The 114065-nt window shown below is 43.5% G+C and overlaps 15 protein-coding genes and 2 pseudogenes across 22 annotated transcripts; 8 read left to right on the top strand and 9 right to left on the bottom strand.

Moving 5' to 3' along the window:
- On the top strand, window positions 3668-4630 carry LOC8071734 (RING-H2 finger protein ATL8). Its single transcript, XM_002454296.2, has one exon. The coding sequence runs from the start codon at window positions 4003-4005 to the stop codon at window positions 4474-4476; it is 474 nt and encodes a 157-aa protein (XP_002454341.1). The 5' UTR covers window positions 3668-4002; the 3' UTR covers window positions 4477-4630.
- LOC8077696 (RING-H2 finger protein ATL14) lies at window positions 9242-10959 on the top strand. The gene has a single exon (XM_021460067.1). It carries the CDS (start codon window positions 9514-9516, stop codon window positions 9946-9948), a length of 435 nt encoding a protein of 144 aa, XP_021315742.1. The 5' UTR covers window positions 9242-9513; the 3' UTR covers window positions 9949-10959.
- Window positions 12320-15767, bottom strand: LOC110434959 (aldehyde dehydrogenase family 2 member B7, mitochondrial-like). The gene is made up of 9 exons (XM_021460066.1): window positions 15426-15767; window positions 14507-14638; window positions 14284-14426; window positions 13708-14181; window positions 13432-13605; window positions 13192-13329; window positions 12956-13093; window positions 12809-12870; window positions 12320-12693 (listed from the first exon to the last, which is right to left on the bottom strand). Exons 1-9 carry the CDS (start codon window positions 15544-15546, stop codon window positions 12420-12422), a joined length of 1656 nt encoding a protein of 551 aa, XP_021315741.1. The 5' UTR covers window positions 15547-15767; the 3' UTR covers window positions 12320-12419.
- Window positions 17133-22236, bottom strand: LOC8071733 (annotated as a pseudogene).
- LOC8071732 (potassium transporter 25) lies at window positions 28992-33950 on the top strand. The gene is made up of 9 exons (XM_002454294.2): window positions 28992-29666; window positions 29787-30279; window positions 30361-30414; window positions 30587-30847; window positions 30958-31010; window positions 31639-31762; window positions 31897-32151; window positions 32251-32657; window positions 32803-33950. Exons 1-9 carry the CDS (start codon window positions 29622-29624, stop codon window positions 33433-33435), a joined length of 2325 nt encoding a protein of 774 aa, XP_002454339.2. The 5' UTR covers window positions 28992-29621; the 3' UTR covers window positions 33436-33950.
- On the top strand, window positions 39304-43609 carry LOC8077695. 2 transcript variants are annotated; one of them, XM_002454293.2, is made up of 7 exons: window positions 39304-39693; window positions 39794-39874; window positions 39969-40148; window positions 40715-40885; window positions 41647-41856; window positions 41987-42075; window positions 42636-43609. In XM_002454293.2, exons 1-7 carry the CDS (start codon window positions 39585-39587, stop codon window positions 43350-43352), a joined length of 1557 nt encoding a protein of 518 aa, XP_002454338.1. In that variant the 5' UTR covers window positions 39304-39584; the 3' UTR covers window positions 43353-43609. The 2 variants fall into 2 exon arrangements, with proteins under 2 accessions (XP_002454338.1, XP_021315427.1); XM_021459752.1 differs by having other exon boundaries at window positions 39972-40148; window positions 42636-43581.
- Window positions 44731-46870, bottom strand: LOC8071731 (rRNA-processing protein fcf2). The gene is made up of 5 exons (XM_002452565.2): window positions 46442-46870; window positions 46281-46341; window positions 45823-45897; window positions 45582-45697; window positions 44731-45115 (listed from the first exon to the last, which is right to left on the bottom strand). The coding sequence occupies exons 1-5, from the start codon at window positions 46672-46674 to the stop codon at window positions 45007-45009; spliced, it is 594 nt and encodes a 197-aa protein (XP_002452610.1). The 5' UTR covers window positions 46675-46870; the 3' UTR covers window positions 44731-45006.
- LOC8077694 (aluminum-activated malate transporter 4) lies at window positions 47442-50053 on the top strand. The gene is made up of 6 exons (XM_002454292.2): window positions 47442-47872; window positions 48273-48410; window positions 48503-48772; window positions 48883-49022; window positions 49101-49247; window positions 49332-50053. Exons 1-6 carry the CDS (start codon window positions 47482-47484, stop codon window positions 50022-50024), a joined length of 1779 nt encoding a protein of 592 aa, XP_002454337.1. The 5' UTR covers window positions 47442-47481; the 3' UTR covers window positions 50025-50053.
- Window positions 50057-53695, bottom strand: LOC8077693 (aspartyl protease APCB1). The gene is made up of 9 exons (XM_002452564.2): window positions 53002-53695; window positions 52269-52386; window positions 51840-52063; window positions 51505-51741; window positions 51165-51318; window positions 51015-51097; window positions 50786-50900; window positions 50590-50662; window positions 50057-50457 (listed from the first exon to the last, which is right to left on the bottom strand). Exons 1-9 carry the CDS (start codon window positions 53553-53555, stop codon window positions 50342-50344), a joined length of 1674 nt encoding a protein of 557 aa, XP_002452609.1. The 5' UTR covers window positions 53556-53695; the 3' UTR covers window positions 50057-50341.
- Window positions 55528-58741, top strand: LOC110435107 (organelle RRM domain-containing protein 1, chloroplastic). Of its 2 annotated transcripts, none has more exons than XM_021460471.1 (9): window positions 55528-56036; window positions 56135-56232; window positions 56629-56863; window positions 56959-57056; window positions 57155-57220; window positions 57855-57926; window positions 58075-58143; window positions 58231-58337; window positions 58433-58741. In XM_021460471.1, exons 1-9 carry the CDS (start codon window positions 55690-55692, stop codon window positions 58538-58540), a joined length of 1200 nt encoding a protein of 399 aa, XP_021316146.1. In that variant the 5' UTR covers window positions 55528-55689; the 3' UTR covers window positions 58541-58741. The 2 variants fall into 2 exon arrangements, with proteins under 2 accessions (XP_021316146.1, XP_021316145.1); XM_021460470.1 differs by having other exon boundaries at window positions 57849-57926.
- Window positions 58780-60587, bottom strand: LOC8077692 (pentatricopeptide repeat-containing protein At3g22690). Its single transcript, XM_002452563.2, has one exon. The coding sequence runs from the start codon at window positions 60294-60296 to the stop codon at window positions 58839-58841; it is 1458 nt and encodes a 485-aa protein (XP_002452608.1). The 5' UTR covers window positions 60297-60587; the 3' UTR covers window positions 58780-58838.
- Window positions 66772-72870, top strand: LOC110434910 (MADS-box transcription factor 57-like). 4 transcript variants are annotated; one of them, XM_021459870.1, is made up of 8 exons: window positions 66775-67190; window positions 68109-68187; window positions 71504-71565; window positions 71869-71968; window positions 72047-72088; window positions 72171-72254; window positions 72340-72497; window positions 72589-72870. In XM_021459870.1, exons 1-8 carry the CDS (start codon window positions 67009-67011, stop codon window positions 72602-72604), a joined length of 723 nt encoding a protein of 240 aa, XP_021315545.1. In that variant the 5' UTR covers window positions 66775-67008; the 3' UTR covers window positions 72605-72870. The 4 variants fall into 4 exon arrangements, with proteins under 4 accessions (XP_021315543.1, XP_021315542.1, XP_021315545.1 ...); XM_021459869.1 differs by having other exon boundaries at window positions 72334-72497; XM_021459868.1 differs by having other exon boundaries at window positions 66772-67190; window positions 71869-72088.
- On the top strand, window positions 76197-82699 carry LOC110434912. Its single transcript, XM_021459873.1, has 2 exons — window positions 76197-77880; window positions 82432-82699. The coding sequence occupies exons 1-2, from the start codon at window positions 77554-77556 to the stop codon at window positions 82534-82536; spliced, it is 432 nt and encodes a 143-aa protein (XP_021315548.1). The 5' UTR covers window positions 76197-77553; the 3' UTR covers window positions 82537-82699.
- On the bottom strand, window positions 78253-80585 carry LOC110434911 (protein CURVATURE THYLAKOID 1A, chloroplastic-like). 3 transcript variants are annotated; one of them, XM_021459871.1, is made up of 5 exons: window positions 80185-80585; window positions 79938-80045; window positions 79732-79803; window positions 79505-79566; window positions 78253-79198 (listed from the first exon to the last, which is right to left on the bottom strand). In XM_021459871.1, the coding sequence occupies exons 1-5, from the start codon at window positions 80422-80424 to the stop codon at window positions 79156-79158; spliced, it is 525 nt and encodes a 174-aa protein (XP_021315546.1). In that variant the 5' UTR covers window positions 80425-80585; the 3' UTR covers window positions 78253-79155. The 3 variants fall into 3 exon arrangements, 2 of the variants coding, with proteins under 2 accessions (XP_021315546.1, XP_021315547.1); XR_002452470.1 differs by having other exon boundaries at window positions 78884-79198; window positions 79304-79566; window positions 80185-80582; XM_021459872.1 differs by lacking the exon at window positions 78253-79198 and having other exon boundaries at window positions 79278-79566; window positions 80185-80582.
- On the bottom strand, window positions 82785-83927 carry LOC8077691 (basic blue protein). The gene is made up of 2 exons (XM_002452562.2): window positions 83353-83927; window positions 82785-83231 (listed from the first exon to the last, which is right to left on the bottom strand). The coding sequence occupies exons 1-2, from the start codon at window positions 83558-83560 to the stop codon at window positions 83032-83034; spliced, it is 408 nt and encodes a 135-aa protein (XP_002452607.1). The 5' UTR covers window positions 83561-83927; the 3' UTR covers window positions 82785-83031.
- Window positions 85183-90748, bottom strand: LOC8071064 (S-adenosylmethionine carrier 1, chloroplastic/mitochondrial). The gene is made up of 12 exons (XM_002452561.2): window positions 90454-90748; window positions 90203-90256; window positions 88444-88526; window positions 88077-88153; window positions 87617-87707; window positions 87373-87426; window positions 87206-87301; window positions 86953-87042; window positions 86513-86564; window positions 86318-86379; window positions 86159-86239; window positions 85183-85730 (listed from the first exon to the last, which is right to left on the bottom strand). Exons 2-12 carry the CDS (start codon window positions 90252-90254, stop codon window positions 85605-85607), a joined length of 864 nt encoding a protein of 287 aa, XP_002452606.1. The 5' UTR covers window positions 90255-90256; window positions 90454-90748; the 3' UTR covers window positions 85183-85604.
- On the bottom strand, window positions 98707-101023 carry LOC8068628 (annotated as a pseudogene).

Below are 114065 nucleotides of genomic sequence, written 5' to 3'. Positions count from 1 at the left end.
TCTTCCTTTTTTTTTAAAACAAACGGGAGGAGAGCTTCCCCACCAAACCTTCTCTCCCTTTTGGTCGGCCTCAAGTTCCTTACAATATCATCTAGGAACACATTCAAATATCTTAGAGCTTTACTTTTTTTCTCTAAATATAGCATATCTGAATAATTTTATGTGCTAGACACTAGCGCCACACAATGCACTAGACCCAATAGGTCGTATCCATCTCATTTCAGATGTTTTGATGTGGGTTGACATAAAAATTAAACTAATTAAGTTTCACACCAATTCACTTTCGACACACATAAATATTGATATAGAAACAAATACATTCAAACAAGGCCTCAATCCATATTTCTCATCAAATCAAACAAGGATTGAGGATATAATAGTCATCGGCTACCCTGAAGAAGAAACAGCTGAAGTGTCATGGTCGTGTCCTGCCGATGCCAACCGGAGCATTACATGCAAGCAAGATGCTCCTGTAATATATTCATGTTGCCTTAACGCTACGCTGCGGTTTTACTTAAAGACACGCAACGGGCGCCACAAGGCAGACGAGCTAAGGCCTTTTTAAAAGTTGTGAAAAGTTTTTTAGATTCTGATACTGTAGCACTTTTGTTTGTATTTAATAATATTCAACTATAGATTAACTAAGTTTAAAAAATCGTCTCGTAATTATAGACAAATTATATAATTAGTTTTTATTTTCGTCTATATTTAGTATTTTATGCATGTAGATAAGATTTGATGTAACGAAGAATATTGAAAAGTTTTTTAATTTTGGAGAGAATTAAACAAGGACTAAGTTGAAGCGGCAGTAAATTAAAAACGACGACAACTCACTCACACTAGGTGCTCTGCCATCGCAATTCGCAACAGCGGTAGCGTCAAGCTGTCTCTACCGGCCATGGCCCATGGCGTCGCTTTCCCCTGCCAGGTCGCCTTGGTCGCAGCCAAGCTCGATTCAGCTGCTGCTGCCTCCGTTAAAAGAAGCATAATTCTAACTTTTTGTTTGACCTGACTGATTTATTAAAAAAAAATATTAGTGAATGGCTGATAGATTTGGTTGATAAACCCAAACGATGTTGCATAAGTTTATATCAAGAAGATTTATTAATATTTATAACAAGATACTTTCTCAATCTCGAAATAGATACTTTGGATATCATATTTGACTATATGTCTTATTCATATTTTATGTAAATAATAAAATGAGTAACTCACACAGTCCCAAACTAAGTGTTGTTTTGGGTTTTTGTGCTACAAGTTTGACTTCATTTGCAGAAAATACATACAATATTTGTAACTTCAAATTATTTTGTTAAAAATTAGACTTAAAAATCTTTCCAACTATACTAATTATGTACTATAAATATTAATATTTTTTACTATATATTTAGTTAAATTTATTTTTTGGAAGCGTAAACAACATTTATTTTGAGACGGAGGGAGTAAGTCATTATTAAAATAATATCTCTAACACTAAAATAAGTCATAATAAAATAAATAATATTTATACAATATTTTTGAATAAGACAGATAGTCTAACAAAATATCTAAAAGTAAAAAAAATGTCATGTATTTTGAGAAGGGGGCAGTAGGTACACCATAAAAAACTAGGTCTCGCAAAAAAAAGTACACTATAAAAATATATCTTGCAATATCTAAAAATACTTGTTTAGTATCATCATAAATATTGATAATTTTTATATATTTTTTTATTTTAAAAATAATTTGATTCTATGCTCTTAAAGCATCTCCAACAGTTTGGTAAATCACTTGTCATCCCACAAAATTTGGTAAATTAATAGAAAAAATCTTCTCCAACAGTTTACTAAACATATTTGCTAAAAATCTCCGCTTGCCATCTCCGGGTGCAGCGCGCGTATTTCTACACACGCGTACTTGTTCGCACATCCGTACGAACTGCTGCCTAGGTACTGAGTTGTTGCCGTGCGGCTGCGACAGGCGACAGCGACAGCTGCTGCCGAGCTGCTGCGGTGGTTTGGTAAAACAAATAATTTAGTGCTTGTTTGTTCAATAAAATGACAGTAATATTGAAGCAAATAAATTCAAACAAATACACTTTATAATAAAAAATGTTTCATAGATGATGATTTCAAAATAAAATGACAGCAAATAAATTCCAAAATAAAATGACGCACAGAAAAGCGGCGCGTGGGTAGTTGAGGTGTGGGTCTTTTTTTAATTTGGCAAGCCCAAATGGCAAACTATTGGAGATGGTCAATTTTTTCACTTGTCAAATCTTTTAGCAAGTTATTAAAACTCAAAATATGGCAAACAACTTTTACCAAACTGTTGGAGATTATGTTAAAATACATTGAAAGACGGTTGTTAGCTTGTTCTTCCATACCTCTTATTGCAGGCTAGCACGGCAGCACCTAGATCGTCGTTTTCACCACGCAAGCTAGGCTAGTGCCACGTAGTGATCATCCAACAGTTGCAGCACTATATATAGGCATGCAGCCCGAGCCTGTTAGCCCAGCACGAGATCTGTTTTTTAGCCTGGCCCAAACATGACCTTGCCTGGTGGTTAGCGCGCCTGAGCTGGCACGGCCTGAGGCACCAGGCCGTGCCTGGGCCTTACCTCAGGCACGCCAGGCTAGCACGGCCCAACCCGGTAAATGGCCAGAGGCCCAATGAAGACCCGATAAATGGCCAAAAATGAAAAGCCCACCACAGCCTGCTTTCTTAACCCTAACTTCCTAGCCCTTCTCACTCAACGTCGCCGCAGTGCCGCACTTGGCTCCTCACCTCCTACTCGCCCGTGTCGCACACCGCACTCCTCTCCACTCTTGGTCGCACCCGCATCCTGTCCTCTCTCTGCTTTGCTCTCCACTCCGGCACGCCCCCCCAGCAGGCCAGCAGGCAGCAGACGACAGCACGACACGACGGCAAACGAGCAGGGCCCTAGCGGCTCACGAGTCGCGCTCGACCTTCTCCCGCACCTCTTCCTCACGCATGTCCGCTGTTTGGCGCGCCTGTCGTCCTCAAGCACGCGACCACGAGGCATTGTCGTCCATGGACCTCGAGCACGCAGGGCGTTGCCGGCCTTGAGCACACTTGCCCTCGTCCCAGCGACGGATCCAGCGGTGGGGCTAGGGGGGCTCTAGCCCCCCTACCGCTGTTGGACCAGTGGAGTTTCTAGTATTTTTCTTCTAATTTTAAGCACAAATGTATAAGTTAGGGTGAGCTGAGACCTTTATTTTTTATGAGTTATTTTGTGAATTTCATCCCTGATTGATGTTTTTAATATCAAACTACTTCAAGCCATTATATTTTTTCTATTATGTGGGTTATAGTAGAGCTAAGTCGATGTAGCATTTTTGTTCAGCCTCCCCTAAATTTGTTTATGGCTTCGTCCCTGCCTTCTCCATTCCTTCTCTAGATCCGGTGTCGAGCTCCTCGGGGGCGAGCGCGCCAGCGTCGATCTCGACGGCGAGCACGACGCGCCGCCACCTCCCCTGCCTTTTGCCCTCTTGGGGCAAAAAAAAACAGTCTATAGTGATGTGCTTGGGCCGAAGACCAGGCCCGCGTGCCTGTTAGGCAACTACCGTCGGACCGTGCCGTGCTGTGCCGGGCCGTCTATATGCAGCACCGGTGACTCGTTTAATCCTGACCATTTGCAGCATTGTTAATCTGATCCTGCAGACGGCACACCGTTTCCTCCAAACCAACAACTTAAATAATCCAGTAATCATATCTTCAGGATCATACATGGTGTCGCTTTTACCAACATGTCCTGTGCGGCAAGTTTGTCAAACGTAGACAACAAGGAGATAGGCATGGAAGATGCAATTGACACTGGACCTCTGGCAGGCTTGAGATCCAGCGACCTGCGAGCTGCTTCTTCTACAGCCACTTGCAGATTCTTTTGTCCATTTCCACGGCCTCCGTTAGCCTCTCGATCGTGCTCGATTGCTTGCTCTTGCTGTAGCTAGGCGGAGACAAAGTCAGTAGCTCGCGGCGGCGTTCGTTGCACTTGCAGCAATGGTGGAACTGACGGTGTCCGTGCTCCTCCTGGTCGCCGGCGTCGTGGCGATGCTGGTGCTCCACGTCCTCATCGTCGTCTGGGCGCTCAGGCGGGGCGTCGTCCTCCGCGCCGCGGCGTCGCGGCGGCAGGACGAGGAGCGCGCGGCGGGGCAGGGGCTGTCGCCCGAGGACCTGAACGAGCTGCCGTGCCACGACCACGAGTGCAGCAAGGCCGGCGCCGGCGCGGCGGGCGCCGAGTGCGCGGTGTGCCTGGAGGCGTTCCAGGCCGGGGACCGCTGCCGGGTGCTGCCCCGGTGCGAGCACGGGTTCCACGCGCAGTGCGTCGACCAGTGGCTGCGCAAGAGCCGCCTGTGCCCCGTCTGCCGCGCCGAGGTCCTTGGCATCGGCCGCGGAAAGACGGCCGGCGCGGTGGCCGGCGCGTCCTCGGCGTCGGCGGTCGTGACTGAAAGACATGGAGCTGCGGATCGGTAGGTAGCGAGCATCTAGAGCTAGCTCGTTGCTGCCTGAATAGTGAATCCTTCCTGCTTGTGCTATCTGAAGCAGATTCTTCCTCTGTTATTACATGATTCAGTCAATCCTTTGTAATTAAGAAGCACATTTAATTCATTCTATTTCTATAGTTTAATTTGCGAAATGAGAATCCGATTGTACACATAACCTGGCCAGATACAGTGACGTTGCACTTTCACGATCACTCGTCGTTGACTTATATTATTCATTCGTTGTGGAATGCGTAACACTTTCGTCAACCGGACGTAGAGGTTGTCCCTCCAAATAAACACATTCCCTTAACCTCTGGGCTCTGGCGGCTGGCGGGTAATCTAGACAATGCACGGTGTAACAAAGATAGGTGTGTTTACTGTTTCACTCCTTGAACCAGCAAGTAATCATCACCCGTGCAATCACTCTTTCTATGCCTAAGTTAGCACTAATCACTGATTAGTCTTTTATGTTAATTGCTTGGGACGGTCACTATTAGCAATTTGGTGGTTTGATGTATTTGGTGTACAACACTACCGTCTTTTTTTTTGCGGCTTTTTTTTCGAAAGATTCTTATAATTACGTCTCTGATAGTTTGATTCCATAATATGGACCCAGGGCTTCGCGTCATTGCCACTAGCGCCAAACTAACACTGCTTGACACCAGTGGCAATGACGCAAAGCCCAGAAACCACATGCGCAGTTACGCACCTTTAGCGCCATTAGTGGTGGTGCCAAGCTTGGTGCCATGGTGGATGGCGCCAAAATGTGTTACTATTGGCGCCAATGACGATGGCGCCAAGCCCTGGGTCCAGATTCTGAAATCAAACTAATAAAGACGTAATTGTGAGAATATTTTGAAAAAAGGACAAAAAGACAAAAAAGACGGACAACACTACAACTCCTCGCGATTCAACACACACATGAGGGTGGAGGTGTAAGAGCATCTCCAACAGTTATGCAATTGGATTTTGCATTCTTGAAAATTTGCTAAAAACCTTAAAAATTGCTCTCCAATAGTTTTGTATTTGACTTATGCATTTTGGCAAACTTGGCATTTGATGGACCAAACTTGGCATTTTTGCATAGGCACAATGGCTTGGCAATTTTGATATCCCAAGAATCTTGGACTCATTGTCGTGCCCGTACTCCCCACGTCGTGGTAGTTTCCCGCGAGACGACTCCTCCCCGCGCGCGACTCTTTTCTTTCCCCCGCGTGCCACCTCCTTTCTTCACGCGCCGCCTCCTTTCTTCGCGCGAGGACGAAGGAGATCCATCGGCGCCTCCTTTTCTTGCAGCGACGCGAGGCTACCTCGAGCAGATGTCGCCGGCCTGGATCAAGCAGCGACCTCTTTTGGCGACCTCGAAGCCCTCCTTGCGGAAGCCTTGGGACCTGGATGCCACAGTGCTACCTGGGACTGTTGCCTCGATCGGATCTCGACGACCTAGACCAAGCGGCAACGTGGACTTGCGGGATGAACACGGCCGCGCGACGCGTGAGAGAATTGGCGGCGACAGGCGAAGGAATTGCGCGCGAAAAAGAAAGCGCCCGCGCGACGCGTGAGAGAATTTTCCATGAAGATGAAAGATTCCCAGACAAAAATAGTTGGGTCCACTATTTTAGGAAATGTCAAGTCAAAAATGTCAAACACTTAGAGATGAATTTATTTTTTCCTTGACAAAACGTTTAGGGACTTGGCAAACTCCAACAAATGACAATTTTCAATTGCAATAACTGTTGGAGATGCTCTAAGTAAATTAGTTTTCGGAGCTGTAAGTAATTTTTTTAGTTTGAGGAAACTTTATAGAAAATTATAACACAAAATTAGTACAGTTAGATTAGATACAACATGAAATATGTTTCTATACTACTTTTTTGGTGTCATGGAGGTTAGTACTTTTTATATATAATTGTTCAAACTTAAGAAAATTGACTTAGAATAATTCTAAAAATTAATTTATTCAGAAATGGAAGCTGTTTGAGGGTCCATAATGAAGCTGTTTATTGAAGGCGTGTCACAGGAATAATTAAAGATTAAGTTGTGCTGTTGTCGTCGAAGTCACTTGAAGACCTAATTTGTTGGATCATCAACCTAGGCTAATTATGACAAAAAAAATGAGAGTATATCAAACAAACACTATGAGAGTAACTACACATACGTGTAGAAAGGAATTTAACTTGTTTCATAGTCTTACGAGCTGAAAAATAGTTTTATGAGTTGAAAAAAATATGAATCTTTGAAGATTAAAATATATTTAAAATTTTAATTGCATACTCCTTCTATCCTAGTATAGTATATAAGGCGTAACCATTTTTTACTCATGTCCCATAATATAAGGCATGTTCTCTCACAAACATAAAATGCAGTACTATTAGTGTTGTAAGAGAGAATTAAATGCATTCTTGGTCTTTAAACCAGAGGTGGTTACGTCTTATATACTAGGACGGAGGGAGTACTTTTTAAGAATAGTATTTGGATAATATTTTGAAATTTTATCTCTATATTTTATAGTGTGTTTGACCCTGAACTATTGGATAATATTCTGAAGTGTTCAAGATGCGACACTGTTTTATATTGGTTACAAATTACCTTTTTCATGACCTGCGTGACGCCATGTTAGACAAAACTAATGTGAAAACCATCCGAGAAGCAATTTCACCTGGTTTTAAAAGTTGGTGAGGTCAAAATCTGGTTTCCTGAGGGGATTCAAACTTTAAGCAAAATTGAAGGGGTGGAAAGGACTTTTTCCCCCCTTTTTAGTGTCATGTCACATGAAGTAGATGCAGCCGTTGGCCAATCACTTGGGCTTTCTGGCCCAGCAAAGGGCCTGTTTAGTTCCCATTTAGACCAAAAAATTTCATGTTTTGGCCCACCATTCTGTGGAATAGAACTAAACACCATCTAAAATTTTTGGTAAAATGGTTATCATTTTACATTTTAAATTTTGGTCTCAAAAATCCAAAAAAGGTCTAAAAGAGCAGCTTCATGTATTTTGGACCTTGGAATTTTTGGCATTTTGATTGAACTAAACATACCCATGAAAAAAATGATATTTTGTATTTCATCATTCCAATATACTTGGTATTTTTGTATTTTGCATTATATAGGGAACTAAACACACCCCAAGTGGATTGGTTCAAAAAAAAAGGTCTCAAGCACTCCTAAAGAAAGGACTCATCAGGCAAATGGACTAAGAAGTGAAGAAACATAAAACTTTGATCCGAGGCTATCAACTTTGCGCTAGGTATATCTAGTTGAACTACAGCTTCGGACTGAGACGAATCCAAATTTGTAGACTTTTTAATTATCATCACATCTTAGATCTTATCCTAGAATTCAACTTTGAACGCAAATTATTGAGCACTTCGAACACACAAACTCCAACTCTGAACTCGAAAAGTAATCTTTATATAAGCTAAAGAGATCAATTTGGAACTTAGGCATATATAATTATATATTAGGGCTCCTTTGGATCAAAGAAATTTCACAGGAGAAATGTATAGCCTCCTTTGGTTCATAGGATTGATCAGCCGCAGGAATTTTGGAGGAAAGAATCATGTCATCGATTCCCTGGCCTATTCGTTGGTATGAAAAGTCAAGACTGAAATTACTGTTGGCTGATTTATTGTGAGAGAAAAACACTGTTAGCTGGCAGAAAAAATACGGCCAAAAAAAAAGAGAACAGGCATGCATGTGGCAGGAAAAAGAATGCATGTGCATGTGACAAGGAGGAAACTAACATAAAAGGATATATTTCCTAAAGTTGCTATTCCTACAAACTTCCTATGTCCATCCAAACAACAACTCCAGTAAAGTTTCTTATGTTTTCCAATTCTCAGTTTTACACAGGCAATCCTATTCTATCCCTGTGTTTCTCCTATTCCTGCATTTCTCCAATCCTACGTTCCAAAGGAGCCTTTAGAACTTCCAACGTGATGTCATCCGCTTTGAACTTGAAATTTCAACTTTGAAACGAGAATCCACATACCCCTCCATGCACCAAGAGAAATGTCCAGCAGATTCATCAGTTGGACGCGCAGGCATTAGCAAGAATCAATAGTGCCGACAGAAAGAGTAGTGATGGTACTTGTAGATCGAGGGGGAGATGAAGAGGATGCATCTGGACGGTTTCTTGTATAATTGACCAGGTTTTCACTTCCGACTGATCCCTGCTGAATTCTCGGGAGTAGAGAGTCTAGCGACGGTATATGTTGTTATAGGTCAAATATGCATATTCAGACGCTAACTAGCAAACGAAGCACCAAATCTCTCATTTCATTGACTTTGATCCCAGGTGATGCTCAGCTCTTGAAAATAATGCAAAGCAAATCAAGTTTACTATTCATTTCCTTGACCTTCGGCAGCAAAAGCTCTGGCTGAGAAATATAGTACTCTCTCCGTCCTAGCTAGAAAGAATATAATTTTCATTTTTCGAGAAATTAATCAATTATAAGGTTAACCAAATCTATATGAAAAGTATAAACATTTAGGTATGGTTAGACTAATTATAGAACTTTTTCATAATAAACTTATTTAGAAATATAAATGTTAATGACATTTTCTATAAGTCTAGTTATTTTAAGGATTGAGGCCTTGTTTAGTTGCAAAAAAAATTATAAAATGGACACTATGGTACTTTCATTTGTATTTGATAAATATTATCAAATTATGGATTCATTAGGCTCAAAAGATTTGTCTGGCAAATTAAAAATAAACTATGCAATTAGTTATTTTTTTAATTTATATTTAATATTTTATACATGTACCGCAAAATTTGCTGTGATACAAAATCTGAAATATTTAGCAATATTTTTTGGAACTAAACAAGGCCTGAGTCATTGAGGCCTTGAGGGAGTAATAAAATTCTAGGAGTACTCCAACTTCCATGGACTAAAAAAAGTCAGAAGTGACAAGTCTTCTCTGCTCCACGGCTGCTGGCTTGTTGCTTGCCGCCTTCTTCAGAGTTGCTTGCTTGCGTTGCGTGTCTCTGCATGCGCGCACAACAAGTTTATCCGACTCCGACGGCATGGAGGGATCAACACTACACCGCATCATCTTCATCACTGTCGGCCTCGTGCTGATGGTCCTTCTCCACCTCGTCGTGGCCATCTGCGTGCTCTTCCGCGCGCGCCCCTCCCACCGCGTCGCGGAGCACGCGGAGGAAGAGAGCGGCGGTGCTGGCCTTTCGGCCGAGGAGGTCGGCGGGCTGCCGTGCCATGAGTTCAAGGAGGACGGCGGCGGCGGCGGCGGTGGCGAGTGCTCGGTGTGTCTGGATGTTTTCCGCTCGGGCGACCGGTGCCGTGTGCTGCCGAGGTGTGGCCACAGGTTCCACGCGGAGTGCTTCGACTCGTGGCTGCGCAAGAGCCGCCGATGCCCCGTCTGTCGCACCGAGGCGGTCGAGCAGCGGAAGGACGCCGCCGGCGCTGTTGTTGCCACCGTGGAGGTAGTTTCTGAAGTGTAGCGTCGTGTAGCATGTTTGGTCCCCGGATTGCCGTCTCTTCCTTGTAAATTACCTGTCGTTTTTGCCTGTATGTAAATTGCCTGTCTTTTCTGCAAATTTATTCTCGGACGAAGATAGATAGGAGCTCGTTTGGAACATTGGATGAACTACTTACCCATTTCTTCTGCAGACATACTACTCATTCCTTACTCAACGTGGAAAAAAAATGCAAATACATCATAACCAGTGAGTTGTTTATCCATGACAAGCTCTGCAGACACATGCTTTAGTTATAGATTTTATTTAGGTTTATCCTTGTTAAACATAAATAAATTTATAACTAGGTTACACATGATCCAATGAGTATAAAATTTTTTACTATAGTTCAATTATATAATAATTAGTCAACCATAAAAATTTTATCATAATCGAACCATAGGAATTGTAGCTATAAATTATTTTGATTAATTACAAAAAACATAGATCTAAAGTCACAGTTAAAGCTTATACTAAAGCATATCATATTATATGTTTACTTAGAGCATCTCCAAAAGTCTTTCTAAATCTCACTGTCTAAATTATTATTTGGAGAACCATTTGCATAAAATTGCTTTTCTATATTCTTTACTCTCCAACAGTTTTGTTAAAACTCATGCGCACTCTAGAGAGTCATTCTCGTCATCTATATTTGGCTAGCGAAAAATACAAAATAGACAATGACTATATTTGGATGACCATTTAGAGAAGTTGTTGGAGGTTAGTCTTTCACTAAAATTGTTATTCCTAGCATTTAGGAAGAATATAGAAAGTCTCATGAAGATGCTCTTATAGATCTACTTATGTGGAGTTTGACAAAATTGATTTTTTTTTTCATTTTATGATTTTTTATGATTTACTATAATTTTTTAAAGATTCAGCCAAAATAAATAAAAAAGAAAAACACAAAACCGCATTTAAACTACTTATATAGGATCAGCGAGGTAAGATGAACGATTTGAAGAAAATATTTTATTTAGTTTCAAAGTTCATGAAGAAAAAAAACTTTGGCAAAATTTGAAGGAGTTGATATAGACTTTTTTTTTCCAAACAACAAAGGGGGTGTTTGGAACTGCTCTGCTCTACGTTTTTCAGCTCCGCTCTACGTTTTTTACCCAAACGGTTTTAGCTCCACACACTCAGTTCGAGAAAAAAGATAAAGTTGTGAGAGCATCTAAAGAGATACTCCACGAACTCCAGTTTTTTATAGAGCTACTCTATAGTAGAGTTTATGGAGCAGAGTTCGTGGAGGACTCCCAAATACCCAAAGTATGACTGCTACTCGAGTACTCGGGCCCCAAATATTGTGGACGGGCCAGGCTAGTGCGCATAACAGGCAAAACTCACAAGGCCTTCTGTGCATAAAGCTTCGAAGGAAATCTCCCGGTAAATGGAGAGGAAACACGAAACAGTAGACAATGTGGTGATGACCTGCTTTGCAGCGCAACAATTTTAGATTGAAAAATGTCCTTTTTTTTCATTTCTAAAACCTCTAACTCCAATACCTGTAAAATACCTCCCTCAATTTTCAAAATCATTTAAGTCACCTCCCTGCTTCCGTTAGAAGTTATTTTTAGGCGATTTAGTCATTTTTTAATTAAAAATTATATTATAGGAAACACTTAATAAAGTTTGTAAAACTATGCAAATTGCTTTTAAACTTATAAAAGTTTTGAGTAAATCTTAGAGATATTCTAGGACAAGAAAGACCCAAATATCATATTTAGAAATCATTAAAGTCTAGACGATTCTAGAAATTAGATTTATTCCTCGGAGAATGAGAAAATATCCCAAAAAATCTTTAAAAAATTCTAATAAATGTATAGATGTATTTTAAAAACTTTCCACAACATTAATGTATTTTCACAATCTCAAAATATTGGTTGCATCCACAACATGAGTGTGTTCAACATTAATGTATGTTGCATCCATGTTGGTTGCATCTCATGTTTTTGTCATGAAAAGTTTTAAAACACATTTAAATATAAATTAAAATGTTTCAAAATTTTCCATATTTTTGTATATATATTTTTTGTTTTAACAGAGTTGAATCTAATTTCTACATTATCATGCTATCTTGTTTTTATTTACCGTGTCCCAAACTCCCAATCTATATCTTGGATGTACATTGGAGTTTTTATAAGCTTAGAGGTACTTTCTTTAATTTAAAACTTTATATTCAGGTGCTTATCAATATTTTTAATTATAATTGACATATCACCTTAAAAACCACTTCTAACTTAGACAAAATAGTGGTAATAAATCTCGCACGACTGACGGTGAGAGTTGAGGGAGACGGTTTATCCAGATTTAAAGTTTGAGGAAGAAAGGTGGACTATGTTACGTCCTTTTTACGGGAGCGAAAACGGACTTGGAGCTGGGTGTTTATAAACGGTTGTTTTATTGGTCACATTCTCTGCGAGAATCGGCGCAGCGCCGGTGAGGGACGGGTGTGATTACAGCCAGGCGGGGTCCTTGATGGGCGTGACGACGGCCTTGGTCTGGAGGTAGTTGCGGAGGGCGTAGACGCCCTTCTCTCGCCCGACGCCGCTCATCTTGTAGCCGCCGAACGGGATGGTGGCGTCGAACACGTCGTAGCAGTTCACCCACACCGTGCCCGCCCGCAGCGCCCGGGACAGCGTGTTGGCCGCGTCCAGGCTCCGCGTGAACACCCCCGCCGCCAGCCCGTAGTGCGTCGCGTTCGCGCGCCGGATCACCTCCTCCATGCCGCTGCATGCCACAAGCACACGCCCGGCGTGGCGTCAGTCGTCACGCGCTACGCAGACACACCTACCATTGCCCTGTGTGTCGTCACAAGATCATTCATGCATGCGTGTGTATGTACCTGAACTTGAGGATGGTCTGCACCGGCCCGAATATCTCCTCCCGAGCGATCTTCATGTCGTCCTGATGCATGAACCCAAAGTTTAGAATGCTACGATGATGATATATGCAGCCATTGAGCAAGTTGGGATCGAGATCGAAGGACTACCTTGGCGTCGGCAAACACCGTCGGCTGTATGTAGAAGCCCCTGCTGCCTACCCTGTCGCCGCCGGTGACGAGGGTGGCGCCGCTGTCGACACCGGACTGGACGTACCGCAAGATCTTGTTGAACTGATCGCCGTCGATCTGACGACGCGACGCAAGGAGAAAAGATTTCAGGGCCGGGGCGGCGCGGCTGAAACTGAAACGGAGGCACCCGGACGACGACGCTGAGAAATGCGTACCTGAGGCCCCTGTTCGACCCCGTTCCTGAAGGGGTCGCCGACCACGCGCTTCAGGGCGCGGGCCTTGGACTTCTCCACGAACTCGTCGTACACGCGCTCGTGCACGAACGTCCGCGACCCGGCGCAGCAGCATTGGCCCTATATATATGCGTTCGGAAAGCGTTCCAGAGTTCAGAATCGGCAGCGACGATTGCTCCAACACAGCACCATTGCAGACTTTGCAGTTGGACACGCACGCACCTGGTTGAAGAAGACCGCTTGGTGCGCGAGCTCGACGGCCTGGTCGACGTCGGCGTCGTCCATGACGACGAAAGGGGACTTGCCACCGAGCTCCAGCGTCACCGGCTTCAGGTTGCTCCTCGCCGCCAGTTCGAGCACGATCTGCCCCGTGCCCGTCGATCCCGTGAACGCAAGCTGCACCAGAACAAAACGTGCAAGTTGTTCAGCCAGGGATCCGATCAGCGCTGGCCACTGAAGCATGCATGGAAAAGGCCGGCCGGGGTTGAGCTGGGTTACCTTGTCAACACCCATGTGGCTACAGAGCGCGGCGCCGGCCGTCGGACCGAAGCCGGACACGACGTTCAGAACGCCCTCGGGGAGCCCAGCCTCGTGGAGGAGGTTGGCGACGTAGAGCGCGGAGAGCGGCGTCTGCTCGGCGGTCTTGAGGACGACGGTGTTGCCGCAGGCCAGCGCCGGGCCGACCTTCCAGGCGAACATGAGCAGCGGGAAGTTCCAGGGGATGATCTGCCCGGCCACGCCGACGGGCTCGTGCAGCACCTGCACGTGGTGCGCGCCGTCGCCCGGCACCACCAGGCCGTGGATCTTGTCCGCCCACCCGGCGTAGTACCGGATGCACCGCGCCACCATGGGCACCTCGGCGCCCGCCGCCTGCGCCAGCGTCTTCCCGTTGTCCCACGTCTCCAGCGCCGCGATCTCCTCCGCGTGCCGCTCGATCAGGTCCGCGAAGCGCAGCAGCACCCGGCACCGCTCCTGAAACCACCACGGCGACCAACCATGCGCGTCCGTTAGTTAGCGTGAACTGTCGTCGTCAGCGTGTGCCAACATGGAGCGGCGGGTGCTGTGCGCACGCACGTAGGCGGTCATCCTCGGCCACGGGCCCTCGTCGAAGGCCCTGCGGGCGGCGGCGACGGCGCGGTCGATGTCCTCGCTGTCGCCCTCGGCGACGCGCGCGATGACCTCGCCGGTGCGGGGGTCCAGCGTCGGGAACGTCTTCCCTGGTGAGTGGTGAAAGGTACACGACGCTGAGACGCTGATGAACGCCATGGACAGGTCCAAGGTACGAAGATTGCCATACCAGAAGCGGCGTCAACGAAGTTGCCATTGATGAGGAGCTGGGTGTGCTTCACCTCCACGGCGGGCTGGATTGGCTCCTCTGCGGTGGCAGCAGCGGCTGCCGGTGCAGTGCTGAACCTGTGAAGAGGGCCCCCTGGCAACAGAACACGTTCAATCGAGCCAAGAGTTTCAGCTAGAGCATGAATGAATCACAAATTGCTCAACTCAAAGTTAACGCAGAATCCATGGACTGAGGAAACAATTTCTTATCTTTTGATTAGTATACATGCTTCAAACTAGTTCGTTGACGCATGGTAGGCGTGTGATCTACCAGAAAAACACAGTAGCGTTGGAACTTGGAAAAACACAGTAGTGTTGCAACAGAAACCACCGAGTATGCAATTACAGTTGGTAAACTTATTTTTGACCATGAGGGCACATGCTCTCGCTCCCTCTAGATTCACATTGAGAAGTCTGTAAACATACATATCAATACGAATCTGTATTGAGATATGTGTATGTACACTTCTCAATGCGAATTCAGCATTGGAAACATGCCCCTGCGTTACAGCTTTTGCAACCCCCTTTCTGATAAGGACGGACCTTACCTGCAGAGCAGAGGAAATTTCAGGCTACCTTAGCGCCATGACTCACTGATGACGTTATTTTGTTGGGCATGCTGATCGGCGTGCCCAACAACCAGTGATGCCTATCGCTATCTACTGTTCTTCAGATACCGACAATCAACAGTGAGAATAGACTTCACAGAGAAAAGACAAAGGCACTACTACACCTGACGACGTGATAAGGCGATTGAAACGGCAACAGGAAAATGATTAGCGAAGGCAAGACGACGGCCCTCGGAATTACAGTATCAGAGCTCGATTGCGATCATTAGCAGAAATGAATCAAGAAAGAAACAGGGTTCATGTAGAGATCACCTGCTCCTAGGAGGGCGGATTTGCCGGCGGGAGAAGCAGCAGAAGCAGGCGAAGGCGAAGGCGAAGGCCTTGTGAGGAGGAAGCGAGAGAGGACGGAGGAAGCAGCCCTCCTTGCAGCCATGCCCTCAAGCAGGTGCTGAGCGTGCGCGATCAGGATCAGCTCCGGCCTCTGTGGGATATGTATGCCAGGCAAGTCTCTGAGGCCAATACAGGAGAGCACTGGCCTCCCCTTGCTCTGCTGTCCTGCCTTGCGATTCTTTTGGAGGGGCCTAGCCGCCAAAGGATATATATCAGGCAGGCCAGTCTCGAGGTTGGAAAGCAGAGCCGCGTGACAGCACGAGTGTAGCTGCTAATCTTGCTGATGACGCACGTCCAGATAGATAAATAAAGGAACAGAAAAGGGAGTGAGAAGCATGACAATATTGTGCTCTACCAGTACTAGACAATTATGGGAGTAGAGTATGTATAATCTCTATATCTACTTTTTATCACTATCTCACCCTCTTCTCTGTCTCCAACATCTCTATCTCTATTGGGTTTTGTCTGTCCTTTCCAATGTGGTCTGTTTCCGCAACATCCCCTCTCTTTTTTTCCGCATAATTTTGTTTTCCTTATAAAAAACCGGAGAAATCTCATTTCTCCTCTACCTCAACATACAACCCACATTCAGCGTAATGCGTGAGCATTCAACTAGTTGAATAAAACATTAAATCCTAATTAAAATCAATTATTCAGGGTAAATATAAAATATATGTATTGGTGGGCAAAGCTTAGATAACATTTTGAGTGCAAACAAGGAAAAATGTCTTCTTTTACCGAACAAAGTAGTAGAGGGTCTTACAAGAAAGGGAGTCGTTTCCGTTCTTGGAAAAAAGGTGGAATCTTGTGCTCTATTGGATCAATTCGCATCCATAGGCGTGTGTGTGTGTTTTCCCACTTCCCATAAGTAAGAGAGACCACATTTTATTCATGATGATGATGATGATGATTCTGGCCGTCGTGGCTCCTGACTCCTGAGGCATGAGAAGACGAATCCAATTCGACGACTTTGATGGACGAGGGTGTTGCGATTGCGATATAAGTACTGCGCACAGGCGTGGAGTAACCAGTACAGATCGTTCCAGCATTTCATGAGCTCACGTGAAAAACAAAGCCAAGACACGGCCGCACTGGAGGCAGTCCAGCTACAATGAACCGTGCCCACTCTAATCGGTATATGCGACCAAATAATTCTGACAGAGCACAAAGCCAATCAATCTGAAAGTGTGGAGGTGTATGCGCAACAGACTTGGGTACGAACGGCAATCCATCAAGCAAGGACCATCACGGGAAAGTTGGGCCCTGCCTCCTGGTCCTGGATGAGAAAAGTTCGTTGGCTTCTAGTCTGCAGATGATAAGAAGATGCAAACAGTCTCAAGCAACATCCAAGGAACTGATCATCACTGGCTCACTGCAGCCAGTGCGTCAGCGTTCTACAGTCCTCACGGTTCGTTTTGAGCAACTTGATAAGTGCTCCACCAGGGCCGCTGTTCCAAAACTATGGGCGCACACAGATTAAGATCGGATTCTTTCACACCAGCATCACAAATGGTTTTGGAAGCAGAGCAAGGAATGGTCCAAAGAAAAGAGTGACGATTCAATTTGTATATGGCAGCACATCATCTCCTGTTGGTTGTCTTTTCTGGGAAAAAAGAATCGCAGGTAGAATTTTCTCATGTCATAGTTCATCACTGAGGAAACCAAACAAGGTTCTATTGGTGGCAACGGCAAGTAGCCAAGTTTATACATCTACCACATGGAAACACAAAACATGCTAACAAAAAATGGTAACCTAAGGATAAATATTGCACAATTGAGGATCAATATCTACATCGAGTTAGTGAAAACCATGACCAAGAATGCTATCAACCTGAATTTCATATGTTCCCTCAAAAAAAAACTGATTTTCATATGTACCCTTTGTACTATGATGACTCTGTGAAGATGGGGGCAAATAAACTGATTTCTTCAGACCTTGATCTTTGAAAATGTTCCAGTGTCTGAAAAATAGGTGCTGTCGGTTATGTCACCACCTTTGGCGAATGGATTTGACAGCTCTATTCCCTGTGGGAAAGAAAATCATCAAAAGCTGTATGTAAACTGATAGGACCAAAGATAAGGGAAACTATAATCAGACGAACATAGCAGTCAAAAGCTACACCTATAATCAGACGACTGAGCATAAAGTGAACATTACATAGATGCAAATGCTAAGCTGTGTGGTGACATATAGCATTAAATCGTACAGGAAGTACAGCATTCTCAATGACTTTGAATTGAAGCAAGCAACACAATTGTCGTTAGGAGGCTATGGTGTGCCGCTCGCATTCTAGGCCTCCCAACGTTACTAGCTGTAAAACTCTTTACTTCTCCTTAATGATACACATGCAAAACATGTTTCCGAAAAAGACTTTGAAGCAAGCAAATTAGAGAGTAGTTCAGATCTGAGAGTTGCTCTTCTTAATTCTTGTATACCTAGTTCCTCCTTGGCATTATATGATTTTCTTTAGAATTATGGGCGAGTCAAACAGTCATTTAAGTGGCAATCAGCCAAGTTCTAAGTAAACAAACTGAGTTGTGTATCAATTAAATATAATAGAAAGGAACATTGCAACTCCAACTCAAAGCTCACTTTCTCCAACGGTTTGCTTGGCATTTGTGTTATTTGGCAAAAAGGTAAAAATCACTCCTCCAACGGTTTTGCAAACGGGTTTGCCATTTTAGTAAACTTGGCATTTGAGAGGCTCCCCTTAGCATATTTGGGAGTTGGCTTTTGGATTGGCAAACGCTTGCGGCCGGTTTTCCTGCGTCAATTCCGTGCGCGGCCTGGTCTCTTTGGCGCCGTTTCCTTCGTCGTAGGGAGTCCTCGCGCCAAATAGAGTCCGCGCCGCCATTGGTTTGCCGCGACTCAAAGACGCAGATCGAGTCTGCTACGTCGTCCCTCCCTGAACGCTATTGAAATACGCCGATCGAGTCTACTACATCCCTCCCTGAAGATCGCGCGCGTCTGGACAGAAACACGCGAGCGGCCATTGCATCCACGCAGCCGAGCGATCTCCACTAGGTAATTGCCAAGTCCAAAATGCCAAACCATTGGGGATGGCCATATTTTTTCTTTTGCATTTGCAATTGGGAGTTGGCAAACAATAACAAATGCCAAACCAAAATTGCCAAACCATTGGAGGTGCTCTACTTGAACTGGCGTAAATGCAAAACTTGATGTCAACCCCAATCTTGACCCACTACTTTCAGAACTCTTCTCTTTGAATCTTATATAAACATATCAAAATAAATTAATGATGAGTGACAGATTGTAAAAAGGGACAGTTAAGAGTGGAAATGCAGACAAATAAGCTTTTTTTGAAGAATGTACTGTATTCAAGTTCAGTGCAGCATGCATAATAAAGCAGTTTCTATTGAGAATGGTATCCGGTGCAATGGCATATGCTTCCTGGTAAACAATTTCAAATCAAAATATATTATACAAAGATGAGTCCTGGTGCAGATCATCAAATGAAGAAATGTCAAGCACATGAAAGTAGAAGCTATAAAAAAAAAGATAAAAAGGGAAAGGATAACTGTTTTCTGTTGTAGTTATGGATATTTTTCCTGTATACCGATTCATATGCAATTTTATTATGTAATAGTATAACAAAGTAAGATCCATATTTATTATTTTGTAAATACCACATTCCAAACAGTGAGAGATAAGATTGTACAATGGAAAGACATTCCACAATTTATAGGATCCAATATTTGTCATATATATAAAATTAAAACTCCATGGAAAAAAAAGGAAAGACAGATTAAATCACACGCCTTTTAGCAATTTTAGTACAAAGTTTGCTTTGACCAGCAGACACAAGCAGGTTCCCCCTTCCAGCCTGCCCAAGCAAGCCGTAACCTTTCCCTAAGCCATCACCTAGTAATAGAAATACTAATACTAAAGAGTATTAAAGGAGAAAAACATTCCAGTTCCCAACAGGCTGAAACTAAACAATGTCATTCTAGTGTTCATGTTTTGAGTAACTAACCCAATGTGCTCTCCTCTGGCACGCCAAACTTCATCTGACTCACAAGCTTCATCGTGTTGGTCTGTGCATATCTGCAAATTGAATTCCCAGATACAAAAAGGTAAGAGAATTAGCAAGGGACACTCAAAGTAATATAAAAAAGTAAGTTGCAAAATGCAAATGAGACAAACAGCTAATGCAATCAGGGAACTCACACGAGAATGGGCATTATATAGCATTTTTTACATGAAGTATAATAGTTTATTTTTTCAATTTGGACATAAGAAAGTTTCAAATAATTTACCTTTCCTTCATTTTCCGGAGCCGACGACCCCCTCGTTTCTTTTTAGGCATAGAGTCTGGAATAGGAAGTGGCTTTGGAAGCCTTGCAGGTGGTAGTTGTTGCCACTTTTCAATCTTCTTACTAATTTCTTCTAGCAAGTTCTTCGCAGCTATTCTAGTTGGATCACCTCTTATGGAATCAATCCTTGCTGCTATTGTTGCCTTTGCAGCTATAAGTCTACTAGCCTGAGGTCTTAAAGATGGAGGTCTACTTTGAAATACTTCAGTTTGTTCAAGATAACCAATACGAGACTGCATTGATGCAGTAGAGAATCCAGACAGATTTGTCTTCTTTGCACCGAGAAGCAGCACATTACAAGCGGGCATTTTGGCCAGTGCTCCCAAACCACCAGCACGACTCATCAGTTTTGGGGCAACAGCACTGCCAACAATGGCAGCAAGGTTTGGTGCAATGTATCCCATCCGTCTCTTCAAAAATTCAAGTAGCATCTTCTTTGTTGCATCAAGGTTAAGAGCTCTGTCGCACGCTTAAATAGTATTTACTAAATTATCTTCAGAAAGAGGCTCCCCGCTAGTTGTTGATTCTGCCATTGTGATCCACATTATGTCTGCAGAAGGTAAAATACCTTTCAAATCAACAAGTGTTAAGTCCATCTCATTTCCAATCTTCCAGACAACACGGGCATAATCAATCGGATGGTGAACACGGGATTCTAATAGAGGGTGTTTTAGCTTGAACTTGTAACGTATGAAATTGTGGATTATAGTAATCTCATTGTCAATATCTATCGATAAAGCATTGCAATCAACAACAAGCTGGTACTCTTGATCTTCCAGGATGGCCCCTTGATTGGAGTCACTTATGCCTCTTTCAAGTGCATCTTCGACTTTCTGTGAGCAAGCAAGTAAAAAGGGCTTAAAAAATGACTTATGAAATGAAGAATTCTAGGGTTACAACATCAGTAATAAAACGATTTAACAAAGCGGAATAAACTAATCCAGTGTTGTCAATTAAACATCGATAGGATCAACACTTCCAAGATATAAATACATAAACACAATTATCTGAAATTCAACAAAAGAAAATAATTCGAGACTTCACTTACATTCTAAGATACACCCATTATGTTGAAGAACTATTTACATCATGGAAAGAACATTCAACTGGGAAGATAAAAATGTGTAACAGAACTGTTAGTACAGGAGACTGAGTAAAAAAAAGATCTATGTTATTTAGTATCCATTCATTTTCATTCACCTGCACATGAAGAATCTTTAATTTTAAAAGTATTCAGCTTATGCATTGGCAATGAGCAACCCAATTTAAAATCCTAGGATGCCTTCACTCATATACTAGTTTAAGTACAGTTAGCCATGAACGTAACAAGGGGGAAACGGGAAAACATGGGTTTCTAAAAATAGCTGGCATACCTGCATTATATCTTTATAGCGTTGTATCTTCTGAAGTTTTGAGACACTATCAAGATCAAGAGATTTCAGGTCAGGGACATTATCATCAGCATCCTCTTCCAAGTTTTATGCCTCTGCATTTTCAACTTCCTGAAATAAGCACAAGATGTCAGTAATCAGCCAACAAAATGTGCTGCAGTGTAAGAAACCTTCACAAGATAGAAATGAACTCACAGGATAGTCTTCTCTGTCCGATAGCTCATCAAGATCCACCATGAAAGAATCAGCAACACTAGCCTGAAAAAGAAGTCATTAGTTGGGAACTTGTAATATTGTCAGTCATATTGCTAGAAGAAGAAAAAAAAAATGCAAGCCTAACACCAAATACTGGATGTGGATGCAAGAGATAAACAAGGCAACCATGGCAAAATGCCAAAGTAAGTTATTAAACTGGATGGGGGTTAAATAGATATCATAACATGACCAGTCCAATCCAACTATGCAACTACGATATCACTTGAACCAAGCATACCAAACACAAGTGCGTGATAATGTCTCAGCTGGTATCACACATTCTACAGGGCAAGTTACAGGAGGCTAGAATCGTTTCGATTATGAACATTAATCCAAATTGGAAACGAAGTGTTTACGCTCCCAAATTCAGCAAAGCACATTCAGATAACATAAACATCGCGGCTAGGTCCAGAACTATTCATCATTCTTACACACCCTAAATTTGTCTCCAATTCCCATACACCCGCTAATGTGACCGCACAGTTTGCAACGGGAACTGCAGCGAGTAAATTGAACCCCATAAACAAAATTACAAGTAGCTAAGGCGAAATCAGAAGTTCCGAACCCCTAGGAAGTCGGAACATTTCGGCTACAGCCTACAAGCAATGTGAGATCGAACTGGTACAAACGAGGAGGTAGGAGGAAGTTACCATGACTGTAGCGGCGGTGCAGCGCGCGTCCCCTCGACGAGCGGGCGGGCGGAGGCGAGGGCGCCGGTGATGCGAGAGCAGCGGATCGCCGCAGCTAGGACCGCCCCACGCCCCGTACGCGCGCACGGCTCCGGCGAAATCGAGTTAGAGCGGGGCTGCGGGCGGCGTGTATGCGACTCGCGCGCCGTACTCGTTGTCTGAAGGCCCATTGCACACCAATGGGCTAAGGTCTCTACGTGGACCGCAGGTCCGGCCCGTACGGCCCATGTATGAGGCAGGCTGGGTCGCTGGGAAGGAAAGAAAATTCTGCGTCTCCGTCAGCGTTGCGATTGTGTGATTGGCGGTCTCGTTTCCCGCGCGCATGTACGGCCCGGCCCGCAGCAGAGGTGAGCGGGATCGGCCGTCGGCGCTAGAGAGCAGAGATGCCAGGTGCAGGTGCAGCCCCCCGGGACGACGGCAGCGGCAGGATTAGCATCCCGGCGTCGGTGCGGGTGACCACCCGATAGATATGGCGATGGCCGCATGGCATGGCACGACACGCACGGCAAAGGACGACGACGACGCTCAACGGCCCGTACACACTGTGACCCTGGCTCCGGGGACCGTGGCCGGGGCCAGATCCGGGATGTCAAATTGTCAATGCCGCCGGCGCACACGGGGACGGGCGGGGAGCAGCTCCGCGCATGTGCGCATCGATTCGTCGGTAGTCGCACTCCGTACGTCGCGATCGGCGACGCAGGGTATGGTCGGGGAGTGACTGTAAGAGGCCGCCGGCCGCGATCGATCTGCTGGGCCTCTGAGAACCTCTCGCTTTGTCAAGAGAATTGACGGGACGGTCCATAGGCCGTAGACCAACGACTGATCGTCGTCCTCGCTACTGTAAAGTCGGCATTTTGTCGTCCCCTTATCGATTGGTACAGCTAGGACTAGGAGGAGTACATCCTACGTACAGATACATGTAGAGCACGTGGCCTAGGAGATCGATCGTTCGACGCAATGAAACAGCAGCTTTGCGCCCCCCACCCCACCCCCCCGGGGGGAGTGATCCATTCGGACTTGTTCTCCTCCGACCATTCACGCGTCGGAGCATGTGGCTCGTGTTCATCGGGATTTGGGGCCCGGCCATGCCCAGAGTCGCAAGTACGTTTAGCTTCAGGACGGGGCAACAGCCAAGTTCCTGGCCTCCTGGATTGGATTGCCATCAAGCATCCATGCATGGCTGTTTCGTCAAAGCCCGAGAGATAAGATGGAAAGGCTCAATGATTTGGTGGCCCTTCGGGGAGGCAGTAGTGTAGCCCCCATGCTCAATGATTCCCGTTCCCGACGAGTCGTCCGTCAGCTCACTGTGTGTTCCGGTGGCTTTCCGACAAGGGGACCTAGCGCCTACGAACTGCGCTGGCGGGCAGAGTTTTATAGGCTTCCTTCCACTTCCACGAATGGAGAGCACGCGCATCACATATTTGATATTTCCACTGCACGCGCCGTGGTTTCGAAATACTAGCGCTGTAGATTTCGATGCCTTTACACATTGATTGGCGAAACGGACCGTGGGTAACGATCCTGAATCGGAGCTCATTTCCAGTGCGTGGAGCAACGGAACGCATATCATACAGTCACTGAACCACAGGCAACGCCCCTAGTTCGTTTTATAGTGGCGAACCGGCGCCGGCGGCAATATATTCAGCTGTCTTTCTGCAAGAACCACCTGCCCGAAGGTGAGGTGCCACAACACATCTGCTGCTCTTCATTATGGCCCACCTCCATAATCCCATTTGGTGTAGCCCAAACCACCAAACAAAGGAGATACCAACCTGTTTCGCCTCCAGTATTTTCTCTGGCCACAAATAAAACAGCTAGCTGTGTTAGTCCCAATTATTCGAGGGGATCATCGAGCCAACCAACGAAAAATCGATCGCGTACCAGATAGGTAGTACCAGACCGGATACTGTTCGCACGAGTGTTGATATGGCCCAGTTTGTTTACAGAATTCCCGCAAATTAAATGAAGCGAAGCCGACGTGCTAATAGCACATGCATATATATACTGCCACTGCTAAGGCCTCGTTTAGTTCCTAAAATTTTTCAAGATTATACGTCACATCAAATCTTTAAACGTATATATAGAGCGTTAAATATAAATAAAAATAATAACTAATTGTATAGTTTGTTTGTAATTTGTGAGACGAATCTGTTGAACCTAGTTAGTCCATGATTGGATAACATTTGTCAAATACAAACGAAAATATCACAATAGTCAAAACCAAATTTTTTCACCAACTAAAGGCCTAATAATAATCACACGTAGGGCACGAGCGGCAGGGGTGAAGGTAGGTTATGTGCAGAGGTGCAAATGCACCACCGTGGATGTGATTAATAGGTTGTTTGGTTTGCGGCCAAACTTCGCCACGCCACAGCAGTGGCGAGCCACAAATTCTAACGCAGCTGTTTGGTTGGGCCTACAGTTTAGGCTGCCACGGATTCTTCCAGTGTAAAACTCACCACTAACTGTGGCGCTCAAAAAGTTCGCCGCAGCAGCGGCACGCCACACTCAGCCGCAGTTTAGGCGTGGCTAGCAGTGGCTCGCATCCAAACACGCTCTAAAATTTTATAATATATATCCACTACGTATTAGACTTATCTATATACCCATAAGACAAATACATCACCATCTAATTTACTTTAGCTTCGTCACTAATGAGCGCACATATAACGACGTGGTTTATACCAAAAAAAATCAAACTGAAAATCTCAACTGGCCAGTCAGCAGCCACCGGAAGCACAACAGGAACAGGTCTCTGCACGAGCACACAAGTCACAGCACCTACTCCTACTACTAAGGGCCTGTTTAGATTGGGAAGAAAAATTTTTTGGGTGTCACATCGGATGTGTCGGAAGGATGTCGCGAGGGATTTTTAGAAACTAATAAAAAAAACAAATTACATAGCTCGTCAGGAAACTGCAAGACAAATTTATTAAGCATAAGTAATCTGTCATTAGCATATGTGGGTTACTGTAGCACTTAAGGCTAATCATGGAGTAACTAGGCTTAAAAGATTCGTCTCACGATTCTCAACTAAACTGTGTAATTAGTTTATTTTTTTATTTATATTTAATATTCCATGCATGTTTCCAAAGATTCGATGGGATGTATAAAAAAATTTTGGATGGGAAACTAAACAGAGCCTAATGAGTGGCTGTGGGCCTGTGGCCCAAGAATATGGGAGCCTGCCGCCTGCCGGGGAAGACGAAGACGAAGATGACATGAGAAGATATTCTCGGCCAGCACCTTACGCACGCTGGATTAAATTAAAATTAAAAATGCTCTGCAAGTTAAAGAAAGCTCAACGCCCGCCTCCGCCGCCGTCGGCATCGATCGGGCATCGGCAGCGTCGTCCTGTGCGACGGGTCCCGGCCGCCGACAGCGACGTCGCCATGTCCGGGCGGGGAGCTGGATGTGACGGGAGCCCAACTTTTGCGCACACGTCGGAGGCTCCGGTGGGGTCCGATCGAGTCCGGCATCATGACTGATTGATGCGGTTAATAATTCATTTATATATCGCCCAGTCCACGTCACGTCACCACAGAGATTTATGCTAGGCTGCATGCTTATTAATTTTTAACTCTGTCGCCCGCCATGCGACTATGCGAGCACAATTCTCTGATACGGTGTTCTGATTTCTGAAAGCGAAAGCGAGCGAGGCCGGGTCTGGGTTGCAGGCTTGCAGCACAGAAATTCCTTGGTGGAAGTTTCAACAGAGACTTGAACACGCGAAAGCACCGTCACAGTTTTAGTCCACTACAGATGATGCAGCACCAGTTCTTCTCCTGGTTGGTGGTTCGAGGGCCAAAATGGACGAGCTCCCAGGTCCCGAGATTTTTTCCCCGTCCGCTCATAGACGCCCCCCGTCCGGTCATAGCAACCGATGGTCCGAAAGCAAAGTCTCCCAACCCCTTCGTTTCCTTTTCGATTAACCAATGCGTGCTAGACGGACGATGGCAATATAATGGCATATTCTTCTAGAAATAAAAGCGAGGTTAAAAGCATAAAAGGAGGAGGCGGTGATGTTATAGAAGCTGACAGGGAGCTTTGCTTAATTAGGGGTTTGGAATCAGCAGCTGACAAAGCTTCGAATCAAGCCCGTACCTACCTACTACATAGTACCATCAGACGTGAAATCACGCCATCGAGAACGAATCGACGATGAACTGGGTGTGTACATTTGAAATCTTTGATTGTTTGCTCACCAACTCCTTGACTTATTACACGAGTTAATCCGTTGGCTCTGATCGTAACCTCCGTACGATGCCGCGTGTAAATTCTGACAGATGCTGTATATACGTGCACACTGATATGTATACGTGTAAATTCTGACAAATGCTGAGATGTACCACTAGTATACTACTCAATTCTGGGGCCGAACTAATCTATTGATTTCAGAATTTTAATTGCCTCCCAATCATGTGGCGCCACATCTTTGCAGTAGATTCTAGGCATACGTACATCTCACCTGGAAGCGTGTCCTGCTTGTTTTCTCCGTTTCTGTCTGCGATTCCCCACGATTTTATTTTATACTAAAACATATACATATCCGGCTCTGTCGGGATCTCGGAGTAGGTGGCCTATGCTTGTTCCTTCGATTTCGTGTAGTTTCTCTCCCAAACGCTATCTACACTTTACTTTTAAATTTTTTTAAAAAGGTAGTATTTGGACATGAGCCAAAAACGATTGGTGAACATTAACGCATTGTTGGACAAGCTACACACGCACAAAATCTATTGGTTTCAGTTTTGTCAAAGACGTGAGATTTTCTATCCGCCGAGTGCAAACAAAAGACACAACTCCACGGTCCAAAATTTTCACCGGCCAGCGTTGAACTTGCTCTCGAGCAACAGGAGGCTGTAGCATCATCTGATAGCAATAGCAAGGACAAAAACTCATCCGTCCTGTGTGTATATGAGGCGTTTTCTCTTTGAAAAAAATAATAAACAAATGGTATTATGCTACTACTAGTATACTAGTATAGTAGCAGCAACGTCCTTTTCAGGGTCAAACCGCTGTGTCGATGCTCTCCTTTGGAGATAATATCAATTTAATTTTTTGCCGTCAGATCAGATGCCCGGGATATCTCTTTCGTAGCTTTCCAGCTGCAAGTACACTCCATCCGTGCATATCTCTTTCGCTTCGTCTACATTTCGTCTGTCGACAAGCTATCAGATAGTACGAAGTGGACTTATCTTTTCAACGAAAGGAAATATGTTCCCCCCTTTCAACAAGTAAGATCTTTGAAAATTACGTGAAACAGATTTCTAGCCACGCTGTATGTTCGGTTTTTGACAGCCTCAGATTTTTCTTTGGCTGCATAAGTGAATTTTCTTTACTCTAGATGGCTATAATCTATGTTCAATGTTTGAAACAATTGTTGAATTGTTAAATAAACAAATGATACACGAACAGTTATTGAACCGTTGGATGTTTGAACGGATATAAACATTCATCGTAGCAATGAGATTGATTGAATGAACTTTCAGTAATTGATTTGGAAGTATGTTCTCATAGAGTCATGTGCATGTATTTGAATATTTTTGTACATGAAGTTTTCTTAAATAAGGAAAAAAAAGAATTTTCATGTTCTCATAAAAGAATTTTATTTGGTGACACAGATATTGGTAATATTTTTTTACAGATCTAGTCAAATTTAGTAAAGTTTGACCGCACGCACCCTATAGTGACATTTACATGGACAGAGAGAGTATTTCTAGAACTAATAGAGAGAGTATTTCTAGAGCTAACGAGTGGGCTCCATGTGTCAATGAGGTGACAGAGAGAGGAGGTAGGGGCAATTTTGTCCATATAAAAAGAAAAAAAAAAGTCTACATGACTCTTTTTCCTCCTCCAACTATTTAGAGTGGATTACTTCAACACCACCCCAAGAAAACTATGAAAACTGGATTTTCTACTCCAGAATTTTCTAAAACCAGTCAAATAAACCCCTAAGGAGGATGGTTTTGCTACAGTGATTGTCTTTTTCTTATTTATCTATTTATGCTGAATCCTTAAAAAATTATAGTAAATCATAGAAAAAACATAAAAAGGAAAATCTAATTTTGTTGGACTCCACATGAGTAGATATACACAATGAACATATGATATGGTATGCTTTAGTATAAAGTTTTTTCTATAACTTTGGATTTATGTTTTTCTCTAATTAAATAGAATAATTCATAGCTGCAACTTTTATGATCCAATTATAATGATTTTTTATGATGAACTAATTATTGTATGCTTAACCTATAGTAAAAATTTATATTCTCACTTGATCATGTATAAATTGAGTTTTCGTTTTCAGCTCATTTGTAGATTCCGTCTTGTTCGTTTGGTTAAAAGATGACAGAAAATACTATTCACTGATTTATTATGAGAAAAAAATACTGTTAAATGTCTAATAGATTCGGCCGATAAGCTTAAACAAACAGGCTAAGCTTAACTAGCACCGTCTTGTCTTCGTTAAAAAAAGTTAGCATGTTTTCCCATCAGATGCCTGCATATAATTTCGAAGCTTCGTCCGGACAGCATGATGTATTCCTATCTAACCCGTATAATTTCACTGCTGGCAGCCATTAAAAAGTGCACCCAAAAAAGGAGTGGAACAAGAAAAGGCACTCAATTAGGGCCTAAAAGGCACTAAAACCGGCAAAACGTACAACGACGTATCAAGCCCGTTACGACAAGCAAGTAGTAAGAGCTAGCGGCTCCACGCGTCCCGTTCCGTTCGATAGCCCCACGCAAGCTTCCACTCCCCCTGGCCGGCGCGCCACCTCCCGCAGTCCCGCGGCTACAAGAACGGAACCTGCGTGCTTCGCTTCACTTGACTCGACAGTCGACTCCACTTCGCCCAGGGGAGAAAAAAAAGAGAGAGAGAGAGAAAAGGCAGGGTGGTTTGGAATCCAGAACCGTAGGGCGAGCGGCACGGCAGCGGAGAGGAACCCACGGCAAACGGCATCCCTATCTTCCTCTCTCTTCGCCAGAGACCTCTCCGCCCCTTTGGCCTTTGCTTGCCGACTTGTCGTGGCGCTCTCGTACGCGTCCAGCGAGGGGAGTTACCGCCCGGTTTCGCTTCGTACGGGCGGTTGATACTTTGATAGCGAGTTAAAGAGGCGCGGCGGGCGTGGGGGCGAGAGCGAGCGAGCGAGCTTGCGCGAGGTGGTTCTTTGCGGGAAGCTACTAGAAGGAGGGGGTGGGACGGGGAGGAGTGCGGAGTGTGCCTTGCTTTGCCTCGCTTGTCCTGGTTGGTTGGCCTCCCGCTCGCTACAGGCCAAGCCCGACGGACAAATCTTGGTTCTTGGACGCGCCGCCGCGGTTGGATTCGGTGCCCCCCCGATTCCTTGTTTCCTTCCGACGATTCTTCCTCGAGGTTCGCTGCCATGGAGCCAGCAGGCGTGGCGTGACGCATTGAGGTTGAGGGCGCGCGTGCGGGGCTGGGGAGTGACATGGATCTGGAGGCCGCGGGCGGCGGGGAGGCGGCGCAACGCAAGGTGAGTCCGTCGTGAGTTTGTGGTTTGGGTCCTTGGATTTGGAGCGGTTTCCTCTGTTGGGGGCTGCTGGGGCTTGCTCCTCCATTTTCCTGACTGTACTGCTTGCTGCGTCTCCTGCAGCGGCGGAATGGGGAGTCATGGCGCGCGACGCTGCTGCTCGCGTACCAGAGCCTCGGGGTGGTGTACGGCGACGTGGCCACGTCGCCGCTCTACGTCTACAAGAGCGCCTTCGCCGGCAATGACATCCAGCACTCGGAGGGCAACGAGGAGATCTACGGCGTGCTCTCATTCGTCTTCTGGACGCTGACCCTCATCACCCTCGTCAAGTACGTGCTCATCGTGCTCCGTGCCGACGACGGCGGGGAGGGCGGCACCTTCGCGCTCTACTCCCTCATCTGCCGCCACGTCCGCGCCGGCCTCCTGCCCGGCGGCGGCACCAGAGACGAGCTCATGGAGGAAGACAAGGTCACCGGGCGTCGTGGCGAGCGGCCCGTGTCCAGGGTCAGGGCGGTGCTGGAGAAGTACAGAGTGCTGCAGCGGCTGTTGCTGCTCTTCGCACTGCTCGGGACATGTATGGTCATCGGGGACGGCGTGCTCACCCCTGCAGTCTCAGGTTTGCCGTCTTGGTGTTGGATGGTTGCTCCTCATCGCATTATATTTGTTTCTGATGCGACTGATGTTGCTCCATTTGCAGTGTTTTCTGCGGTATCTGGGCTTGAGTTGTCGTTGGAAAAGGAACAGCACAAATGTAGGTTAAATCCTTTCTGTGATTGCTTGCGTTTATTGCTATACTGCACATGTTAGAATACACATAGGCCAATGTTTCATTAGTTCAATTGTGTTAGTTTTAGTCACCTTTATGTATTATGTTCGATTATACCATGCTTATGAGATGTTTACTGCAACTTGTTTATGTGCAGATATAGAACTTCCAGTGGCTTGTGCCATACTTATATGCTTGTTTGCACTGCAACACTACGGCACACACAAAGTTGGGTTTCTTTTTGCACCAATCGTATGCATTTGGCTTCTCTGCATAAGTGCAATAGGCCTCTACAATATCATCCACTGGGACCACCATGTTTATCGAGCCCTCTCGCCATACTACATGTATCAATTCCTCCGGAAGACTCAAACTGGTGGCTGGATGTCACTGGGTGGAATCCTTCTTTGTGTGACAGGTACAGATAAACTAGGCTGCTGTTGCTTAATATTTGACTGCGGCAATACCTGAATTCTAGTGACAGAAGTCTGACACTCTTTTTTTTCCTATTATTGGTAAAACTTTTAGGCTCTGAAGCTATGTATGCAGATCTTGGACATTTTTCACAATCATCAATCCAGGTATAGACGAGTTTGTTACAACTTACAACGGCAAGTACTGTTATGTGTTATATTTACAGAATTTTACTGATCCCCAATGTTCACCTTTTTCTTGTTAATAAAATCATATCTACTTTACCTCAGGTTCTTAATCTTTGTACAGTAAAATTAACAAGAGACATTACAACTCCTATTTTCATGGTATTTGCATATCTCCGTCACAGTTTAGACTTCTACAAATGTAGAAAATTTGTAACACGCTAATAGTCTTTAGTATAATTTTTCTAATTATCCTTAACATTTAAACTACTTTTTTATTCACATAGTTTTTTTCCCTTAGGAATTTTGTGCTGAGTCGGTTCCTTCCCTGAAAGCATCTGCCTCTTGACTGAAATCTTTTAATTTACTGATTCCTTTGAAAGGTCAACCAAGTATCTGTACTCGATGTGTGTTTGTATCTGTACTTGATGCGTGTTTAAGTTTTGTCATCATTTCTGTAGTTCTTTATATTCATACTCAGTATCCTAGAGATATCGACATTATCCTGGTTTCCGAAATTTCCATTGTCCTACTCACCACACTTGAAAAAGGAAAATGTAAATATTGAACTGTCTTGAGATTCTTAACGATTTTTTAAAAATCCTGACAGATTGCATTCATATCCTTGGTTTATCCTGCACTTGTATTGGCTTATATGGGACAAGCAGCTTTTATTTCACAACATCACAACATTGAGAGCAGTTATCATATTGGCTTTTATGTGTCAGTACCAGGTAATTTCTTTAACTTCCCTTGTCTTTTTTTCTTTAAAAATGTTATTATTAAAGTAGTAATTTGTTTTTACAGAATTCCATTTAAAAAATACCTGCATGTTTTGAATTACTGACGTATGCAACTTTGTTTGTAGAAACACTCAGATGGCCTGTTCTGGTGATTGCGATACTAGCAGCTGTAGTTGGGAGTCAGGCAATTATTACTGGAACCTTTTCAATCATCAAGCAGTGCTCTTCATTAAGTTGTTTCCCTGGAGTGAAGATTGTGCACACATCCTCGACAGTGCATGGTCAGATATACATACCAGAAATCAATTGGATGCTGATGATACTCTGCCTGGCTGTTACTATTGGCTTCAGAGACACAAAGCACTTGGCAAATGCACAAGGTAAAAAAAAAACTCAGATTCATATAGTCCTGAATACATTGAAATTGAAGTGAACCTCATATATATTTGTTATGGTTTCACCCAATTTTCTTGATACAGGGTTGGCAGTAATAACTGTCATGCTTGTTACCACTTGCTTAATGTCACTCGTTATTGTGCTTTGCTGGAACAAGAGTATCTTCCTTGCCCTTGGTTTCCTGCTTTTCTTTGGCACGATCGAAGTAATCTACTTCTCAGCTGCCCTTGTCAAGTTTCACGAAGGTGCTTGGGTTCCTATTACTCTCTCCTTCATATTTATGGTGGTCACGTGTGTCTGGCACTATGGCACAATAAAGAAGTACGAGTTCGATGTGCAAAACAAGGTTTCAGTAAACTGGCTCTTAAACCTTGGTCCTTCACTGGGCATTGTTCGTGTTCGAGGCATTGGGCTAATACATACAGAACTAATGTCTGGAATTCCAGCTATCTTCTCCCACTTCGTCACCAATCTGCCTGCGTTTCACCAGGTAATTTATCACTTCATAGTTCATAAACATATCAAGCAACAGTTTTTCTGAATGCACAAAGCCCTGAGATCTGAATAAGCAGCATTAGTGCATGAGTCAGTTCATGGATGTAACTTGTAGGGTTCTCACAATTGTTTTTCATCAGGTACTGGTATTCCTCTGTGTCAAATCAGTTCCTGTGCCGCATGTGGAACCTGAGGAACGATTTCTGGTGGGTCGCATTGGTCCAAAAGAGTATAGGTTATACAGGGTCATTGTCAGATATGGTTATCGCGATGTGCAGAAGGATGATCTAGAGTTCGAGAAGGAGCTAGTCAGCAACATTGCAGAGTTCATCCGCAGCAGTGGGGAGTATGACAAGAATGGCTTCGTCGAGGACACAGATAAGCCCTCCGAGAAGCTGTCCACCATCAGTACTGGAATTAATATGTGGGAAGAGGATGGAGAACTTGATGCATCTGGAACCCCTCATAAGGAGATAGACCCACACAATGCAGTACCCAAGCAAAAGAAAGCAAGGTTCATGATACCGAAGAGTGCTCAGGTGGACAGTGAGGTGCGCCGTGAGCTGCAGGAGCTCATGGACGCTAGGGAGGCAGGCATGTCCTTCATCCTGGGGCACTCGTACATGAAGGCAAAGAGCGGGTCAAGTTTCATAAAGCGAATTGTGATAAACTTCTTCTACGAGTTCTTGAGGAAGAACAGCCGTGGCCCTGCATACGCTGCGAACATACCACATGCCTCCACTCTGGAGGTAGGAATGGTCTACCAGGTCTGATAACAGTTAGCAGCTGTGTAAAGGTAGAGATGAGACGAAGCCTCTTGGCCCCACCTGTATATATCCACTTGTTGCTGCCGATACCGTTAACACAATTACACGATAACACGAGTAGAGACCCTTGAGCACAGCATTGGCTGAGAAAGCAGCTGAAGATCATCTGTGGAGAGCCCAACCAGAAGTATGCTTTTTTGTTTGTAGAGCCTTTTGTTGTGCGGGTAGTTGTTTAGTTTCGTGATATGTTTTCTGCTGTTGTTGACTCGCTGAGTCTCAGTACTTGTGAGCTGTAATTGTCTGTAAGAGTACTGGCAAAATAGCTTTTTTGGCGTTTAGCGACCTCTGTAGTTGTCACTTGTCTGTAGTTGAAGACTGTATAGGTAGCAACTAAACATTCATAGGGGTTTGTGTCGTTGGGTCCACCTGTATTATAGACTGGGCCGTAAAGCAGCTCTTCCTTTTGGGCTTTTGGCCCAAGAACGTCTAAAAATTACCAGACAAACGAAAATTCTCTTGTACCTTTTGATTATCGTGGTTATATTTTTCTCGAGCTTCATAACTAGACATCTTATATTCTTTAAGTCTCAAAATCATTAGATTATCTCCTTGTACAGATTTTTAATCTTTTGTATTTAAAAAAATTTGGTAAATACTCGATAAGGTCTTTTAAAACCATGAAAATGTCTCTTAAGATTTCAAATATTTCAAGAATAATACTAGAGAAATTTGTGATATGACAAGCTCAATAAAGTATTTAGAAACCATGAAAGTATCTCTAAAGACTTAGGGGCTGTTTGGATTGTTCCATCGCCTGGGGATTGGGGAACCTCGCCCAGGCATGTCGATCTAGCCCCTGGCGCTGGAAATCAACAGCTTGAGAGAGCTCAGGCATCTTCTTCACCTGATCCAAACAAGCCCTTAACTACAAGAATACAACATATATTTATGATGACTGCATTCATGTTGGTTGCGTCTCATATTTCTTTTTGCATAAACAATTTCAAAACATGTTTAGACATCAATTAGAATGTTTTAAGATCTAAATGTTTATCTTTCCATTCTTCTAGAGTTAAAACTATTTTTAGAAGATTTAAGAGATACTTTCACAAAATTTAAATATTTCATTTTGGTTTGTCATGTCTCAATCTTATGTCTAAAACTTTTTTCCACGATTTTTAGAAGTTTGAAGAGATTTTCGTAGTATAAAACCCTATCAGATATTTTTACTGCATCTTTTCAAACTAATAAAAAAAATATGAACTACCATGAAAGCCATTTCTAACAAAGAAGAAGATAATTTAAATAGTTTAGTTTGAGAAGAAAAAAACAAAACTAAAGGAGATGGTTTTTCTTTTTGAACCTAAAGGAGATAGTTTTTTTTACAGAGAAGGATAGTTAAAATGAGCCCGTAATCTGGTTTTTGGGCCCCGCCCACAACAAACTGGCCGCGAATGAGGCACCAATCATCTGCGGTCCGCACTTTTTTTCTTAACTTCGGCCTTGTTTAGTTCCGAAAAGTGAAAATTTTTCGGTACTGTAGCACTTTCGTTTGTTTGTGATAAATATTATTCAATCATGGAGTAAGTAGGATCAAAAGATTCGTCTCGTGATTTACAGCTAAACTGTGTAATTAATTTTTATTTTCGTCTATATTTAATGTTTCATGCATATGCCACAAGATTCGATGTGGCGGAGAATCTTGAAAACTTTTTGGTTTTCAGGTGAACTAAACAAGGCCTTACATAGCGCATGGGCTCTGTGCGGCCCACGCTTAGATCCTAGTGCGATAGCTTTCTGTTCATTTCGGACCCCCGGATTCAGCAACTTGTTCCCCTCGTGCACTTGCGCTCTCTTCTCCATCGTCTGTAGTAGCGCAACTTCTGTACCAGTGTGCTCCAGGAAACGCTAGGGCCTGTCTGTCGGGGACATGTATACGAATGGAATTTTCCATCTCCGTTGGAAAATAGTAACAGTAAATTTAAAAAGTTCGCCGTCTTTGAAATTACCGTGCCCGTGCATGGCCTCCAAAGCGGAAGAGCGCGAAATGCACGACGATCGCGAGCTGCCCTGCGCCGCACGGCACTGTCCTTTTTCATACATCTGCTGCGCCCAACAGTCCATTCCTGCCTGCTGATTGCTGAAAGCCCAGCGAGCCATATGCACTTGCACTCCTGATCTTGCCTGGTTATAGTATTATATTAACGTAACTGCATGGTAATTTCCCCCCTTTCCAGCTTCGCCACATGCATGCTCCGTGGCTCCGTCCATCCGCCGGTCTGGCCCCACTTCCACTTGGCTCTTGGGATGCCTACGATACGAGAACGACGACGCCACGGCAACAATCTCTTGCCCCCCTCTCCCTCTGCGGTTTTTCTTGCCAGTTTATGCAAGTAGGAGTAGCACAGCATAGAGCGAGCGAGGAATCAGTGGCCTTTTGACCCTTTGCGTAGCGGCACTTTGGAAGCTTTCCAGGCGATGGCGACGACGACAGCGTCACAGCGGGGCAAAAAAGAGGTCGCGGACCGGACACCGGACAGGCGGGCGGGACACCCACATCTTTGCGTATCTCATCTTCCGGCCACGCCGCGCCAAGCACGAGCCCCGCCCCGTCACATGGCTCGCACCCGGCGTGGCGCCCCGTACGTACTTAATTGGGAGGAAGGAGCAGGAGCGGAGCGTGCGCCCTGGCCCCTGGCCCTGGCCCTGGCCGGATGCATGCATGGCCCCCCGTGCGTGCTGCGTCTGCGTTGCGTCCCAAAGGAGAAAAAAGAAAGCCTGAAAGGACGCTCGAGTGTCACGTAAAGCGCGGCTCGAAGCGTGGTACACTGGTACGTACGTGCTACTGAACCTCGTCAGGGCGTACGGATCCTTGTGCTTGTGACCTGTGTGAGTTGGAAATTTCAAGGCCGTGTGGAAGTTGGAACGTTCGGCGAGGTAGGAGTACCTCGCGTTTCAGTGGAGTACTAGCACGCAGTACCATAAGTACTAGTACGTTAGTACCAACACGGGGTGGTTTTTCTCGTCCGGCTCTGAACGGCGTGAGTCTCTCTCTCGCGGAGGCAGAAACCGTTGCGGGCGCCTTGAGGCGTGCGCGCCGGTGGGCAAAACATGGGCAGCGAAGCGCGCGCGCAGGCACGCACGCACGGACGGTACGAAACGTCCAAGATTTCATGGTTCCTTTTCCGCGCTACTTGCCCTAACATACGCGGGAAATTAAAACTACCGGCAAAGCTAGGTGGTATGTGGCGTTGGAAAGTGGTATGGAACTTTGTGTTTGTGTGGACACCCGAGACGTGTTTTTGGAGAAAAGAGGTTAACTTAAATCGAAGTCATTCGAAATTCTTATCAAACGGGGTTCAAGTTCAAATCCCAATCTTTGGTTGCAACGTAGACGTAGTAATGGTTCAACTTGCTTATGTACTGCTATGTATATATACCCTGAGGCCTGAGTGGCTCCAGGATCTTGCCTTCTTTGATTTATGCTTATCGTGCCTCACCCCACTTCCAATGTTTATATTTTTTTACAAGATTTTAAAAACAGTTCTCCAACAACTTTTTACCTAAACTTTCAATCTTTCCACGCTTAGAAAAACAGTCAAATTAATCAATCTATCTAGAGGTCGAATGTTGTGGGAAAGAATAAGGACTAAGGACATGACTCTGCATGCAAATGTACAAGAGATATAAATTATAAAAATGGTTGGAGTGATTCATGATACAAAAATATCCTTTATTTTTTATAGTTAGATTTTGAAAATTTAGTACCCCAATAGATATGCTCATATTTTTTCCCACAACTTGAAAACTCATTGTTTTCACCAAATTATATTTTAGGAACTATTGGAGATGCTTGAAGTGTCGGCTTTGTTTGTGGCTAAACTAAGAGTCTAAGAGTAAGTCCAAGAATCTTTTTATATTTTCTATATTGGTAGAAATAGATATTTTTTTGAAAAAAATTCCTCCAACGTCGTCTTCAACTATACCTCTAAATATTCTCATTATCTATCCCTTGTTTCTCGACCGCTCTCCAAAGATACAGAGTAGAGCTGGCTCTCTAAAGTGCGAACAAAATATAGAGAAATTGTTATAGTGTGTGTATATATATGTAGAGCAATCTTTTATTATAATGAATTTTTAAATAAGGAATTAGAGAGTATCATCAACATAGGGCTCTGTTTATAGATCTAATTGAAGGAACACAAAAGGTTTAAAATATTTACAAATTAGATAGATACATGATTTAGTAAAATTTTTGGCTTAAATATTAATAATGATCCGAAAGGAGATACATATATCTAGCTAGACAGCTAGTGGCAGACACATCGGCGTTTGTTGCCCATGAAGCGCGTCCAAGAGCCGAGAACCAAAATTTCAGCCGTCCTTCGTTCCACCGGATGGGTAGGGTGATTTTTTTGTGAGTAGTGCTAATTATTAAGCTCCATCTAAACTGAATCAAAATAACTGGACAGAGGCACAGGGCCAAATTTTAATTGGCATGTTATTTGTTTGCATCCCAACTACTCCAGCGAGCCAAGCCAATATTTGACGATGCTAAAACGCAGACAGCACTATTTTTTGATCTAGCATGTTCGGTATTAATGCAGATAAAAGTTAGCTATGCAAAAACTTGGATATCTGGTTCGAGGATATCCCAATTTTTGTGCAAGCCTTATAATTCTAACCACCACTATAAAGTTTTATCTCGACATACAAATTCTCTACCTCAACAGTCAAATTACCAAATACAACTACATTCTGTTAGCATCTACAATCATGATATCACTTCAGAGACTAAGACGCAACCACAAACATGCATTTTGTTCTCCATACTGTATAAGTAATTATAGTAGTCTTATTTCATTCCAAATTATTCACAATTTTCACAATAACACATATTTATAAAATATTTTTTTTTATAAACATAGGCGATGAATATCATATATATGAAATAGATAAAAAAATTTGATGCATGTTCTATAAACTATTGTCTTCCAAAGTTGACAATACGAAATTCAACAATTCGAGAGTCAATCTCCAACTGACGCGTTATCCATGCTATGTACAACTCCGGTAGCTAAACTCCGGCCACCATTTCCCTTGCCCAAAAGAAGATAGGCTTAGTCAAATATTACTTCCACCGTTTCAAAATTTTAGTTTACTTTAACTTTTATATTAAGTTAAAATACAATTACTCGACATGTGCAATTAAAACATATGATAATTTGTATTAAGTTAATCTCAACAAATAAACTATGAGATATTTTCTATATTACCAAGTTGTGTAGATATGCAAATCATATTTCAATAAATGGTCTCTTCAAAATAAGTTTTTTGTTTTCTACCACATATCTTTTCTATCTATTATATCTCCTTCTCTATCTGTTATATTTCTATATATCTTAGTTCTCATATAGACATAATTATTTAAAATGATATTTTATTTTCATCTTCTAATTTTATATAATATCACCACTCTACTTAGTTTGCACTCTAATTAATGACAATAGAAACTATCTCAGTTTCTAGTCTGGGACTGTTCTTACCAATGTTCCTATCTAGGATTAAGAAACCCGCTTAAATCTTAAGCTACTTTCAGAATTTTTTAGATGAAGCCTTTTTACATTAATTTATTAGCAAACACCTTTAAAATCAAAAAGGCTTTTCTATCCCTCCACTACTCATGACGAAAGGGCCGTGCCACTCGAAACCTCGATGACGAGGGAACATCCCCCTGCATCACCCTCTGCACGTGACCCGCTCCACTCCCCTGCACAGCAGTGCACGGCGCGCACACTCTTTCATCAGTCGTCGCCAACCCGACCACCGTCACGCGGACGGACCTCCCTCCCCTCTAAAACCCCACGAAGTCGCCGAAAGCGAGTAGCGGCCGCAGCCCGCAGCGAACACAGCGGCTTGTCTCTTTCCCCCCCACTTGTTCAATCTCTCTCCTCTCTCCCCTTCTCCCCTCCCGGAGCGCAAGAAAAGCTCGGATTCCTGGTGGTTTCTCCCATCCTCCGTCCTCGATCTGAGCGTTGCCTGCTTCCCTGCCTCCCCCCGCTTGCCCAGATGGCCGCCTTCCGTGTCCTCTAAATCTTCCGCCGCAGCAAGCTTCCCCCACCTGTCGGCTGTCCGCTGTCCTGCTGCTCTTGCCAATGGCGACCAAGGGAGGGAACGCGAGGGGCGTCCCGGTGGGGGCGCTGCTGGTGGCCGCGCTTCTCCTTAGCTCCTTGGCTCCCGCCTCCGCGTCCTCGTACCCCGCAAGTGAGTGAGGCGGCCGAGCTCGCCGCTCCTGGTTTCGCCTCTCGCCCGAGGGTGGTTTCTCGTGTTTGATTTTGACGGGTGTGGTTCGTTGCCATCGCAGGGGTGGTGAGCGGGTTCCTCTCCAATGCGGCGTCGGCGGTGGTGAAGCGGATGTGGTCGCTCAAATCCACCACCAAGACAGGTGACTGCCGAAATCTCTCTGCCGTTTTGTTCCTTCTCCGGTTCCGATTTGAGTTTTTTTTTTCCCTGAGACGTGTTTGCTCCTGGTGTTGTAGCAGCGAGCGGGGGCAAGTCGATGGTGAAGTACGAGGGCGGGTACACCGTGGAGACGGTCTTCGACGGCAGCAAGCTGGGGATCGAGCCCTACTCCGTGGAGGTCACCCAGGGCGGCGAGCTGCTCGTCATGGACTCCATGAACAGCAACATCTACAGGATGGCGCTGCCGCTCTCCCGATGTGAGTGCGTCCTGGCTGACCTCTTCCTCCTAGCACCCCCTGAATCCGGCATGTTTTGGTGTTACTCCCCAGTGGGGCTCTCCGCTAATTATATGCTGCTATGTGTTTGGTGGAGTTGGTGCTGCCGAAGCTGTGGATTGGTTGGTGCCATCAATTCCGGCATGGTCATTCTTTTGATGGCGATGTCTTTGTTAGCTTGGCAGCCTGCACAGGGCTACGTAATGCTTTTCAGTTGCTTTCAGTGTGTGTGTTCACTTGTAGAAATGTGGTCTGAAAAAAAAGGTGTCAATCCAATCTATGCTACTTTTATGGTTATTATATATGCTATGGTATCAAATTTCGTCAATGTGTTGCTATAACTGTTTAGCACTAAGAAGTGCTGTCATGGCACGCTGATCCCCTCTCTGTGACATAAACATTTGACCCAAACAGTTATACTGATTACTGGCGATCTGCATCTTTTCTATCATGTTTTTCCATATGCCTGTCCATGTTTCATTTACTAGCAGATGCTTTTGAGCACACAAGATTTATCTCATCTCCTGAATCTGGGCTGAACAATGCAGATAGCAGGCCGAAGCTTGTTGCTGGTTCCCCTGAAGGATTTCCTGGTCATGTTGATGGGAAGCTGCGAGAGGCGAGGATGAACCATCCAAAGGGATTTACAGTGGATGACAGGGGTAACATCTATGTGGCTGATGCAATGAACATGGCCATTAGAAAGATCAGTGATACAGGTAAGCTAAAATGTCCTGCGGTAGGGTAGATGCACATGGTTTTGTCTGTTCCTTGAGTATCCAATGGTTGCCTTTTGGTGTTTGCTGGTCTTGTCCGTCACTTATTCAGCACCTGGATCGGAAACTGCATTTAGGAAGAGGATGCGCTGTTAGGCAATGACCATTTTGTGCTCAGTTTGAGTAATAAATATGCTTAATCTAGTCTCTGAACTGCATTGTGATATGTCCAGATGAAATTTATTTCAGTGCTAATTGCCGAAAGCTTCTTTTCCTTTTCCCAATCATTTTTTTGGGAACCTGTCGTTCCATTTTATAGAATGGAAGAGACAAAAATGATTTGCTGAAAGTTTTTCAGAATGGAGTCTCTTTGTCATTAAAGAGGCATCAGTGAATAACAAAATTGCAGTTTTGAATTCAGACTTAGCGATTCGTGGAAGATTGTGTTCTAAAATCACATAGGAAATTTGTTAACTGATATTTTCTAATTTTCTAGCCTAATTTGTACTTTTTTACTTAATATATACGTATATATTGTTGACTTGTTTAGGCTCGTGTCGTTTTGCTCCAAAGCTATTTCTACATGGATAAATTTTATTGTATTCTTCAAGTTCAAATAAGCTAGAGGCATGATCCTAACTGGGCTTGAGTTTTAGTAAGGTCTGTATTTAGATGTTTCTGCAATCTTATGCATACTTCCCTTGTCTAATCTCTAGTAAAGAACAAGTTCTTGTCTGCTTGACACATTGTGTTCTGATTCTTAGGGGTTACAACTATTGCTGGGGGAAAATCAGGCAGAGGAGGGCATGTTGACGGACCAAGTGACGAGGCAAAATTTTCTACCGATTTTGAAGTCCGCTACGTTGGCAGTAGCTGCTCCCTTCTGGTGATTGACAGAGGAAACCAAGCAATTCGGGAGATTCAGCTCCACTTTGATGACTGTGTGTACCAGTATGAAGCTGGTTTTCCTCTAGGTATGTTATATATTGCTCCATTTCCTGCAATCATTGCTGGACCTGAAAAACCTATGGTTAAAGCTTACCACCTAAACATGCCGTTTAAACTCTATGATATATCTGATCATAGTAATTTCTCTGTCTGCAGGAGTCGCACTGCTGCTTGCTGCCGCTTTCTTTGGCTACATGCTTGCACTGCTTCAACGACGAGTTTTAGGGATGTATTCAAATGGAGATGTAAGTATCAAGTGCCTTACACTGTCTTTATTTTGTGAGGGAAAAAAAATATGTACCTTCCTTGGCAGATTGACAGGGTTAGCAAATATGGCTAGGACTACAGTGGTCCGCAAGCCTGCTGTAATGCAGCAGGCCAGCACATGAATTTTGTTGTTATCAGTGTTTTGTCTCTCCTTGTATTGGTGTCTATCATCCATTGGCCTCGGTCTGGGTCCTCCCCACCCCCAAATGCCTCAAGCCAGCCAAGAATTGCTACGAGCTTTATGTGCAAAACAATTTTCTGCTTAATCCGAGTTAGAATAGAGTACTAAAACAACTTATCTTCTTGTTAGCTATATTGTGCATTTTGAAAGTCATGCACACATCTAGTTGTTTGTTTATGATGGAAGGTTCGTCGAGCATTATCCAAAAAAGAAAACACAGGGAACCACACAATTGTTCAGTTTTAGTTTACCCTTATTTGGATTGCCCAGTTCAAAATTCAGTAGTGGTTGAGACTTGCCATCCTACTTGTTTTCTTCTTGCAGTATATTGTTCTGAGTGCAAATTTTACAATGCAGGAGCAGGAACATGAGAGTCCAGTAAAAGCTAAATTATCTAGCATTCCACCTCCATACCAGAAGCCACTGAAGCCTTCTCTTCGCCCCCCGCTAATTCCAACTGATGATGAACCTGTGAAACAAGAGGAGGAAGAAGGGCTCTTCACGTCAATCGGCAAACTTGTGGGTGGAGCAAAATCATCAATTGCAGAGATAATCGGCGCCGCATTCTCCAGAAAGAAGCGAGTAAACATTCATCACCATCAACTGGGTAGGCCAACCTCCTGGCCAGTACAAGAAAGCTATGCCATCCCGCGGGACGAGACCCCACCACCACTGGACACAAGAGCCCCGACCCCTCGTAAGAACTACGCCTTCATGTCCAAGGAGCCAGAGAAGATCCACCACATACGGCACGGCCGGCCTCAGTTACATGGCTGGACCGGAGAAGCAGCACCTCAGCAGCAGCAGCAGCAGCAGCCACCGTCGCAGCCGCAACAGGTGCATCACCAGCAGTACCTGCAGCACCACAGGCAGTACTCGGCGGGGCCGCAGACCTTCTACGAGCCGAGCTGCGATGCGACCAAGGAGATCGTCTTCGGAGCCGTGCAGGAGGGGGACACCAGCCGCCGTCCCGTGGAGATCAAGGCCGTGAACCATGGGGACGCGGCGTCGTACGAGCAGAACGGGCTGCGATTCCGCAGCAGTTACAGCATGGGCTACAATGGCAACAACTAGTCGAGGAAGATTTGCCTCCGTCCTAGTAGTGTTTTGGCGTCCTCCGTTGTACTAGTAGCTGTAAGGAAAAGAGAGGAGCGATAGAGATAACTCGAGGAGAGTATCAATCCCCTCATTGACAAGTGCAACGGAAAAGCTGGAGTTTTGGTAGGAGAGAGCTTGGTGATAATGGTTATTGGACTCTTTACTGGCTGTGACATATATATATGTATGTATGTAGTAAGTGAAATGCGGTTATTGATCTCAGTCGACGTGAATTCCTTGGACTCTTTACTGGCGGTGACTACAGCTGCTGGGTGCTGGCCCTGTAGTAGGACATGTGCGATGTTTCGGCTCACGTGTGGTGTGGCTGTGGCAGGCTGGACGGGCTGGCTGGTGTGGTGGACGAAGGCTAGAGTAGCAGCGTGATAGTGTTTTGACAATTTTTTTACTCCCGCCAGTCACGTGGGTCATATATGATGTGTGGCCATGATTTCGCCTTTTGAATGCGCCGCCGGACACCGGTAGTGCGGTAGTGCCTGAGGCGGTGACCCACTGGACGAGTGAACCGTAAAAAATCCGAAAAGATTCAATTCTATCTCTATCCTTATTCGAATGATTTAATTAACTGAAGTTACAGAGAATAGTATCCATATTTATCATATGAAGTGCAGTAAAATTGTATGTTTTTGTAGACTAGACGAATCAGTAGTGCTCTACTACTCTCCATTTCCGTGGGTCAGGTGGGCAGTGAACTCAACTCAATTCATTCACGGCACCATGTGGCGATGGCCTCCTACGTCCGGTCCACCACACTCCGATCAGTCCCAAGTCCCAGCTGTCCGCGCCTTCGACCCCGCACGGCCGCACACCATGACACCAATATGGAGCGGAGGGGAGGACCATCGGTTCGTCTCGCCAAAAGGAAGGACAAGGCGCAAGCGCAACAACACCATGAAATCGTCTCTACTCTCGGCGTGGTTGTGCAGTCGTCCAGCACATGCTTGCTGCCGCAGTGCCGCGTGATATCGGCGGCTCGGGTGCCCTTCCCACGCCGTCCAACCGTGCTCGCCTACCCTACCAATCGGCCTTTTTAAAAGATAACCACACGAGCCAAGCGCGCGTGTTCGCCGCCTCACCCGGTCGGCTCCAATCATGTACCCCAATGCTGCTCCCAAGCGACAGAATTGATCACCTTCCAGGACCAAGAGCTGATATATCCTTATAAAGTGATAAGAATTGGGGATCTAGAATCATCAGCACACTGCTGAGAATGCAAACATGTGGAAATAAAAATTCCGAGTGAAAACATTCTCATGCAACATCTATGCGCCAGATTGACTCTCGAGAGCAAGAGAAAAGCGAAACTGTAGATATGATCATAAGCAGACACAGCACAGCAAGAAAAATGAGCAGAGCCCGTGCTTCTCACATATATGAAGCCAACTTGAAAGAGTACCAACCGACATTTCTGAATTCCAGTGTTGCAGCAACATTTTAAAATATTTGGAACTGAAAAATCAATTCGTCATGTTACTGAAGTTCGCCACTACACTGGAACCACAATCTATACTGCAAAGTTAAGAGAGTACTAGAGGTCTAGAGCAACTTGTCCTTGGTTCTGTTTTCCAATCTCTTCTCTCACAACCGGAGCACAAAAGCTAGCACACCAATCTCATTTTCTCCTATCCTTCGCCCTCTTCAGTGTTTGCTTGCCCTTGTTCTTCCACTTTTGGTTGCCTCCTGGTGTACGGATCTCCTGAATTTCACGTACCTTGCGCATCCTGCATTTCATTGGAGATCAATGCCACAATCAATTTCAGATGAAAAAATAAAAGAAAAAGAATGCACTAGCTATGGAAAATTCTATTAGTTTATTCTGTTCAGTTTGGGGTTATTCGAATTATCAAAGATGGGGAAAAGGGCTAAGGTAACATGCTCTGGACTTTAAATGGAATAAGGAAATTGAATCTTGAAACTAGGATACCATTCTGAATTTTTGTGCAATGGAGCCTTGTCTCAGAGTCCAATCAACATAATAATTACAGGGCTCTGATGTGTATATCTAAAATGGGTTTCACAGGTTACAACTATCCCTACATACAATGTTTCCAGTTAATGATAGATAACTACATTTCGTGAATTACCAGGGATCCGAAAGGCCATATGCAATTAATACAGAAAAACTTGCAAAAACAAGTCACTGTCCATTAATGTACATGCAAAACAGCAAAAGTATGATAAGCATACCTGTAGCTCTTAAGAGATTGATCTGATAACAGCTCGTCAACCAATGTTGCCTTGCGTTCCCTATTTTTCAGCCTACTTGAGTAGAACTCAGATGCAGGCTCAACAACCGTACCGACCTAAAGCCAACATTGAAATATTCAGTACACATCAGCTACAAAAGAGATAGATAAAGCTTCCAACAGATTAGGACGATAAAAAAATTTGCTGAATAAGTCTGCTTGATGGTAATTAGGCTACTCACTTGGAAGTACTTGGGAAGGGCCTTGGACTTCCCTGCCCGCTTGAAGTGCCTTTTTGGGTCAATTACATGCCTCAGCTGCAAAAACAGATGGCAAACATATTATGACATGAGCATCCCAAAGGACAAACGAGAATCACTAAACACACAATACCAATTGAGTTGAGACAGGCACATCCAACTCTCTGCATTACAATTAACATGGTATCTTTAATCTCAAGTAAAACAATTCTGATCCTTTTTTTGTAAAAAGTAAAATAGCTTCAATCAGATGGTAACACCATCAGATTGTTGCAGTAAACTGCTCTCTATGTTCGCTCTACTACATGCTTATTATCCAATGGCAGTTGCTTTATCATACGTTGGTCCCCAAATTCTTGACAGCATATATCCGTTATATAACAGGCTACAACGGCATCCAAATGCTAGTAAGGTTACTGAATCAGAAGTAACAACCACACCTGCAAAATCTCGAGATCCTTCTTCAACTCAGGAGTGATGGTCGGCGCTGGCATGTCAAACCTGAGAAATGCAGCAACAACGCATAAGCGCACGCACATAAGCCCTACCATGCGCCAGCAATCAATCAAGAGAGCTAGGTTGGATTCCAAAGTAAACTCACCAGCCCTTGCCGGTGGTGTCCTTGACGTTCTTCTTGGCCAGCTTATTCAGCTGCCTAGGGTCCCTCGGGGGCACGAACAGCCCGTCCACGAGCTCGCTCGAGGGCTTCCAGAGCGACCCCTGCGCGGTGCTCGGATTCGGCGCGTGGTCGCTCTTGCTGCTGCCGCTGGTCGTTGCAAAGGAAGGAAGCTTGGGCGCCCATGACAGGCCGATCGGCGCCGCCGTCTCCGACATCGTTGGCCTAGGTCTGCGACCTCAGAAAACCTATCACGTCTCCCGCCCAGGTGTTGGATTAATCCTCCGAGGCGGCAGGGTTGGAGGTGGGAAGGGAAAGAGAAGGAGCAGCACGGCCGCGCGGCGCGGCGGCTGTGGGACGGTGGGAGGAGAGAGAGAGAGGAGAGGAGAGGAGCACTAGGGCAGCAGGTTTAGCAGGCTCGGGCATTCTGGGCCGTCATTCAGAGGTTTCCACGGAATTTCACAGGCCTTAATGGGCTAACTCTATTTCCTTTTCTATTAGGCCCATCGCTATTTTTTTTGCATGATCCCGAGTCCCGCCCGTCGCCGTCGTGGGCACACGCCGACGGACTCCGTCACCACGGCTTCGCCAATCAGAGTTCAAGAGCACAAAGACGGCAGCCTCCATGTCACGAATTCTTCCTGTGTGGACTGTGGAGGGAGGGACGCAACGTTCGCTCTAGTCCGCGCCTCGCCATCGCTGGCTGCTCGGCTGCTCGCTGCTCGCGAGGACGACGAAGCAACCGCCACCACCGTCCGATTCCTACGGCTACGGTTCGGAAACGGAAACGCACGCGACAACCCGACCAAGACCAGGAGTCCCAGACCGGAAACGAAACAAACTTCCGATAAAACAGGAGCTCCCGAGCACCCCAACTCCCTTCCTCCGATCGATGCGCGCGGATCGCATCGAATCATACCGGACCTAACCGCGCGCCGCGTAGGCGCGTGCGTACGTCGTCGTCGCGAGGCCGAAGAAATTTAAGCCACGCTCGGCGCCGGCGGGATCTCTTAATTGTCGAGGCAATGGGGGCGCTGCCGGTGGGCCTGCCGCCAATGCCGCCGCAGCTGGGGACTCTGCGATCGACGCTGGACCACCGCGGCGGGGCGCGGGAGCCGCTGCTCGCGTTCGACTGGGGCGTCCCCGACGGTGAGCACGCGGCGTGGGGTGTGGAGGACGGTTCCGCGAGGGGCGTCGTGGGGCGCCTGCGGCGGGTGGCCCAGGCGGTGCGCGCGCTCGCCGTGGAGATGTGGGCGTTCGCGCGCAAGGACCCGCGGAAGCCCGTGTTCGCGGCGAAGGTGGCCGTGGCGCTCGCGCTCATCACGCTGCTCGTCTTCCTCCGCGAGCCCAGCGATATCGCCAGCCATTCTGTGTGGGCCATACTCACCGTCGTCGTCGTCTTCGAGTTCAGCATCGGTACGTTGCTGCACCCTTGCATCGTATGTTTCTTCTCTCTCTTTTTTTTCAAAACGTTAGTCGTCGCCGTCAATTTGAAATCTCGGTGAGGAGCCATATCAAATTCCCTCCATGAAGGTCTTTCAAAAAAAATTCCCTCCATGAGGAAAGCGATAGAAATGTCTTTTTATTCATATTCTGGCCGATGAAATATGAGATGTTTGCTAACCTATGCAGCTATGCTTGATAGAATTAGATGCTGCTAGGACATATTTTGTTTGCACCCTTCCTTACCAGATGCTAACAAACTGAACAACCCTCACATGAACGATGTCATATTTTATTTATTTATTTTTACCAGGCCTGCTCATGGATCATCATACATATTCAATCTCTAACTAGGTTTTTAAACGTTAAACAGGTGCAACTTTGAGCAAAGGATTCAACAGAGGATTGGGTACTCTTATTGCAGGGGGGCTTGCTCTAGCTGTCGCCGAGTTAGCAGCACAAATGGGAAAATATGACATGGTGGTACTCATCATAAGCACTTTTGTAGTTGGTGAGTACTGGAAATTGCTGAAATCATTCAATGTATAATAATATTATGATATTATACCACATCTAACAATATTCTGATTTTCTGATTACCAGCATTCTGTGCCACCTTGACGAAGCTGCACCCGAAGATGAAACCATATGAGTATGGATTTCGTGTGTTCTTGCTGACTTTCTGCTATGTCACGGTCTCTGGGTACAACACGGGAGAATTCACCGCTACGGCTATAAGTAGATTTCTGTTGATCGCTCTTGGTGCTGCTGTCAGTCTCGGCATCAACATAGGCATACACCCAATCTGGGCAGGAGAGGATCTGCACACGTTGGTGGCCAAAAATTTTGCTGGTGTTGCAAAATCTTTAGAAGGTACGATCATCTAAGAAATGGATGACTAAAAGAGTATGTGGTTCTGGCTCCATAATTTGTTCTAGTATATATTACTAATACATCAAATTCAATTATGTTCTCCATTATAGGATGTGTTGATGGATATCTGACCTGCATGGAGTATGAAAGGATTCCTTCCAAGATACTCACATACGAAGCATCTGATGATGATCCTGTCTATAGCGGGTACAGGGCAGCTGTTGAGGCATCAACACAGGAGGAAGCCTTGGTCAGTTATTTCTCCAAATCCATAATCTACGACTTTTTTTTTGTTTTTTTTAACAAGTGTGATGTCCTGTGTTTGCAGTTAGGATGTGCTATATGGGAGCCGCCGCATGGACCTTATAAGATGATGAAATATCCATGGAAGAGCTACACCAAAGTTGGTGGTGCGTTGAGGCATTGCTCATTCTCTGTCATGGCATTGCATGGGTGCATACTTTCAGAGATTCAGGTTTGTGCATCTCATTCTCATCCAGCAATAGATGACCCACTGAACACACGTACTTCCTTGCTAAGTTTCTCTTCCAAATTTCAGGCACCACCGGAGAGCAGAAAGGTTTTCTGCGCAGAGCTTCATAGAGTGGGCCATGAAGGTGCTAAAGTGCTGCGCGAACTTGGGCAGAGAGTCAAGACGATGACGAAACTGAGCTCTCGAAACATTCTTTCAGAAGTGCACTTTGCAGCTGAAGAGCTGCAAAAGAAGATTGATGAGAATTCTTACCTTCTCGTCAATACAGAAAGATGGGAAGTCATTCCGAGGCATGCCAGAACTGCACAAACTCATGATGGTGCCAATGATGCTGCTGACAAGGATGAATCACCCGAGAACACCACTGTCGATTCACTGCACATATCAAACAGCTTCGCTTCAAACCCGTTTCTGAGCAGATATTCTTCAAATCCGTTCCTCGGCAGATATGATTCAGGATCAATGATGGTCGGTTCATTGAAGGCGCAATCATCATGGCCTGTTCGACAATCTTTTCATCCAAGCTTTCCATTTGAAAGTGGGGAATCAAGAACTTATGAGAGCGCAAGTGCCTTGTCGCTGGCCACATTCGCATCGCTCCTCATTGAGTTTGTTGCCCGGCTCCAGAATCTTGTTGATGCATTTGAGGAGTTGAGCGACAAAGCTAACTTCAAGGACCCTGTGGAGGAACCTTCGACAATCAGCAGGGAGCCTCCTGGGGTTTTAGCTAGAATACATGACTTTTTTCGGTTGAAGTGACACAGATGATTAAAAAAGAAAAAAAAAAACCCTGGTCAAATATGTACAGTAGTCAACTTAGGTCGAAAATGTTCATAATGTAACTAATTTACAAAAACTCCATGTAGAGGAGACAGTGTATATTATACATAATACTACAAGTGTACAACACAGTATACACATTACAGACGAGTACAACACAGAGTGGGGGATTTCTGACAGTTCCCATGGAACGATATACCGTACACAAGGGCAGGTTCTACTTAATAGCAAATTCTAGAATACCAGTGGCATTCACTATTTAAGCTTTACACATGTATTATTGCTAGCGATGCTTGTCAGAGGAAGAAGGGGAAGCCCTTTTGTGATTGTGGTTTGGTGCAGTCTGAATTTGTCCATCCAATCTGCCTCCGTTGATTGTCATACACAACTAACTTGCCGCGCAGAGAAACATCTACAGAAAACAGAAATGTATCGGTTGAAGTTTGGCAAAATCAACTTTTTTTCGCTATATTGCAGGGTTTATTCACTGTGTAACAATAAAATCCAAATGTGCAAATGAAGAAGGATTGAAGGTCATTTATACCTCCCACTATGATAGTTGACCCATGATTAATCTCCGTTCCATTGAGAAGCCCAAGACAGACGTTTCCTTTATCCTGGAAAAAATTCACCAAGAAAAAGAACATATACATAAATGTCAGCATATGACTCAGGTTAGAAATGTTGACGTTATGATAGAAGAATTAACAGTAATCTTGGAAGTGAATGAAGAAACTCACACTAATAATCAAGTAATCCTCAGGAGAAATAGTGAATGTTTTAGACATGAAAAGCCATTTCTTCCCAAAGTGAAGGTTCAAGGGCTTGAAGAACTGCTTGACATCTTCCAGATACCTGGCAAAAAAAAGTAATGTTAAGGACAGGTAGTCCATGTCTATCTAGTAGCATAGTTGCCTGATGAACTCGCTCTCTAAAGAGACAGTACTAATAGTTCCATTATTATTTTACCTCACAGGGAAATCAGCTTTCCAGCATAAAGGTAATGTCCGATCTGAGCTGTCTTGGACAAAGCCCGGAGACGCATATTTGATCTGTGAACAAAAGAAAGTTAGTACGACGATTGTGAAATCCCTATGAACAAGCGTTAGCAATACTCACTGCTGCAACAAGGTTTTCATATATTTCATCTGGGAGGTACGTATAGGAGCTTCCACTGTCAAAAATTACTTGAACAGTGTTTCCTGCCTGTTCACGCATCCGGAGTTGCTGATCTCCATATTTTACATGGTGGGCTTCTGTGTGATATAAGTTACTGGAAATTTGGAGAAACAAAAAGAGAAAAGGTCATGACTAATGACAGAAAATGGGATAAACTTTTCTATGAATCTTTTTGGATAGTTGCGACAAAAGACAAGGCAATTCAGCCAAAAATATATGATAAAAAAGGGAGATGGCAATACATGCAATTACATTTTCAAAGAAACATGATAATACTTACTCTGGACCACTTCGAATAGAAGTCCATGTTATTCCCCATCTAGGTACATAATCATCTCCCAGAAACATATATCCTCCACCACCTTGCTCTCTCGTGATACAATGGCCAAAAATGTTGGAAATAATCCCGTGACTAGCCAGCTGACTGGGAAGGCTTATCGCTGCGTTGCTAAGTCCAAGGATCCCATCGGTCTTTGCTGGTGAGGACAAAAGCTGGCCTTGCTGATCATATGCACACCTAGACCATAGACAGCATAGGTTAAATGATCTGACATCATACTTTTCTAATACATCATACATATAAAAGAGATCTGCTTCTGAAAGGTTTGGACATACCCAAAGACAAAATCTAGTTTTTCCCTTCCACCATTGGTTGCAATCAGATGCATATCATCCCTTGCAAGGACACCCATAGAGGAGCTTTGGTCTGCATATTCAATTTCATAGTCACACTGCTTGCAGGTTTCACAGTAGTTCTGGTTGCCTTGCAGTTCTTGGCATAACAAATCTCTAGGAGGGACAATCTTTTCTTTTGTTGGCTTATATAGAGGATGCGGTCCCTGAAATTATGTCGTCACACATGTTCATCAGAGAGCAGTACAATGAAAGAGCAACAATTAGGCTAATAGCAAATGAGTAAAACTAAGATAACCATATTGTTTCTTATTAACGAGAAACTTAAAATAGAGAATGGAAATCCTAGAGTCGCTTAGGAAAAGGTTGCCATTCTAAGTAGAATGGAAATGCTGGTATTTGATTGCATACCTTTGCGCAATTTGTACATGGTGCATCACACTGGATCCACGTCAAGTCGCTCCCAGTATCGACGTCAAGAAAGTATGGTCTTGGAGGGTTGCCAACAAAGATAGATGTATAGTACTGGCTGCAGTTTTAATAAGATGGAATTAGCTTCAATGAACAAGAATGAAATGTTACATATATCATCCCTTACATTGTCCACAGGAACAAAAAAATGAAGAAAAGTGGATAAGATATGAATATAGATTAATACTGGATATTCTGACCTCAATAGGAGTCGGCACACATAAGGACTGCTTTTATGAATACTCAAAAAGTCACAAAAGTCATAAACACACATACAGCAAAACTAAGTCCAAGTCTCCAAAACTTATTAAATTGATTGTATAGAAATAAACACCAGTACAACAAAACTTAGACGAACCTAAGCCTATCAGAATCAGAGGAAACAAAAAGACTTGTAATTCCATGACAACTGCCATACTTCAAAAACTGCATTTGGTCATATTAGTAAACAAATCAATAAACTGCATTTGGTCATATATTAGCGACATGTCTACCCAATTTGGTCACATGTCATTCAGTGAGATCCGGGAAATTCCCCCAAATCTGATCCATCCAAGCTATCATCCCATTCGAGACTACTCTAAAGAACTAAACTTCCTATCGACTCAAATCACAAATGCGTCAGCTATTAGAGTTGAAATCAGATAGAATGCCTGCACAATTGTTTGCGTACCCATCGGGGAAGACATTGCCCTTGATCGGGAGCAACGCCGTGGAATTGGTCCCCGCCGCGGCCGCCTTCGCGACCTCCATCTTGTTCCTAGCCTTCCTCCAGCCGTCGTCGATCCTCCTGGCGGCGAGCTTGACGTCCCCGAACTCCCGCAGGGCGCGGCCCTGGCGCGCCTTGGGGTGGAGCGGCAGCAGGAAGGACCTGGTCTCGTTCCTGTCCTTCTGCGCCTCCTCCTGCTCCATCCCCAGGAACTGCACGGCCACGTCCGAGTAGAAGCAGTAGTAGGCGGCGACCGCGAGCGCGCCCAGCACGAGCGCCGCCGCCGCCACCCGCCGCGTCGAGAGCACCCGCCTCGGCCGCCGCCTGACCTGCGTCGCGGCCGGGTACCCCATCACCGGCTCCGGGGGCCGGGGAGGGGGCGGGGCGTCGTCGGTGTAGGTGAAGGCGGTGATGGTCTTGCCCTTGGAGGGCTGGTCCGATGGAGGGAGCGTGATGATGACCACCCCGTGGAGCTGCGGCTGCTGCGCCCCCGCCGGGGGAGGAGGAGGCGGCGGCATCTCCGGCGAGATCGCGGGCGCCGCTCTCCGGGGAGGCGTGGCGGGGGGTCAGACGAGGCCGCGGGGGCGAGCCATGGGAGGAGGCGAGTGAAGAGGAGGAGGAGGGCGGAAACCGGGGGCAAAGGCAAGGGGACTAGGAAGGGAGAGGGTAGTGGGCCCGGGTTGGTGGTGGTGGTTTTGGAGCTCGGCGCGCGGTGATTGGCCCATTGACTTTGACGTAGTCTCGAGTCTCAACTCTCAAGGGGTAGAACCGGGAGTTTCGGCGGGGCTGTTTTTGTTTCTTCGACGCGCCGCGAGTGAATAACGTTAGCCAGTAGCCACAAGGATAGGCTTAGGCTTGAAAACAACCTTTGGCGGAGGAAATCCCATGGAGCAATTGATAGTATAATGCGATTGTATAATTGTGCGGAGCTTCGTGTAGCGTAAGGCCGTGCAGACATTCAAGAAGCGCGATCTCATCAGATCTGGGGTGTTTCGACAAGCCGTGTACACCTAACCTGACGACATCTTCAGAAATCAGAACCAACGTGTACTGTGTACTCTTTCCGTACCAAAACAAATCAGTTCCTTGTCACTATAAATTAAATTAGCTTAAATTTAACTAAGTTCAAAGAAAAAAAATCTGTGACACTAATTTCATATCATAAATATCAATATTTTTTGCAATAAGTTTAGTTAAAAATGAATTTTGATTTAGAACAGGTCTAGACGCTGATTTAATTTAAGACAGAGGGACAATACAAGGCTTTAGGTCATTGGCTACCTGGATGGCAATGAGAAACAAGAATGGTTGAATTAGGTTCTATAATTTAGGGCTAGTTGACAATTTTAGCATGAGAATTGTCGACTCACATATTGAGTTTTGTGTTGTCTCAATCACCTATATAAGATAAACACAAATATTGAAAACGAGCTGTTGTATTTTCTTAACTTTTTTGGATAGATTTATATAATAATGTACTGTAGTCCTTCTCGACAAAACCAAAATTGTTCGCTCACTCTCGTAACTCGTTTTCTACTCACTAGTTGCACAAAGTCATCTTGCGATCTCAAGCAAAACATGAAAAGTATATTATATCTTTCTCAACTATCATCATATTTTTTTCCTTATCCATGGACCATGGGACTTCCAAACTGTTCAAATTACCACCTTGTCTTTGATTTGGAGTGGTTTCAAAGGCAATTTTATCCTTTTTAGTTATTTTTTGGTAAATAGTTTACAAGGTTTTCTAAATCACATTAAATATCTCTAAGCTTTAATTTTTTTTAAAAAAAATAGATATATCGAGGGTACAAAAAATCCAAATTAAATATTTAGAGGTCATGAAAAGATCTTTAAATCTTCAAGAAATAGTTTTAGCTCTAGGAAAATGGGGAAAACTACAAGAAAAAACTAGAAAATTCCTAAAGCATTCTAAACAATGTATAAACATATTTTTAAAACTATGCATAATAAAAATATAAGATGCAACCATCTCGAGAGCAACATAATTAATGTTGAATGCAATCATGTCGGTTGCATATTATGTTATCGTTAGTTTAAAAACACGACTACATATTAATTAAACATTTTCATAATTTTATAGTTTTTTTGGACAGTTTCATTTTCCTGAGATAAATCTATTTTTAAAAACATATAGGTATATTTTTATGAACCCTAAATATTTTATTTGTATTTTTTGTATCCTAGTGCATCTCTAGAACTTTTTATAATTTCTAAAGCATGCAGACAAATTTTTTTTTTGTGGTAAACCAGGACAAGAAAGTTCAGGGGTAAGATTCTGACTTTAAAGTTCAAAGGAGAAAAGTCAGATAATTGAGAGGGGTGGAGTGGACTTTTTCGAATAAAACAAGTAGCCCACATATGATTTGACCGTTCAGCCGATGAAGCACCGGCCCACTGGGCCGATATTACTTGAGGCCCACATAACTACGGCACCACAAACTAGCACGGCAGGATATTTCTCCCACGGGCCACGGCGCCCGTCATGGTTGTCTTCTCCACCTCACCGCTAACCGGCGCCCGGCGGTAAGCCACTCCCGCGAGGCCGCGAGCTCGCATCTGCCTCGTTCCCACTTCCATCCCACCCGCTGGTCCGTACCACGGTACCACACACAAGCCGCCGCGCCAGCCATGGACGCCGTGCTACCTTCCCTCCTCATCGGCGGCGGACTCTCCGTGTCCGTCTCCATTCCCACCGCCACCAAAGCCGGCAGCCAATCCATTTCAGTCCCCCACCTCTCGACCTCCGCCCTCCGTTCAACCCCTCGCCGTCGGGGCCGACGGCGTTTGACCCTCCTCGCCTCATCTTCGCAGTTGCCTCCCACGCCACTTTCCGCCGCTTCGACTGAGAGCCAGTCGCGTTCCTCCAGGTGGGTGGTTGTGATGGATACGCCCTCTGCCGCCGCGGGAGGCAGCAGGGTGTCCCGCGCAGACGCCGTGGATTACTACGCAGCCACACTGGCCCAGGTCGTGGGAAGGTGAGTAGTTTGGCATTCTGTAGCAAACGAGAACAATTGGCTTTGTTTTGCTTTCAACGTTTTTTTCATACTGAAAATATTGTGCGTAATTACGGCAGTGAGAAGGAGGCGCAGATGCGCATATATGAGGCTTCGTGGGATGGGGCCTACGAGTTCCGCTGCGAGATCGACGAAGATGCATCGAAGGAGCTTGCAAGTATGACCTCCAATCCCTCGGTGAAGTACTGTGGAAAAAACTGATGTGCCTCGGTGCTCCGCATTAGTATAATTTTGTGAGGAAGTGTCACATTACCCATTTAAGTTTAATCCTGTACAGTGAGAAATGTGTAACTGGGAACAATTATGCAAGTTTGTCGATAACTGCAGACAGCTGTCTTTCTTATCATGCCATTCTCTGAATCATTCTAGTTATCTCCTTATTCAGTGCCAAGGTATAATTAAATTGCTTTGTTGGTTTAGGAATTGCACCACCCGCTGGACTGATTTCTAATGCATTTGATAACTAGAACCTCATTGACAAAGTGAAAACACTTGGAGAGGTACATACTGAAACTCATACATATTTGCTTCTTTTGCTCTTCCTAATTTACAGAGATGCCTGGAGTGCTATCTGTTCAGCCAGATATGGATAACAAATCAGAGAAGGGTAATCACAGCTTGAGTCTCTCGACATCTAACCTTGTAAGCATTAGTGATAGTGCTTCTACATCTTCAAGTGGGAAAAATGAGTTTTGGCTTGTCCGAATGGAGAAGCCCGGAGTTGAAGTCGTGACGAAGGCCCAAATGGTGGATCACTATACCCAAATCCTTATGAAAGTGTTGGGGAAGTATGTAGTCTTACGTCAACCTAGCTACTACTTTACTAGTATCTGTCTGTTCTCTGTTGCGCATGATAAAATTTTGTCATCTCTCAATTTTTCAGCGAACAGGATGCCCAAGTTAGCATATATCACATTTCATGGGAGAGGGATTATGGTTTCTGCTGTCATATAGATGAAGAATGCGCAAAAGAGTTAGCTGGTGAGCAACTTGGGCTTTGATATCCTTTATATACAGATCTGATTATTTTCCTGTCGTCGAATGCACTAAGCCACTGACAAAGTAACTTCTCATACCAGATGTTCCTGGAGTGTTATCTGTTCAACCTGATATGAACTTTGGATCAGACAACAAAGAGTACAAAGGTTTTCTTATTTCTTCTGCTTCTGATGAATATCAACTCATTTCTTAATGCCGTTATCTTAAGTCCCATTCCGGCCATTCTATTCTGTGCATCATTGGCAGCCAAAATTCCTTTCTTCCTGTTCAAGACCTTTTATGGTGTATTTCAAAGCAGGAAACCGCCAATGCTGCTATAAAAATCCTGTGCCTGGGTTTGGCCTTGTTTTCCATTCTAACACGATATCTGTATTTAATCATTTGGAAATTTGGATTAGTCAACCATTAGCAGTTCCTCTGAACAAAGTTGAAAACCAGACAGTTTCTAGAAGACTAGAACAAGCAAGGTTCTGATGTTTTACCCCAAAAGCCCAAACTAAAATCATATTTCTTCCCCTACACATCATTGTATTTTTTTGCTGGTCCTATTTGAGGTTTATTTCTATGGCCTGATCAATAATAAGATGATGACATCTATATACCAATTTTGTTATTAATCCTTGGAGGTCTTAATTTGCTACATTTGATTCTCTTACACTTTATACTCATTAAACTTGTACCTAGTATGCCTGGGGTGCGTTATACGACTTGAATGTCCATGCTTCTAAGAGAGCTTGTATAAATCACCCAGATTTTAGTAAATACTTTTGATAGTTTCAGGTGATGATGGCTTGAAATCATCTGAAGGGACTGTAGCAGCCGATATCAAAACTAAAAGGCTCTTTGTTACAGGTGAAGCACAGCATGTACTTTATTTGCATTTCAGCTCATTTGTTTATTCATGTATCATTAGCATGCAGGTGATGAATCATCAGCATTTCGTTATTCAGATCTATTTCTATCTTGATTGTCCCTAACTTTTGTGTACAATGTATGACAGGGCTTTCATTTTATACATCTGAGAAAACTTTGCGGGCAGCATTTGAGCCTTTCGGTGAGCTCGTCGAAGGTTTGTGATAGGGCAGCAAGAATGTACCCATCCGTTTATCTTTTGTGTCTGACTTGCTGATTCATTGAACTGCTTTGTTACATACAGTGAAGATAATTATGGACAGGATATCAAAAAGATCAAAAGGTTATGCCTTCATAGAATACACTACTGAGGAAGCTGGAGGTGCTGCTCTAAAAGCAATGAATGGACAGGTAGGTTGATTAGAATTCTTACCACGACTAGCATTGTTACAGTTGTAGGATGTTTATAAACCTCTTGAAACTCACGGTTATACTTTTATCTGCAGATAATAAACGGCTGGATGATAGTTGTTGATGTTGCTAAAACTAGATCGAGAGACCGTCTATCTGGTGGATCTAATCAAGCATTTCGACCACACTATCAGGCTAGATGACTGTTTAATGTATAAAACTTACAGCTGTAGAGTAGAGATAAGCACGGGAGCGAGGAATTGCTTGGGGGATGTCGTTGTCTGATTGTAGTTCAGTGCCCTTGTCTGCTAATTGCTAGAGAATACTCCCAGCACAATATGTAAATGCAGCTAAAGTGTACGATTACTTACTAACATATACTTCAATTAAGTCATTCTCAGATACGGCGTTGTTCCTGCTCATAAGTTTGAATATATATATATATATTTAATATTTATGATGTTTTTTTATTAACAAGTGATAATCTTTCTCCAAAGAAATTTATTGCAATTGTTCATAAAGAGCGAACGGTTCATGTTCATATGCAGCTGATGTCAAATTATGTTTCAAATCCTCCAACATCTGATAAATATCCTCGCTTTCCATATGCAGCTTGTCTGCAGTGGCAAAGGAATGTACACCTCCATCTACCTCTATCCAGCTGAGCCCAGGTTTCTTGGTTACTCCATGTTCCTCCATCCTCCTCCGCGTCCTCCTCAAGTCCTCCCATTGTTTCGCTCGTGCATATGTGTTCGATAGCAGAACATATGAACTGCCATGACTTGGTTTTGCGTCTGCCAACTTTGACGCAGTGAGCTCTGCCATCTCGACATCGCCATGGCTATGGCAGGCTGCTAGTAGCGAGCTCCAGATTACAAAACCAGGATCTTCAGGTAGATTGCTGGCAAGATTGAAGGCCTCCTTCAAGAACCCAGCGCGGCCAAGGAGATCAACCAAGCAGCCATAATGTTGGATCATTGGCCTGATGCCCATGCTCCTCATTAGGTCGAAGTACTTGAAACCTTCGCTGACAAGCCCGCCATGGTTGCAGGCGTTCAAGACGGCTACAAAGGTGACACCATTAGGCTCAATGCCCACCCGTCTCATCTCGGCAAACAACCTCAGTGCTTTCTCTGGTTGACCATGTGCTGCGAAACCCGCGATCAAAGAGGTCCAATGCTCCACATTCTTGGTGGTGACACTCAAGAAGCAACTGTGTGCAGCACCCATGCTCCCGCACCTCGTGTACATACTGATTAGTGCAACCCCAAGAGCACCGTCAAGTGAGAACTCCCGACGGAGAACATACCCATGCGCGCTCTTTCCAATTCCAAGTAGACCAATGTCCCGAACAGCCGACACGAAGCCAACCATGGTCGCCTCATCTGGCGCCAAACCATAAGCCACAGTCATCTCGACAAACAAGTCCACTGCCTCCTGCGCCCACCCATTCCTTGTGAAACCAGCGATTATGGTGTTCCAAGAAACCACATTGCGCTGCGGCATTTCCACAAACACCTCCCACGCAGCGTCCAAGTCGCCATCTCTGACAAGCGCATCGAGCAGCACGTTCCAGGTGACCACCGTCCGGTCGGGCATTCCATCGAACACCTTCCGCGCGTCGCACACGCGGCCGAGCCGCGCGTAGGCTCGAATCAGGGAGGTGGAGACTTGCACATCGGAGACCGTCCGCGGGACACCGGACTTGACGAGGAGCGCGTGGATCTGCTCGGCCTCGGCCACGGCGGCGGGCAGCCGCGCGCAGGCGGCGAGCGCGGGTATCAGTGCCGGGTTGGCGTGGAGGGCGCGCCCGGCTCGGTGGTGCGCCCGGAAGGCGCAGAGCGAGGCGTCGCCCGAGGGCGCGGCGCGGCATCGGGGAGCGGTGGCCTTGGAGGGTCGGGTACATGGCGGGAAACCTGAGGTCGAGGGCGAGAGCATCGAGAGCGCCAAATTGTTCATGGAAGCGCGCTCAGGCACCCCATCCTATCACTGCAACCTGCACAAGGATAACATGTCCTCTGGCTCTCTATTTTCTTTGCTTCGATTTTCTTTTCGTTCCAAGTTCTTCCAACAGACTCTCATATGCATAGCCTTAGTATTTATTTATTTTTTAATTTAACTTACGCTTGCTACGTAACCTGTTTGCGTTGGGTCATGCCATAGTAGCAGCGATTAAACTCAGAAATTGTTGCTCCAAAAATGTAAAATTGGCCGTGGGTGGAACTTTTGGCTTCCATTTGAGCAACTAGGATCTGTTTGGGTCCAATTAATTTTAGAATACTATTTTTTAGCATATACTAGTACAGTATCATCCAATTGGTTAATACTTAATAGTGTTAAAGGTGAGTAACGCACTAGCACACCTATCACTCTATTAGTAAGACTGTTTGAATTCAACTTTACTAAACTTTAGTTGCTAACTACTATTAGCACGGATCAAAACAGAGGATAAGAATGCTCTATGGGCTCGTTCTGTTCGTTTGAGCTTATCTATCGAATCTGCTAGCTATTTACATAACAAATCAACAAATAGTACTTTCAGCCATAACTTTTCATCCATTCACTGCAGACATAGGCAGAGCCATGTAGGTGCTTAGTATTCCTAGAAATACTCAACTTTCTTTCCAAAATTGAGTATATATCATGTATGTATCATATGTATAGTTTATGTTGGACTAGATTCTCCATCTTTTGAGTTCTAACTTAACCCCCAATTCCACACCACACCACAAACATGCAAGCCACCCACCCGTCCACTAGTCTTAGGCGATGACTAGATCCAGTATCAGAGGACGTGATTGGTGCCGCATTGGTTAGTGGTGGCCAGCGAATAGTACCCACTAGCCACTGTCCTATTGCACGTAAAACTGAACTACTCCACAGTTTGTATTAGACCTTTGTTTACATTAATTGTTACAATAGAATTAGATGCACTTTCAATTTCACTGTTTAACATTTTTTTTGTCATCAAACGAGTTGCCATTTGTAGGGTTAGACAAGTAGAGATCAATATGTAAATTTAAGTGCACAACTTGCTAATTAGTTGTTTTATTAATTAGTTTATCTAGAATAGGTCAACTTATCATAGGTTAAGTTTTTAGCAACCCAATCGAGCTTCTTCCCCTTTTGTGTTAGCATCAAATTTATTTAACGGCCTCTTGGTGGGTTTTTGGGCACGAGAGAGGCTGTGTGTGTGCGCGAGAGAGAGGTTTTTAGGCACGAGAGAGGTTGTGTGTGTGTGTGTGTGTGTGTGAGAGAGAGAGAGAGAGAGAGATCGGACTAAAAGGAGACGAGGAATTGTTGCAGCAACCCACGGCATCAAAAGAAGCTAAGGGTGTGTGTAAAGTAAACGGTAATACTGAAATGAAAAAGAGGCTTGATATGGGAAGGTCGTAAGTGTCATATAGCAATATCTTTGGTTTTCACTCGAGAAGATCTGATTTCTCCGTTCAGCGGGACTACTGAGAGTAGTCATAGTTGAAGTCATCTAAACCATAACTTATATATTGTTTCCTTCAACTCAATTTTAAGTCTAAGAAAATAATTAAGAATTATTATTGAGAAGATCATGTATAATGCTATTTGTTCACGCATCCAATCTATTATAACAACATAAAAACTTCCACATTAGTACTACTATTGATTATTGGGAGAAGCGCCCCAACTATGTTCTTGTTCTTAGGGCTTCTCCAATGCTACATGTTGGAGTATTGCTCTGGACATCACATCTCCGCAACATAGCCAAATCAAAAAATAGTGGTTTCACAGATATACAAAGGAGACGGTAGTTTCATTTGACAAGAAGTGGGCAGCTGCTAGGGCGCACGTTGCAAGTATGGGGTAGGACAGATGCATGGAGCATTGATTAAAAGAATAACTAATTTCATAGTTTGCGTGTATTTTACGAGATGAATCTTTTAAGCCTAATTAGTTCGTGATTGAACACTAATTAATATAATTATAAATTTACTACAACACTAAAATACTTTTCTTTTTGCCAACTAAACAAGGCCTAAAAAGTTAGCAAAAAGCATCATAGATATTGAGAGAGAAGAGAGTGCGCGCGCTAAGGTCCTGCAAAAAGCAGGATGCAGAACACCAGTGCGTTGGAGAGCACTAGAGCAATTAATACATTGCAAGCCTGTTCGTTTGAGATTATTTGCTGAATCTGCTAGTTATTCAGTAGTGTTTTTCTCTTACAGTAAATTAGCGAATAATACTTTTAGCTATGACTTTTCAGCTAAGCGAATAGGTTGTAGTCTACGTGGTGGCTACCTTTTGGCTGGGGCTGTTGATGCATGCTGACTGCGATGTTGGTGCCCTAAGGGCATCCCCAACACTTGCTAAATTGACAGTCTAAGAGGATTCTTTTTTTGATAATTTGTATCTGTATTACTGGATAAGGAAAACGTACAAATACAGATACAGTGATACATGATACAAATAATGACTTTGCATAGAGGCCCTTGAAGAAAACAAAAGTGACAAGAAGGTCCGCGTCCATCATGCTTGTCGCCGAACACCATCTCCATCCTCCTCCCGCGTTGGGAACACCCGCCGTCGCACAGAATCGGAAGAGACCCATCGCATGGAAGCTTTGTAACGAACCGCATAAGACGCCTGACACTGAGGCCAGGTTGATTCCATCGTTGAAGGACCATCAATCGGGGACTCACCCCAAGCTCCTCCGATCATGAATCAGAGCTCGTCGTCGACCCACATCAAAGGGAAACTGAGCACGATCCACTCTCCAGCTATCCGCAACACCCATAGCCATCTCAGCACCCTGGACGAAGCGCACCGCCGACTCCGCCGTCTTCCTGAAATGACAGAAAGGCAGAATACGCACACTCTTGTAGAAGGACTCCACAATAGGAGCACCATCTCCATGGGCTCGCCGTCGATGCCGGAGCGAAGCACCAACGGGGCGAGGAAGAGTCCGAGAGAACTTATTCTGCCACGACGCCACCGCCTTAGCCTCACCGGCGCCGTCAGGAACCCTAACCCTAGAAAAACTAGTACCTACCCTACCAGCCGGCAAGAGACAGGCAGTCCCCGCCCCCTCGCGATGCCCCACAGGCCATCAGAGGCGGAAGGGACCACCAGCTTCGCCGGCGGCGACTGAAGCTCCTTCTTTCGCCTCTCTCAACTGTAGATGGGGAAGAGACTTCAAGAGAGGCCGCCTAGGAATATTCTTATTGGTCACAAGGAGAGAAGAGCAGCTCGCTAGCGATGAACTACTAGCTAGTCTTGCACACACGTTCCAAAGAAACCCTCTCTCACAGTGCTCACGCTTGTGTACATTAGCACTTCTTTTTTTTAATTGTTTTTGAAGCTCACTAGCCTATTCATTGGTCTGAAAAGTTATGACTGAAAATACTGTTTGCTGATTTACTGTGAAAGAAAAAACTATTGAGAAAAAAAAGTACGGCTTACGAATGCAGAGATTCTCTACTTTTGAAGTGGCGAATGTCACTCCTTGTACGCGGTTGGCACGCTGTGCATCATCCCAAGGCCATCTCGACAGGTGTTGTCTCATCATACGGCAATGATTGACACTTGTCCGGCCACTTTGGTACAGGAACCACTTTTGGTTCCAGCCCAAAAGAGAACCTCTCTGCTTTTCTCAAAGGCGAAGTGGTTTGAACCTCGGAACTTGGAAGCTCAGCTCCTCCCCTTTGCTGATCCGTGTGTGATCGATTGCCGCGATCGAGAATGAAACCGCATCTCCATTCCATTGGTCCGTACGTTTTTTTTTGGGCAATGCGCGCGCGCATGGACCATCGTACCACGTGGTCTGCGCGACCAACCATGCGCATGCAGCTCCGGAGCACCACGACGAGGTCGAGGACAAAATATATCTCATTTCAGTTTCCAAGCGATCACCCCATAATGCAAGTAACATGCACGCTTCCGGCGGCCCGTCGTCCATGGAGTAGATTAATAACTAGTACTAATACCGTTGATCATCGGTCATCGCTGAAAAATACAAACGAGTGGAGTACGATTACTGTTTCTTCTGATGAAGCAAGCAACCTCACCACCCTCTTAGTCCCTATTTAGATCCATGCATAAAATTAATAGTTACTGCTAATAATTTGCTCCTTCAGATCCAAACGCATCTAGCTAATAGTTTAGCTATTTTTTAGTTGAATATCATCAACTAATAACTACTAAAAATACTGTTTGGATCCATTCAGTGCGCTATCTCAGTATCTCACTAGCTAGATGGACAAAACCAAAAAATAGATAGCGCATCGAATGGATCCAAACATGATATATATTACGCGCGCATGCTATTCTAGGATGGCGTTGTACTTCGTGATGAACACAATACTAGAATTCCATTTCCCCCCTATGAAGTGGAAGACATGTCATTTTTGCTGTAAAAGAACACAAAGAAAAACGTTTGAGATACACTAGGGTCATGATTATACAAACAATAATAATAAAATAATAAACCACCGAAGGATCATGATTGTACGAACAATAATAATAAAATAATAAACCATCAAGATGGGTCGGTGGTCCAGTGCATATATTATATATAGTCGACCTAGGTTTTGATTACCAGATCCGCCTATAGGTTTGTCATCTTTATGTAAAGAATCAATTCCTCAAGATAACTAGAAGACGAAAAAAACTAAGAAACCGATGGTTTAGGTTAAACCTAACTTATTAGCCGAGATGTGAAAGAATTCACGCACCTTAGTATATGTTCTTTAAATTCAAAACATCGCATTGCCAAGGCTGCAAACATATATTAAGAGGATATTGGGGAGACTACGTAGTTGAGATGATGATACTTTTCTTCGTACGTCATTTATGTTTCCCTCTCACCTAGCTAGCCCAGGATCTTAAACATATCTATTGACACTTGTACTACAAATGGGAAGAAAAAAGCCATATGCCATCAATGATATGTGTGTAGAATACTAGAATTAGCGTAGGGACGTGGTACCACTATTATAAACTTACAAATTATTAAGGACGACCTTTGAGAGATGATGAAAGTGGGTGGCATATTGTGTACGAGGTAAGTTTTCTTTTTCTTTTTTTGAGAAACATTGTACGAGGTAAGATGGTTGATAGGATGTCGACATCTCCCATATATACTACACTATACCAATCAGAATATATCAAAGCCCTCTCAAGCTGCCAAAGGACATGGCTCTACGTACGGATAGTACTTGTAGAGAGAGCAATAATAAGAACGTAAATATTATGTATATATAAATCCAGAAATTGTTTTTCATCATACTGTATACCCACACTTATTTCATCTCAAAAGTGTGCCAGTAGTCAGCGCCGGTCCTAAAATTTTGAGGAACCACTGACGAATTCATTGCGACAACCCCTATAAACTATAAAATTTTATAATAATATAAGCTAATTTTATTCGTAAAGGGAAAACAAATCTAATCATATATAGATAAATTGTTCTTCTTGTCTTTTTAATTTTCTTTTCACAGTCGTGACAAATATTTCTTAGGTAACATTCTAAAATTCTAACACCTGACCTAAATTACAAGAAAAATATGACTATATGAGTATAAAGTACTACACCGAAATTGAATAAGAAAGAAAACTTAGTGCCTAGACAATTGGGACATGAACTAATTCACAATCAGAACAAAGATTCACAAATTACAAAACATAAAAGGTAGAAGGGAATAACCAAGATGACGTGTCATAGTCCTCATCGAGCCCTGCCAACTGGTCGCCACTGTTGTTTGGATTTTGAAAGACTAGAACTCGAGCGCAGAGGTTTTGGTATTATATACTGCAGCTGGTGATCGTGTGGTGAACTAGTGATCGTATCGCCGATGTCGCTGCATCTCTCCTCGTGGTCTCGATGTCTCACCGGAAGTCTAGAAGTGGCGACTCTCAATTGATCGCTATGTGCGACAGCGCTTGTATGGCCATTGGTGGCTCGGCTCTTTGGCTCACGACTTTTTTGGTGATAGGCTGGAACACTATATATATGCATGTATTGATAAACAAGAACTATAGCTAAAGGGGATATATATAGTATTATATACTTAGACTTGACTCCCATCCCGCGAGGGCCCTCGGCCGTCGCACCTCCTGCCCTCCCCGTATGGTCGGCGGTAGTGCTTGTAATATGACGATATACTCAATTATAATTAAATATAATTCTTCTTTCATTAAAAAAATAAGCGGGTAAACATTTGAGGGATCTCCTCTTTTTTTTTTGAAATCAAACGAGTATACATGGTCACATCAATCACTTGGATGCGTTCCATTTGTGCTAGTGCTAGTGCTACCAACAGAATATAACACGGTTAATTTATGTCCATCACATCACTAGTAATAATAATTAATAAAAAGCAGGTAGGCTCAATGAGAAGCTAAATATGTATAGAGAAGGACTACTAGTTTGAGCCACTTGGCCACTTGCATCCTCAAATTGGTGCATAAAACCTAGTCAGGCACTTCTCATCCTCTCTTTGTTGGTATATAGCTGTGGCTGTGAACCACAATTGGGAGCCAGGAACCTGCCTCTAGCGCTAGGCTACCTAGCTTCCCGTCTCTTCCCCATCAGATCAATCGTCCTGGCCGGCTATCTCAACTTCGTCTTGCTTCTTCCTGTGCTCCTTTTTGTTCCTGGACGGCTAATAACTAGATCTGAGAGGCAGAAAAAAGAGGGATGGGGAGGGGGAAGATAGTGATAAGGAGGATCGACAACTCGACGAGCAGGCAGGTGACCTTCTCTAAGAGACGGAACGGGCTGCTGAAGAAGGCAAAGGAGCTCTCAATCCTCTGCGATGCGGAGGTTGGCCTCATCATCTTCTCCAGCACCGGAAGGCTCTACGAGTTCTCCAGCACCAAGTACGAATCATTTTGCCTATTTATTTACGTCACTCTCTCTACTAGACATATCTCTCTATCTCTCTCTAGATATATGTTACAAATTTCCTACTGATCAGACTTGGTTTAACTTCTAAGAGATCTGTTTAATTTGCTATATATCTGATCTTCTTGTTTCAGTGTTTAGCGTAGGTACCTAGTTGGCCAGCTCTCTAGATGTATGAGCAGATTAATGAAATAGCTGAGGGTCCTATTATTTTTTGCGAAAAAAACTAACATAGATGGTCTCCTTTATTCAACTAATTAAGTTCAATTATTAATAACAAAATGTATATATGTGGTCTGGGATTCCTTAGTTTTTGTTCTCTTACATAACTAAGGCTGGAGACCAATATTTCTGCTTCATATGTTCATATTATTGCGAATCTGATAATAATCTCATATATCATGAAATGGGAGGTTTTGATTCTTTTTTTTCATGGAACTGCTGTTTCGTCACCATCTAAACAAGCAAAATGAAGTAGTATCTATTTTATAGAAATCAGTATGCAAGCTTAGAGGAAATTACTTTTAGTAGAGCAATCTGAGCAATGCAAAGTCAATCGACAAGAGGTTATATATATCTGTTGACAATGTAAAATGAGAAGAGATTATATAAATCATTATTGACAATTATAAATTGGAAGAGCTATTAATGAATGAATCGTGCAATAATATTGAGTCTCCGTGTGTACTAACTATTTGAAGAATTACTACCTTTCAAAAAAAATATATTAAGGGGTATGCTAAGAAACATTTATAGAGTTAATAAAAGTAGGAACGGGCATATATACGTTTGTATGCTATAGTATGTCATATTACGTTACTTACAAATTCAGATACAAATTAATAATAAGCACTAACCTATACTATTTTGTTCCACTTTTATTTTCTTTCTAGCATGAAAGCTGTGATAGACCGATACGGAAAGGCAAAAGAGGAGCAGATTGGCACCAACAATGCAACTTCAGAACTCATGGTACGGTGACGAAAAAGTACTTATATCTTGCTAACTACTGCCTCCGTCATAAAAAGAATGGAAATCTAGCTTTCCGTGAGATCAAACAATCTCAAATTTATTCAAATATATACAAAAAGTACTAATATTTAGGCGCATAGTAAATATCGTTAGATTCATTATGAAATATATTATTATTTTAACCTATTTGAAGAGAAATACATTGATACTATTTCCTATAAATCTAGTTAATTTAGGATTGTTTGATTTCTCAAAAAGTAAGATATGTTCTTTTTCAGATGGAGGGAATAACAATTAGTATAGTAGTATGCAGTTCATGTGATGTATGTTGGTCTGACCAAGATCAGATGTTTGGCTCTTTATTCAGTCACAAATAGTGACAATTGGTTATGTCTAGTCAGCTATTGCAAAATTTGATTATAAATAACTTTTCTATATTGATGAGTTTGAATATTTAAAATCGATGCTAGTAATCTGCCTTAATCAAAAGCTACTTCATCATAATATAATAGTACATTTCTGCTACATTTTTAAGTATATCATATAAAAAATGGTTGTCAAAATTGTATTTCGAGAACCATGTTGTTGCCTAAAACTGACTAGGAGAAAATGAATGGTAATACTTTTGGGGTACACAATAAGCCAGGTATTCCTAGGACAATTTTGCTAAAATATCAAGTATATACTATGTATTCTTTTTTTTTAAATTACACGGTATACCGCAGACACTCAAAACGTATGCACACTCATCTCTATGAACATACGTACGCAAACCCTACCCCTTTAAAAACCTTCAAAGGACTGAGTTGACAGATCACGAGATTTATGAAGTCACCACCGGCACATCGCTGTTGACAGAGACATCGCCTACTATTAAAAGCATAGTGTTGATAAATTCTAAAATAAATTCAGAAAAATATGAACACACGTGCCAAATCGAGGATTAAACCAGGTGGACATATTCTATCATAAGGAATCTAGGTATCTGATAACCTTCGTTCCATGCAATTCTCCGGACAAAAGGCTGCAGGCCAATTTCCCACTGCGCTTTACCGGGCACAATAAGAGATATGCATGTATATTCTAGTTCAGAGGTGCATTTGCTTTGCTTTCATAGGGGCTCTGTAGTGGAGCTTTGATAGTTTGATGAAGGTGCGTTTTCTTTTTTAATTTAGTTAGGTACTCTTTCTTTAGCTTGGGAATATCCAGCTCCCGATTCAGTAAGTACTTTCTTTAGCTTGAGATGGGAATATCCAGCTCCATTTTTTTTAGATCCGTGACTGAGTAGCACCACTAGCCGGAGTTTGGAAGAAAAAAGTTACAGGTTTGCCCATAAGACTATCTCCAACAATCATCACCCAAAATACAAGACTTATTTGTCATTTGGGTAGCGCTACAGGTAAAAGGTTACATACCTATTTTTAGTCTTCTCCAACAACAAGATCTAAAAGACAACACTCTCTGCAAATGTGTCTCGAGGAGAGAGGATACCCAAATTTGGGTTATGCCTCTCCTGATACCCAAAATGGGTTTTCTATATGGATACTCTGTTGGAGGCTATAGTTATTATGTTGGAGATCCATTTTAGTTTTGGGTTTCCAAATAAGTCTCCTGTTAGAGACAGCCTAAGGCACAGCATTTGTTTCATGCTGAAACCGATTATTTGACCCCGCCTAGATGGCCAAATAGATATCCTCACTCACCGCTCAGGCCATAGTCACACTAAACGGCCACCGCTTGGGCAACCTTTTGGAATAATTTTGGATACTTATGAGACAAAAATACATAAGCAAAAATAATATATCAAACCAAACTTCGTACATACCTAAACCGTCCCAAAATAAGTGCACATCTCACACTCTGAGAAGTCAAATAATATTAAGTTTAACCAAATATATAGTAAAAATTATTAGGTTTTATGATACAAAATGTACATCATTGGAATGTTAATATTATTGCCTACAAATTTAGTCAAATTTAAAATTAGTTGGCTTTTCATACTGCGAAATGTACACCTATTTTGGGATGATGAAAATGGAGGGCCATGCTGCACCTTCAGTTGTCTTTCATAAGCAGTGTCTGAAGATATTTATTTCAAACATATATACAAGTCACAAAAAAAAACATGATGAATTGATGGAACAATTTTACCACATTAGTTTAATACAAGGATATTGTCCTTAAAACAAGCCAAACACTACAGAAGAGGGGTTTCACCTCAATAAACAAGGTGGTTGCTGGCATGTCGTGCCAAACACATATATACAGGCAATGCAAAGAGTTTACAATAACTCAAGAGAACTTCTGAATATACAAGGCTTTATAGTTACGTTGTGGTTCTTGTTGGCCATGTGCTATGTAAAAGGGACTAAGGGAGGCACTAAGTCAGCTACGGATACCGGAGGCAACGTCTTCAAGCCAGCATTCGGCAGCCACCATCATTGTCGCTACAAAACAAGCCATCCAAAGCCTGTTAGGCAATATTATACGAAGCAAAGGTGGGAAAAAAAAAAAACCCTCCTAAACTACAAGCACCTGTAGTTTCAGAAATGCCGAGGTTTTGGTGTGCTCCTGGCTTAGGAATCGGTCCAGTGGAGGTAGGGCCGTCAGGCGAAGTGCCGCAGCGTTGCTGCCGGATGCAGGAGACAGCCTGTGGGACTGTTCACGCAGAGTAGCTTATTTGGGACAATCATAATTGTGGCAGCGGGGCACAAACCCGACAGTGGATACACCACCAGAGACGGTCAGAGGTGATCAGTTGGCAGGGGAGCATGCTCTGACGCCACTGGACCTGGAAGTTTGGGAGAGAGATTCAAAGGCCATCTTCTATCACATCTCCATTCTACGGTCCACTTCATTGCTTCTCAAAAGGAAGTGCACGAAAGCAAAGACGTGTTAGCTATCAATAAAGAGAACCAATGCATTTGCTGTAGACTACCCCAGCAAATGATTGAATCTTGTTAATCTGCAAAAGATATCATTGACATGTGGAAGTTATTGAGTATTGATTTATCTTTTAGCAATGTACTAGTATGTTAACCAGAATCCAAAGCATGTGGAATGAGTATTGATTTATCTTTACTTCTTTAGCAATGTGCTAGTATGTTACCCAAAATTCAAAGCATGTGGAAGTTATTGAGTTATTGATTTATCTTTAGCAATGTACTTGTATTTAAATCCAAAGCATGTGGAAGTTATTGAGTATTGATTTATCTTTAGCAATGTACTAGTATATTATGCTTACATTTCTAAATTATTTTTCTATGCTTATATTTTGTAGCTCATAAACTGACGGTACTTCCTGTTTTACTAATAGCTCTGGCAAAGGGAGGCAGCAAGCTTGAGGCAACAACTGCACAACTTGCAAGAAAGCCACAAGTATGGTCTGCAATTGATTCTGAAAAAAAAAGGATCACTCATCAATAGGAAGTTTCAATGACACATGAAAAACTTCATAGAACATAAAAAAGTGAAACGTTTCAACCAAGGATTAAGTAAATATATAGTTATTGAAGACATTAACAACATTCATTATTTCAGGAAATTAAATTGATAGTTAATCTCCCCTAACAACATAATAAGTTGCTTCACTTCAACCTGTGTAACCATGTAATTTTACGTTGAGAGTAATTTTAGTATCCTACTTAAGAGAACATGAGAAACTCTTTTTCATTGCTGTAGGCAACTAATGGGAGAGGAGCTTTCAGGCCTAGGTGTAAGAGACCTCCAAAGTTTAGAGAGCCATCTTGAAATGAGCCTGCGTAGTATCAGAATGAGGAAGGTCATACTCATTATCCATTTCGTTACCATGTTTTGGTTTTCTATTCACTTCAATCTAATATGCAGTAATGTCAAACAGGACCATATTTTGAAAAGTGAAATTGAAGAGTTACACAGGAAGGTTAAGTCCTAAAAGCAATTGTCGTTTTTTCTTGGTTCAATGGAAGTTAGTGACATCTTAATTTATACTGACATTGAAACAGGGTAGCCTAATTCACCAGGAAAACATGGAACTCGGTAGAACAGTAGATGTCATGTCACAGCAAAAAGTTGAACTACACAGGAAGGTTTGATGAATGATCTTTGCAGAAATTTTAATCAAGTAAATATGCTCTGTCAGCAGGAAGTTAATCGAATTAATTTTAGCTCCAGGCCAGTGAACCAAGAGGTGTTGCTGATGCAAGCTCTAGCACTCCCTACAGCTTTAGTATTACAACACAATATGCAGATGTCCCTGCTAATCTTGAACAGAGGCAATCACAACAAAAAGAGGGGGATCGACGCAAGGAACTGATGGCTCCTGAACTGGGGTAAACATTCTTTCTAGTATCCAAACAAATTGAGTTACTACAAGTATGAAGAAAGCATAATAAAAAGAATCTATGCTTTGATATGTTACAGACTTCAACTGCACTAAGAAGATGCAGTACAAGTTCGAAAATACCATGGTGTGTTTCAACAATTTCATACAGTGCAGAGCACTCTGGTTGCAATGAGTATTTGTGAAATATACTAGCTGAGTGAGCAAAATGGCTTGTGTAAATAATGTCACATGAGGCTCCTCCATATTGAAGATACACTGGGTTTCACTTTGGCATTTGCATCATGTATATGTACTTGGTTTCACTAATGACTGAACTTTGCAATAAGGAATAATATAAGTTTCATGGTTTGGAACTGAAACTGGATGCACATTTATCCCTAATGCTAGTCAAACTCCAGTGGGTAAGGTATGTGGGCAGACTGTGGGCTAGACACCATCCCAGCAGCCAGCAGCCAGCAGCCCAGCACTAAAGTGGGCTCATTATTTCTTTAATAAATTGTATTAGTTGGTCCTTAGCTGCTCTTTCATATTCGTAAGTCAATAATATACCTTCCAGTGCAGAATTATCTACAAGGTCAACTATACAACAGTCAACTGCACGATTTCCCTATATCCATTGAAAACAAAGAAATGATGCTAGTACCAGGGTTGAATCTAGAACGATCAGATGGCGCTGCACAACTATAGAGTATAGAAGCTTGGATAAATTTGAAGCAGATTGCTAAATTGTAACAGCTTAAAATTTCCAAAATGAGTATTTAGCACTCTTTTCTTTCTTGCCTGGTAACAGTAAACCCTACAGCAACGTGGCATCACTGCTGGCTATTACTACCTATTTTTCTCCACTGCCCCAAGAACTTTACTTGGTTCTCAAGATTTGTAATCAACAATCAAACATGGTAATAATATGGTTGGTCATTCCCAATTTCCAGTAACCATGTTTTGACGACTAGAGATTTAAGGAAGATAATTCTTCTTCCTGTTTGAAAGGATTTACAGGGGCACAGCTTCAGTGTGGTACTCCGTGGATCATTGGTTCACATGCATGTTGGGGGCTGCTAATAGGTACTTGGTGCCCAGCATATTGGTTCACATGTTATAATCTTTGGGGCTTCTGGCCAGTATGGGCAAGCAATCATTCTGAATCAATCAAGATTTGAATATGTAATTCTATGATGATTATCAACAGTGTTGGGTGACTGAACCATGAAAACGAAGTACAAGAGTGTTTGCTTGCCGAAAGGAAAGTTGTGGTTCCCCAATAGGAACCGATGGTTACACCAATATGACATTAAAGTGAATGTGCCCACTATAATATTCTCTCCATTCTTTATTTGATGCTATTGACTTTTCATGAACAACTTACTTTTATAGGAAAATTTTTTTGAATTACTTCCCTCAAGTATGAAGAACCACCTAAGCAAAGCTTTGGTTTGATTTACTCCCTCCAACTACTTTTGCTGGTCCAATGTCCTTACTCCTTAATACTACTTGTATTTTTTATTTCCCATGTACAAATTAAGTTTGAAGTTCAAATGATGTGGGGTTATGATAGCAGACACCATAAATTATTATTAGACATCCTAAGCTATCAGAACAATGATAGAAAAATTCATGATATATTTTCTTAACATATGGTGTCTTCTATGAACCCACATCATTTGAACTTCAAACTCAACTTGTATTGTTGTACATGGAAAACGAAAAAGACAAATCTATTTGAAATACTTAGGGGAGAGTATATGGAACAAAATTTTGTTTATTCATTATTCAAACACATGCCTTACTTGGGAGGAAGAAATTTGAACCTTTTTGTACTTTGGATGTACATTAACCAAACGAAGATAGTGATAGAACTTTCATATCACGGTCTAGATACTTCTAAACATAGCCATTAAATTTTAGAAATTTGCTCTACACGAAAAGATGTTTGAGTGCGCAGGTCCTGGAATATCAATGCTCCTGGCCACCAGTTTTGTAGCATCCAATAAGAAGGAAGGGAGTAATACGCAATAATCATTTAGGGACTAGTTCTTGGTACGAACTAGTAATAGTTAATGGGCATATCCGCATGTGGATTCCCTCAAATTTGTACTTTAAATTTTTGGTATAAAAAAACGTGTGTTCTAGTTGAAGCTTACTTCAAGTGGACACAGGAATCATGTTTTGCTTTCATTCCTCATAAAACAACTCTGATTTATGAGCAGAAAAATTACAAATTCTGAGCTGTACAGAAGGGTACACAGGAGGAAGAAGGCCCATAATGGTCAACTTAAAGGCCATAAAGGTGAATCACAGGACTACATACAAGCTAGAGGGCTGTTTGTGGAACAAGAGGTTGGAAAAAACAAAGAGGCAGCACTAAAACACCTTATAATGAACCACAAGCTTTGGTATCTTACTTGTGACTTTCTTGCAAGTAATGCAGTTCCTGCCTCATGCTTGGTGCCACCATATGCAATACGCCAATGTCTAGTCAATCAAGAACAAGTAAACAAACGTCAGACCAGCCAGTAACAAAATGTTGAACTGCTTGGGAAACGAATGCTGACAATGAAACGGTGAGGTAAATCAGTGCTACTTGTAACAAACAAAAGGTAAATAGCTGCAATAATACAAAAATGCCATAATCAACAAAGAGCATCTCCATCAGAAATCCTATCCAATCTCATATACCTAAAAAGTATTCCCTCTGTTCCAAATTGTAAGTCGTTTTGGCTTTTGCTAAATACATAGTTTTTGATATACATCAAGAGTCCTAGACATAGGTTATGTCTAGATATACATAATAAAAAATATATATCTAAAAAGGTCAAAATAACTTATCATTTGGAATGTAGGAAGTAGCAGATGGAGATGCTACAACAGATCTTCTATCTCATCTCCTATACCTATAATTTTTAAGAGATCTCCTGATCATTTCTCCCAAAGGAGACAACCCCTCTCACATATCCTAAACAAATATAGGAGTTTCAGATAATCTGCTATAGTAGTGCTCTCTTATATCCTAGATTTACTAATTTTATAGGAGATAAGTTTGAAGGCATTTTAGGGGACAAGTTATTGGAGATGTAATATAAGAGATCTGGTGGAAATGCTCGACATCGTGGTTGTTGGTTTAACAGGTTCAAACAGTATCAGAACTAAACAAGCACAATGGCATTTAAGTACAGCTAGATATCTTGTGGGACGGCCAAAATTTCTCGTTTGCTTGAGCTTATCTATCGAATCTGTCAGTTATTTAATAGTGTTTTTTCTCAAAATAAATCAACGAACAATACTTTTAGCCATGACTAATCAGCCAAACGACACGTTCAAACAAAGACACAGTTAACACTAACATCCTTCTCCCGAACCTATATGTGAAATCCAGCAATAACCACAACAGCAGAGCCAAACGGCGGATCTACCACCGGTGCACCCCCGCCGCGCTCACCGCTCAACATAACATCACACACGACGTCTGAACAGAAAAAAAAAATGACATCGAAATCCTTCTAACAGATCTCAGTCACAGGCAATAGAAGAAACTAGTGGCGTCTAGAAACTTCTCCGTACCTTCGCATCCTCTCGCGATTTCCGTCCGCCGGCCCCCCATCCATTCATCCAATGAGCAAGGGGCTGTGACCTGTGAGCGGGTGCTGATGTGCCGTCGCCCCGGATGTGGCGCCGGCCTTTATAACGGGCGCGTCGAAGTGTCTAGAAGGATCGTATCGGCGAGTCTAGAACAACCCCAAGCCCCAAGTGGGGGATATGAAAAGCGAGGGGATGCAGCGGGATTGGCCTTTTTAGCGGAGGGAGGGAGCGGTTTAGCGGGCGATTAGAGGGGGGTTTGCGCTGCGCCGAGCGGATTAGCGAATTGTTAATTGCGGCGGCGGAGGGTTTGTGGCTGTGCACGCGGCCACGTCGACGCCCCGATTTTAAACGGAACAGGTGTCGGGAGTGCAGCGTGGGACGACAGTACTCGGTCCAATCAGGCCCCGGCTTTTTATATGCTGGCCCCTCCTCGTTACGACTAAACTAAGCTGCGATATTATTACCAGTGGTCAGGGAACCTCGAACGTTCTAGAACTTGTAGTACCTGATTTTAGATTTTTTTTTCTTTTGCTCATATGGTAGTGTCGTATCATCCCGTTACGACTAAACTAAGTTGAGATATTACGAGTGGCCTGGGAACCTCGAAAGTTCTAGAACTTGTAGTACCTGATTTTCGAATTTTCTGCGCGTAGTGGTATGATAGTGACATGTCGAAGGATACGCCAAGTGTCAATTACTCAATTACTCACTTGCACTCCTACCTTCCTGTCTCAAGATATTTATAGCCGCCATATGCACAGTTCGATATGAGGTTAGTGGAAAAAGAAAAGATCATATATGGCCTTGTTTAGTTCCAAAAAATTTGTAAAATTTTTTAGATTCTTCGCCACATCGAATCTTTAGACGTATGCATGAAGTATTAAATATAAACGAAAATAAAAATTAATTACACAGTTTGGTCGGAATTGATGAGACGAATTTTTTACATAAACGGGGTTGTATTGTACAATGCAACACATAAGCAAAGTCACTATGATTTTAGTTCTATAGGCAAAAATTCTTAATAGTTATTATAAGTTTGAACCTCACCTCGAGAGTTGGAGAAATTGGCGAGGACAGTGGCGGACCCAGGATTCGACCAAGACTAGGGCCAAATCCTAGTGGTCAAAATCCAAAAACTACAATCTATAGTATAGTTTATAGGACCATATATATACACATGTATAGCACAGAAAATAAAAATTCTCAAGCAAAGTTTGCAAATTCAGATAAACTTGAACTATATAATTAATAATACGATAATAGCTAAGAAATATCAATGAACATTGAAAAATAAATACCTATTGTCTAGTGAAGATTTATTGCATTCGCTCAATCACTACTGAAAAATCAAGAGAAAAAAAAAACTACTGAACTACTAAAATATTAAAGAACTACCTTCACTCAATCACTGCCGAGGGGGTCAGCTGGGCAGCCGGCTAGGCCACGCCCTGCGCCCCTGCCCCATGGCCGTGGCCCCTGCGCTGCGTCCCTACGGCCCTGCCTCGTGGCCCCTGCGGCGCTGCCTACTTGCGCGCTGCGCCTTTGGTGGCCGACCGGCCGCCGCAGCCGCGAGCTGGCGCCAGGGAGCCTGCTCGGCTACGCTGCGTCTGCCTGCCTGCGCTGCTGCAGGCGCCCACAGGCCATGGCCACGCCCTGGCTGCGACCGCGAGGAGGGAGGCGCCGAGAGAGGAGGGAGGCGAAGGCGCCGCCGCCGAGAGAGCAGGGCCCCGGCTACGGGCGGAGCGAGCGAAGCTGCGGCCTGCGGGCATGCGAGCGTGCGGCGGCGTCGGGTGAGTGAGGATATGAGTTCTCTCCTGTGTGTGCTAGTTGTTTTCTTTCATGGGCTTCTATTTTGGGCCAAATCTAAAGAGTTGCTCTTAAATTTTTTGAGCCACGACTAGGGCCATGGCCCTACTGGCCCTAGGCCTGGGCCCGCCCCTGGGCGAGGATATTAGCAGAGTATTATAGTGCCATAGCTAGAGCACTTCAGGCATTTATCGGAGTAGGGACTATTCATTGAGCATATGACACTCCATATAAATCCCAAACAAAATTATTGTTATGTTCATCAGTGGCCTACTATTTTTTGAAATAAATGTAATAGTGCATCCAGTAGTTGCATTAGCAAGACATTTCATCAAACAAATAGGCGTGCACATACATGAAACAAAAACGTACTGCTTAGTAAAAATAAATAAACCTGGTAACAAAATACATAGGAGGGATAAAGAATCCAAACAACACTGCCTATATATGATGCGGTGATTTGCTACTTGACCAATTGACCTTTGGGATACAATAAACCTGATCAGTCCCCCACTACCGCCTACTGGAAACTGGGAGCTACAATCCATCGAGGCATTCCAAGCGACGATCCTGTGAGATGCCGCTACTGCAATAATCCACCAGAACATCCTATCCCCAAATCCCAACTTTCTAATATTTTCTTTACAAGTTCTCAGAGAGCAAGGAGAAATTTCTGTTGGAGTACACCTAAACCAAGCAACCTGCTATACTCCACGATGATATAACAACCATGCAGCATAATGTTAGAGCTAAATGCATTGGCGGCCCATTAAATTATGCCCCTATATATTGCTTATAGGTCTATTAAGATCAAAAGTACATTTTTAGGACTTTAAAAACGCACTGTTGGAGCTAATGAACTGACACAACCACACGAGTAAATTTTTTTTCGCGAACAGGGCTGCCACCCGTGTTTCATTAAGACGAAAGGAGTTTGAAATTACACACGAGTAAATGCATACGCTACTGCATTTTGAACTCAGAATATCATCGTCGAGCAGGATATATAACGAATAAATAGGTATATCATCAAAGCAAATTGCTATTGATGTTGTCAATTTCAAGCCTGTAACCACTGTGGCAGCAGTGATTTAGCCAGGGAGGGAAAAGCACGGAGAAGCCGGAAGAGGAGAGCTAAGCTAGCAAACACCATCATCAAGGATTACGACTTCTCCGTGCTTGCTTGCAAACACCTCGGCCGAGTCCAAATGCTAATTCTCTCGGAAGAGGAGAGCTAAGCTAGCAAACACCTCGGCCTGCTAGCAACCATTACCTTGTCCAGCTACGCTGGCAATCCTCGGCCTGTTAAGAAAATCACAGTCACAAGGATTAGGAATTGGGTGTCAAGTCGTGAGAGGCATATACGGATTGCAAAATGAAGTGATGGAAAAAAAAAAATCTGGATACCCAATTCATTTAAGAAAACATTCCCCGAGGGGTGTCCAGTGTTATTCTCCATCATCGTACAAACCTCGCTACTGGGACACAAGTACATACATACGGTATTCAAAGTGCAAAGACAAGTAGCACTCTGGAGTCTAGACAGGAGGCAACAACGCGTGTTCTCGAAAGAATCGTCCAAAAAAATTCAAGAGAACAACATTTTACTCTGAACCAGCAATCTTTTTCTTGAGTGACTCGATGTCGTCGGCGAGCTCTTTCCTGCTTTCCTGCAATCAAGTGAATAGATAGATGCCGAAATGTTAATTAATCCAACAGCATTTTCAGTGCTACGTAGTACTACTTGATGCCGCTACCAGTGCAGGCTAATTTGCATGTTCCAAATTCAGAGATGCATGGTTCACTGCTACTGTTGAACCGCATCGCGCTCGTACCTTGAAGAGAAGGTAGCGGTAGACGAACCATCCGGTGTAGCCGAGCCCGACTAGCTCCATGATCTTGGGGAGCTGCAGAAACCAAGCATGAACTTACTGTATCAGGCTAGCTGCTGGCCAGTCATCAGCTGGCAGCTGAATCTAAACAAACAGGAAGGACAAGAGCATACAACCACGGGGGGATCGGAGGAGAGGGGAGGACGTACCAGAGGCACGGAGTTGATGGCGCCGACGATGACGGACGTCAGCCAGAGAGCGACGACGGCGCCGCCGGCGTAGGTGAGGACAGTGCTCTTGTTCTCGACGGCGTCCCACTGTTACGAGTACACATCACGCACGGTCACGACAGTTTTTTGATCCATGCGGTTCACACCATTCCAATGCAAGTCGGCGATCGACTCGTACGTACAGCATCTCCCACCTTTCATTTCGAGCTACGTACGGCGTGCGTACCTTGGCTTTCAAGTCGGCGATGAGCTCGTCCCCACTGGCGGCCGAGGAGTCATCGGAGGAGGCCTTCACCCGGAGCAGCGACAGCCTCGGCGGCGCAGAATCTTGGACTTGGAGCCGGAGAGGGAGCGGAGACCGCAGCGGGAGGAGGCCGAGGGAGGAGGGCGGTGCGGCGGCTCCTCTTGCAGAGGGGAGGCGCGCCCCGCCGAGAAGCGCGGTGGAGTACGCCGTGGTGGCGGCCATGGCAGTGTGCCTTATCGCTCGCGCTGGCGCGTCCCTGGCCTCTGCTTCGTTTTTGCCTTGCTGATTTTGCTACGCCTACGACGCGGAGGAGCTCGGTACGGTGTAGACTGTAGAATGAGCCTCCTTTTTCCTGCGTGCCCGTTGCTCTGCGTCCACTCCATTGGATGATCAGCCACGTGGCGGGACGCGGGGTTGTGATTGGCTTCATCCCTATCTCAAAAATCTGAGGTGCGCCTCGCTGGATTTCGTCCATTGGCCCTCGTAGCAGCAAGTCGTTGACACTTGAGCCTCAAACCGGTTTGGTGGTTACAAGGGAGCGATGCTTTGTGTATGTGACATGTGTTAACTGTTAAGCCCTTGTACGTCCTGCCCCAGCCCCAAGTATTTCCGGTAATATATCATGAAAAGCCGAGATAAGAAAATAGTTTATTAGCAATTTGGACATGTGGAAGGGGAAAATACATAAACTCTCACATACGTTGCATTGATTTTGACTTTTCCTCCTATAATTAGTTTTGTTGCTACCATCACATGCGTAGTAGATATGTAGATTAAGGATGGAAATACAACGATGAAATGGCTAACAATGATAGTGAAATTACAAAAATAAAAATAAAAAATAGGTAATACAAATAACCCAACCATAATATAGTGTGTTACTAGATACTACCTTGTGTCAAAAAGATTTGTTCAAACCTTAAAACCTACAAACCCCAATAACTATTATATTATTTAGTTTGAAAACATACAAATTCTATGTGTTGATTTGTATTCAAAAATACTTTTAAAGTATGTTCTATCCGGTGGATTTTAAGAATATATTCTAGAAGAAATTAGTAGCCAATGATACAGATCGAAAAAAATGAAAGATCAAATGTGTCAAGTGTATGCAGATTGGAGTACCATGTAGAGGTGTTGCACCAATAAATAAAAACTTTAAAGCAACAACATGAGACCGAAGAGGAAATTGAACCATACTAAAATACCATGGGAGCTTTCGTAACAAATTGATTCATATTGGGCAAATTAAAAATAAGTGACATATAGGAAGATTTGTTTCCAATTTTGGAAGGAGGTGCGTTCTTGTGCCAATCCGTATTGCCACCCTCCATTGAGTGAAACTTGAACCCTAACATCGTTGGAGTTGTTATGGGAAGAACGGGTCAAAATTCTAGAAAGGTATTCTAAGAACCAGATCAGAACTCTTGAAATGGTGTTGTAAGGTAAAGGTCAGCAATGGAAAGAAGACTAGATTTTGGGAAGACATTTGGATGGGAGAGATACATCTAAATATACCATTCCTTCTCTTTACACTATTTGCTATGATAAAGACTTCTTAGCTAGTAGTTGTTGGGAGGGTGACGGCTAGAATGTTTTTTTAGGAGAGCTTTGGGGACAGAGACATGAGAGAATGGGAAATACTTATGAATAGATCGGAAGATTACAAGTTAAATGATGAGGTGGATAAATTTATTTGGGTGCTAGATAAATCTATAAAATATACCACGAGATCGATGCATAGAAGATTGTCTTTTAGGGGTCTTACTAATAATGAAGTTGTGGAAAAGTAAGCTACCAAACAAGATCAAGGATGGCAATTTAGAATAGGATCAAACTGGGGTTGACTTGAAGGAGTGCTATGTGGATGGCAATTCAGAATAGGATTCAAACTGGGGTTAACTTGAAGAAGAGTAGTGGAAGGGTAGCAAAAACTGCTGCTTGTGCGGGGTGGAGGAAACTGGAGATCATATTTTCTTCAACTGTCATATTGATTAAGTCATTTGGTTCTGCTTTAAAGAGGCTTCTAGGTTAGGATAGAACTCCTAGTAGTATGCAAGATGTTTTGAGAACTATATTCCTATGGGGGGTAGTGACTATCATACTAAACTCTTTATGTTTGCGATAGTTTTATAGGGGATTATAGTCTGTTAGAAATAGATGGGGATTGAGAAGACTTTTCCTAGAAACTCTAATGAAGTTTCCCATAAATTTTTTGTGTGCTTGCAGAAGTGGCGCATTCTTCTTAGAGAACAGGATGCCCGATATTTGGATGACAAAATTACAAGAATGGAGAGCTGGCTGCAGGTTTTTGGAAGAAAATTGAAGATCTAGAGGTGGAGAGGGTGCTATAGGTTTTAGTCTTTTGTGTTCTTTTGTTTTAGCTGGTTTAGCACTTCAGCTTGTGTTGGTGACGTTGTGCTGGTCATGTGTTGGTGTGTAAGCTCTTTCTATTGTTGTAGTTTCCGCGCCTTTTTGTAAGCTGGAATCCCCAGCATGGGATGGAACTTTGTTCCCCTCTTATAACTTTATATATAAAAAAAAAGCTGGGTTTACCCTTAGAAAAAACACCATCGTCGGAGTTGGGGGGAAGACACAACATGTGGCGTTAAGGAGAAAATAGCGGTAGATCTGTCACAGCTCACGACCAACCCGAGGTCACAAAAGCCACATTAGTTGTACATAACACAAGCTAGCGGGCCCTGAACATACACACGACAACACAAATTAACAAGCAGTTGATTTTTCATCAGGCAGCAGATCGATCTGGACTCTCGAAGATTGTTGGACACATGGCCAACGGCCCAGCCCATCGATCCCCATCCCCTACTACACGGCCCTGACGGCGATCTTCATTCCGGCCTGACAGTGTCCCCGCACGGTGCAGGCGAAGTAGTGCGTGCCTCTGCCGAGCCTCACCTTGTCGCGCCCGCTCCGCAGCACCTTGGCGCCCTTGGGCACCGCGCAGCTCCGGTACGCCGCCGCGTTCACGACCGCCACGTCGTGCACCGCACGGTTGTAGTTGAACACTGCATGCGCGTGCGCGCACAACACAAGCCGCCGGCACGTACGCCACGCGTAAGGGCAGGCACACACGCGCAGAAGCAATATGCACGGAGGAACAGCCTGTCGATATGCATGTATACGTACCGAGCACGTCGCCGGCGCGGAAGGTCCTCCCCTTGGCCCACCTGTCGACGTTGAACTTCCACCCACCGTAGTCGCCGACCATGTACGACGCCGCCGCCGCCTCGGCGACCGGGGCGCTCGTCGCCACGAAGAGGCCGACCATCAGGAGCGCCGCCAACGCGAGGACGACACTGCCGCCGATCGCACTACCACTTCCCCGAGCCATCATCACCGGGGTACGGTATCAGCTGCCTTGGCAGCGACGCCGATCGACGACCGCGGGGGTTGCACTTGCACGGCACAGGAGCCAGAGCTCGCGATCGCGCGGCGCGGCTTTTTATAGCGCGTTCCGCCGCGGCCAAGCTAGGCGGGTGGAGACGATCGAGAGGCGAGAGCAAACTTCAGTTATCTTCAGTTTCCGACTACAAACAGTTCAGTTAATCAGTTGGTCTCATCTCAGCTTCGCCTTTCTTTGTTTGAAAGTGGATTCGGCGATCTGAATCTAGCAATAATGCCAGCTACTAGCATATGGAGAGGGATATGAATATTGAATCGTGCAAAAGGTTTCTCTAGTCCAGATGCAAGCTTTATCAGGGACCTAAAATGGCAGCGACCGAAGTCCTCATTGCGTTGCTGCACAATCCACCTTTTGAGTAAACTTGTCGTGGACGCGAAGGGTTATTATTATTGCTGCCTGCATGGCAACCTTTGTGTCAAACTGTCAGTGGATCAGAGGGAGGATGTCAACAGTCCTGTCAACTTTGGATGATCCATGACTCTATATGGCCTTGTTTAGTTCCTAAAAATTTTACAAAATTTTCCAGACTCCCCGTCACATCGAATCTTTAGATGTATGCATAAAGTATTAAATATAGATGAAAATAAAAACTAAATGCACAGTTTGGTCGGAATTGACGAGACGAATCTTTTGAGTCTAATTAGTCCATAATTGGACAATATTTGTCAAATACAAACGAAAGTGCTACTATTCCTATTTTGCAAATTTTTTTGGAAGTAAACAAGGCCATAGTAACATATTTACAGCCCTAAGCTTGGTCCTTAATTTACATCATACTATATTTACTAGCCGTGACATGGCATCATCGGCACATCAGCGGCTTTTGTTTGTTCAGTGGCACATCATACACAATACTATGTGTCTTGTTGCCAACGTCTGCACATCATCGACTACTTGTTTGTTCAGTGCCCAAAGGTAACCAAGATCCCGTGACGTGTTTCCTCTCCTGTCAACTCTACAGCTAGTACAATTTACCCGGCGCGATTCACTAGTACAATCGTATCCATTAGAGATAACAGCGACATCCATGTGAGACAGCCGACGCCCCAGTATTACGCTCCACATCTCAAAGGCAAAGGCTGATCCAGCAAACCAATAATTTGCCGCACTCAGCGATCAGGAACCACACCCACAATTTACTTAGACCTCCATGGACACCTATGGCCGGACCTCTTCTTCCTCGGGGTTAGGGGAGGGGGAAAAAGTAAAAATATACTGTCAAGAACCCCAAAGATTTAGGACATTTGGCAATGGCCACTCTCATTTTCATACTGTTTTCATGACTGCCGCATCAGTTATTAAAGACGTTTTAGAGTGATGAAATAAACCGGGTCCAAAAATATTTTGTGGTTTTAGAGGCTTTGCCATAGCATTTAGATGTTGCATAGTGTTATGAAACGCAATATTTATATTGGAGTTTCCTTCGGTTTCGGTACTTTCAACGCGTGTAGATTAGATGAGACAAATAACTCCCAATGTAAACAGTGAGTGCCAGGTTTCCAAATCATGTAAGACGTACGTTTGGTTTTCAATGAGTAGAAACAGTATGAGTGTTGAGTGATGAGTATTATCTAGATAAAACTCGTGTATTCTCTCTTATAATTTCAAAGCTCACGTAGATGCACGCGGTGACAAACGGGCTCTACTGAACTGCCGTGTAACATAGCGTAGCCATATCTATAAATCACCTGACGGAAACGGGCAATCCAGTTAATTTCCTGGTATCGCTCGAGGTCAGGCGACAGGCGGTGTCTGCAGAAGTCAGGACTCAGGCGACCGGCAGAGGGCGCCGGACCCGGCAGTAGTCGCTGGTTGTTGAGGGCGCTGAGGCTAACGGCATGGAGCCGTGGGCTTATTGGTCAAGTTCGACGTGTACGTGATAACGTGAACGCCCTGGAGTACGAGAAGGCCCTGGTGTATTTTGTTTATCTAGTTTCACATGATAGGAATTCAACGTTAAAAAAATGATCTTCACTCATTCGTCCTTGACGGCCCGTAGCTCGCGGTTCCTCCTCTCGGCTAGCATCGACTTGGTTTTCTCCAGCACACCAAAGAAGATGGACCCGCCGATGCCAATCCACAGCACTCGCGGCTCAATGCCCTGCCATGTGTCAACAGAAATATATCAGCCTAGTGCTCCGCTGCACCAACGATAGTCAGAGAACATGAATACGAATTTCAGAACACAGTGTAGCTTTAGACATGAGAACTGAAAAAAAAAAAGGCAGCTGGACAAATGATGACAATATCTGGGCCATCTACAACACAAGAGAGGGCCGATGCAAGAGAATGCAGATCCTTGTATTGTTCTGTGTACCATATGCTTGGGCAAAAGGCTCAAATTCCCAAAACATAGTTTAAAGCAAACTGTAACCGCAAGTCACGATTGAAAACTTATCTAATGGGGAAGGGAATCTAAAAAGCTTAAGAATTTAAAGACCATAAAAAGCTTTCAGTTCACATGACGTAGTCTAGTGTTTGTTTTCCATTTTAAGAGTACCGAAGCTGATCACACGATTGGTGTTTTACCTTCAAGAATGCCTTAGGGCCTTCCTCCCTGAGGATTGTCTGAGCACAGTTTACAATTCCAGTGTATTGGTTCCCTTGTCCCTGCAATTACAATTGATATGGACACAGTCAGTAATGCAGAAGGAGATTTGTGTGGAAAGTCTTCATGCAAGTATTCACCTGAACCATCAGTCTTGTCTTCATGACATCAAGGGGAGTTGTTATAGCTCCAGTGATGGCACCTAGCAAAAAGGCAAAGTACATAGTAGATGGAAGTGATTTGTCAGGAAAAGGAGATAACCCATGAGAGGACAGTTAGATACTGAGGAAGCAAGGTGATAGTTCCAAAAGATTAGGGTGACAATTTGGTTATACCAGCAAAAGCACCAATAAGTGCATTCTCTGGATCATTCAACTCCCTTCTCGCCTGGATAATGAATCGTGGAAAAATTATGATAAGAATTGTGGAAAGTTCAAGTTGCAGTTTATGTTAGACATTGGTTACACCAAGCTATTTAGTGAAGGCTAAATAATATGAACCATCAATCAAGTCATAGAAGTCCTAGAAATAGTGTGAACAGATTTTGGTGAAAACAGTAGCATGCCAAATCACATCTGCTGATGCCTTCAGGAGATAGCAAAATGCTGATCATAACACAAAATTTGACCCTACCAAACAAAAGTCATCCAGGATTTTGCTATGAATGCCCAATTTTATTTTAGCACTGCAAGTGGTTTGAAGCGTTGAACAGATTGTTCATGAGTAGTTCAACAGATGTGAGAAAAAAATATTAGTGTCAGCAATGAAAGAGTACCACAGCTTTGTAGCCAATTCGAATTTGCTCATAAATGCAGAATTGAATGGCATCAAATGGAAGATCTCGAAGTAGAAAGGAACCATAACCCTATAAACCAAAAGAAACCAGTGTTATAATGGATAATATTGCAAGATATATTTTAAGTAGGAATAAAATCTACACATCAGATCTACAATAATTCATTCTTGAAGAGAGAAAATATTACACCTTAAGAGACTGTTAACCAAATAAGATGCCAGAATATACATACGGCGTACAGTCCTTTAAATCCTTCTTTAGCAACAATGAGACGAACAGCATCAGGTGCAGACTTGAATTGACCAGTTTGCATCCTTTGTTTGACCACCTGAATGCAAAGAGATCTGATTTGGATGCAGTATAATACTACCTGGAGTAGTAAAATATAAAATTACAGACCTCTGTAGGGACACGGACAAGGGAAGCAGCAATACCTCCAATGGCCCCTGCAGTCTGTAGCAATTGCGTTTTAGAAGACATGATCAACATAATAAATATGCTGTAGTAGGCACTAAGCATTCACAGAGAAGACAAAATAACAGTCTTGGTAATGTAAAAGCCAAAAAGTACAGTACAGGTGCTATAAAATGTACATGGTATAAACAGCAATGTCAAACAATAAGCCTTGTCTGTTGTAACTTACAAAATGGGCAACTGCACTCAGATTTTCAGGAAGTGTCTCCAGTAATTTTCTTTTAGTTGGCTCATACACTCCGACAAATATTGCAGAGGCCCTGTCATAAATTACACATTATGCTATGAAAATCATATAGACATGAAAAATGGTACTTTGGGAATAAAATATAGCAATTTCATCTCATGGTGTCTTTGCAAAAGATTAAACTACTGAATATGACTTCTTAATAGGTGCATGGCAGTCAGTTAAAGCCTTAAAGGTAAAACAACACTAAACTACCCAATAAATATGAAAGGGAAATAACAACTGCATCATACCACGAATTGATACATATAATGCCTTAAATACACAACACAGTGGCACCTTGAGGTTGGGGCACAATAGGCTAACAACTTGCAGCTTCAAATTGCTCTTAGAAAAGCAAGATCATGGTATGCAGTATGACAAAGAGACATGGTGTACTCACGGAAGGACACCAGCAAGATTTCCAGCTAATCCAGAATACAAGCCTTTCCATTCAATCCGGCTTCCACCTCGAGCAGCCTGCAGAGATCTCAAACTTCAAACAACATGTACATGTTGCAAGTAGTAGTGATACTAATATGCCAGTAAACAATGAACAGAAGAAAATGGATTCATCTAAGAAAGTAGAAGCGCGACGTATTAACTTATAAAACTAGACAAACACTTATTTTAACATGAGTTGAATAGGATTTGGAGCACATTGAAGGCACACTTAGATTAAAAATTCTATAGGCAAAGCACGTCACTGCTCTTATTAAATATGTTGTGTATTGGAAAAAGCTATTGTGCAAGGGGGCAAACATATGTACCTGAAGCCTGGTTTTTATAGTATCAATTGGGTAAAGTGCTGTTTCCACCACAACACCAGCAGTTCCTCCGGCTATGCTGCCCTCTGAAATGAAAGATTATACACAAGAAAAGATTAGCAATTTTTTTTGTTTATTCCTCGAAATAATAATTGCTGATTTTATATCAGGATTCAGGAGAGGAAAAGGCACGAAAAGGTGCCAAGCCACATTCTATTTAATGGAATGAGCAAAGTTTGCAACGAAGATTGTATTCGAGGGCTGATCTATGTGCCAAACAATGGGAAGAAGACCAGGTTTTGGTTCGATGTTTGGCTGGGCAACTGCCCATTTAGAAGTCTACAGTAGAATTTTTGAAATTTGTAATGAACAGGAAGAATCAGTATACAATGCGCTGAAAAATAATGAGACAAATTTAACTTTCAGAAGGTCTTTGGAGAGGAGGAACAGGAAGAATGGCTATTGTTAATATCACAGATTAGAGATATTCAGTTGAACACAGAACCTGACACAGATTAGACAAAACTGGTAATTTTACCACAGCTTCACTTTATAGAGAGCTTAGTTACCCTGGAATGGAAAATAAGGAGATCATGCAGATTTGGAGAGCTAGAATTCCAAGAAAAATAAATTTTTCCTGTGGTCGGTTTATACAGATTGTCTACCTTCAGCGGAACAATTGGCCAGAAGATATTCACTATAAATTTTGTGGCAAGTGGAAACAACTCAACATATTATCTTTGAATGTGTTTTTGTAAATTATATTTGGCGGACTTATCATGATTCATTTTACTGGAATTTGGTGCCCACAAATTTAACTCAATTTTTCAATGTATTCTCATGGTAATTTTTGTATAAGAGGGGTGGGTCCTAGTCTCAAAATAATCTATATTTTGGCATCCATAAGCTGGAGTCTATGGTTAACTCGTATTTTCAACGCCAGAATTGTTACTCAACCTGAAATGGTGGTACACCGGTTGAATTTTATGCAGAAATGGAGTATTCTACTCAAGGAGAAGGACAGAAGCTGGGCACGAAGGATGATGGAGGAAGTCCCTCGTCGTTTGACACAGCCAGGCATTCAGTGAAAGCTATGTAGTGTGTTTGTTCGTTTAGGACCTGCTTGTATTGATTGATCTGCGCAGCTGAGGCGCTTACTTTTGTTTCTTTTTTTGAAGGAAAACGCTTACTTTTGTTTCGCTTCTGTTGATGTTGGCTTTTCGTTTAGAGGGACACGCCTGCGTGCGTTGCTATCTTTCTGTGCTTTCCTGTAAGCTGGCATCCCCAACCACTGAGACAGATTTGCTTTCTATAAAGCAGGACCAGAGGGTCTTTGGTCTCAAAAAAAAAGTTTGCAACGACGATATGGTGAACATGCACACCAACCCTCTGGCTATAACCACAGCGACCAAGTTTTCAGAAAGCAACCTAGTAACTCTCAGAAGTCAGAACAGCAGGATTAGCATATCACATTTAACACACTCCACAATCCTCGTTATGGTGCCTAAACAGGGAACTGCCCAACCACACTAATTCCATGTTTGAACATTCCCATTCACTTTCAGCACTGCAAAAGCTGAATTCCAGCATGAACCATGGGTAACCAATTTTATCATGGAACATGAACATTCCTAACTAAAACCAGTGACAATGAGCAACCACAATTTTCAGCGACGGTGAAGAAGAGACACCCAGGAGAACGAAGCAGGTAGCAGTGTAGTACTACTGGAGAGATACAAAAGACAGAGAGAGGTTGACGCACCGAGCAAAACTTGAAGGAAATTGAATGACTTCTCTTCTCCACCTTCCCCCATGTCTGAATTCAGTAGCAAGCAATGCCAAGGCAGACCAGGTACAAAGGCATGGGTGTACACATATACAGCCGGTATTTTTTTTATGTATATTAAAAAAACGAAGTTAGTATTATCATATTTACACTAACTGCGTCAGATCCAATACAAATTATTACTTAGGGTTTGCGCAGCAGGAAAGGAATATAAGGGTCGGGCATACCTGGTCGGTGCTCGTCGCCTGCGAAGAGCTGGCGAAGGGTGGCGGCGCCGGCGCTCGACCAGCCGTCGCAGCAGAAAAGGGAGAGCGGAACGCAACGCGGCAACGCCCCCTGGACTCTGGATGGATGGCAGGATTAGGACGACAAGCTCGGCTCCGTCACCTCGTTAGGATAACGAGCGGCTCGAGTCGCTCGGCTCGTTTGACTGCGGTGACAGGCCGGGTACTGCGGCGGCGCGTGGGCGTGGGGAGAGGAGCATGCCAACGGGAGGAGTCGGCTCTGTCTGTTTGCGCGCGCACACTGCGGATGGAGGATGGTAGTGATGGTCTTTGGGTTGGCCGGGACCTGCAGGCCGAGGTCGATTGCATTCTTGGCCCGCCGAACCAGAGGTACTATTGAGTCCAATTTTCTACCTCGTCCTTTTCAGGCCTCTAGAAACAAAGCAAGATACATAAAGTCAGTACGGTTCAACTACGGCAGGGGCGTCCCAAATAAATCTGAGACCCGATTCTAAACAACAAGGAGAGGCCTACCATCTATTATCAAAATCTAAAAAAGATAATATCAAATATCATTATATTACAAAGACAATATATAAATTATAACTAAATAAAATATGAATTGTGCATGGAATTTATACTAGGCAATGATCTTCGTCTGGCGTCCTAATTTGGGTCCGGGCGCCTATGATAGCTACTATGTCTCGACTCTTCAGCGATGAACAAGTCCAAGAGACGAAGCCACAAACTTACGAAGAGTTACAAACTTATGTGAAGAAGAATTACCGACCATAGACTTTTCTAATTCACGATCATGAACTTAATGTGCTTTCTCTCGAAGGAAGTAGCGGACCACATTTATTGAGTCTATGTGACTAATTTACTAATTAAAATAAACCTAAAATTATTATATATATTTAGAACATTTAGTAAATTTTGGAGCCCATAATTTTTAGGGGCCTAGTTCGATCGCACAGCCTGCACGGCCTCTGGGACGCCCCTGACTACGGATTGGTAGATATGGACTAATAACCATAAAAAGATATGCACATATACTTCCTATACCTAAATAGGATAACTCCATTAACATATAGTTTTCTAGCTTCTCACGAAGCCAACATCTACATCGGCCCACACCAACATAACACCATCGGTCAGTCTTGGAGCAACTCTCACCTACACGAACTAGTCATTTAATATAAATTTTGTCTACAAAATGCCTGCTAGTGAAATTTTCATATACTATAACTAACTAGTGCTAGTGTTTTATTACTGCTTAAAAACACTAGGAGAATTTTATCATTTTAGTAGTGAATGGAATTCTTATTTTTTTGATGAGTCAAATAGTTTAAACTTTGACTAGATTTATATAGAAACATATTAAAATTTATAAAACGAAGTAAGTATCATTAGATCAGTGATAAAATATATTCTCATAATAAGTTTTATTTGAAGAAATAAATGTTAGTACCATTTCTAATAAATTTAGTCAAATTTGAACTAGTTTGACTTATCCTATAATTACATTCCTTTTCATGGACGCAACCCAGAGAAAATTCAGCAAGTGTGGGGATGGAGATTAATTGGTGCTAATAAACCTGCTAGATTTACGTTTCAGATGCAATAAATATACTGCATTTACACGCAACAAATATCGTTTCAATGCTCAGCAACAAAATTAATCGTTTCAAAGAGCGGAGATTCTATAAATATATGCCCATGCGTATCGTTTGCCACCACATCACCAACAAGCACAAGTTGAGATCTAGTTCGTGGTAGTGGTAGAGATAGAATTGGTAAAATCACCGCAGTGGCGCTGCTGCCTCTACTGATCCTCCTGCCGCTGACGATGCTCTCTTCCATGGCGTCGGCCACGCGCCGCTTGCCGGCAGCGCTGAGCGGCGAGACCTTCGCGGTGCTTAGAAAGGTTCCAACTGGACCAAGCAACGAGACTAGCGACCCGCCGCCGCCACCGTCTCAAATGGCTGAGAGCCCTATCGTCGACTTCCTGGAGCTGAGAAAGGTGCTAACTGGACCAAGCAACGAGACCAGCGATCCGCTGCCACCACCGTCTCAAGTGACTGAGAGCCCTGTCATCGATTTCCCGGTGCTGAGAAAGGTTCCCACCGGACACAGCAACATACAAGCGATCCACCGCCGCCACCGTCGGTCGCCACGAGCGCAGAGCTGCTGGGGCGATTTTGATGCTTGTACTGTCATTATCGTGCATTGAGATTTCATCATGCAAACTCACATTTGTACTGACATAATGCATATGCCTTAATCGTAATAACATTTCATTTGATAAAGTTCAAAAAAAAACAATTTCCCCTAGATCGATGGTGGAAACTAAATATTACAAATATGATCCTCTAGTAGCGGTAATGTCTTCCTATGTCCTTATATCGTGTTGTTGTGTTTCTGCATGCCAGTGTTTTGTACACTGTCATGTTGATTAAGTGCTGATATGTGCAACAACAACATATATTCTTCACACAACTGATGCCAATATGTTACAGTTTCACGAATCATGATGCAATTCATATTTAAGGGGCATGTATCCAAAAATAGATAAGTTTACCTTAGATGTCACGAAACATAAGCAAAGGAAAAACGTATATTGACCAATAGACCATCTAGAAAAGAGGTTCACACATAGAGATTTTACAATGATTTCATATCTCTACTCCTAAAAAGAGTCACTATGACCCGTCTACCACTAGCATAGTGAAGCCGGCCACCTCATACATCTCTGTAAAAATTTGGCGCCGACATGTGGGCCCATGCCTGCTCCCCGCACGCACTTCCTGTCTCCTCGCTTGTCAATCTCTACAGCAGAACAAAACACCCTTGCAAGTTGCAACTCGCCGATGCGAAGGCTACCGCCGCAGCCCTTCGCCACACAGACCCCAACACCAACAAGCAGCTGCAGCAGCCAGTCCTCCACCGACCTGCTGAACCCTCGCCTTGCCACCTCTTACCTTAATGCCTCCACCAAGCACTGCTGCTGCCATTACACGGCCTCGCCTTCACTTCTTTCGCCTCGATTTCCTCGAAGTTTGGTTGACAGCGGCACGACACGGCCTCGCCTTCACTTCTCGGTGTTGATCCGTGGCTGGTTTGCCTTCCCCGCGACGCTCACCAGAGCTGCCGTCCGACTTGCCCACAACTCGGCCTCAGCTTCACTTCCTAGTGTCAATCCATGGCTGGTTTGGCATCCCTAGGACCTTGGAGTTGTGTTTTGCAGATGTATCAATACTCCCTGTGCAGCAGCTCAGAAGAGTGTCGTGTTGTTTTGCTGTTAGAGTCCCCAAATCATCAATGTTTATGGGTTGGAATTTGAGATATTATGTGCTTAGACTATTATTCAAACTCAAGGATTTCCCAAACCATCGATGCTTAGGTTGAGTTTTGGGATATTAGATGTCTGGACTATTGTTAAAACATCTTTGCAGACAAATTTCAGTTTCAATTGATGTTGATTCTATGTGTATTTGGTCCCAGTTGGATGCTTGTCTCATTAAACATGGGAAGAATAAAAAAAAGTTCGTGGCAAGCTATAATTAGAATGGTTGTAGCAAGATCCAATTATATTGCATACATGAATACATTATGTGTTCGGTAATTTGTTTGATTTATTTTATTGACATTCATCATATATCATATTGTAGTTTAAAATTATATTGGCATTTATGTGTGAGCAAGGCATATCAGTTGAATCAAAAATAAAGATAAGAGAAGGTATGACACGTGCTGAAGACTGTCGATTCTGCACATGTCCATGTTTATCTGTCTTTGCACGTTTTCATTTGAGGTGTATCTGTTTTGCGATGTAATGTTGCTACAAAATAAGATAATTTGTATTGATCACAAGGTTATCTCAGTACTGCAAAATGTCTATGAGATATATCTTTGTTTATTTTTTGAACAATCTATGCAGGCAAGGAAAAGAGTGACGGCTATTGACTGATGTTGAAAGATAGGACAAGGCAGTACCAGCTTGAGGTGCTTGAGCAAGCAAACAGCAGGAACACAAATTGCTTTTTGTTAAAACTGGTGCGAGGAAGATTCTCATAGTTGTATCGCTGATCAAAAGCATCTGTGACAAAATGATCAAGGAGAACAAGAAGGTGCTCGTTGTTTTCTTGGTGCTTAAGGTGCCCCTTGTGTATCAGGTACAAACACAAGAGCAAGTCTTCAGACATAGTGTTGGTCGGAGATGGAAGCTACAACGAACTTGACTACACAGACATAAGCTTCTGCCCCTGCCCTTGTGAGTTTCACCTGTGCCTCTTCTGTCATAGTAGCTACAAGATGGACGTTGCCCAGGTCGTAGGAAGCAGTACAACATAGTTTCTGCAGCGATTGCAGCCACGGTGCAACAACAACTATATCTTGGTTGCAAAACTGCTTAGGTATCGATGATAGATTTTTCATGCCTTCAGCCTTCAAAGGGGGCGCTTAGCTAAATTAAACTACAAGTTAGGCTTACAAGATGTTTGACCATTTTGTTTCGGTTGTCTATGCCTAAACTCGAATGGATAATGCACACAAGACTTTTTTTCATATAATAACTGAAAAATACTCAATTCATCTTAAATTATAAGACATTTGAACCACTCGGCTTATTCAAAAATTATTATAAAATATCAGTTCTTTTATCATGGTTTGGTTTATTAATAAAAGTTGTTCAAGAATGACTTAAATTTGACTATGCAAATTTTTGAATAAAACGAGTGGTCAAACTTAGAATAAAAAAGTCAAATGTCTTTTAATTTCAGATAAAGAAAGTACGAAGGATGGTTTAGATTTTAATATCCGTAGCAACGCATGGGCATGATTCTAGTATAACTAGAAAAAAGTCCCTTCTATCCCTACAAATTATGGTTAGAGTCTAGTATTCCTCCCAAACTTCAAAATTGAATAAACTACCTTCCTTAGCTCTCAAAAATGTGTAAATTACCACCATACCCAATTAGAAGTGGTTTTCACGGCCATTCATCTTTCTTCAACCACAAAACTACGGTAAACATCTAATAAGGTTTTTTAACCATGAATAAATATCTTTGAGCCTCTAATTTTTTTAATTTTTTAGAGATAGATTAGGGCACAAGAAATGTAAATAAATATTTAGTGCTCATGAAAATATCTTTAGAAGATTCCAAAAGTTGTATTTAGCTCTAGAAAATTTGAAAATTGTCCAAAATATCAGGAAATTTTTTAAAACACTCTAACGGATACTTATTTGCATTTTGAAAACTTTCCACGATAAAAATATGACATGAAACCAACGCGAATGCAAAATGAAACCAACATGATTGCATTCAGCATCAACTGATTAGATTTTTTGTGATTTATTATATTTTTGGATATTTTTCTGATTTTCTAGACCTAAATCTAATTTCTAGAAACTTAAAGATTTTATTAGTTCTAAACTTTTTTATTTTGATATCTCATGTCATGTCACGATATATCTCTAGGATCTTCTTAATTTTTTTTTTGGAATGTGAGATACATTTTTCATGGTTTAAAAATCTTATCAAATGTTTAACCTTTTTTCACTAAAAAAAGATGAAACCACCACTTCTAAGAGAGGCAGAAAGGTAATTTAAATGTTTTTAAGAGTTGAGGGAGTCAGTTTATCTAACTTTAGTTTCCAGTTCAAGGAGCAAAACTGGACTCGGATGATAGACCATGGAGGTAAAAATGTTTCTTTTTCTTTATAATAAATAAACCTTCAAGGGAAACAAGACTTGCTTCAACATAAGACAGCCCACTTCGGCCCATTAGCAAGTTACAGTGGCCCACGGGCTGACGTGAGTTTTATTTTTATATTTTATTTTCCCCAATTAGCAAACTTCAATTTTGCTGAAAATGAAATTAGGATAAATACATTAACACACACTATGGCTAAGTTTTTGGATTTTCATGTGCATTCAAAGCATTTTCACATATGTGAGATCTGGAAGAGAAAAGTTCCTGCAGAGTGCGTTTCACACAGAGATGCTTAAATGGACTCAGAATGGCAGTGTCAATGGGGATTTCGAAGATTATCTTGGAGATAGATGCACTTATAGTTAAATCAACGCTAGAAGGTGAGGAGTATATATAGACTCTCTCTGATGGGAGGAATCATTGCTGAAATTAAACACTTGATGGCTTCAAAATTTGTTCTATGTAAAGTTAGTTTTTGTCCTCGTGATTATAATAAGTTAGCTCATGAACTAGCAGCTATAGGTTTTAAGTTGCCCAGTAGTTCTCATGCTACCTGGGATGATGTACCTCATGCTATTGAGGATCTTGTCACTAGCGATTTTGCTAGGGTGCAAGAGTGATGAAAGCTCTGAACTAAAAAAAAAAGCATTTTAACATATGTGAGATCAGATATTTTTTTTCTTAAATGTTGGTACGTTCGTAATCCTAAGAAATGTTCACATCCAATGCGAAATTCAGATGACTTTTGTAAAATAAAAAAGAAATGGGAACGGCCACTAAACACTAGGTGTCACTTTGCAACAGAGAGACACTCAGATCTCAGGGAGACGGGAGACCCCCACCCCCCCCCCCCCCTACCCTTTCAATGTTTTACTCTTATTTTTTCAAATAACGACAAGAGATTTGCTAAATCAATTTAATTAGAAGAAAAAGTAGGGGTGAAATAAACAAGATATCTAACCAAAAAATAGAAAAAGGCAATTTGAAAAGCAGAGGAAAAATAGCCTAGGAGGTACCACCGCAACTTGAACCCAGCAAAGGTCAAACATATCCTAACTTACAACAAGAAACGATGCATGGTGTGATATATTAAGAAATGAGTTATGTGTCGACCTCTACGGCTTTGATGAGCTTGTTCGCAGGTCTGAAAAATTATAGTTGAAAATATTATTTGCTGATTTATTGTGAGAAAAAAAATAATAGTAACTCACAGAAATATACAACAAAGAACAGAGTATCCATACGGCATTATATGTAAAAAGATTTTACTTTTTATATAAGAGAAAGAGGGAGACCAAACAATGTGTGGGCCCCACTGCCACGTCAACTAAACTATCCAATAAACCATTTTGAAATGGTCAAGTGGGGTATTTTCTGCAGTTTTAGAAGTTAAGGTGTATTGCTGTTCAACATTCGAAAGTTCAAGGAGGCCTTTCAAATTCAGAGGCTAGTTCAAATAGTGGATCAGACTTCAGTTTTCAGAAATATAGGATACACAAGTGTCACACAATATGTGTTGCTACCTACTTGCATTACACACCTTGTGAGTTGAGAGAAATATATACCGCTTGCAAAATTAAACATTTGCCTAGCCAACTTATCCACCGGAGTCAATTCGTCAATCGATGGCCATCTATGCATGGGCTTATTTAGCTGCACCTATATTCATCTTAACCCACATATATTGAGATAAATTGAGGTGAAAATTAGTTAATTTTATTCATTCATAATCTATCCCAATGCATATAGCCAAACAAGGCCTATAGAAGTATAAGTGGATACCCTCAAATCGAGCTTGTCATATACTGTAGTTATATACTCAATCGGCACATTAGCTTTGTTCCAAGTTAAATATGTTGACTATCTTTGACCTATTATTTAAAAAAATCCTTATACACAATATATAAATTTTCTATACTATGAAAGTCTTTTTTATAGTGAATCTATATTTTTTTGAATCTAATCTTTTTCTACTATGAAATCGATGGATGAATTGAAGAATGGATGGATGAATCGAAGAATGGATGGAGAAAGCAAAAACACTATCTTGAAATTTGAACTGAAAGCTCGGGGAGAAAGAAGTTGGCCGAGAAGGTGACTGGGATATATAGGGTGGAGCTTTATTTAGTGCCGATCAGTGAATACAACCGGAACTAAAGGTCCATTTCCAGCCACGGATCCATCCACCAGCCGGGACAATAGTTTTACTCCCGGTTTGAGCCAAGAATCGGGAGTAAAAGTTGACCTTTTAGTGCCGGTTGTTGTTCCACACGGGACTAAAGGTCTCCTGCCACATCATTATGGCGTAGTAGCCGTTGGGCAGGGGCTTTTAGTCCCAGTTAGCGAACCCAACCGGGACTAAAGGTTCTTGTAATCCTGGACTCATAGAATTCTGGAACCAAAGCCAATTTTGACAGAGAGATCAAAGGTCATTTCTCTACTAGTGTGATCAAAGCTAATAGGACAAGTAAATAAAACACGGAGGGAGTATATATGTATATATACATATATCCATATAATAACGAACTGAGGACGTATGGATTATACGCATTACGCAACAAAACAAAATTAAAGGTTTACTGCACATATATACTCCAGATGGCTAGTTACAAGATGCATGCAGTTTACATGGTTTTCTGTTTGATGTCTCTGTTCCTTAACTTTTATATGGCTTAATAAGCCAGACGGTGGGACGGCACTCCGATCCTGTACAATGCACAGCACGGTTTTGTCTCAATCCTCCGCATTCACGGATGCCGAAACGATTGAGAGAAACAACAAGGTGATGTGTAGAACCAACTAACTAGAGTGGTCTAAAGTAGCTTCGACAAATTCTGAGTCCGTAATTTCATGCCGAGCCCGTGAATGATCCCTTGCAAAGGCCCTACAGGTCGTCCAACGACCTCGACACTCACAGCGACTGAGCGACACGGGCGCGGCCTGACCACGAACGGCACGCACGGGCAGGGCGTGGCGACAGTACGGACGACATCGGCAAGCTAGGTGACGGCGCACGGGGCGGCAATGGCAGCTCCTCCTCCTCCTGCAGCGGCAGGTCGCTTGACGAATCGGCCCTTCATCCGCGGCCGCTTCTCCGCGTTGAGCTTCCGCACCTCGTACCTTATCTTCTTCGCGAACAGCCTCGTCCGCCGCTTCTCCCGGTACCGCGTCACGCGCGCCTCCCGCCCGCCGACCATCCCCAGCCGTGGACTCACCGCCGCCGCTTCCCCACCCAGCCGTCCTCCTCCCGCCATCCAGCCCTGCACCGTACACACGCAGCAAATCTTTCATGAACCCGATTCTACTTGAAACTTGCAAAATCGATCGAAGCATATGCGCGCGCGATCGATCATCAAGGACGAGGAGCAGCGGCGTGAATTCCGAAAATCATCACGTACCGTGAGGTGAGCGTGGGGCCAGAAGTCGTCGAGCTGGACGTTTGGCCGTTGGCCATCGGTCCACGGCGAGCTTCCCCAGCTCTCGATGATGGCCTCGTAGTTGAGGCTGAGATCCAGGCTCCTCTTCAAGAATTGCGTACCCGCGGCGGCGGCGTCGCCGTTGCTCGCCGACGCCTTGTGTTCGAAGCTGTCCTCGTCCTCGTGATCCATCATCACCGTGGGCGAGCTGCAGTTGAAGTCTATGTCCAGCACCAGCACCTCAGCCGACGACGCCTCCGGCTTCATCAGCTCCGCGGGGCCAAATCCGGGAGCGCCCTCGCCGCGGGAGCGGGAGATTACGCTGCCGTTGGGCTCCATCTTCACCCGCCCGACGTCGACGTCTTCCGCTTGCTGCGTCGTCGTCATTAGCCCTAGGCTCTCCATGTAGAACGATTCATCCAGCTCGTTGCTGTCGCCCAGGCCCTGGCCAAGAAGGGCTTCCATGTCGGCGGCGAACTCTCTAAGCTCGGCGTCCGTGGGGCCGAAGCCAGCGAAGCTGTCCGGGAGCTGCTGCACGGGCGATTCCGCGACCACCACCGCCGGTGGTGCCGCCTTTGCGTTGTCCACGGCGCCGTCGACGTCATTATCCCTGCAGCAGGATGATGAGGCCGTGGCCGTCGGGTCATCGAGCGGAGGCGGCGGCGTGCAGAGCTCGGCCAGGGCGCGGTCAAAGGTCGGCACGCAGTACAGCAGCTGCTCCTCCTCCTCCTCCTCTTCCTCATCCTCTTCCTCGACCTTCCGCTCCTCCGACGACTCGACGGTGGCCACCTCAGGCACGACGACGAGCTTCCTCGACAGCAGCTGCCCGACGCTCTTGACGTGCGGCCTCCGGGTGCGCGCCTTGCGCTTGGACCACGCCGGCGCGACCTGCTGCTGCTGCTGCTGGCGCTTCTTCCACGTCGACGTCGACGCCACGCCGACGCCGCCGGCCTCGAGCGTCGAGTGCGCGGGGTCTGGCGGCGACGTCATCGGGCGCAGGCGCAGGCGCTCATGCCGCCTGGCGAGCGGGTTCGCCGAGTGGACCGACGCGTCGCAGCCCTGGCACAGGAAGGCGTCGTCGGCCGCGCAGTACCACCGCGCGCGCCGCCGCAGGCAGCTGTCGCAGGCGCGCGCGGCCTTGCCACCCACGGCGCCGGCGCCGGCCGCCGCGTGCTTCGAGCTGCTCATGTACGTGCCGCCGACAAATTAAGCACGGTGCAGCTAGCAGCGATCCCCGGGAAACTTGCAGAAAGCTAGCTAGGTGCGCGATCGAGCTCCACAGCTCCAACCCCGATCGAGCTCTGGCCGCTAGCGCGACAAAATCGCAAGAAAATATCACTTCCGGATTAGGGCTGCATGAGTGAGTGAGAGAGGGAGACATGGCCCAGCATGGCTCTTTTTCGGGGACCTCTCGGCCCCGTCGGCCGCGATGCTAAGTGTACTTTCCACTTTTAGTGTAGACGTGTGGGGCCCACCTGCAGGCCTTATCCGGGAGGCGATTGGCCCGCTGGAAATACCCCATCCGGTTCCTCGAAATGCGATTGGCTGCGGCTGGATTTTCAGTTGGGGGCCACGGCATGGTTTCGAGACACGTTGGAGGAGCATTTTGGGATCTGGAGGACCAGAAGAAGAGGTCCCCTGGCGAAAAGTCGTTTGCTGTACCGATCAGCCGCTGTTTCTTCGTACACAATACTCCAAGCGCTTTACTAATTAAGATTATATATATGCGTAATTTCTTTTTTTTTTTTGCGAAAGAACTTTATAACTGATGTTTCAGTTCCTGGTACCGTGAAACTTATTGTTTTTTAACTGATGTTTCAGGGTTTTTTTTAATTGAGGTTTAATTTCTCCCAAAGCTTTACCGAGGAATCAAATGTATATATATGGATATATATTCAACAGAAGCAATCTAGCCTATCTCGAGAGTTCCTGAAGCCAAATCGGTCATGCTCAGGCTCATACTCATCGCCATCTTACTGTACCGCGCAGTGTATGGGAGGTATTGTCATGCACCCAACCAACTAGGTTCTCTTTTGTGATGTCTATTTCTCTCTTTAATGATTGACGAAAAAACATCCTATATTGGATTTTATTTTATAATCTACCACGCACACAATTGATTAGACATTATACTTGTCAAAAAGAATTGATTAGACATTTTGTTTTCGTTTTTGTTTTGAGCGGAAATTGTATGGTACACTCTGTTAAGCATTGTCAAATGTTGGAACTCCATCCACTCTGTTTCGTGGGAATTGCCCAAAGCCAAAACTGCCCCGGTTATCTAACTGTTGCCCTTAGCTTGTTCAAATGATCAAATAATAAAAATGGGAAACCCCGCTTTGCACCTCGGATCTCAGGATATTTTTAAAAAGATTTTACATCGCTTTGCTTGCAGAAATCAGAAGGATATATTGGAAAGATACAGGTTAAACTTATTTGCCCTTGGAACGTAGTGTGCTTTCCAGAGAGGGCTCAGGCATCATTGCCTGCAGCCAAGTAGAAATCTTATCCTGCTTGGATAACGTACTTTGTTACTGTGGGGGTATCTAGTATCTAGCTCGTCCAAACTCCTTTTCTCATTTTATTTCTCTTTCATGTCTGGTGCGCTTTCTGCCGGCATGCGCACAGTGACATTGTAAAAATTATTCTCTATTAGATGGACCTGCCTGGCATGAGTATATACACCATTAAAGTTAGGAAGTTCTAATATTCCTGGTGTCTGAATTTGACAACAATCTTAGACAAATCACTAGTACAATCAAAAAAGAAAAATGACATCTCATAAGAGAGATTTCATACTTTTTCCATATAGTCAAACAATGAAATAATTACATGTTATTTGAACAACGATAAAAAATCAGACACCTAAAATGTAGGAGACGTGTTAAAGTTAGCATGAAAAAAGGTGATCAACTAAAAATTTACTCGGGGCTCAAGTCAAACTCTTATGATTAAGGTGTGTATTCTCCGTAATATGTGAACAAATTTTGATCCCTTATACTTTAGGTCCGAAGAAGTAAGTTTTTTTCTAAATGAATGAGTTAGAAACTTAGAATTGAAAAGTTGAAAGGAAAGCACAAAGTTACCAACCCCACATATAGTCCCCCATTATTGGAGAACCACGACACCAGACGATTTGGTTGTGCACTGATTCATTTGGCCAATCCCCTAAGGGTTTAAGTTAGATACGAGAGGTAGATAGTGTCAAAAAGAGAGAGGGGGGAGGCACATGGAGGGGGTCAGCTCGTGGTTTCAGGTGCGGGAGACGAAAAAGCGACAAATAAGAGTATTTGTTGGGTCGTGGGTAGGAGGTAGACAAGTTTTAGCTCAGCCACACTTAGGGCAAGATAAACTTAGGAAAAAAAAGTTTAGAGGTCATACTCTGGATTTTTGGGGGCATGCCAAGGGTCATGGCCCTAGGCCCATATTGACCGGGTAGCGTCGTGATTTGGAAGAGCATCCTAGTTTATGTACATTTAATATACATAAATTCACTTTAGGTAGTGGTTCATGTCATAGGAATAGGCGCTCCCTATGCACCTCCTATATCTTCCAGAGCACGCAAGATGTAGGCTCAAACTGTTCACAACATCCGTAAAAAGAACTAAAGATCATTGACTAAGATCTAATCGAGGAGAGTACATAGAGGCTAAGTGCATCTGTTCTCAGCTAGGTATGTCGACTAGGCACCATGAGACGTCGTACGGACTTGCTTGATGGACATGTTATTGATCGCTCTAACCTACAAAGGTGGCCTACCACTGTACCACAGTATGAACCGAAATTGTTATCACTATAACTGGATATGTTGAGCTCTGCTTTGCTAGAGCCTAGAACCATGTGTGTGTTTTCTTTCTGATGAGGTAACTACCATGAATAGTTTCCTTTGAGTGACCTAGAGGCATGAAGGAATTCAAACGATTTAAGCCTCCTCTCGTCTAACCATGGTTACAAATTCAAACGGAAGTAATTCATGCTAAGATTGCTATCGACTTCCATGAGCTTGTGCAGAAGCCAAATTGGTAATGTCAATCACCATCATATATGAGGTAACGTGTATACAAACCATTGGGCGCTGTTAAAGCAGCACTGTTGTCTACAGTACTGTAGTTTGTAGTAACGGGAATCCACTGTGGCTGTGTTTTCTGTCACACTCAAGGCCAAACTTGTGTCCTGTCCAGCGACTTGGGGATTTGCATCATCGGTTGCGGAAATGAACATTTCGTGTCTTGGAAAGAAACATGTTAAAAATTGATATTATGCGTTTGGAGCATAGCGTAGAGGCCAACATGTAGGCCTGTTCGCTCGTCTGAAAAGTTAAGACTGAAATTACTATTGACTGGTTTATTGAGAGAGAAAAACACTCCTGCCTGGTAGAAAGGTTCACCAAAGACCATCATTGCAGAGGGCACGCTAGCCAAATTCAATTAAAATCTTATCCTCTTTGGGATAATCCAGTGTGTGAATCTCTGTAGCTGCATGCAAATAAATTCATTTTTCGTTTTAGCATTTCCCACTGGAATGTCCTATGCAGTCCGCGTTGGGTAAATAATCAGGAAAATATCATACACTCGTTGGTCCCGGTGACGAGCATGCCCATACACGTACACGCTCAAGTCTGAAGTGCCAGTGTCTCGCGCAGAGCAGGCTAAAACTTAACCGGGACAATCACATCAGCGTCAAGCCCATGCATCCCGGAATCCCCACGGTCCAGCCAGCAGCAGCAGCCCTCCAGGGAAAGACAGAATCAGATGGCTCGCCCATCACGCGGATCCGGCCTCCGGGCACGCATGTGGCCGCTCCCGCATCCGGCCCGGGTCACCGCACGCGGCAGGTGTCGCCACCGCATCGCTGACGCCGACGTGCCGCGCGCGGCGCCATCGGACGGAGTGATTTTACCGCCTGGCGTACCCCCTCCGCGGGCCGCGGCAGCTGTAGCTCTCGGTGCTATAGTACCTTCTTTAGGCATTGTTTAGATGAAAAAGTTTTGGGATTTTGATACTGTAGCATTTTCGTTTTTATTTGACAAACATTGTCTAATTATGGAGTAACTAGGCTTAAAAGATTCATCTCGTGATTTACAAGTAAACTGTGCAATTAGTTATCTTTTTTATCTATATTTAATACTTCATGCATGTGCCGTAAGATTCGATATGACAAGGAATCTTGTAAAGTTTTGAGTTTTTTGGTGTATCTAAACAAGTCCCTTAATCTGTCCCCGGTCAGTGGTCAGTCTCCGATCCTGTACGTATTTCTACGGCCCTACCGCCCGAGCTTGCAGGGCAGACGCCACGCCGCGATGTTTATCCGCTTGATGATGATGATGATGATGATGACTTGATGAGCCGTGTCCTCGTCGGAGGAGCGACCACGACGTGTTGCGTTGCGGCTGTCAGCGTCGTCGTCTCCGACCTCTTCTCTGCCATTTCACTTTCACCGCCTACTGTAGGTCATAGGAGGAATACGGAGGTCTTCCAGAAACCGCAGAGGCGTGCTAGCGGCTAGCTCTGCAAATGACCTTGATTTATTTTCAACTAGACTAGAAAGATTGTCCACCCAAATTATAATACAATTGATCTTTTTTAAATCAAATTTGATCACCCGTCTTATTCAAATTTTATGCAAAATATCACTTCTTTTATCGTGGCTTGATTTATTAGTAAAAATTCTTAAAAGGCGACTTAAATTTAACTACATTTGTATAAATTTTTTATTTGACACACATCTCCATTCAGGCAATGTCGCAACGCACGAGCTATTGTTCAACTGGTACGAGTGACGTCGTCGTTTGAATAGGAATGTGGAATGACGGACCGAGAGATAGGCGCCCCCATGAGCTGCTGGACCGTTCAGCCTGCTTAATTAGCTAACAGCCCAGGCAAAGGTGCAGGTGTAATAAGCGAGACAAAGCCCGCTTCGAAATTCGGCCCGTCGCCTGATCGACGTCTCTCGAGCTGTTTGTGGGCCTCGGCAGCTGCCACTTCAGTTTTCTTGAAGCCCAGCGAACTGGCGAACGCCGCGAAAATGCAAAACCTCAACGATTTTCTGTTTTAATGGAATCGAAGGCCAAAGCCAAATATTTTTCTTTATATAGTGCGTACAGTACTTAATATAATTTAGTGCGTACAGTACTTAATATAATTTAGTGCGTATCACGTGCAGTGTCCTCGTCGATTGACACCGTTGATTTATAGAGAGAGAGGGAGGGAGAGAGGCATTTCCATTCCCTGCTGACATCCAATCCAAGAGATATAATAGCCGCCGTTGGAAGGCCATGCTAAACCAAGCAAAGCAAGTGGCATTTCCCTCACTCCATGCATCATATTCATATGAGGACGAAGCCAAGTGCTTGACTACTTAGAGCTAAGTTATACAGTTCTCTTTCCTATTCCTCCTCACAACACTTGCTATTTGGGTCCACCACTAACTATGCATCTATACGCAGCTTCGTGCTTGCATAAAAGCCAAGCTATCATCTCTCTCCTATCTTCTCTCCTCCACGTCAGCATTAGCTTGGCTATAAGCCTCATTATTGTACCTGCTCTCATCGACGTTGAAGCACGCGCCTGGCTGGTTTCGTCTTCCGAGAACCACGCCTTGCTCCGCCTTCTTGTCTCATCTTCTCATCAACCACGCACCGTCGGTAACCTATTACGCACATACATTCCTAGGCTAGCATTGGGTACGGTCTCACTAGCGCCCCATGAGGATGCGCCGGCTATATGCCATTAATGTGCGGTCCCTGTTCCGCACACGAGCATTACTGGGCATCGCTCTCTACCTGTCATCCTATCGCTTGTTCACCTGCCAACTACCAGTGCCACATATGCGCGGCGTGGCTGCAGGCGGTGGGCGTGCTACCTGATGAGACGATGAACCGTCGTCCTCATGCTCTCTCCTCGCCTCATCTCTCATCATCAAATCAAAGAGGAAAACTCATACAATCCTTTAACTTAACAAAGCGTGCAATATAGTCTCTCTACTTTCAAAATATTATTTCTGGATCCATCAAATTCTCTTCGGATGTTTAGATCCAAACATGCTCTGGATGCTACCGTAAGTCCTTCAACTTAACAAGGTGTGCCATCTAGTCTCTCTACTTTTAAAATATTATTTCTGGATCCATCAAATTATCTTCGGTTGCCATTCAGGTCTAAATAGATCCAAACCTGCTCTGGATGCTAACATGACGCATCAACTTTACGTTGACGTAGCTCCTAAATTTGAGGCCCACATATCACTTGGTTATATTTCTTTCTTTCTTTCTTTTGTGCATAGAATAAAAAACAAAAATGTAAAACCATATGTAATCGCTGGTGGCGCTGCCACGCGAGGCCAACCTAGCCAATGGGTCCACCTGTCATACGCATAGAGTAGAGAGGTTGGTTTGACTGACTCTAGCCCACCGGCGGGGAGGGTATTGGCGTTGATGCTACTGTAAACATATACTAATCATGGATTAATTAGGCTACCTATAAACACTGGCAGGAGAGTAATAGATAATTTCATGAATTAGCCATGACATATAAAATTAATTTTATAATTAGCTCATGTTTAGTTTTCCTAATCGACATCTAAAGTTTAATTTTATAAATATCTGATGTGACAGGACTAAAGTTTAGTTAGGCTCGGGCAGCTCACTATTTTTGAAATAGAAATAGTCCCTCTTTCCCTGCAAGTTTCAATTCTTAGAGTTATCTTAAGTCAAATTTTTTAAATTTCCACTAAATTTCTAGAAAAATCGCTAAGATCTATAGTAACAGATTAGTATCATTAGATTTATTATAGAAAATATTTTCATAAGTCTTATTTTATATCATAGATATTAATAATCTTTTTTATACAATTAGTCAAACTTTTAAAAAAAGTTTAACTACAGATTCTGGGAATTAAAGACGGGAGTACACGGCTTCTCAGCTGGACGTACGGGATCATCGGACAGGCAGAGGCCATTAAAGTTGAAAACGGACGCGATAATTCTTATTTCGTCCGCAATCGTATACCGTATTTTCTCACACGTTTTTGTTTTTTATGTGATAAACGAAAACGGGACCGAAAACGGGATAGATTAAAACGGGAGCGGGATCGAAAACGCTAGAGCATTTGTCCGTCCGTATTTGCGGAATCTCGTTTTTTATCCCGTTTTTCATAAAAACGGGAAAGTAGCCCAACATAGTCCCTAAGCCCAATATGGCCCAAAATGTCTCTTATCTTCTGCGATGTATGAATAATTCATATTTGTGTAAATTGTGATCTATGGACTATGGATATGTTCTTATGCGATGTATGGATAATTTATATTTGTGTGAATTATGATCTATAGACTATGGATATATGGTATTGTATTGTATTAATATGGTCACTAATCACTGGTCAGTGTATATTTGATATTTGGTATTGCATTTTGGTCTCTATATTTGCGCTATCATATGCGGCTTATATGTTCCGGTTTAAATTTTCGCTTACCGCTCGTTTACGTCTCGATCGCATTTACCTATTTTCGTATTAACGTTTATCCTACTATCGTTTTCGCTTCCGATTGTCCGACTTTCGCTTCTATTTTCGTCTAAAAAAATAAAAATGAAAATAATAAAGCAATTTTGTGTTGGTTTCCGTGCGTTTTCAACCTTGAGCTTTAGAGGCCATGTCGGTCCTCCCTATACCTGGGCAACGGGCCGGCCCGGCACGTTGCCTAACGGGCCGAGGGGGCCCGTCGTGCCCTGCGGGCCGTGCCTTACCGGCCTGCGGGCCTGACCTCCGGCCCAGGCACAGGCCCGTGGGCTATTTTGCGTACCGGGCGGGCCCGTCAAGCCGGGCCAGCCCATAGCCCGTTGAACAATAACATATCAATAAACACAGATTTAAAAGCATATTTCAAACACATTCATCAATTCATCACTTCATCAGTATAAAGAACACATTCAAATACATATGACAGATGTAGAGAATAGATTTAGATATCAAAATGAGTTATTTTATACAATGTTGTTATTTGGCGGGCCGGGCCGTGCCGGCCCGCGGGCCTAAAGTGCGGCCCAAGCACGGCCTGCAGCCCCGTGCCGTGCCAGCCCGGACCCAATGACCTTCGGGCCGGGCCGGGCTAGGGCCAGGCCAAAATGACAGGCTTCGGACCGTGCTCACGGGCTCGGGCTGCATGCCCAGGTATAGTTCTCCCGCACGTACGAGCGCAATGTGGCACTTGGCAACCTGCTCCTGCTGGCATCGGCTATTCGGCTCCCACGTCGTCCAATCGGTGCAGTTGGACACAGGTCCATAATAATTAATAAGTGCGCCCGTCGCGGCGTGTGACGCTGGCCGTCAGCAATCGGGCAGGAAGGTCGTTGTACGGTTGCACCACCCGTTCCCGGCCGTTCGTTCCATCGCGTCTAGACGGCCCGCCGGCGACGTCAAACCGAATGGATGGCGGCTCTTGCCTGACACACGTAGGCACACCTACGGAGTATTCCATTTCCATGCCATCCCAATCTCCGACGGGTATTGCACGCTATCGCCCAGAGCAAGTCACTCATTACTCACTTCATTGTGACGGGCGAGGTCATTTTCCACTGTAGGGCCTTGTTTAGATGCAAAAAGTTTTTGAATTTCGCTACTGTATCACTTTCGTTTATTTGTAGTAAATATTTTTCAATCATAAACTAACTAGAACCAAAAGATTCGTCTCGTAATTTACAGGTAAACTGTGTAATTAGTTTTTGTTTTTATCTATATTTAATGTTTCATGCATATGCCGCAAGATTCGATGTAACAGAAAATTTTAAATTTTTTTTGGTTTTTCGTTTGTGGAGGGGAGGGGGGGGGGGGGAGAAATCCGTCCCGAGGGCCAAGACAGACTGAATTTTATACTTCATCTCAACTGATGCGTCCAGTGGGAAATCCTGAATTCGAGTGCCATATTTAGAATCTGCCCTAGCTAGACAATTGGGCGGTGTATTGCCCTAGACAACTAAATTTGACTGAATTTTATATCGGCAAACTTTCATTCAACACGGTGCTTCTAGTCTGGAATGAAACCATTGGCTAAATGATAGATCCGTATAGTACTGATATAATAATTAGAGGGACCGATTAATTGTAGTTTGTTGGTAGTAGAACAGATCATAGAGCGGGGATAATCAACACCGCACGTCTTTGCTCTTGTGTGACACACAGTACAGTAGGACAACAGCTACCCGGCCGGGGTCCTCGACAAACAGTTGCTCAACTGGGCGCCATTTTCTCAATGCATATTTTCATTCAAATCAGCGAGTAGAGAGGAGATTGGGACATTCAGACAAATATGCACCGGTTGCCTTGGTCTTGATGCCACTTTCAGGTTTGTAAACTAGCCTCAACTGAATAGCAACCAGTTGGCACCAGTCACAACCTCTACTTGTCTAGCTAGCAATTGGGCAGAGCCTCAACTGAATAGCAACCAGTTGGCACCAGTCACAGCCTCTACTTGTCTAGCTAGCAATTGGGCAGGTACCATCAGATTGTCCACAGCAAACTAACTCATCTTGAGAGAGATGGAGCCAAAAATTCCAAAAACTTCAGAACAAAACATGTGAATGGCAGATGCATGACGACACTTATGGCCGAACCAGCAAGAGGCAAACAGCCAGTTCAAGTTCGCAAGTAGAAATAAACTCGTGGTCCTAATTAGCTTCAAAACTTCAATGTCTATCAAGAACTAAACCCGGGCTGTTTCTCAACGCTGTATCATTCATGCATATCTGCAATCGGTTTGTTCTGATAGATGTCCATGTCAGATTAATTAGTTGGTGCAATCTCTGTCATTTGTGAAGAAAAATGGCTGTATTTGGATGAAAGATTTGGACTAGTAGTAAACCAAAACTTACTTCAATGCGCAAGACGTTTTCTTTGCTATAGAAAGACAGCGACTCCAAGGAGGCAATGACACGTCGGCGGAGCTACACACTTCTGTTTTATATTTGATTTGAGGAAGGAAATCGGCAGCAAAACATGCCCTCTCGCAAAGCTCACGTGTATTAGCTAGACTGAAAAACTACTACGTAGATTGATACTAGAGACTAAACCGCCTGTTGCCTTGCTCTGAGGCCTGTTTAGTTTACTCCAAAACCTAAAAACTTTTAAAGATTTCTGTTACGGCACATGCATGTAAATATAGATAAAAAAAATAACTAATAATTGCACCTACTCAACTAAACAAGGCCCGAACTCGAAGGGAATATGTCTTCAGCAAACAATGTTCACACGGTGGAGATGGATATGAAAAGCCTAATTGTGTGATCTGTGTATATACATCAATATTTAATTTGTATCCGCATTAGCTTCGGTTTTTATCTGATACGAAAGTAGATATATCCAAATTCGTTTATCATCGCCTCACAAAAAAAGTCGTTTATCATCGTTTTTATTTTCTTTTTTCCTTTAACAAATGGACCCCTGATACTATCTGTTTTTATTGGCAGAAAATACAAGCAAGTAGCTCTAAGGGCTGTTTATAATTAAAAGAAAAATAGAAAAACACCAACTACAACTAAAACTCTACGACCAAATTCATTTTTATACCGTATATGTTTCATTCTTACAAAACATCGTATAAGCCAACATATATTTTATATTTCCCAAATCAAATAGATATTTGAATGTGTATTTGAAATCAAACTATATGTTTTATATTCGCATTCGATGATATTTAGATCTATATTCACATTATATTCGGGCCAAAAATATGAAAAATTGTGTTATTAGAATCTAAATCATGTTTTCCACACTGAAAACGTTCGACAGTCATGCATCTATCTGACCAAACATCCATGGCTCATAAAGTTGTTCAAAAATCAGAAGGACCTTTCCGTATATCTACTACTGCATATAGTCTGCATCCTGCAGTGCCCCCAAGAAAAGATTATGCTAGGACAGCCCAAGTCTAAAGTTATTTATTACTTCGAACAATGTGGATTTGGAGTCTAAATAAGACTTGGAGTCTTATTTTTTTCTACCTCTTTCTTCAATAAATATGCTGCCACATCAGCAAAATATCATAAATAATATGTAATTAAGTGTCTTGGACTCTGTGATAGAGTCTTGCATTGTGAGTGCCTAAGGCCAGTCTCAATGCATAGTTTCATGGCACAGTTACCAAGACTATAAACTAGGTAACCGAGCCGCAGGAGTTTCATGGGGATGAAACTCCTCTCTCACCTGATGAAACTCTTTCATTTAATGATCCTGCCAAGTCAGCAATTTTGCTTATGTGGCACCATATTTAATGTGCATGACACTCTCATGAAACATGCATTGAGACTGGCCTAATGACACTTTGTTCGTCTCTAAAATGTCCATAAATTCACCGCGGATGGAGGTCCATTTCAGTCTTGTTCGTGCAATTTATGACCTAATAAGGTGGACATTTGCCAGCTCAACAGTATATTACCTGTGCAGCACTGTACCAAGAACACCATCTATCATGCATGGTGAGTTGACACGTTTGTTCTTTCTGTGAAGCAACTTTCATTCTAAAGGAGCCATAAACAAATTCGTTGGAGGTATATTTCAGTCTTTCAAATACATAGGTTTGACCGGCAACAAATTTAACACCACAAATAATATTCACGTTCAAATTTATATTTGAACCACATAGTCCAACCATAGTTGAACAATCCATTTGCAACTAGCCACGACTGAGTTAGGTCCATTTATAATCCAAGTTTGAACTAGTTGGAACTAGTTGCAACCAATGTTGAACTGATCTAGACTGGGTATAATCCGAATTGAAATTGGTTGGTAAGTTGAAACCAGGGCTAGGCAAGTTGGTGGTGGGATTGGGCGAGGAGGAGTTGAGATCGGGTCAGCCGGTGGTGGACGGGGAGTGCTCGAGGTCGAGCAGGCTAGTGGCGTGGAAGAGTCGAGGATGAGCTGGAGGAGGAGGTGGGTGTAGACAAGGCAGCGAGCAGGTGAGTCACTCGGCAGGTGACATTGGACAAGGAGGAGTGGAGGATAATTAACGAAGCTATGTTTGGAACGGTGGGTGCAAATGCACCTCCTCCAAAAAAATATAAAAACAGTTAATTTAGTTAAAATTTCACTATATATGTACTCCTTAAATACCTGTTTATGCACGAGGTAGGTGTATTCCTAGAATTTGCTCTAACTTCGCCACTCGCTATGAGAGTCCAAGGGTAACTTGTAACTCCTTAATGACATTTCGTTCATCTCCAAAAGGTCCATAAATTCACCGGTTGAAGGTCTATTTCAGTCTTGTTCGTGCAATTTATGAGCTAATATAAGGTGGACATTTGCCAGTTCAATAGTATATTATTATCTTTTTTCGAGCAATAGTATACTACTACATGTGTAGCCTGCTCAATGAAATACACGTCCATTCTGGGACGGGCGTGTTAGCGAAAAAATTATTACCTGTGTAGCACCGTACTTAGAACACCATCTTATGATACATGGTGGATTGACACCTCTGTTCTTTTTAAAGTACTTTCATTCTATTTGTTTGTGGATTTCGTTCTTTTCGAAAGGGGCCATAAATTAATTAGTTGGATGTCTATTTCAGCTTTCTGTTGCAATAATTAATCTGAGCTGGATTTCGTTTGTAAAAAGAAAGACGCAGCACTGAAAGTTTGAGGTTGAAATACCTGCTGAAAGCGACAAGGTAGTAAAGTTGTAAACCATGGTCGCTTCTATCTTATCCGCAAGAGGCCGCACCTAGCCGACGCGTGCTTATTACTGCACAAATCCTGCATGCACGTCCATTAACCTCCGCTGCAGTCTGCAGCCGCTCGCTATGTCTTTTTTTAGTGTAACAACGTTTTTATCAAACAACAAATCAGTATAAACATCAGCAGCAATCATTTTTCAGCTGTGTTGAACTGTTGATTACTTTGATTATCGTTAGTCGTTACCAAGTTCATTCAAAAGCCCTTCACTGCAATTCACCTGAACTGTTGAACACCTCCACACAAGACCACGAGTCCACGACCTTCACCGTAGTCCAAGTTCTTGTTTCTTTCTTTCTTTCTTTAAAAAATGGAAAATTGGGTTTCCAGTTCCTCTTTCTCAGCCTTGTTTAGTTCATTCCAAAATTCAAAACCCTTTTAAGATTCTCCGTCACATCAATCTTATGGTATATATATGAACGTGTAATTTATGAGCTAATATAAACCCCGAAGTTCTTCTTTCTTTTTTTTTAAAAAAAATGGAAAACTGGGTTTCCAGTTCGTCTTCCTCGCCATAAACGCGCTGCCGGCCGTGCCCGTACGTGTGGAGGTTTGATGATGATGCTGGGTTTGATCCAGTATAGCTGACATGTGGTGCCCAGCTACCTTGCTAGCTCGTCATGCCTTGTTTAGTTCCGAAAAAATTTGCGGATTTCGTTACTGTAACAATTTCGTTTTTATTTGATAAATATTATTCAATCATGAACTAACTAGGATCGAAAGATTCGTCTCGCGATTTACAGATAAACTGTGTAATTAATTTTTATTT

Source organism: Sorghum bicolor, chromosome 4 (genome assembly GCF_000003195.3).
Source record: "Sorghum bicolor cultivar BTx623 chromosome 4, Sorghum_bicolor_NCBIv3, whole genome shotgun sequence".
NCBI lineage: Eukaryota > Viridiplantae > Streptophyta > Magnoliopsida > Poales > Poaceae > Sorghum > Sorghum bicolor.
The sequence above is the reverse complement of the archived record's forward strand: the minus strand, read 5'-3'. Positions and strand labels throughout refer to the sequence as shown.

Coding starts and splice junctions, on each gene's coding strand:
- LOC8071064 (XM_002452561.2), bottom strand. CDS start 90,254: ATGGGGGAAGGTGGAGAAGAGAAGTCATTCAATTTCCTTCAAGTTTTG. Junction 86,565..86,952: donor GAATTGGCTACAAAGCTGTG/GTACTCTTTCAT, acceptor TTCATTATCCAG/GCGAGAAGGGAGTTGAATGA. Junction 86,240..86,317: donor AGACAAGACTGATGGTTCAG/GTGAATACTTGC, acceptor TTGTAATTGCAG/GGACAAGGGAACCAATACAC.
- LOC8077695 (XM_002454293.2), top strand. CDS start 39,585: ATGGCGACCAAGGGAGGGAACGCGAGGGGCGTCCCGGTGGGGGCGCTG. Junction 39,694..39,793: donor CGCGTCCTCGTACCCCGCAA/GTGAGTGAGGCG, acceptor TTGCCATCGCAG/GGGTGGTGAGCGGGTTCCTC. Junction 42,076..42,635: donor GGATGTATTCAAATGGAGAT/GTAAGTATCAAG, acceptor TTTACAATGCAG/GAGCAGGAACATGAGAGTCC.
- LOC110434910 (XM_021459867.1), top strand. CDS start 67,009: ATGGGGAGGGGGAAGATAGTGATAAGGAGGATCGACAACTCGACGAGC. Junction 68,188..71,503: donor ATGCAACTTCAGAACTCATG/GTACGGTGACGA, acceptor TTTTACTAATAG/CTCTGGCAAAGGGAGGCAGC. Junction 72,255..72,333: donor AAGTTGAACTACACAGGAAG/GTTTGATGAATG, acceptor AATTAATTTTAG/CTCCAGGCCAGTGAACCAAG.
- LOC8077692 (XM_002452563.2), bottom strand. CDS start 60,296: ATGAACAATTTGGCGCTCTCGATGCTCTCGCCCTCGACCTCAGGTTTC.
- LOC8077691 (XM_002452562.2), bottom strand. CDS start 83,560: ATGATGGCTCGGGGAAGTGGTAGTGCGATCGGCGGCAGTGTCGTCCTC. Junction 83,232..83,352: donor CCGCGCCGGCGACGTGCTCG/GTACGTATACAT, acceptor ACGCGCATGCAG/TGTTCAACTACAACCGTGCG.
- LOC110434912 (XM_021459873.1), top strand. CDS start 77,554: ATGGCCGTGGCCCCTGCGCTGCGTCCCTACGGCCCTGCCTCGTGGCCC. Junction 77,881..82,431: donor CGAGCGTGCGGCGGCGTCGG/GTGAGTGAGGAT, acceptor GTGTGCTTGCAG/AAGTGGCGCATTCTTCTTAG.
- LOC110434911 (XM_021459871.1), bottom strand. CDS start 80,424: ATGGCCGCCACCACGGCGTACTCCACCGCGCTTCTCGGCGGGGCGCGC. Junction 79,567..79,731: donor ACCGCTACCTTCTCTTCAAG/GTACGAGCGCGA, acceptor ACTTGATTGCAG/GAAAGCAGGAAAGAGCTCGC. Junction 79,199..79,504: donor AAAAAGATTGCTGGTTCAGA/GTAAAATGTTGT, acceptor TTTTCTTAACAG/GCCGAGGATTGCCAGCGTAG.
- LOC8077694 (XM_002454292.2), top strand. CDS start 47,482: ATGGGGGCGCTGCCGGTGGGCCTGCCGCCAATGCCGCCGCAGCTGGGG. Junction 48,773..48,882: donor TGTTGCAAAATCTTTAGAAG/GTACGATCATCT, acceptor TCTCCATTATAG/GATGTGTTGATGGATATCTG. Junction 49,023..49,100: donor CAACACAGGAGGAAGCCTTG/GTCAGTTATTTC, acceptor CTGTGTTTGCAG/TTAGGATGTGCTATATGGGA.
- LOC110435107 (XM_021460470.1), top strand. CDS start 55,690: ATGGACGCCGTGCTACCTTCCCTCCTCATCGGCGGCGGACTCTCCGTG. Junction 56,864..56,958: donor CTTATGAAAGTGTTGGGGAA/GTATGTAGTCTT, acceptor TCAATTTTTCAG/CGAACAGGATGCCCAAGTTA. Junction 57,927..58,074: donor TAAAAGGCTCTTTGTTACAG/GTGAAGCACAGC, acceptor AATGTATGACAG/GGCTTTCATTTTATACATCT.
- LOC8071734 (XM_002454296.2), top strand. CDS start 4,003: ATGGTGGAACTGACGGTGTCCGTGCTCCTCCTGGTCGCCGGCGTCGTG.
- LOC8071732 (XM_002454294.2), top strand. CDS start 29,622: ATGGATCTGGAGGCCGCGGGCGGCGGGGAGGCGGCGCAACGCAAG. Junction 30,415..30,586: donor GGAAAAGGAACAGCACAAAT/GTAGGTTAAATC, acceptor GTTTATGTGCAG/ATATAGAACTTCCAGTGGCT. Junction 31,011..31,638: donor TTTCACAATCATCAATCCAG/GTATAGACGAGT, acceptor AAATCCTGACAG/ATTGCATTCATATCCTTGGT.
- LOC8077693 (XM_002452564.2), bottom strand. CDS start 53,555: ATGCCGCCGCCTCCTCCTCCCCCGGCGGGGGCGCAGCAGCCGCAGCTC. Junction 51,319..51,504: donor TCTATTCGAAGTGGTCCAGA/GTAAGTATTATC, acceptor CCAAATTTCCAG/TAACTTATATCACACAGAAG. Junction 51,098..51,164: donor ATGAAAACCTTGTTGCAGCA/GTGAGTATTGCT, acceptor TTTTGTTCACAG/ATCAAATATGCGTCTCCGGG.
- LOC8077696 (XM_021460067.1), top strand. CDS start 9,514: ATGGAGGGATCAACACTACACCGCATCATCTTCATCACTGTCGGCCTC.
- LOC8071731 (XM_002452565.2), bottom strand. CDS start 46,674: ATGTCGGAGACGGCGGCGCCGATCGGCCTGTCATGGGCGCCCAAGCTT. Junction 45,898..46,280: donor AGGATCTCGAGATTTTGCAG/GTGTGGTTGTTA, acceptor CTGTTTTTGCAG/CTGAGGCATGTAATTGACCC. Junction 45,116..45,581: donor CAATCTCTTAAGAGCTACAG/GTATGCTTATCA, acceptor AATGAAATGCAG/GATGCGCAAGGTACGTGAAA.
- LOC110434959 (XM_021460066.1), bottom strand. CDS start 15,546: ATGGCTGCAAGGAGGGCTGCTTCCTCCGTCCTCTCTCGCTTCCTCCTC. Junction 14,639..15,425: donor ATCCGCCCTCCTAGGAGCAG/GTGATCTCTACA, acceptor TTCTGTTGCCAG/GGGGCCCTCTTCACAGGTTC. Junction 13,606..13,707: donor GCCACATGGGTGTTGACAAG/GTAACCCAGCTC, acceptor GTTCTGGTGCAG/CTTGCGTTCACGGGATCGAC.